This window comes from Desmodus rotundus, chromosome 1 (assembly GCF_022682495.2).
Source record: "Desmodus rotundus isolate HL8 chromosome 1, HLdesRot8A.1, whole genome shotgun sequence".
NCBI classification, from domain to species: Eukaryota; Metazoa; Chordata; class Mammalia; order Chiroptera; family Phyllostomidae; genus Desmodus; species Desmodus rotundus.
The window spans coordinates 168,322,925-168,467,103 of record NC_071387.1 but is presented as its reverse complement, the minus strand read 5'-3'; the positions used below and the strand labels follow the sequence as shown (position 1 = coordinate 168,467,103).

General features: G+C 36.5%; 2 protein-coding genes across 5 annotated transcripts; both read left to right on the top strand.

The window, feature by feature from the left end:
- Window positions 1-6,837: 6,837 nt before the first annotated feature.
- On the top strand, window positions 6,838-7,221 carry LOC112320924 (histone H2B subacrosomal variant-like). Its single transcript, XM_024578374.2, has one exon. The coding sequence runs from the start codon at window positions 6,838-6,840 to the stop codon at window positions 7,219-7,221; it is 384 nt and encodes a 127-aa protein (XP_024434142.1).
- A 42,657-nt stretch (window positions 7,222-49,878) lies between these two features.
- TNPO1 (transportin 1) lies at window positions 49,879-143,344 on the top strand. 4 transcript variants are annotated; one of them, XM_053912769.2, is made up of 25 exons: window positions 49,879-49,972; window positions 88,147-88,260; window positions 91,055-91,130; window positions 95,076-95,225; window positions 98,436-98,542; window positions 100,263-100,396; window positions 104,022-104,103; window positions 107,383-107,505; window positions 109,305-109,423; window positions 115,397-115,457; window positions 115,872-116,040; window positions 119,094-119,246; window positions 119,994-120,219; window positions 121,939-122,110; window positions 123,295-123,381; window positions 124,806-124,913; window positions 125,053-125,211; window positions 125,292-125,379; window positions 127,648-127,746; window positions 127,933-128,028; window positions 130,771-130,846; window positions 131,721-131,820; window positions 134,081-134,155; window positions 135,065-135,207; window positions 137,653-143,344. In XM_053912769.2, the coding sequence occupies exons 2-24, from the start codon at window positions 88,156-88,158 to the stop codon at window positions 135,170-135,172; spliced, it is 2,673 nt and encodes an 890-aa protein (XP_053768744.1). In that variant the 5' UTR covers window positions 49,879-49,972; window positions 88,147-88,155; the 3' UTR covers window positions 135,173-135,207; window positions 137,653-143,344. The 4 variants fall into 4 exon arrangements, with proteins under 4 accessions (XP_053768744.1, XP_053768736.1, XP_024434417.1 ...); XM_053912761.2 differs by having other exon boundaries at window positions 49,879-49,986; XM_024578649.3 differs by lacking the exon at window positions 49,879-49,972 and adding an exon at window positions 52,218-52,356.
- The last annotated feature ends 835 nt before the right edge of the window (window positions 143,345-144,179 follow it).

The window sequence follows — 144,179 nt, the reverse complement described above, 5'->3', positions numbered from 1 at the left end:
AAAAGATCGGAGAGAGACTCTACTGTATCAGAGGCTGGTCCTAGAATAAAACTCAGCAACAAGAGCGCTGGAAACTGGCCTTGGCGTCTTCCGTCACCAAGCTGCTGAAAGATTTGTATTCCTTTATTGGACCCTGAAGAGACATTGGATTAAGTATTTGGATATTATTCAATTTAAAAACACTGGGTTATTTTCTTCTTTGAGCATAACCAAGGTGAGAGTTTATTATATCACTTAGAATGGGAACAATTTTATGTACTGAAAGATACTTGGAAGCTCCTGGTTCCTAGTTTAGCTGTTTTGCAATGAACATAATTTTCAGATTATGCTTATCAGCCTCTAGTTTTCTGATGTTTAAGATATTTGTTTTTCTGGCTTCTTTACATGTAGAACAGCTTAAAATGATGTCACAGAACAATTGAAGAAAAGATGTGGTTTGAAAAAGATGTGGATTCTCTAAGTATAGGCTCCCTTCCTTAAGTCCCTTTTCCTCTGTTTAGGTTCGATCATCCTTTCCCTTTAGGTAGAGGTGTAATTTTTTTTCCTTCACTGATCTGTCTAGAATATAAAGCTATATAATGGCTGTCAAAATTTTCTCCCTTATTGCGGAAAGAAATGATTCCTCCTTTATATATACCTCAGCCTTAGGGATTCTACTGAATATAAGGTGAGAAAAGCAACTTCCTAGGGGTGCGTAAAATCAGATTTTTCACCCTAAATTCTCAAATCACATCTTCTCCATTGCTCCAACTATTTTGGTTAATAAATTTTCCTTTTTTATTTTTTTCCTTGATGATCTAAGCCATCAGGCTTCGGCCAGAGCCCTGGAAATAGAGTGAGAAGATCTGGTTTCAAATCTTGTTTCTTCCACCTATTTATTGGCAGCGGCCAAATGTATAGCTGTGAGGCAGGAAGTACTACTGGTCCTACCTACTTCCTTGAACACTTGTGAAGATGAAACGAGATGCAGTAGTCGGACACATGCAGGCAGCATGGAGAGAGCCATGCACGTAAGGGATCACGAGAGAAGCAGGATGTCTGAGAGTAAGGGGCATGGAGCCTACAGCCAGATGATTGGGTTTGAGTCCCAGCTCTGCTAACCAATCAGCCATGTGATCTGAGGCAAGTTATGTAACTGCTCTCACTTATGCAAAGAAGATGCTGATAATGGTAGTGCCTGTATCCAAGGGTTTCTATGAGAACTAACCAAGTTAATGCCTTGGCAGTACTTGGAACAGTGCCTAGACACACGCTCAGTGCTCCTTGAAGGTAGCATTATAGTAGAGCCTTCCTTCTCCTTCGGCATGAGTAGTAAATTGATCACCAAACAGTACCCATTTTTTTCAAAGATGATTTCTTCTTCCTTTTCCCACCACCCCCCAGTTCAGACCTCTATTGTTGCAATATTGGGCCACTGAGAAATGAGTGACATTGCTACCTTCTCTGATCTTGTTTCTTCTACTCCCTCCAAATTTGGTACCTGGCACCAAGTTAGTTTTCTCGAAGCATCCCTTTGAGCCATTCAGTTACATATTTCAAATTCTCGGTGACTCTCAAATACTTACAGAATAATTGTAACACCTTAGACCAGAAATTTTCAACCTTTTTCATCTTATGGCACACATAAACTAATTACTAAAATCTGCAGCACACCAAAAAAATATTATATTTTTTGCCGATCGGACAAAAAATAGGTATAATTTTGATTCCTTCACATTGATGGCTATTATTGTGTTGGCTGTTGTCATTGTTTTCCATTTGACAGTCTAAGGGAAAAGAGGTCAGTGCCTCTGACTAAATAGTCAGGTATTACAGGTTTCAAAAATTCTTACAGCACATTGGTTGAAAATTGCTACAGCATTTTATAAACTAAACCCACTATACTTTTCTGTCTCTCAGACATAAGCCCTCTACCCTAGCAAAATGGTATTTGCTCCTTCTAGAATATAGCTTCTGATTTCATGCCTCTGTGCTTGTTACTCATTCCTGTCCTCCTGCTTGGAGCATCCTCTCTTCTTGGACAACTAATGAGAGGCAGTGTGCCTAGTGGTTAAGAGCTTGAGCTTGAATGTCCAGCAGGCCTCCATTTATCTCCTGGCTCCACAGCTTCCCAACCAGGTGACCTTGGGCAACTTCTATTCTATGTGCTTAGTAAGAGCACTCTTACTGTCATTAGAGGAAAATCCATTTTATAATAATAATCTATTATAAAACACTTTTCTGTTCATTAATGCTTTACTATAATATGTCAACCAGAACTCAAAACAAAATTAACAATTTTCTTCTCTTTCTTGTCCCAATACATTTTCTCTTTTCTGCTGAAGAGCATCAGACTCATCAGAAACTTCATCAGGAATTGACAACCTTCTACTTTCTTTCAAGGCTAATCCTTTATTATGTTCTTACTCTGCACAAAGCTAATCTAATTACTTTCTTCGGTCTCTGATGACAATGGCCCAGTTTTCAGATTAACCAACGCAAGACACAGGAGACTAGGCTATGGGAGGGAGAGGCCCCTGCACTGGTGAGGTTAGGACTCTCAGCCTCAGGAACCAGCAAAAGGAAGTAGAATAATATCAAAAAGAAATGACTTAGGCCATAGAATTGTCAACTAACCAGGAAATTGTTTGCTTGTTTGTCTGTTTGTTTTACTCCCCCACAAATGTGGAAATATTATAAGACAAGTAAGACTCCACAGTAAAGGGATCTCAGCGTGGCTCCACCCTCCTTCACTGCCCCTTCTCAGTTCTCCCAGCTCTGCTCTTTGCTAAGCACTGAAAGAACTTTCTGGCAAATTTAGTCACAATTTAAATGCACAGAAACATACTCTGGTTTCTCTTCAGATCATATGAATCTTTCACCTTTTAAATGCACAGAAACAAAGTCTGCATCTCTTTTTGTATCTGTACATAAAAGATGTATCTTTACATCAAAGTCTGCATCTCTTTATGTATCTGTACCTGAAGTCCCATGACCAGAGGACATGGTCACCCTCAGCAGCCACTTTTCCCATCATCCATCTTCTCATCTGCTCACCTCTTATTATGCTGCCCTTCTCCTTGTCTAACTCTTCTTACTTCTCCCCTCTCTTTTAACTCTTTCCCTTACAACTCCCATTCCAGTGTGCGTGTTTTCTCCACACGGAGTTTACAAAAAGCCCCCCAATACCTTCAAAGATTTTGCTCTCCCTAAGCTCAACCAGTGACTCTCAACACTGGCTGCACAATTAAAAGAACTTAAAAGAAAAAGTAAAGCCCTAGCCTCACCCCTGTAGAACCTGATTCAATTAGTCAATTAGCCTTTGCGTGGTTGGCTTGTTTGTTTATTCTAATCTCCTTAGGTGACTTCATTGTGGGTCCAAGTTTGAGAACCACCGCCTTAACTGAAACCTGGATTCTCCCCTGGCAAACACTCTTCCTTTGTCTCTTTCTAGAGACCCCAGTCTCCCACACATGAAAACTACCAGACAAGAAAAGGCAGTTAAGCTCAAGCTCTTCCAGACCAAGATCTTCCATTCTTATGCAAAAATGGAAGCCCTTTATTGACATACCCACCTCTCCTCTACCCCCAGCACCACCCTTATCTGCCTAAATAACTTCTATGTCCATCAAGATTCAACTAAAACCTCACTTCCTCCATAAAAATCTAAGACAACTCTCCATGTTTACAAAAAAAAAAAAGTAAGCAAATCATAAGAAAGTTAGCCCCTATATAGAAAGTATTTTTAAAATATACTTCTGGTCGTCTACTAAGGATAGCATTATTCACCTTCAACTTCTACTCCATTGGTGACCCAGATCTTCCCCGACAACCTCATTCTGTTCACAGTGGCTGTGGTGAGCAGAGTAATGCCCCAAAGTGTTCATATCCGAAACCCCCATACCTGTGAATATGTTACCTTACCTTGCAAAATGGAATTTGCAGTTGTGATTAAGAATCTTGAGATGTGGAGGTGATCCTGGATTGTCCAGATGGACTCAATGTAATCACAGGGGTCCTTAGAAGTGAGAGAGGCAGGCCCGAGACTTGGCATCAGAGTGATACAGCATGAGAAAGACTTGACCACCCATCACTGGAGATGGAGGAAAAACCAAGGAATACAGGCAGTCCCTAGAAGCTGGAAAAGGCAAGATTCTCCCCCAGAGCCTCCAGAAGGAACAGAGCTCTGCTAACACCTTGGATTTAACCCAGTGAGACCCATTCAGACTTAGAAGAACACCAGAATTGTAAGATAATAAATTTGTGTTGTTTTAAACTACTAAATTTGTGGTGATTTCTTACAGCAGCAATAGGAAACTAATACAATGGCTGTGAAAATGTTCCCAGAGTACACACACATCTGTGGGTACATGTTTTCAGCTTTGAGTTAATGTCACCTCTGCTACAATTGTTGTAGAATAATCACTGAGACATTTGATGATGACCTTGAGTCATAACAAGACCATCAATCATAAAGGAAAGAATAGGCAGTTGTAACCCTAGTACTGTGCATACTCAGTTATGAAAGATGTAGAACCCATGCCCCAAACAGACATAGTGTGATCAAGCACAGCACAAAAGCCTGAATAATGCATGGTTTTTAACTTTGGACTCCAGCTACACTTGAACAGCTTGGAGGACCTGGACTTATGGTCCACTCACCCTCACTCCTTTCACTCTCTGTGTCTCCTGCTAAAGGACACCAGACTTAATTCTAAGGCTATGACCTTGAGGGTGAGGGCAGAGGAAAAGGCAAGAGAGGATAGGGGCTTCACAGAGTCTATTCTCAGGATAGGAGAGATGCAAAATAATTAGATTTGCTGCATACTCAGGCCGCTAATCTAACAGGCGTGTCCTAAAGATCACTATGCTTAGAGGTGTCTGCCGTTTGTCCCAGACTGTCTGGAGGAGGAGAAAGGGAGAAGGAAAAGAAAACCCAGCATATCAGTGGTGAACTCATACATATTTTAGAATAACTTATTAAATTTTAAAAGGAAATTCAGGTTAACTCTAAAGTAGCCAGAAATTTTACAGAATCTGTATTCTTCATTTTCTGAACTTGCTGATTAATCAGTATTTTAGCATACAGCTCATCATTTTGGCTCTAAAGCATTTTTTTTAAACTACTGCAAAATATTTCACCCTTCCTTCTTCCCTAACACAAAACTGACTGAGTCATGGGGGCCAGAAAGGTGGGTATCAAAATGTCTGCTTTATTACTGCACACTGTTTGGAGAATGGCCCTTATGTACGGAGCAACAACAGGCTGCCTAATGCAGCAACTCTGTATTAAGCAGAAAGACCTACTCACTTCCCATCAGCTAGCAAAAGTGATCCAGCCCCAGAAGCAGAGCTGCCCACAGTCAGATCTCAATGAGAGTCCACAGGGGCTGAGAAAGGCATTCCTGTCGTCTCCCCACCTTGCCTGTCCCAGGGAGGACTGTTCCCACAGGGAGTGAGGGGGAAAGACCCAAGAATCTAGCCCTTAGTAAAAGTTCTTCAACATGGAGTAGGGAATGAACATTCTCCATCTGATAGCCTCTTCTAAATGATAGCAAATAAAGCTATGCTATTATTATACCAAGTGATTATATCTAGAGAAATCTGAAAGCTAAACTAGCGAGAGCTAACCGAAGATCCATTACTTCAAAGCACAGGTGGAAGCAGTAGCCTTCACCTCAGGGTGAGGGCGCACAGTCTGGGATGTGTTACTAGCAGTAAGTGCGGCCATTCACAATTGATACCCACTGCCTTTGGAAATTAGGGCTCGTTCAAAGTTTTCCATATAACAACTCTATTCTTACCACCTTATATCACATTTACCCTCTGCAGGGTAAGACAAAGCAGAGCAACTACACACAGGATTTGAGACATTTCCCATTACCTTATCTGTGCAGCTACTTTTAGTGAGGGACCTTTTCTGGTAGCATTAATAGTTGTGGCAATGTGAATTATTGAAATGCTCATGAGTTGTTAATTTTTATAGTTGCTTTTATTATTTCTTTTTTATCTTATTCAGGGATAAGTTTGATTAAGAAGGCAGAGGGGTTTTTTTTCCAAGCATGAATATCTCAACATGACACGTGAGCAAGAATGACTGTGCACACACTTTTAGGTAATCATGACGGAAGACCTAGAGTGTCAAGTAAAAACCAGAACATGTAAGAAAATGTGTGAGTTTTTAATGATATTAATATCATTATTAAAAAATTAGTAAACACAGTCCACACTCTATCATAATTTAAATAATAAAATAGGAGAGTTTTTGTTGCATTCTGCAGTTGTATACAGTTGTTCCTAAAGAGTTGGAGTCCAGGAAAAATTTAGAATTCATTTTTAAAGTAACAGTCACAATTTTAAAAAGCAGTTTAGCTATACATATTTATTTTATTATAGGCTTTATTTAATATTTCATTTGCTTATAAAATGAATTTATGAATACTTTTATAAATAGAGATTCCCTCAGGCAGATGGCACTTTTTCCTTTATTTTCTTACCACCAGTCTCCCAGTTTGATGAGGTTTTTTCAATTCTGAAAATATTGTATATATTATGCTTGCAAATTGCTAAGAAATAAAATAGGAAACATGAGTACTTTTTTCTACCCTGAAGTCAATCTCAATTCTTCTGCAACACACATTTCCTTGGGAAAGCTTTAGGTGGGCCAGGAACAAGATTTTTCCATTAACAACAAATCAGTGCCATTGCTAGGTGATTGTGACATAGGACCAGTAACCCCCAATCAGAGAGAAGCTCCAGAAGTCTGATTGTGACACTCCAGCATAAATATGAGAGCTCCCCCAGCTCACAGACCCTTCTCCTCTCCACTCGTAACTGTTAAGGAGAACAACATCTACAATGGCCAAGTCCAACACCAAAAAGAATAAGTGCTCCAGAAGACATCAAAAACCAAGCTCCAGAAAGAGATCACAGTCCTGCACCGACTTTAGCCGAAATTATTCACTCTACATCCGCAGGGTCCTAAAAGAAGTGGATCCCCAGAAGACTATATCATCTCACACCGTGGACATCATGAACACCATGATCAACAACATTTTTGAACGCATTTCTACGCAAGCCTACAATCTGATGTGTTTCAGAAATCGCTGCACCCTCACCCATGAAGATATCCAGAAGGCAATGTATATGCTGTTTCCTGGAAAACGATCTAAGTACGCGGTGACTTTCGGAAGTGAAGCTGTCCAAAGATATGTCCACTCCAAAAACAACGTACCACGTTAATTAAATCTTGGGGAAAGTAAATCAAACTTACTACCCAAAAGATCGCTTCATTATTGAATTCATCTCATCTTTTTTATAGCATAGCCGTTGTTCCTGGCATTTTCCCTGTTTCTCCTATCTCTAGAGAAGAATTACTCTCTTGGTATTTTACCTTTTAACAATTTGACTATTTTAGGTTTTCCTGACACCGGTTCCCATCCAGAACTGTTGTTTTTCCTGTGAATGTGTAGATCTTGTTATGTAAATTCAATGCTCGTTGTATTGTTAACATGTATTGTTAAGGAATTGTTAACCATGTACAGGAGGACTTAGTCCAACTACTTTGACCCCCCAAGTCAAACTGACTTTGAATTTATGAAGATAAATGTTTTAATTAGAAGTATACCAGGGCTGATAAATTTTCAACAAAAAAGTATTTTCTTGAGCAAACTACATTCAACTAAATATAGTTCCTTAATGATGTCTCTATAGAGCACATTAACTATTTCCTTTTTTTAAAATTTTCTGAATTTCAACAAGCTCAGTTCACATCCATGTGAATTTTACCTCACATTTCCATTTACCTTTACATTTAGATTTGGTTCCCTAGGATTATTTGTTCTACATTTACAACCTAAGAACACCCAGGAACCTAACACTCAATTTCTAAACTTTCATAACTTCACACATGCACCTGGAGATGTTTTCCAATCCCATCCCCCTGTCCACTATCCTAAGTGTTCTTTCCCATTCCTTTGCTTTTCTTTGTATTTTTGCTACCTATGTGTATGTCTCTATATAATAGGTTTAATTTTGCTTATTTTGTAACATCGAAGCTGTACTACATATGTTGTTCTGTGTTTGTCTTTTAATCAACATTGTTTCTAAGATTTATACCTGTTGATACATATAGCTCTAGTTCATTCTTTTCACTCCAATGTTACATACTATTTTATAACATGAACGTACCACCGTTTATTTGTCCATCCTCTGTTGATGGAGGTTTGGATTGTTTTTCAATTTTTTTTGGAAAACATGAGCTGTAACAAGAGCTAAGTTTTATATAGCATTTGCTATGTGCCCAGCATTTTATGTAAATTAATTTCTTTACTCCCTATAAGAACTTTATGAGGTAAATGGGGCACAGAGAACTAAGTAACCTGTTTGAGGTCATACACCTGGGTAAGCAGCAGAGCCAGAATCTGAGTAGATTAACACAGTCCACTTGGACACATGCTACATGCTGTGAATATTCTTATACATATATCTTCTGGTACAAATGTACAAGAATTTCTCTAGGTGAAATAGCTAATGATAGGATTGCTGGATCATTGATACGCCCATATTCAACTTTACTAGATGCTACCAGACTATATTCCAAAGTGTTTGTACCAATTTATTTTTGTAGTAGATGAGCAATTTAGATTCTTCTGTAAGAAACACATCACTTAAGTTTCCTCAGAAAAAGGGTGTTTCTTGTATATGTATACTGGGATTAGATCTGAGACTATTCTAGGTGTCTCTCACTTAGGACCAACTCTCTATTTTCCTTAGGGTTGCTCACTTTTAAACCCTTCCTTCTCAGAGTTCCAGGAAATACATATAGACCTGACAAATAGACATATTGGATTCCACTTACATGAAGTAGCACAATTTTACCACAATAAAACATGTTTTAAAAAGTTTTTAGGTGGGTAGTTCTATACGCATGCATTTATATAATCAGACTTGAAACCATCCTATTTGAATTAGGCCCAGGCAGAGGCTGCTGGCCACCCTCAAGATTCGCTGACCATGATCAGACACCCACATCTGCCATTCTGCAGTGGGTTGGCATCAGTGGGCCTCAAAGGCCTACCGGGGATCAGCAAATTAGAACCCTTGGGCCAAACCTAGAATCAGCCCTTTTATGTACAGCCCCACAAGCTAAGAAGTTTTTTTGTTTTACAATTTTATGGGGATATTTTAAAAGAAAATTAAAAACAAAAGAATGTTCAACAAGCCTAATGTCCAAATCCTAAAACGTTTACTATCTGGCTCTTTACAGAAAAGTTTCCAAACTCCACTCCACATGATGCTGCTGCTTTCTTAGGGACTGAGATATAGCAGGTTTGCTAAGGCTTTGCTTGAGACATCCATATCTGGATTAAAAGTTCACAGATATAAAAAGTTTATAGTTGGCTTTTCAGATCGTTGGAGTAAGGACTTGAGTAGCATGTACAAATGGTACTCAACAATTGGGGTAATGGACTAACCATTCACAAAAAGGTTTTATTATAAATTGAGGTATTAAAGTTGGTTGAAGAACAACTCTATAGGGTTCTTCATATGTTATTCTCTTTATTTTTGTGTACATTTTGAAATATTTTTACAGAATTTCAAAATCAGATCAAGATTCTTGGAGAACTCTGGAACTGGATTCAAGCCTGATTATATAAATGCATTTTGTAAAAATACCCATATTTAAAAAAATTTAGCTGTTTTTTAGTGTGATAAAATACATATAACATAAAGCTTACCATTTCAACCCTTCTGAGTACACAGGTCAGTCACATCAAGTGCATTTGCATTGTTATGCCACCTTCACCACCACCCATCCTATGGCTTTTCCATGTTGCCAAACTAAAACTCTGCAAACAATAACGACAATTTCTCCTCCCTCTGTAACCCTTGGCAATCACCATTCTGCTTCCTGTCTCCATGAATTTGGCTACTTGAGGTACTTCACGTAAGTGGAATCCAACAGTATTTGTCGTTTTGTGACTGGCTTATATCACTTAGCATAATGTCTTCAAGATTCATCTATGTTATAACACATATCAGAATGTCCTTTCTTTATAAAGCTGAATGATATGCCACTGTATGTGATATCACATTTTGTCAATCCATTAATCTGTTGCTGAATGGAGAAACTTGGGTCACTTGGGTCACTTCCACCTTTTGGCTATTGAAAATAATGCCACTATGAACATGGGTGTACAAATATCTTTTTGTTTCTCTTCAATTCTTCTAGGTATACCCAGAGATGGAATTTCTAGATCATATGGTAATTCTATTTTTAATTTTGGGTAGGACTGCCACCCTGTTTCCCACACTGGCTGTTCTATTGTACATTCACACCAGCAATAAACAAGGGTCCCAGTTTCTCCACATCCTCACCAACCCTTGTTATTTTCTGGATGTATAGAATGTATATAGATGTAGCCATCCTAATGTGTGTGAAGGGGGTTAAATTTGCATTTCCCTAATGATTAGTGATGCTGAGCATCTTTTCATGTGTTTATTGACCATTCGTATATTTCCTTAAGAGAAATGTCTATTCAGGTCCATCTTTTGTCCATTTTTTAATTGGTTTGTTTGCTTTTTTATTGTTGAGTTCTATGAGTTCTTTATATATTCTGAATGTTAATCCCTTCTCATATATATGATTTGCAAATATTTTCTCCCATTCCATAGAATCTTTACCCAGTTGATAGAGTCCTTTGATACTCAAAAGTTATTAATTTTCATGAAGTCCAATTGGTCTATTTTTTAAATTTTGTTGTCTGTGCCTTTGGTGTCATATGTGACTTTATATTGTTCCTTTATTAAAAAGTTATATGCAATAACATTAATAATATTTTAAAACTCTAGAGTCAATTAATAAAGTCAACATAGCATCTAAAAATAGTCTCACACTATGTAAAACATTAAGAGAGTCAAAATTATATCAATGCATACTTTCAACATCAATAGGACCATTTTACTAATTATTTTTTCAGTCTTGGCCCCTAATAACCTGTGACAGTTAAATGACAGTAAGACAAAAAGTAGCATACATTGGTAGTAGTCCTCTAATATGTATTTACCATTTCTTCAGAAATAGGACCCCCAATTTTTAGCTGAACTCACAGTCACCCAAGGCAAAGGTTACATTTCAATCCTCCTGTAATTAAGTGTGCCCATGTCACCAAGTTCTGACAAATACAAAGGTACATGTAACTTCTGGAAAGGTCCTTAAATATCAACAGAGTGCTCTTTTCCCTTTTCTTCTTTCCTGCTGGTTGGAATGAAGATGTAAAGGTTGGAGCTGAAGCAGCCATCTTAAGCTAGGGATTGAAACCTGTATATAAAGGATGGTAGAACAGAAAAATAAAAGAGTTTTTGGCTTCTGATGACTGCCTATGTTTGCATGAGAGAGAAATAAATGTCTAATTTGTCTAACTTGTCTAAATGTCTAACTTGTTTAAGTCAGTTATTGTTATTTTGGGTTTCTATCATTCACAGTCAAAACTAATTCTAATATAGACATCTAAAAGATTACTGATTTCTAAAAATGCGGTTAGTCTGAAAATGATTGTATGTTTATTAAATAAAAACATATTAATCTAGAAATGGAGGTTGAAAAATGTCTGTGTATTTACCAGATGTTGCTATAAAATGAAATCTCATGCCATTTAGCAATCCTTTCTCAGACGGCAAGAGCTTGCCTGTTATTAGTCTATTGGACACTTGATGTGATTTTGAAACATTACTTAAAATACAAAAATAAGTGAGAGATTCAAAGAAGATAGACAAGAAAATTTCCAACTGAGTCAAAAACATGACCAATACGTGGACTCTGTGGTAATTTGAAGCTAGAGATGTAGTGTCATGAAAGACGTCTCACACCAACAAGAAATAATAGTGCAGATTTTGTAGCACAACTCACCCAAACAATACAATTCTAGCAAACGTAGACCCTTCTCTGAGTTTAGAAACTTTATTTTGAAAAAGAATCATGTGATCTCACTCAAATATATGCTGTCACTTATTATAAATGTTTAAAGATATGTGCACTGCTAGCTTGTACTTGTATGAACTAAATGTTCCAGAAAGTACTGGGGGATAGGAAAGTACCTTTAAGTATAGTACCTTACATATGGTACTTAGGGTTGATTTATGCATTCACAGAAATGCCTGCCTTGAGATGGATGCTGAGAAAACAAAGACAAGGTCCATCCCTCTCAAAGCTTAGAATCTTATGGAATAAAAACTGAAAATAAAATGAATTATTGGGAATAGCTGACATACATTGAGTCTAGGATCTAAGATAGGCATTATTCTAAGTACTCCGTATATGTCATCTCAATATAAAGCCCATGACAACCACATGAAAGATCATTATCATTTCATAGTCAGAAAAAAAAATCTAAGAACCTTGCTAGAGGTCACAGAGCTCATAATAAAAGAAATGCAACTAACCCTACAAATACCCTCTGCCTCCAGAGCCTGTAACTTAAAGATCAATGAGTGCTGCGTCTCCTACAGAGAAAGAAATGTAGACAGTGCCATGGAACATGGAAGGGACATCTAACCCAGAAGGGAGAGGTGGCTTACAGGAGATGATTCCTCACCCATGTCTTGAAGGAAATGCACATTAGTTAGAAGAAATAATATTTGCAAAATGATAGGACATTAAACAGTATACATTTAAGATAATTCCAAGCTGAATGGCTGCCAATAAGTATAAGAGGGGTATGGTGGAAATGAGTTCAGAGAGGTAGGCAAAAATATGTGGGCCAATTTATAACTTGAATTTGGTCCCAGTACCTATAGGAAGATCCATGGAGGGACTTAGAGCAGGAGAAAGATGTAATTTCATTTGTATTTATAAAGATTACTCCAGCAGCAGAAATGAGGAAGATAAAACAAGGAGACCCCAGCTTACATATTATTGAAGTGATCCAGAAAAGACTTGCTGAGAGCCTGAACCAAGTCATTCAGAGTGGAAATGAGGAGGTAGAGATAGATGTGAAAGATACTTAGCAGACAGAATCACCAGGAGACACGTGCAATGTGTACCGAACCAGAGAAACAGCCGACTAGGAATTCCCAGCTTTGGCCCAGGAGGCGTCATGGATAGAGGCAAGACATGAGGCTCAGTCTATTTACCACTTCCATATAAAATATCTAGACATGTAAGACACTGCTGTAAATGGTGCCAAAGGTGAGTACCAAAGTGCACAAGAGTGCTCACAGTGCGAGGATCTGGCGACAGTCAAACCCCCGGGGGGCGGGGGCAGAAGATTAGCACTTATTTAAAGCTTAAGTAAAGCAAGACAACTTGATTTTTTAAATACTTGTGACTGGTTTTTATCACAAACTTGTGCTATGTCACACATCATGTACTGGCAGATTTCTGGTTGTTTTTGGAAGACATACAGCAGTGTGGAAGAAACCAACATCCTATGTATCCTGTGTAAATATATGGGGAGAAAGCGGCAGCCTTTAAATAGGATAAGTCAAGATGGAAGGTTAGTCAGTTACATTCAAAATGAAGAGAATCCTGAAACATAAAAACTGCTATTTGTCTGTGTGTGTTGTTCGTAGACAGTTGCTCAGAGGACAGTTTTCTTTCTTTTTTTTTTTTTTTTTGTGATAGCCAACCCCCCCCCCCAAAAAAACAAAAACAAACCAACCCACCTGTTTTCATGAAAGATCAAAATGGTCTGGGCAGGTCTATGCAGCTTCAGAGCCCTGGCAATAAAATGGGACATAAAAATAGTTTGAGAAAAGACTGGTTTCCCCACTCTACACTGGGACCAGAATCCCAAAGTGGAGCTGCAAATAAGGACCCCACAAAGCTGGCGGGGAAGAGGGAGAACAAAGCAGTGCCCTGTGATGACTGTTCCCAATAAGCTGGTTCATGGGCACATGTGAAGCCAGACCCCCTTGGGAGAATCACAGAAACTTCTGTGGGATCTTTGCCAGAAAAGTGAGTTATGGAACCTTAGAGTTACTAAGGTTTTACCCTACCTTCCTAAGTCCTTTCAATGGGCATCTCATTTTTTGGTCCTCACTTCCTACTGTGGTTTCTCCAGAGGAGTCACTTGACATCAAATTAGTCTCTGCACAGTTGCGTGCTGGTGCCCAATCAGGTTAGCCATTTACAGTATTATTAAACTATCCCTTACCTTTTTGCATTTGCATTACTCCACATTTAAAAGGCTTTCAAGAAAAGAAAAAATCCTAGTTGCAAGGAAGGCTAAGACATTTAGCTGGGCATATTGTCCCCATATAAATGCAGAGTTATATTACTGAGGAGGAGAGAGAAAAGATATTGAGATATGCAACTAGCATACTCTACCAAAAATGGTTGAAGAATAAATAATAATAATAATAATTAATAATAATAATAATAATAATTCTTTCAATCTACCTAACTCCCCAAAGACATCTATGCAAGGATTTTCTGGTGCCACAAATAAATTGTTCCCACAGTACACTATTCTATTTACAAAATTTTTATGTGAAATAAATGTAGATACTTTTGTGGCAAGAATAATGGGAATAGGTTGACTGTGAAGCCAAAAATGGGAAAACCTGCATTTTGTATTGGTACACTAAAATCACAATATTCCTCTAATCTAGCAGTTGGCTTTTGTCCTCAAGCTGTGGTGTCTGGAAGAATATGATAAGAAACTCTTTTACATTAAATGTCAGCTATACTCTCACATTGTTATATTGAAGATTGCTTAAATTGAACTTGTAGCAAAGCAGCCCTCTTTTCTGCTTAACTATATTCATTTTCCAAGCAAACATCTCTCACATTTCAAGGAAAAGCTGTCAAAAATAATATTTAAGTCCGACATATTCAAAATACCGCATAGAAACTAAATGCTCATCCTTCTAAAATTGTACAGAAATATGCAATTTAAGTAAAGGAATTTGAAAAAATTAAGGTATATGATGCATTCCTATGCAAAGACAACTGTCACTTTTAATGTATTTTTATTTCCAATAATGATAATAATAGCTAACATTTAGTAGGTGATTATTATGTACCAAGAGCGGAGCTGACCACGTTATTTTATTCATTCATAAACTCTAAGAACTTCAGTGTGTTTTCTTAAATTTTTGCTCCTTAGTCTCTGTCATTCATTCATCCTTTCCATAAACATTTGCTGAACATTTATCATGTACCCAGCACTATACTAAAAGATAGGGATACAGAGATTTTTTTTAAAAACCCACAACATTGTATCTTAAAGAAACTAACAATTTTTCAAAAGTGAACAAATGGAGAAATGAAATGAGTACATTCTAATTCCTGTGTACATGGGTTCTGAGACAGACCACGGGAGTTCAGATCGGAACTCTGCAAATGCCTAGCTGTGGGACTTGAGGCAAATCATGTAACGTTTCCAAGTCTCAGTCTCCTTGTCTGAAAAAAAGGGATACAAACATACTAGACAAGATAAAGCCTTGTAAAGCACCTAACTCACTGTCTGTCACAATGTAAATGCTCAGTAAATATTAATATTTATTCATGGAAGTACTAGCACCCAGGGTGCTGACACGACACTAAGGAAGACCCTGAATCCATGTACCAGGCGGAGAGGGGCTTTAAGAAGACACCTGAATTGTGTGTTGAAGGCTCTAAAACTCAGATTTCTCCTACATTCTCCAGATTTTATGGTCAACCTTCTCTTTCATGCTCAAATAACCCTGACCCACATCCTGTAAAAGCAGAAAATCTTGTCTTTCATTGGGTTACCCCTCAGAGAGAGCAGTAAAACCCTGAGGAATGATGACATGTTGCACAGATCCTCAGGCTCCCCCAGCCAGATGCTCTCACAGGATTGTTGCTCTACTTTGCGCACAGCGTATCTGCTCACACCTAACCAGTTGTCCCATGCTGTTTCTCTTTTCCCTGTTTCACATGAAAAATGGGAGTGAGACCACTCACATTGACCACTGAGACCACCTGAGTAGGATTCCCAACTATGTCATTTTGTAATTATTTGCTTCAGCCCTTGGATGATGCATGTTGGCCAATAGATGACATTTTTAGTTCCAGGACAACCATGCCCTTCCTTTATCTCTACCCCAGGCTCTGAAGTCGCACTGTGCCTTGTGGTCAAGCCCATCTGAGATAGGGCAGAATAGGACTTTGCCTCACCATGAAGGTCACATAAGTGTTTTCCATGAATGAAAAGAAGCTACCTGCTGCAAATACCTAAAAGTGTCACAATTTGTCAAGACATGACTGGAGAGTCACATATTAAGATCAGAAGTTTAAGAAGAGGAAGGTATGAGAAACTTGTTACCCCTACTAGCACTTTGATCTTTAGCCAAAGATCAAAGCTTTAGCTTCACTTTGCCTCACTTTCCTCCTCTGTAAAAAGGGAGCAGGGATACCCATGTCACTAGATTTTTAGAAGAATTAGTTGAGATAATGTCAAATCAGAAACAGAACCTGCTATAGAGTAGACACAACAAATGCCATATATCTTCAATTCTAAAATCACAAAGAAACAAGACAAAGAAATATGGCCCAAATGAAAGAACAGATCAAAACTTCAGAAAAAGAACTAAGCAATGAGGAGATAGCTAACCAATCAGATGCAGAGTTCAAAACACTGGTAATCGGGATGCTCACAGAAATGACTGAGTACAGACACAAAATAAAGGAAGGAGTGAAAGCTATACAAAGTGAAATAAAGAAAAATATTCAGGGAACCAACAGGGAAGGGAAGGAAACTGGGACTCAAATCAATGATTTTAAACAGAAGGAAGAAATAAACATTCAACCAGAACAGAATGAGGAAACAAGAATTCAAAAAAATGAGGAAAGGCTTAGGAACCTCTGGAAAAACTTTAAATGTTCCAACATCCAAATCATAGGGATGCCAGAAGGAGAAGAGGAAGAGCAAGAAATGGAAAACTTATTTGAAAAAATAATGAAGGAGAACTTCCCCAATTTGGTGAAGGAAATAGACTTGCAGGAAGTCCAGGAAGCTCAGAGAGTCCCAAAGAAGTTGAACCCATGGAAGAATACATCAAGACACGTCACAATTACATTACCCAAGATTAAAGATAAGGAGAGAATCTTAAAAGCAGCAAGAGAAAAGGAGTTACCTACAAAGTAGTTCCCATAAGACTATCAGATTTCTCAAAAAGAAACCTTATGGGCAAGAAGGGGAAGGGTCAAGTCAAGGAACATGTATAAAAGACCCATGGACAAAGACAGCTTGGGGAAAGATTGAATGTGGCAGGTGGGGGTGGGTAGGGCAGGGGAGAGTAATAGTGGGGAAATGGGGACAACTGTAATTGAGCAACAATAAAAAAATTTTTAAAGTAACTTTACAGGCAGGAAGGGGCTGGAAAGAAATATTTGGAGTCATGAAAAGCAAAGACCTACATCCAAGATTACTCTATCCAGCAAAGCTATCATTTAGAATGGAAGGGCAGATAAAGTGCTTCCCAGATAAGGTCAAGTTAGAAGAGTTCATCACCAAGCTTTTATTACACAAAATGTTAAAGAGCCTTTTCTAAGAAAAAGAAGATCAAAAACTAGGAAGACTAAAATTACAACAAACTCACAACTATCAACAACCGAGCCTAAAAAACAAAAACACACTAAGCAAACAACTAGAACAGGAACAGAATCACAGGAGTGGAGATCACCTGGAGGGTTATCAGCAGGGAGGAGGCAGGGGGAGAATGGGGGAATGGTACAGAGAATAAGAAGCACAAATGGTAGGTACAAAATAGGCAGGGGGAGGTTAAGAATAGTATAGGAAATGGAGAAGCCAAAGAACTTATATGTATGACCCATGGACATGAACTAAGGAGTGAGGGAATGCTGGAGGGAGGAGGTGCAGGGTGGAGAGGGATAAAGGGGATAAAATGGGACAACTGTAATAGCATAATCAATAAAATGTACTTAAAAGGAAATGTATTTTGTAAAGCTACAGCTTCCATATATACTGGTTCCACTAATAGATCTGGGCAAAGTAAGTTGAAAACCTTCTGGAAAGGATTCACCATTTTAAACATCATTAAGAACATTCATGACTCATGGCAAAACATCAAAATATCATAAGTAACAGGAATTTGAAAGAAGTTGATTGCAACCCTTATGGTTGACTTTGAGGGGTTCAAGACTTCAGTGGAGGTAGTAACTGTAGATATGGTGGAAATAGCAAGAGAACTAAAATTAAAAGTGGAACCTGAAGATATGACCAAATTGCTGCAATCTCATGCTAAAATTTTAATGAATGAGGAGTTTCTTCTATGGATGAGGCAGGAAAGTGGTCTTTTGAGATGAAATTCACTCCCGGTAAAGGTACATGAAGATCGTTGAAATGACAGTAAAGAGCTTATAATACTACGTAAACTTAGTTGATGGAGCAGTGTCAGGGTTTGAGAGGACTGACTCCAATTTTGAAAGTTCTTCAGTGGGTAAAGCATTGCATGCCACAGAGAGACCGTTCATGAAAGGAAGAGTCAACCCGCATGGCAAACTTCAGTTTTAAGAAATTCCCACAACCTCCTCAACCTTCAGCAACCATCGCCCCGATCAGTCGGCTGCTATCCGTGTTGAGGCAAGATCCTTCACCACCAAAAAGCTTTCAACTTGCTGAAGGCTCAGATGATGGTTAGCATTTTTAAGCAAAAAGTACTTTTTAATGAAGGTATGTATATTGTTTTTAAGGCATAATGTTATTGCACACTTAATAGACTCCAGTAGAGTGTAAGCATAACTTTTATATGCACCGGGAAACCAAAAGTTTTGAGTGACTCTGTGGTGACATTCACTTGATTGTGGTGGTCTGGCAGCAAAGCCACGATATCTCCAAGGTATGCCTGTATCTTAAATATATTAGTTGCATTATTTTAATTGAAATATGTTGCATTGAAATGTACTTAAGTATAAGTGCTTTTCACCAAATACAATAGACCTTTGTCAATATTGTCACTATATGAATAACATGAGAACCCAAGTAATCACAACCAAATATGTATCTTGACTAAGAAATTGGATCATGCCATCTTGGTTGGGCATTGTCCCACAAAGTGAAAGGTTGCTGGTTCAATTTTCAGTCGGTCCACGTGCCTGTGTTGCGGTCTCATTTTCTCATCAGGGCGCAAGCAAGAGGCAACCAATCGATGTTTGTGTCCAGATGGAAATACCCAAGACCACCTATGAAGCAGCCACATTCCAAATAATCAAATATAAATCTCTCAAGCCCCTATATGTAAATACCAGGTTACAGAAATATAAGGAAGAGCAGAAGGTGCTAAACAATACCTTAGGAAGGCAAGGAGCAAATTCCATGCCATGGATAATTCTACAGGACAGAAGGGGAGGTGGTGCAATTATGTATTAAAAGAACTAGAGTCATACCAATAGCAGTGTATAGACCTTGTCTGGATAGTGATTCAAACAAACTAAAAAAAAAAAATTGAGATAGAGAAATTTAAATAACTATTTTATAATGTTAAGAAATATTATTAAATTTTTAGATATCTAATCTTTTAAAGATACATATTGAAATATTTGTAGATAAAATATGATGTCTGGGGTCTGTGTCAGAATAATCTAGGAATGAAGAAAGTGGGTAGAGGTGCAGATGAAACTCAGTCATAAAATCACCGAAACTGGGTGATGGGCACATAAAGACGGGTTCATTATACTATTTGCTCTACTTTTGTATGTGTTTGAAATTTTCCATAACGAGAAGTTTTTCTTTTAATGCCCTATTGTAAAAACTACTACAAAATACTTCACACCTAAGGAGAACGCATCCTGTAGAATCTTCAAGAAGTAGTAGAGATGGCATACGTGCATATAAGTCAACCCTCATTTCTTCAAGGTAGTTAGATATTTCAAGATAAAGGTCATCATAGCCTAGAGGCAGTACACATTTAGGTCAACACAAATTAATTCATCTCTACTTTTTATCTAAAAATGCACCTTTGAATAGATTTGGCTCCAGATAGACCAATCTCCTTGCTTCATCACTTTTGGGAGATTCTCAGTCACCTATAATACTAATTATATCATTGGAACATCTTCAAAACAAGTGTGCTTATTCCTGTGGGTCCCCAGACTCTGCTAAGACTTTTCATGGCAACAGCAGCCCTGTGTCTGGGCCCCTTGATTTTAGACCCACCGGTGTAAACATGTCTCAACTACCAAGGCCCCTCACATTTGAGGTTGCAAAGATTTCTTACATAATTTTTATAAGGAAGCTATCAAAGCTCCTTATAAAAGGAGCTCCTCTTCTCCAGTATTTTCTTATCTTTTTAGGGCCTTACAAGTACAAAATTATTATATTTACCTGACCGAGGCTGCTGGGCAGGGACCTAGGCCCACATTGGCAGCAGGGACGGCAACAGCCGTGCAAAAGCAGCAGCCACAACCATGGCAGAAAGGAGGGGTTCTGTGAGCTGGCACCACTGGAGCCCATGGTAGGAGGCTGGCTTGCCCATCAGTCCCTGGAGCTTGACTGTGGCATCTGTACGAATATTAACGCTTGCTGGCTGGCACAGAAACTGCCGGAACACAGAGTGTAAACATTGTCAGTGAGTTATTACAAAATAAAAGTGTACACACGGACACTGCGAGAAAGTGTGTCAGGGAATCACCATAACCCCTTCAAAAGTTTAGAATCCCAGCTTTTGAAAACTGCTTCAGCATTGCAAAGCACATACCCACAGACTTAGATATAGAAAATAAATCTAAATATCGTGGCATTTGACAGAAAATTATACCACTTTCATATGAAGCTTCAGATGAACCAATTATTAATGAGGAAAATAATTTTAAAATTATTATCTTTCCTTGTAGTTGAAGATGCACTGATAGAATGCATAAATTAGTGTTTTGAATTTTATACAAAGCATGAAGGCATATTTGATTTCTTGTACAACTTCCATATGTTACAGGAAATGTCAGAGAAAGCATTAAAAGGCCATTGTATAAATTTACATTTAAAATTAAATTTTAACTTACACAAAACTGATTAATATAAAGAGTGAAATATTTTTAGAAAAATTGTTCCATGAGAATCATCAGCTTTACATGTACTAAAATTTTTATTTCAGAATAACTTCTCAGAAATTTATCCCAAATGTTATCACAGCCTATGAAATGCTCTTAAATGCTTCAATAACAATTGCATCAGCAAAAAAATTCCAGTTAAATTTTAAAATTATAAAAAATTATACAATCTTTCATTTTTCAAGAGCAACCAATGTCTCTTTCAATTGTTTCAATTGAGAATAAAATTGCTCAAAGTATATGTTTATTTTAATGACCTATTAAATAAATTTTCAGGAAAGGATGCCACAAAATTATGATGAATCAATATATCACATTAATAATACTGTATTATATAAAATGATAACGCCAACATATTTTTTGTACTTTGCAAATTATATTGTTACTCACATCACTATTACCTCTATTGTATTTTATAAGTAACAAAATATTTTTAAAGGAAAAGCTTTATTTGCAATATTTTTAATGGCACTTTTTTCCTGCCTTTTCAACAAGGGCCCTGCATTTTCATTTTGCACTGGGCCCCTCAAATTATGTAGTTTGCCCTCTTCATAGAAAAGTACGTTTTCATGTTTCATCTAGTTTGGAGAATGGCTCTATTCAAGGCCTTTATATAAGGTAATCAAAGCCTTTAAAGCCGTTTCTAAACACTGTTACATGGGAGAAGGGAAAAGTTATACCTCTTATAAATGTTCAACCAATTCTTGCAAGCCCAGTATTACAGAAGGTTCTAGTTGGGGAGACAGGGAAAAACCTTAAAGATCAACAATTCTGTTACATAGATAGCAAAATGGAGGCACCAAACTGTGATTGTCTCCAGTTCACAAGTGATTTAGAGGCAGCCTTGGCACAAAATCCTCTCCCAAGTCTGCCTGGTAAAATTCCTACCGCCAGTTCTTTATCATTGTATCAACAAGGGTCCAGGAAATCGAAAGCACTCCTGGTATTTCAAACAGAATGTTTAAGTGATGACTACCAAGAAGAAAGGTGTGTTTAAAGGCATTGGAGCAATGGAAGAAAACATAACTATGGCCAGAACCACCATCCTCTGAAACAAAAAGGGGAAAGACACCTTGCCTTCCCCCTCCCTCCTTGCATTTCATCTTTCACTACAGATTCCCATTATCAGAACTGAGCTGGAAGCCAGCTGACAGAAGAGTTTAGAAAACTCAGTCTGTAGGAGTCAGCCCTTTGTGGTGTTGAGTAGAGCAGAGAAAGGGTGAGGAGTGGATTTGAAAGCAAACAAGCAAAGGATTGGCGCTCTGAATAGGCCCAGGCTAGTAACTTCTTCAGGTCCAAGTGCTACCTGAAAACCCAAAAAGCCCTGGTAGCCAGATGTTACTGGCAGTCCTCAATAACTGAGATAGTGCATTTAAAGCTCTTAGCACAGTGCTGGTGTAGTAAGCATAGATTAAAATCATCATTATCATAATTACCTTCACTATTAGCACTATTAAATGGGAAGAGGTTAAAAAAATAATAAAAGATTCAGCAGAGTTTGCCAAAGGATAATGAGACCACTACTCGATATGCACAATAAAAAGACATAGCTGAATGTATTGCTTACTAAAGTGGGGGCTTGGGGGAGGGGTGTGGGGAGACTATGCTGGTCAGGCACAGTCTCTCCAAGCAGAGCAAACTGTTGGCCTAACATAGGGTCTTTATTTGGGGGAAGCATGGAGTGCTAGGAGTTGACAAATTTTCCGGGTTTAAGTAGGTTGACATCATCCTTAGTCCACAGTTACTCAGGTAAAATTGTGGATTCGCTGCTACTCAGAGGTGTATATGATTGGAGTGAGACTGCCCCCATTAGCCAACTTTCATAGGAGGCTTAGTGAGGCGAATTATTCTTTATCGATTAAATGGGTTTAAAACTGATTCTTGTGGCTACCTGTTAACTTAGCTGCAGCAAAAATCAGTCTTTTCCTAAGTTTATGGTTACTTCTTTATTTTCAGTTGTTCCTTTTGCTCCTCAGGCCATCAAAGCTGCAGGAGAGACCTTCAGAGATCATACAGATCTTTAGCACTGTTGTTGGTTTTCCTTGAAGGTGAGGTTTCAATGGCGGAGATTTTATTTTCAGTCTGCATGTTACCAGCATGACTTTATTCTGTTGTTTTTTGTTTGTTTGCCTTTGAATCATTTGTTGAATCATCTGTCAGGATAGTGGCTGCACAAAAGCATGTAAGACTCTGGAAAATACACATTTAACAACAGTGAGACAGTGAGTATAACTGGAAGGGACTGAAAGACAATTCAGAACCATGGCCCCAGATGTCCCAGACCTGATCGTGAAAACACGTCTCAAAGATTCTCCGCGTCTATTTTAGATAACGAGGTTGCCTTTTCTTCTAGCTTAGATATAGATGATCCCAGTTCTTTTCACTGAGAGATGATTCCAATTCACTTGCAGAGTTCAGACATAATGTATAGTTTTAGTAATGTTTCAGAATCTTCCCTGGTTGACCAAAAGAAAAACTTAGGGCCATTCTATTATCTACAACTACTTGGCTTAAGAAATTTAAACTGTTTGGGTGGTATTATTTACTATGTCAGTCAAAGTAATACAAGTTTTTGACAAATGCCTCTAGCAGTTTAACTTCTACAGATAGGATCATTATTCTCAGGATTCTCTCCCCATAAAAAGTTTTATACTTTTGTACTCTTTGAAAGGAGATCTAGTGCATTTAGGATGTAGGGGAATTATATTAGTTATCTATTATTCTATAACAAATTATCTCAAACTTGGCAGCTTGAAAACAAGAATATTTAGCATCTCACATTTTTCCCGGGGTCAGAAGTCTAGGAGCAACTTCTTCAGCTCATTCTGGTTCAGTATTTCTCCTGAGGTTGCAGTCAAGATGTCAGCCAAGGCTGCACTTCTCTGAAGGCTTGAATGGGTGTGTAACATCTGCTTCCAAGAAGGCTCACTCCCATGGCTGTTGAGTGGAGGCCTCAGTTTCTTACTGGCTATTGGCAGGATGTCTCAACTCCTTGCTGCATGGATCTCTTCATAGGACTGCCTCACAGCATGGCAGCCAACTTCCCCTAGAGTGAATGAATGATACGAGAGACAGCAAGGCGGAAATCACAATGTCTTTTATAACCTAACCTTGAAAGTGACCTATCCTCACTATTGACGTGTTCTATTTGTCACATAGACCAACCCTGATACAATAGGGAGGGTCACGATGTACAAAGTCATGAGTACCAAGAGGTGAGAATCATTGGGGTCTACCTTGGAGACTGACTACCACAGGAATCATACTCTTGGCCTAACTAATAATTCAACAAAATAATTAATCCTTGGTCCTGGATGGGCATTGAAGAGCCATTTATTGAAAAAGAAAAAAGAGCAAAGAAAGCTGCACATAATTTGACTCTGGTGGAGCTGCAAATATACTGTCTCTGAGAATTGTGTGACCAACAGTTATTGTTTACATTTTGCAATTTCCCTGATGCAAAGGCATTTTCCTTCATTAATGTATTGTATTCAAGAGCATTGTTACCAGTAAAGTTAGAGCAACATACCCTTCCATCATATATTAAAATGACTGACCTAAAATTAGATTGGAAGAGCCAAATTATAGAGTTATAGTGATAATTGTCTAGACCAAGGATCAGCAAATTTTCTCTGTAAAAAGCTAGATATTAAATATTTTTGGTTTTATGAGCCATCCATTCTTTGTCACAATTAATTTGCTGTTGTAGAACTAAGGCTCAGACAATATGTTTTAAAATGTATGTCTGTTTTCCAATAACACTGTATTTACAAAAATAGGTGGCAGGCCATATTTGGTCTACAAGCAATATTTCACCAACCTGGGCTATAGAGACTTTGGTGAATATTACTAGTAAGGGAAATAAGATAGGTTAAGTCAGAAGCACAATGCCGGAACTAGTAAAGGAGAAAAGTATTATAATATGGCAAATTTATCCCTGCTGTGATGCATTGTTTCATGAAGAATTTTGGCAAATGTCAATCTACGATTTCCTCTAGTGTTATAAGATCTGTTTTTGCCAGACCTTATCCTCATGTTATTCATAACAGATCATACCCAGTGTTTGTTTTAAGAATATGGAGGGGTGGAGGGCAGATTTTGTGTATCTGTTATGGAATTTGTGAACTTCCTCATGGATTTATTATTATTTTATTGTTCTTTTTATATGAACTTTAATTCAAATTTCTGGTCTAGAAATTTTATAATATAATCATTCTTTTCCTGCAAAACCCAGAAAAAAGAATAGCTCATTTAGAAGGTCAGATAAAGCTGGAGTAGAAAAGAAAGGAGAAATGCAAGCTGAATAGGTTTCAAAAGGTTACAAAGTCTTTGAGAGAGACTATCTTGAGTTAGAATTTTTTGAGGCCTTAGCATATTAATTACATTAGCTCTCTAACAGCTGACATATCAATTAAAGAAACTGACTATCTATTATTTGGTATTTTGTCTCCTAGTATTTTTACAATTTCTCTAATGACAGTATTAATTTAAAGATTTGGACATGTCAAACATGACATTATTATTTTAAGTCAAAAAATTATTTTGCCATTTACCAAGAAAAGTGCAAAATTTAGAATTACAGAGCTTCTGAAGGAAATAGAAGTTCTTCTAGGAGGAAGACAAACCCATAAAACGGGTAAAAAAGAATGAGAGGCCACTACAGTCAGTCTATATATGGGCTTGGAAAGCTACCTGTGTTCCCCTACCCAGTAGAAACTAGGAAGGGGCCATACAGTCAACAACCTGATAGTCCTTGACTCTTTAGTTGGACAGAAGACAAAGTGAGCTCCTTTCACAAGTTAAGGAGAAAGTAGGTACCCTCAAGAAGGTTTTATAGGTGACCCTATAAAAGATAAAGTTTGACAAACCCTATTTTCATTAATTGATTGTTGGTCTAACTGACCTCCAAACATTGGTCCTCAAGGCTGGCTTGCATTGAGTTGAAATCTTATCAGGCTTATGCTTTCATTTGTTCCCTATGAAACACTCCTTTATACATTCAAAAGAAATGAAACAACCCAGGACAAAAGAAAAACTCATGAAACAGGCTTTCAGCATATAGACAAACAGCAGCAAAAGCAAGGGAAGCAGCAGGAGAATAAATAGGTTAATGGCAATAACCTTCCTAAATGGCATACCTCCAAAACAAAACATCTAATGATCTTACACAAAGACCTCGATCTAATTATTTACCAAATGGTGTACCTCTAAACCAAAAGAAAATGAGTGCCCCATACAAAGATCTAGACCTAAACACAGTCCGATTGGTTACAAATTCTAGCATAACAAAACAAATTGAGCAATATGAATTCAATGAAACTAACCAGAGATCAGATTATTGTTGCAGTCAACTCACTCAATGACATATCTAAACAGTAAATAGAATTTTGGTATAGGGTGCTCAGTGAGTGTGCCTGTTAGCCTGAGGGTCCCCTGGAATGCTGCCAAATGAAGGTCTTTAAAACAGTTTTGGTGGAATGTTCAAAACTGTTCAATGAGACCATCACTCAACATCTGAAATAAAAACACAAAGCTAACTCATGGTAAGAGATGCTGGTCAGACACAATCTTTTCAAGCATAACAAATTGCAGATCTTATATAAGGTTTTGAGGAAACATGAAGTTCAGGAGCTGGTGGACTCTCAGAGGCATAAGTAGGTTGACATCATCTATAGAAGTATGGTTATTCAGATGAGACTGTTGTTGGTTGGGTGTCACTCATAGGCATGCAGATGGAGCACATCTGTCACTGACTGCTGACTTTTCAGAAGGGAGAGAGGGAAAGAGTGTTTGGCTTGTAAAAGTGTTTAACAAGGCAAGTTACTGCTTGACAGAGAGTTTTAAAACCAGTTATGGAGGCTACTTGTTCTAAGGCTTCAGAATAATCAGTCTTTTCCTACATTTGTAAGAACATTTTTTATTCTCAAGTTCAAAATAATGATAAGGAGGGACAAAAAGTAAGAGAAATATTGGAAGCTATTCATGGTATCAAAAATGTTAGAATTGACCATTCTGGAACAGGTGCCAGCCTTTGAGTTAGTTGAGTTATGCAAAGACAAATTCTTTGGCATAAGTGAGATTTCTGTGTGTGGTTGTACTTCACATGTTGAGCAATAGAAGAAGGGAAGAGATGCTTCTGGAGGAAGAGTTGCAGTTGAAATCAGTACATATTTAGATAATTTCAAAATTTCATTCTCTACTGGCATTCATACTTATTGTACACAACATTCCTTTTTAGGAAATATATTTATAAAACATACATGTAAATTTGTTGAGAGGGTTTTCCATATTTCAGTTTTCCATTCCCCTGCTTGGGTTTTCTCCCTTATTTCCGCAGTATGAGATTTTTCAAAGGACTCCATAACTTCACCTTTTGTCATACCCAGTATTGTAAGCCCCTTCCAGTTTTAAGATACCATCTTCATTTCCAAGCCAACTGATTATAGTGTTATTTGTAACCACAAAGTTAGAACTTCATCATACAAGTAAACATTAGAGAAAGTAACTCATTTATTTTTGGAAAAGATGGTATCACTATGGTTAGTAGCTGGATCTCTGGATTCAGACAGATCTGGGTTTAAGTCCTGACTCCTCCATTTGTGAATTATGGGACCTGGGGCAATTTACTCAACTTCTCCCCACTTCTGTATTCTCATCTGTGAAATGGTGAAAATAAATGATACCTAATTTTCATGGCTATTGAGAGGATTAAGAGCAATAAATTACATACAGAGTTTAGCATACTTCCTGGCAGATAGTAGACATCTAGTAGATTGGGATATATTATTGTTGTAATTAATAAAAGAAAATATGAAGAGACATACTAAAATACATAATTTATGTTTTTCTCATTGCAATTTGTCTATGCATAAATATTGTTTTTAAAATTTCAAAATTCTTTTCCTGACACAACACAAAACTCTACCTAGATCTTCACAACTATTAAGGTAAGAAATATGTTGATGACTTTGTTAACATATTTATGGTAAGAAGCAGCTTTACTCAGGTATAGTAACAAGGGTGAGAATATGAGGTCAAAGAAATGTATGAATTCATTAAATGTGACTAAAGTATCCAGGGAAGGTGGTAATTTATACTTCTAAAGAAGAGTCACTCCAGCTATACACAGTCCACTTAATAACATAATGTACGGATCCACAGGCTGCTACAGTAGAAAACAATGGCTTGCCCAATTGGGACAGGATATCTTGACCCTTACAAATGATATATAGACATAGAGAAGGCTTGCAAAAGGACAAGTAGTACTTTTGGGAATTTTGTGCCCTATACCACTTCACCCTGGGAAAACAAAAGTTCTGAACAGCTCTGGTTGAATAATTATTTATTAAATGAACATACTCTATTTAAACATTCCCCTTGCAGAACATGTAGTTTCCACCCAACTTTTTAAAATGTTATAAATGGTGGTACTACACGCATCTTCGTATAAGAACTTTTTTCTTCCATTGAAACAGAATGATACAGTGATTATGAATCCAGACCCAGGAGCTTCAATCTCAGTTCTGCCAGGGGCCAACTATGTGATCTTAAGCCATTTATTTAACTTTGGTGTCCCTCTGTTTCCTCCTCTGTAAATTGAGGATAATAAAAGTGCCTACTTCATATGGTTGCTATGAAGATTAAATGAGTTGATGTATGTAAAACACTTAGAAAAGTGCCTTGTATGAAGTACTCATTCTAGGCGGTAATTACTGCTAATAGTGAAATCTTGTCTTAGGATGAATCTTCAATTGTAAAGGACATTTATATTTTTATGGTTTCGATATTTAATGCTAAGTCACTTTTTTAAAGAATTATTCTATTCCATCAATTCATACCAACAAGAGTAATGCCTAGATGCTTATATTGCCCCAACCTCATTCATAGTTTTATAACTTTTCTTATAGTTTTAAATTTATTAAGTGTGATATATTTACTTTATTGTTGTTTTTAATGCAAATTAACTTGCTGTTGAAAGTATATTTTTGTTTCCTTTTATTTGAATGCTGTTAGTGTCCTTTAGAGGTTTGGTGTTAGGCTTAAGCTTTGACTAAAGATTGATGTTTTTATAATTTCAGTAGCTCATCTGTATATATAGTACAGTTAATTCCCTCAGTCTGTATTCTTTTTTAGCTTCCTTTATTGATTTTCATTTTATACAAATCTAAAATTTTATACATTTTTATATATCCATCTTCTTTTTTTTTCACTTCTCTGTTTCCTATTTTTCTTATTTTCTTACAATTTGATTTGTTAATATTTAACTTCCAGGAGTTTTTTCCTAAAAGATGACTCTGTTAGTCATCACTGTATCTACATGCCTAGTCCAATCCCAGCACCTAGTGGGCAACCAATAAATAGTTGTGGAATGGGTAAGTGAAGAAATAAGTGAATTGGCCTCAGAGTCCACAAACCACACAAACCTAGAATTACATAATAAGGTCCCATTTCCCTTAACAGCCAAATTAAGAAAACTATGAACCTGCATTCCACAGAAACCTATTCTTCCTCGGGGTTTCCCTCCCATAGATCTATTCCACATTCCCCTCAATCATTCCTGATTATTATATATCACCACCATTAAGAGTCCAGCTGGTCATTCCCACTATCTGATAAAGACCTTCTCCAGAATACCACTCTGCCCAACCAGTTTCTCTCTCAGCATAGACATTGATTTCTCCCTTAATTCTCCAAGGCACAGAGATGCAAAGAATAAAAAGAGTAAACAAAAATGTACTGCAGTTTGGGGGATGAAATAGCAATGCAGTGTAGGATACAACTACTGCTAGAAGGAGCAACTTTTTAAAATATATTTTATTGATTATACTATTACAGTTGTCCCATTTCTCCTCTTTATTCTCCTCCGCCCTGCACACCCCCTCCCACCCGCACCACTCCCACCCCCACAGTTATGTCCATAGGTTGTACATATAAGTTCTTTAGCTTCCACATTTCCTATACTATTCTTGACCCCCCCTATTTTGTACCTACTATTTATGCTTATTATTCCCTGTACCTTTTCCCCCATTCTCCTCCCTCTCCCCCTCAATAACCCTCCGTGTGATCTCCATTTCTCTGGTTCTGTTCCTGTTCTAGTTATTTGCTTAGTCTGTTTTTGTTTTTCTAGGTTTGGTTGTTGATAGCTGTGAGTTCGTTGTCATTTTATTGTTCATATTTTTTAATCTTATTCTTTTTCTTAGATAAATCCCTTTAACATCTCATATAATAAGGGCTTGGTGATGATGAACTCCTTTAACTTGACCTTATCTGGGAGGCACTTTATCTGCCTTTCCATTCTAAATGATAGCTTTGCTGGAATGAGTAATCTTGGATGTAGGTCCTTGCTTCTCATGACTTCAAATACTTCTTTCCAGCCCTTTCTTGCCTGCAAGGTTTCTTGTGAGAAATCAGCTGATAGTCTTATGGGAACTCCTTTGTAGGTAACTCTCTCCTTTCCTCTTGTTGCTTTTAAGGTTCTCTCATCTTTAATCTTGGGTAATGTAATTATGATGTGCCTTGGTGTGTTCCTCCTTGGGTCCAACTTCTTTGGGACTCTGAGCTTCCTGGACTTCCTGGAAGACTATTTCCTTTGCCAGATTGGGGACGTTCTCCTGCATCATTTTTTCAAATAAATTTTTCATTTCTTGCTCTTCCTCTTCTCCTTCTGACACCCCTATGATTTGGATGTTGGAACATTTAAAGTTGTCCCAGAGGTTCTTAAGCCTCTCTTCATTTTTTTGAATTTGTTTCTTCGTTCTGTTCTGGTTGAATATTTCTTTCTTCCTTCTGCTCCAAACCATTGATTTGAGTCCCAGTTTCCTTCCCGTCACTGTTGGTTCCCTGTACATTTTTCTTTATTTCACTTTGGATAGCCTTCACTTTTTCCTCATTCTGCAACCATTCAACCATTTCTGTGAGCATCCTGATTACCAGTGTTTTGAACTGTGCATCTGATAGGTAGGCTATTTCTTCATCGCTTAGTTGTATGTTTTGTGGAACTTTGATTTGTTCTTTCATTTGGGCCTTTTTTTTTTTTTTGGTCTCCACACACCTGTTACATAGTAAGGGGGCGGGGCAACCCACATCACTGCGTTGTGGTGCTGCATGTGGAGGAGGGGTTGGAGAGGGAACAATGCCATTTGCTCAGCTCTCCACCAGTTTTCAGTCACTTCCTCCATTACCCAGAAGCAAATTGGGCCTTTTGGTGCCAGGTGGGTGGGTTTGTGTATGTTCTAGGACCCTGTGGGTCTCTCCAACAAAAATTCTCCTGTGAGGCTGGGAGTTTCTCCTGCTTCCGCCACAACCCCCACAGGTATTTTCAGTCAGAGGTTTTGAGGCTTTATTTACCCGCACTGGAACCCTGGGTTGTATGGTTTGTCTCACTCCCCAGTTTTTCCTCCTGGTTTATCCTCATGCAAATGTGGGATCACCCAGTCCACCAGCTGACACCTTGCCACACATCCTCTCTGCCCATCTGATTGTCTCCACCCCTCCTACCAGTCTGAATGAATGTTTCTTTAACTCCTTGGTTGTCAGACTCCATACAGTTCAATTTTCTGGCAGTTCTGGTTGTTTTTTGTTTTTAAAGTTGTTGTTGTTCTTCTTTTGGTTGTGTGAAGAGGCACAGTGCATTTTACCTACATCTCCATCTTGGCTGGAAGTCCTGAAAGGTCACAGGTTTGATTCCCAGTCAGGGCACATGCCTGGGTTGTGGGCTGGGTTCCCAGTTGGAGGCGTGAGAGAGGCAACCGATCGATGTTTCTCTTGCACATCAATGTTTCTCTCCCTCTTTTCCTCCCTCCCTTCCCCTCTCTCTAAAGATAAATAAATAAAATCTAAAAAAATTTTTAAGCCTTTCATTAAAGTTTCTTATAGTTTACTTTGTGTGCCTTGAACATTCCAAATTTCTATAATTTTATAATTTACTGACATTGTGAGTAAGACCTCTTTTTAGTTATCTTTTCTAGTTGGCTCTTACTGATATTTAAGGAAGATATGTGTGTTCACAGATTTATCTTCTATTTGCTCATTTCACTGAATGCTTTTAATATCTCAGATAGTTTTGTTGAGAGTATAAAGGGCTTAATTTGCATCTTCTATCCCTTCAAATAACATTTTTGTCCCACACCCAATATTTAGTTCTCTTTTTGGGGGATATCCTACTTAGATAAAAATAATTTTCAGCATTATCTTGGAAAATAATGGTGACAAAGAGCACCTTTGCTTTCTTCATTTTTAAAAGAGAATGTTGTTAGATTTGCTCTACCACTTATGAAATCAACTTTCAATTTTAAGTCATTAGTTTTTCCTCTTTTATTGAATTCATTCGGGTGCCATTGGTTCATAAAACCATACAGGTTTCAAGTGCACAACTCAACAAAACATCATCTGTACACTACACGGAGCAGACTGACAGCTGTCAGGGGTAGGGCGATGGGGAGCTGGATGAAAGCAGGTGAAGGGATTAAGCAATATATATAATATAAATATGGATATTTACATATGATATATAAGTATATTTATATATACATATATGTGTCATATATATATATATAAACACATAGACACAGATGACAGTGTGGTGAGAGCCAGAGGGAAGGGGGGTGAGTAGGTAGAGGTGGGCAAATAGGCAACAAATCAGGATGGAAAGACTTTCCTTTGGGCAATGGGCAAACAATGCAGTGTGCACATATTTTGTTGAGTTATACACTTGAAACCTATATGGTTTCGTGACCAATGGAACCCCAATAAATTCAGTTTTAAATTCTTAGTTTTTCCTTTTTAATGTTAAAAGAAAGCAACCCTATATCTCACTTTTAAGATGCTATGATTAGATGTTGAATTTTTATCAAATATCACTTGAGGCTTTTATTGATATGACTTTTTGGTTTTATTATTGAAGTTATTGAAATGTGGTTTTATTTTTATAGTTTTCCTTTTATTGAATCATTCATTAATTTGGAGAGAATCTCCCTGATTTCCAGTCTTTCAGAGCCTACCATCACTCTTGATCACATCCCCTATTTTATACTGATCATGGCAGTTATCACTATCTGACATCTCGTGTATGTTTACACGTTTAGTGTCTGTCCCCTATACATGGGGCCCCTACTTGCTGCTTTGAAATCCTAACTGGTTGGATCATTATTGTAATATTAAACTGTGATATACGCTGATCTAGAGTGACAGTACTATCTTGGAGCTGATGGAATCAGAAGCTGTTTCCTAAATCCTGGCTTTTCATGCAGATCTATTTGCAAGTCATTTCTGTGCAAGAAGCAGCCTTCCACTAGGGAGAGTGCACTGTGTGGAATTAGCATTTCTCAACTTCTGAGCTGAAGTTCTGGCCTGCTGTTAAGTCTGCCACTGCATACAGTGAGATCAGGGATTCATATCCAGAGATTATACAAATAAAAACCTGTCATCCTTAAATTGTTTTAGCAAAATATAAACTATTTATAAAAATAATAAAATCAAGACATCAGCACTAGATAGAAGTAACATTTGGCTTCCAGCCCAGATGTTTTCACTTATTTACCATGTGACCTTTAAGTTATTTACCCTCTTAGGTTCCTCACCTGTAAAATGAGGAAACTGCATTAAGTGTATCAATGTCTTCTAGCTACAACTCAAAAAAATTTATTAGAAAAAATTATAAAATTTATATTAATATAGGACTCTTTTTTATATATAAGTAGTTAAAATAAGCTTTGGTAAACCTTCAGGTATGGCTATCATACCAGAATATGAGGGCAGCTTAGTGGGACTGCGCACCTGAATATCAAATCAATCTCTTGCAATTAAACTCCATGAATCAAATGATTTGGAGCTGTACTTCTACAGTGGAAACCCTGAGGTAGTCATTCTAGCTTTCTGTTTATTCTAGAAATTGCTCCTCCCTCTCTCTTTCCCTGTCCCAATACAATGCAGCCACAGCAGGGCAGTCCCATTGCACTGTGATCCTTCCTTCCTGCCACAATTAATCACCTGTGTTACAAGTTGGGCACCTCATTCGGTCAGGGCCAGTAAGTTTCATTCTCCAGAATTTGGGTCTTAGATAGAAAGGAAGATAGGGAGTTGGTTCACAATGCTTGAAGCCATAAAATATAAACCTTGGTATCCCAGACAGCCATATTTTCTATGGGAAAGATGGTCTATAGATACAAGAGACAAGCAGAGAATCTGACATTGCTGGTCCATAGATGAGCTGAATTTTCTTATCCCTAGAGTAGGTCACTTGATAACTCTTTGAGAAATATAGAAATATACCAGTCTACATTCGATAAGTTCTTTTTTTTGCCTTAGCTGGTCAGGATCTGGTATTATTGCCTTATACCCCCCACGCCTCACCCAAATTTAAAGTAACACAACTTTTATCCAAATAAATTAAAATCTCTCATCTTCAGATAAGCTCCCTGCCAGGGATGATTACTTCTCTCTAGCCCTGTCCATATCTATGATTTCTATAATACTGCCTTGAGTTATCTGCTCACATTACTCCTTTCTTTTACATTGAAATTTTCCATTATTAACTAGTAACAGATGTATTTTCTTTAGCTAAAACTGACCTGTATGACTTAGAGATAGTTTCACCTTGTTTCTTCACCCATGAGCCCTTCTATTTTAGATTTTGTCGCACAGACTATTACAGTTTCCTGTAAAAGAAAATTCCATGGACACATGCAAATCACGCACACACATGTATGTGCACGTGCACACATGCGCAGGCATACACGTGTGTGCATATACACATGTGTGCGCACATGTGTGTGCAGATGTGCGTGTGTGCATATGTGGGTGTATACATATAAGCAAATGTGCATATATATGGATAGTGAAACATATATTATATTATAAATATATATACTATAAAATATATTTTATATGTTATATTATATATATACATATTTGTTGCACCTGTAATATGGGCCTTAATTTCACCTACTCAGATCTTGAAGTGAGAGAGAAAAAAAAGATGTGTGGCACTTTATTAAAAATAATTTTTTCAACCAAAATAACTTAAGATATACTATAATCATCAATACAGTAACATGATGGCATCCTGCCTCCTCAGCAATCCAAATTCCAGTTTTGTATCCATATGAAACAATGTAACTGTGCACTCCATATACTGGACATACTTGTGAAGAAGGAAACAAATTATTTGAGCAAAAATATTACTAACCAGCATAGAAAAAAAGTTAATGAGGAAATGGTAAAGGTGTTAAGGGATATAAATTAATAGTTTATCCACAACTATTACTGAAATTTTCTTTTGTTTTCATGTTTTGGCTGTCTCATCAGCTTCTGTGTTCTTAATAAAATTCCCAAATGTTTTTTTCTAGTTTATGTGGATATGTACCCCTCAGAAAAATCTGATTCCAAGATTAGAAAGCTTTCCTTCTGTTTAGTCCTTAGAGACCATGAGATGTTTTGCCCCATGGGCAACACAAGTCCTGTGAAATGGAAGCAGAGCTTTCATGCCTTAAAATTCATTTCTCTGACTGTACAATCATTACCAGTACAGGCAAAGCAAATCCAAATTACCACTTCCATTTCAGGCCAACTAGAGAAGAGACAGCCCTCATTTTAGAATTCTTTAAATCTTCCCTGACAGGAGTGCTAGGAAAAGCATAACATACAGATCACAAATTGGTCTTTTGACAAACTGCCAACCTAGTGGCTCTTAAAGAAAGAACAATGAACACTAAGGACAAAATAAAGTAATAGCTCAGAAATGCAGTTGAAAATTAAACTAAAAATGCAGAGGAAGGGAAGGGAAAAAGGACCTAGTCCAGCACACATGTAACTTCAGAGGCCCATGGGAAAACTCCATAAGGAAATCTTTTATTGCTTTAAAATTCATGAATAAATATCTTTATAGCAGAAAGCCCTGTTGATTTGATGGAATGCTTTGGACCTTAGATATTATAATTCTAAAATTTCTGGTGCAGAAATTAAAAGTTAGAAAAAGCTTTACTTTCTGTCTCCAGGGATGATATATTTTAAGAGATAGACATATACACTTAATCTGTATGATTTACCATTACATACTGTATTTAAAAACATAAATCTTTCTGGACACAATGTCTTTGTTCTATGAAAGCTGCTGATTTATCTGTAAGTTAATTTTGTGAAGAATTTTCACAGCATATAAAACATGAAAAATTATATGACAGTTTACTTGGACAAATTGCATGTAATTCCCCATGGGTTATAATAAAATCAGAACACTGATGCCTAATACATCAGTAGAATTAAATCTAAATTTAATTTTTTATTGAATTTATTGGGATGACATTGGTTAATAAAATTATATAGGTTTCAGGTGTGCAATTTTTAATACTTCATCTGTATATTGTATTATGTGTTCACCACCCCAACTCAAGTCTCCTTCCATCACCATTTATCCCCCATTTACCCTCTTCTACCTCCCCCACCCCCTTTCCCTCTGACAATCACCATACTGTTGTCTGTGTCTATGAGGTTGTGTTTTTTTTCTGCTTAATCCATTCACATTTTTCACCCAGCCCTGTAACCATCCTCCCCTCTGACAGCTGTCCTTCTCTATGAGTCTGTTTCTATTTTGTTAGTTTATTTAGTTAATTAGATTTGACATGAATTAAATCATATGGTACTCGTCTTTCTTTGACTGGCTTATTTCGCATAGCATAATGCTTGCCAGGTCCATCCATGCTGTCACAAAGGGTAAGATTTCCTTCTTTTTTATAGCTGAGTAGTATTTTATTGTATAAATGTATCACAGCTTTTTTTATCCACTCATCTTGAGCTGATGGACTCTTAAGCTGGTTCCAAATCTTGGCAATTGTAAATAATGCTTCAATGAACATAGTGGTACATATATCTTTTTGAATTAGTGTTTCAGGTTTCTTTGAATATATTTCCAGAAGTAGAATCACTGGGTCATAAGGCAATTCCATTTTAAATTTTTTTAGGTAACTCCGTACTGCTTTCCAGAGTGGCCGCACCAATCAGCATTCCCACTAGCATTGCACAAGGGGTCCCTCTTCTGCACAACCTTGCCAACACTTGTTCGTTGATTTATTGATGATGCCATTCTGATAAGTGTGAAGTGACATCTCATTGTGATTTTAATTTGCATTTCTCTGATGATTAGTGATGTTGAGCATATTTTCATATGTCTATTGGCCATCTGTACGTCCTCTTTGGAGAAGTGTCTATTCAGGTCATTTGGCCATTTGATGTCTGATTGTGGTGGCTATGACTTCCAATACTATGTTGAATAAGAATGGTGAAAGCAGACATCCCTGTCTTGTTCCCAATCTTTAAAAAATGCTTGTAGTTTTGCCCATTGAGTATGATGTCGGTTATGAGTTTATCAGATATGGCCTTTATTACACTGAGGTATATTCCCTCTATTCCTAAATTGCTGAGAGTTTTTATCATAAATTGGTGCTGGATTTTATCAAATGCTTTTTCTGCATCTATTGATATGCTCATGTGGTTTTTGTCCTTCATTTTGTGGTATATCATACTTATTGATTTGCAGATATTTTACCAACCTTGCATCTCTGGAATAAATCCCACTTGATCATAGTATGTGGTCTTTTTATTGTATTGTTATATCAAGTGTGGCTAATATTTTGTAGAGGATTTTAGCATCTATGTTCATCAGGGATATTGGCCTGGAATTTTCTCTTTTTCGGAGTGTCTTTATCTGGTGTCGGAATTAGGATAATGCTGGCTTCATAAAATGAGCTTGGGAACCTTCCCTCCTTTTCAGATTTTTTTTGGAATAGTTTGAGAAAAATAGATGTTAGTTCTTCTTTGAATGTTTGGTATAATTCACCTGTGAAGCCATCCAATTCAAGGCTTTTGCTTGTTGGGAGTTTTTTGATTACTGCTTCAATTTAACAAGTTGTAATCTGTACAAATTCTCTGATTCTTCCTGATTAAATTTTGGAAGATTGTATGTTTCTAGGAATTTATCTATTTCATCCAGATGGCCCAATTTGTTGGCAGATAGTTGTTCATATTTTCTTACAATCTTCTGTATTTCTTTGGTGTCCGTTGTTACTTCTCCTTTCTCATTTCTGATTTAATTTATTTCAACCTCTCTTTTTTTCTTGATTTGTCTAGTTAACGGTTTGTCAATCTTGGTTATCTTTTCCAAGAACCAGCTCTTGGTTTTATTAACCTTTCATGGTTTTTACACTCTATTACATTTATTTCTGCTCTGATCATTATTACTTCCTTTCTTGTACTCATTTTGAGCTTTGTTGTTCCTTTTTTAGTTCCTTTAACTATGTTCCTCTGTTTTTTCTCCTCCTCTTTCCTCTTCCTCTCCCCCTTCCCCTTCTTCTCCTTCTTTAAGAAGGCCCTTTGCCCTGTCTGAGTGGTTCAGTTGTTTGCATCATAGTCCCATGCACCAAAAAGTTTTCAGGTTCAATCCCCTGTCTGGGCACGTGTGAGAGACAACCGATAGATGCTTCTCTCTTTCTCTCTCACTTTCCCTTCCTCTCTCTCTAAAATCAATGAACATATCCTTGAGTGAGGATTAAAAAAAAAAACTTTACAAAAGGGGGACCCTGTAACATTTCTTGTAATGCTGGTTTGGTGACAACAAACTCATTTAGCTTTTTCTTGTCTGGGAAGCTCTTTATTTCTCCTTTACTGGTAATTTGAAATGATAGCCTTGCTGGGGAAAGTAGTCTTGGTTGTTAAGTCCTGGCTTTTCATCATTTTGAATATTTCATGCCAATCCATTCTGGCCTGAAATGTTTCTGTTGAGAAATCAGCTGACAGACTTATGGGAGCTACCTTGTAGGTAACTAACAGTCTTTCTCTTGCTGCTTTTAAGATTCTCTCTTTGTCTTTAACTTTGTTATTTTAATTTTGATGTGTTTTAATATTGGCCTCTTTGGGTTTATCTTTCTGGGAAATCTCTGCACTTCCTGGACTTGTGTGTCTTTTTCCTTCACCAGGTTAGGAAACTTTTCAGGCATTATGTCTTCAAATGGGTTCTCAATCCCTTGTTCTCTCTCTTCTTCTCTGTTACCCCTATGATGTGGATGTTGTTATGCTTCATGTTGCCCCAAATGTCCCTTAAACTTTCCTCATTTAAATTTTTTTTTTACTTTTTGCTGTTCTGATTGGGTGTTCTTTTTTAAAAAAATATATATTTTATTGATTATGCTATTACAATTGTCCCATTTTTTTCTCCCTTTTGGTCCCCTCTGCCCTGCACCGCCCACCCCACCCCCTCCACCAGCATTCCCCACCTTAGTTCACATCCATGGGTCATACATATAAGTTCTTTGACTTCTCCATTTCCTATACTATTCTTAACCTCCCCCTGTCTATTTTGTACCTACCATTTACGCTTCTTATTCCCTGTGCCTTTTCCCCCATTCTCCCTCCTCTACCTCCCCACTAATAACCCTCCATCTGATCTCCATGTCTCTGGTTCTGTTCCTGTTCTAGTTGTTTGCTCAGTTTTAGTTTTAGTTTTTTAGGTTCAGTTGTTGCTAGTTACGAGTTTGTCGTCATTTTGTTGTTCATAGTTTCTATCTTCTTCTGTTTCTTAGATAAATCCCTTTCACATTTCATATAATAAGGGCTTGGCGATGATGAATTCCTTTAACTTGATCTTATCTGGGAGGCACTTTATCTGCCCTTCCATTCTAAGTGATAGCTTTGCTGGATAGAGTAATTGTGGATGTACGTCCTTGCCTTTCATAACTTCAAATACTTATTTCCAGACTCTTCCTGCCTGTAAGGTTTCTTTTGAGAAATCAGCTGATAGTCTTATGGGAACTCCTTTGTAGGTAACTCTCTCCTTTCCTCTTGCTGCTTTTAAGATTCTCTTCGTATCTTTAATCTTGGGTAGTGTAATTATGATGTGTCTGGGTGTGTTCCTCCTTGGGTCCAATTTCTTTAGGACTCTCTGGGCTTCCTGGACTTCCTAGAAGTCTATTTCCTTTGTCATATTGGGAAGTTTTCCTTCATTGTTTTTGCAAATAAGTTTTCCATTTCTTGCTCTTCCTTTCCTCCTTCTGGCACCCTATGATTCAGATATTGGAGCACTTTAGTCGTCCCAGAGGTTCTTAAGCCTCTCCTCATTTTTTTGAATTCTTGTTTCTTCATTCTGTTCCAGTTGGATGTTTATTTCTTTCTTTTATTCCAAATCATTGATTTGAGTCCCGGTATCCTTCCCTTCACTGTTGGTTCCCTGTACGTTTTCTTTATTTTATTTTGTTAGCCTTCATTTCTTCCTTCATTTTGCAACTGAGCTCAATGAAATCTGTGAGCATCCTGATTACCAGTGTTTTGAATTCTGCATCAGATAAGTTGTCTATCTCCTCATCACTTAGCTCTTTCTCTGGAGTTTTGATCTGTTCTTTCATTTGCGCCATATTTCTTTGTCTTGGTGCACCTACTATGTTGTAAGGGGTGGAGCCTTAGGTATTTGCCAGGGTAGGGCAACCCTCTTTGCTGCATTATGGCACTGTCTGTGGGGGAAAGGTCAGAGAGGTAACAATGCTACGCCGCTCTAGCCCCACTTTCCAAAGAATTCTCCTGTGAGACAGGGAGTTTCTCCTGCCTTTGCAACCCCCACAGTATTTTACAGTTAGAAGTTCTGAGTCTTTAGTTTCCCAGTCAGCCAGTCACTCCTCACCTGCATGGTCCACTGCCTTGCCATGGATCCTCTCCACCCTACTGACTGCCTATCTCTGGCCCTCCTACCAGTCTGGGTGAATGTTTCTTTAATTCCTTGGTTGTCAGAGTTCCATACAGTTTGATGTTCTGGCAGTTCTGGTTGTTAATTGTTTTTTAAATTGGTTGCTATCCTTCTTTGGTTGTGCGAGGAAGCGAAGCGTTTCTATCTGCACCTTCATCTTGTCCAGAACTCTGATCTGTTGATTTGGGACGTATTTCTTTGTCTTGGTGTGCCTGTTACATTATATGGGTGGAGCCTTAGGTGTTCACCAGGGCGGGGCAAGCCATGTTGCTGCATTTGTGGCACTGTATGTAGGGGAGGGGTCTGAGAGAAAACAATGCCACTTGCTCAGCTCTCGGCCAGCTTGTAGTTGCTGTCCCCACTACCCACAAACAAATTGAGCCCTTCTGGTGCTGATTCCCAGGTGGGTGAGTTTGTGTAAGTTCTAGAATCTGTGGGTCTCTCCAGTGAACTCTCCTGTGAGGCTGGGAGTTTCTCCCACCACCACAACCCCTACAGGTTTTTACAGACAGGTTTTGAGGCCTCATTTCCCTGCACTGGAACCCTGGGTTGCATGGTCTGTCCTCCTCCCCAGTTGTTCCTTCTGGTTTATTGCACACAAATGTGGGACCACCTGGTCCACCAGCCACTACCCTGCCTGCCCCGTCCTCCAGCCACCACCTTGCTATATGTCCTCTCCACCCCAGCTGCCCATCCCCACCCCTCCTACTGGTCTGGATGAATGTTTCCTCTTTAACTCCTTGGTTGTCGGACTTCCATACAGTTTGATTTTCTGGCAGTTCTGGTTATTTTTTGTTTTTAAATTTGTTGTTGCCCTTCTTTTGGTTGTGAAAGTAGGCAAAGTGTATCTACCTATGCTCCATGTTGGCTGAAAGTCTGTTTTTTTCTACCTTGTTTTCTATATCACTGATTGAATCCTCTGCTTTATCCAATCTACTGTTTATTCCTTTCAGTGTATTCTACATTTCAGAATTGTATTCTTTATTTCTGACTGGTCCCTTTTTATGGTCTGTATGTCTTTTTTCATGCTGTTGAGAACCCTTATTACCATTGCTTTTAACTCTATATCTAATAAACTGCTTGCCTCCATTTACTTAGCTCTTTTTCTGGAGATTTCTCCTGTTCTTTCATTTGGGCCCTGTTTCTTTGTATCCCCATTTTGGCCGCCTCTTTGTGTTTGTTTCTATGTATTAGATAGATCTGCTATGACTCCCAGTCTTCGTGGGGTGGCCTTATGCAGTAGGTGTCCTTTGAGCCAGGTGCAGTGGTGCCATCTCCTTGATTACCTGAGCTGAGTGCTTCAGTAATGTCCCTTGTATGGGTACTCTGGGCCCTTCTGTTGTAACTTGGACTTGATTGCTATTGGCCTGTTCATGCATAGGATTGACCCTCAGGCTGGTTGACTGTGAGGCTCAACCCAGTCCATGACATGCAAGCTGCTGTGCAAGTGCTGGCCACGTGAAGTGGAACCTAGTGACTGCCAATATCTCCCCTTTTATATGCCGCTTGTGAAGCTTATTGGATCCTGCTTTTTATGATGTCTGAAGCTGTCCTCTCAGTGTGTCGGTTCTGGGCCTCTTGTGAGAAACTCTAGTGTTGGTCAATGTCAGACGCTACTTATGACTGGTGCACGGCAATCTGCTGGGAGCCACAAGTAATCCACAGTTTGTGGCTGCCTCTGCTGGGCCTGTGTATGCACAGCAAGGACCAAACTGCTCACCAAGGCTGGCTTTTACCAGCATTGGGCCTGTGGGCAGGTTAGCAAAAGTCCCAAAGCACCTCAGGATCTGCCTCCACCTGCCCGTACCTGCCAGCTGCCTGTTAGGCTCAGTCACTGAAAGAGTCTTCAGCAGTACTTGAGTTGCATGAGGTTGATTCAGTGAGGCACCAAGAATGGGTGAGTGCTGTTCACTAGATTGATACAGGGTCAAACTCAGTGCCAGTGCTGGGTCTGAGGCCACTCAGCAAATGTTCCCGGGTTTACCAAGTCCAGCTACCACCCACTGGGTGCTCACACACTTTTGTGTTGGGAATGGGTCTCAGGGAGTCATCAGGGGGAGGCCATCAAAGTTTATCATGTCCAAACATACCGTGATTTGGTCATGTGAAGGGAAGGCTCTGCTCTGGTTGGATATGTGTGAGGGAAAATGGCCCCTGTCCTAGAGCCACGCAACTCAGTCTGTTCCAGATTCTGCCAGGAGCCTGATATCAGCAGAATGGGGCCTCTGGGAGTCAGGATGATGAGCTAATAGAGCTCCTGTGAGGGGGAGGTGCTGTTCAGACTTTGGCGAAGAGGGGGTGCGGCCCCCACCCCAGAGCCAAACAACTCAGTCTGTCCCAGATTTTGCCCAACCTGGGCAGGGCAGAGCCACTAGGAGTCAGGTGGGTGTAGCCACCTGAGCTGAGAGGGTGGGTCTACTAGAAGCCTGAAGGTGTTTCTAGTGGATCTCCCTTGAGGGAGCAGTGCCAGTCAGGCTCACAGGAAAGTAAGGGAAATAGTCACCACCCAAAGCCACATAACTCTTGTCACTGATACCTCCTGAGTCTGCCCAGACCTCTACACCCTGGGCAAGGCAGCTAACTCAGCAGGGTGTAAGCTCTGCAGGCTGGGGTGAGAGGGAGTCCAGATGGTAGGGCTATTGCTTTCCCCCAGGCTGATGCCACATGGAAGGAAGTGTTTCACCCAAGAAGGACAGTATCTGCAGTATGGGAGACTGACTCTGCACAGGGATCCTGGTTGTCGTCCCTTCAGTTCTCTTCCCAAAGCCATAAACCCCAGACTCTCCCCATGTGACTCTCATCCACTCCATTCTCCCTCCACTGGAGCTCAAGGTGAGTGGCTGCAAGTGAAATTTTGTGTGATGGCCCCTTAAGAGGACATCTGTGTCTCTGGTGGACTACCATCTCTTCTTGGTGGATAGAAACATGCCGCTTTTCACAGACAGATGTTATGTGGGCCCTTTTTCCTAGCTCAGGTGCTCTGGGCTGGGGACCCTGGCTTGGGGTTAAGACCCCATGGTTCTCAGCTGAGATATCCCTCTGGAACCTCAGCCACCACCCATGGGTGCAGGGCGAGCCCTTTTTGTGTTTCTGCCCTTCTTACCAGTCTCAGAGTGGCTTCTTCTATAAATCCTTGGCTATATGATTTCTCTTCAGCTGGTCTTCAACTGGTTAGTCAGGATGATTGACCTATAATTTAATTATAATTCCAGTTTGGTCCTGGAAGAATATGAGTGTAGTTTCTACCTACTCTGCTGCCATCTTGGATTCTTCCTAAATTTAATTTTTAAATATTTAATTCCCAGTTGCTAACCTACTGGCTCAAAAGTACATACATTGATGGCACTGGCCTACTAACTGAAAGGTCACTGGTTTGATTCCCAGTCAGGGCACATGCCTGGGTTGTTGGCCAAATCCCTAGTTGGGGACTTGGGAGAGCCAAGTGATTGATGTTTCTCTAACTGAACCAGGGAGGCCCAGACTTGAAGACTCCAGGCACAGCAGAAGGCATGAATAAAGCACCAAAATGAAAATAAAGGACTACTCAGAGTTAGCTATAATGAACAATGAGACCTCCCACCTCCATCCTTATAACCCTTTCCAGGTTCCAAAACACCAAGAACCATTCCTGTTCCTCCCAATCAAGACATCAGAAAAGGTATCAACACAAAAGCTGTCTCAGTGCCCTACCACATTATGAAGATGCCCATCTGTACACAAATTCCTCCATCATGACAGAGCTTCCAGTCTGCTATTCATTCCCTTACTCTTAAATATGTTTGAATGGAGAACCAAGTCTCACCAGACATTAAGGAAAACTCCAAAATGAAAGGCAGAGAGACAAAAACAAACAACTTGGACGGTGGATAGAGGGAGGCTATAGGCAGGCAATAAAAAATAACTTCGTTTTGCCCTGGCTGATGTGGCTCAGTGGACTGAGTGCCAGCCTGTGAACTGAAAGGTAGCCAGTTGGATTCCCAGTCGGGGCACATGCCTCGGTTGTGGGCCAGGTCCCCTGTAGGGGTCGTGTGAGAGGCAACAGATCAATGTATCTCTCACACATTGATGTTTCTCTCCCACTCTTTCTCCCTCCCTTCCCCTCTTTCTAAAAACACGTAAATAAAATCTTTAAAATGTTTTAAGAGGAAACTCAGTCATTTCCTCTCATGGCCTACATAAAAGAGCTGAACTGAGATCCTTTTATGTACCATGCTCACTAAGTTTTGCCACTATTTCTGCTTTGTTGAAATTAGGCAATTTGCCCAACATATCTTTATGTTTGGTAGAGTATAACACAAACACTGAAAACATTTGTCAAAGCAGCAAGTCTAGAGACCTAAGGTGGAGGTGAGCTCAATCCGTCTGAGGGACAGTGTGGCTGGGGCCCAGTCAGCAGGTTGTGGACAGACAGGAGACGAGGTCAGAAAGTAGGCAAGGGCTAGATCGTGTAGGCTTTCACAGCTAGGATACTGCATTTATTCTAGGAGTTAATTGGAAGCTTTTGAGGAGGTTTGGCGAAGAATGACAATCCAATTTCTGAAAGAGAAGCCTTGGACTGGAGTGACAGGAAACTCGTACTACTTTGCTTTGGGAGTGCAGTTAGGCTGAGATACTAAGCTGGGTATATGACACGTGACAAGTGACAATGTTGTAGCTAATGACAAATGAAAGGAGTATGTACAACTTTCTTAAGGGGTGGGGGGAGTCATGTACCTCTCCTTATCTTTTCTCCTTCCCAATGACTGCGATTTGACTGTAAATGGCTAAACTGAAACCTGGGAATTCGTTCTTTGCACCATGAGAAAAAAGCTCCATATTAAGGAAAGAGCATACATCTCTAATAATTATGAATCTTCCAGACCAGCTGTGAACTGCCTATATTTGAGAGAAAAATATGAGAGAGAAATATGAGAGAGAAACTACTATCTTGTTAAGAGTTTTCTGTCATTTGCAGCTGAATCTAATCCTGACTAACACATTTCATTCTCAGCTTGCTTGAGACTGCATATGACTAGAAATTTGGGGGCAGGACATTGGAGTTTTCCCAGCAACAATGATGAAACATACTGGGCGCCATTCACTCCTTATAAGAGGGACTTCATAACATGGCAGATTGCTCCTGTGCTACACCAACTCCACTTAGTAAGCAGCCCTGGTCTATTCACTGAAGTCTGCATCTTTTATTCTGGTGGATCATTTAATCAGACGTTGTATGTCTTTCGCTTGTAAGACATGCAGATGCATTCTCCCTCCAACCCTAAAAAAAATTCTGAAACTTGATGGAACCTTGCATTCCTTCTTAACTTAGGACCTCAAAACTCTTACAAATATTTAAATCATATCTAATTCTAGAAAAGTTTTGGATCCAGTGGGGAGAAAGAGGTTGAAGATATAGCAGAGAAAAGGCTGGGGGGAGATCGAGCAGAGGGAATGACTTTTGCTAGAAGAAACCATGGGTTGGCTTATCACTCATCATTCTTGGTAGTTTGTGCATTAACAGTTTGTTTCCTTTTATTGCTGAGGAGTATTTCATGGTAAGTATGTATCACAGTTTCTTTAACCATTCATCCGTTGAAGAACATCTGGGTTGTTTCTAATTTGGGACTATTGTGAAACAGAAGTGCTATAAAGATTCATGTACAGGTTTTGTGTGAAAATAAATTTCCATTTCTCTAGGTTAAACACTCAAGAGTGCAATTGCTAGGTCACATGGTAATTGCATGTTTAGTTTTTGAAGAAAGTGCCAAATTGTTTTCCAGAGTGGCCATACCATTTATATTCCCAACGACAATGCATGAGTGATTCTGTTTCTTTGGTTCCTTGACAAATTTTGGTGTTATTATTTTTTTATTTCAGCCATTCAAACAGGTGTGTACTGATATCTCTTATGGTTTAATTTGCATTTCACTGATGGCTAATGATGTTGCCTGGTTTTTGAATATTAAATCAACCTTGTATCCCTGGAATAAATCCCACTTGATCATGGTATATAATTATTTTTATATATTGCTATTTTACTTGCTAATACTTTGTTAAGAATTTTTGAGTCTATGCTAAGTCTATATTTGAGTCTATGAGAGATAATGATTTGCAGTTTACTCTTTTATGCTACCTTTGTCTGGTTTTGGTATCAAGGTAAAAGCAGCTAAATAAAATTAATTGGGAAGTGTTCCCCCCTTTTCTATTTTTCTAGAAGACGTTGTGTATAATTGGTATTAATTCTTTAAAAGTTTGGTAGAATGCTCCAGTGAAACAACCTGGGCCTGCAGATATATTGGGGGGATTTTTTAAAACTATGGATTAATTTCCTTAATAGTTACAGGGCTATTCATATTATCTATTTCATGTTGAGTAAGTTACAGTAACTTACCTGCTCCATGTGTCCCACCCCCCAGCTCAGACTTGTTGGGGTGAGGACATCCTATATATATATATTTTTCTAATATTTCCTAGGAACCCTGAGTTCTGGGCCCCATTACAAATCCCTATTTGGGGGCCCCTTGGCTGCACCCTGTTACATTGCCACTTGTTCTTATCTGTCCTTATTATAGCTATCCTAGTAGGTGTGAAGTGGTATCTCACTGTATTGATTTGCATTCCCCCAATAGCTAATGATGTTGAGCATTTTTTCATTTGCTTATTGGCCATTTGTACATATTCTTTAAAGTAATGTCTATACTGATTCTTTGCCCATTTTTAATTAGGTTGTTTATGTTTTTATTATTGAGAGATGAGTTCTTTATTCTAGAATCAAGTCTCTTATCAAATATGTGATTTGCAAGTATTTTCTCCCACTCTGTGGGTAGTCTTTGAACTTTCTTTCTTGATGGTTTCTTTAAATCACAAACATTTTCAATTTTTATGAAATCCAACTTATCTAGTTTTTCTTTTGCTGCTTGTGCTTTTGATGTCATATCTAAGAAGTCTTTTCCTAACTCGAGGTCACAAAGATTTACTTTCATATTTTCTTCTAAGAATTGTATAACTTTAGATCTTACATTTAGTTCTATGATACTTTTTGAGTTAATTTTTTTATATATGATATGAAGTAGGGGTCCAACTTAATTCTTTTGCATGTGGATACTCAGTTGTCCTAGCACTATATGTTGAAAAACTCTTTCCCCCATTGAATTGTTTTGGCACCTTTGCTGAGAATTTGCTCAACTTCTTAAATATGTAGGTTTACATCTTTTATCAAATTTCAGAAGTTTTCAGCCATTATTTCCTTGAGTACTTTTTTGGTCCCTCCCTCTTTCTCCTTCTAGGATTCTGGTGACACAAATGTTAGATCTTTTGTCACTCAACTAACTCCAAGAGACTGTTTTCCAATCTATTTTCTCTCTATTGTTAGGTTGGGTAATTTCTATTGTTCTCTCTACAAGTTTACTGATTCTTTCCTCTATTGTATTGTTGAACCTATCCACTGAGGTTTTTTTGTTTTTTTGATTACTGTATTTTTTAGTTCTAAATTTTCCACTCGGTTCTTTGTATCTTCTATTTCTTTGCTGAGACTTTCTATTTTTTCCTTTGTTTCCAGTGTTTTTGTAATTGCTTATTGAAGCATTTTTATGTCTGCTTTAAAATCTTTGTCCAATAACTCTTATATCTCTATCATCTTGCTTTTGTCATCTATTAATTAACTTTTTTATACAGTTTGAGATCTTCCTGGTTTTAGATATAAGGAGCAATTTCTAATTGAAATCTAAACATTTGGAGTAGCATGCTAGGAGACTTTAGATCTTATTTAAAACTTCCGTTTTAGCTGGCTTTTCTGACCCAGCACCAGAGGGGAAAGTGATAGCAGAGAACAGGAATCGCCTCATTGTTGTCAGTTGGGGGAGAAGTCTAAGTTCTCTACTTGGCCTCCACTGATACCCAAGATGGGAGGCTCTTCTTACTGGGCAGTGGAGATGAAAGTGTTGGCTCCCTACTTAACCTTGTCTGACGGGAGAGGAGGGGAGGAAGGGTTGGGGAACTATGTAACAGCCTTATTACAGTTACAAGTCTAGGCTCTCCACTGGGCCCATGCAAATATTTTCTCCCACTCTGTAAGGATATCACAATTTTTCTCTGTAGTTTATGGCTGGAGGAGAACAGTTATTGTCTAAACGTTCTGTCTGCTCTCCTGCTCCTTTCCTGGTCCATCAGCTAGAGAGAGGAATGTTGGGGGGGGGGGGGTGTTGTTGTTCTGTCTGCACCACTGGCATTTCCAGGTTGCCAGCTTCTTCAGTTTCAGTCTGGGGTGTGTGAGGCAAAAAGAAAACCCAGGGAATTAACCATCATGCTGTTCCTTGGGTCTCAAGGGCCCTAGCCGGTCTGCCTTCTTTTCACCTTTCAGAGTTTCCTTATATTTGTTTTATATGTAATGTTCAGGAGGTTTTGTTGTACTTAGGGGGAAGAATAGGGAAAAGTAGGTCTATTCCTTCTTCCCAGAAGGAGAAGTCTAAGTAGACCCTTTTATAAACAGAATTATGTTTTAATCACTAGATATATTAATTGTTAAAGGAATTATGAAGTTAACTCTTTCCTGTTTAATAACAACACAAGTTATCTTTTTTGTACATTCAAACTGTATATTGGGTTTGCTTTAAATTAGAAATGCCTGTAGATTATTTCCCCATTTCTGAATATTGACAATAACTATCCTCTTTCAAAATTTGAATTAAAGTCTTCTAAGTAATTACTTTTTTAAATGATTTTTCCTTAATGCCAATCTGAAGATGTTTTGATGAAAGGCAATTCCTTAAACTGTCAAGTGCTAAAGAATATAATGAAAATTCCCACATCTTTCCATACATATAAGATGAGAGACAACATTTCTCTGAATATTCATTTTAGAAGTTTCCTGTATCTAAAAGGTTATTTCACTTCTTACTGAGTTTCTATATACTTATCAACAATTGCCTATTAAAGATATTTATTTAACAAGTTTTGGATTTCCAGGCTTATTATTTGTAATAACCATTCCTCCTCAAACATCTGTTCTTTTATATGTACTAATATCTAATAATACTTTCATTGCCCTCTAACTATCTGCCAGGTGCTCTGCTAATGAGCTTGTAATATTCTTTATCTTATTTAATCCCTTTTAAGACAAGGAAAGTGAAGCTCGGAAGGACTGAACTGAAGGTGTTCAGAAGTGGTACTAGCATCTGCATATAGGTCCTCTGCCCCCCAACTCCATGCTTCTTTTGACGATGCTGCAACTGACAGAGTAAGCATCTTTTCCTCCCAAGGTAAAAGCTTATAGGTATGTTTTCTCCCTTATGTTATTTTATAACTTCTACCACTCTTTAATTTGTATCTCAATTTTTTCACCTGAGAAAAAATTTTAATGCAGAAACTCAAAATATGAGATATCTGTAATAGATTTTGAGATTAAAATCAAAGTTTATTTACTATTTTTAATTTCAGTATATGTTATTTTAAAATACCAGCAATTCTTCAAAGCTTTACCATATGAACATTGCTGTACTGTGTTTGGGTATAAAGAGAAAACATTCCCAGGTGGCTGCTATTTTAGGTGCAAACTGTGTGAAGAGAAAACAAATAAGAGGAAAAGTAAAATGAAATAAGCGGCTGTGTTAATAAATCCTTGTCAATGCTAAGATTTACTGTTTAAAATATGTACTTTTAATTTAACTGAGAGGATGGAGACAAAGGCTACATGTCTAAGGACCTCTTTATTTAATGCAGAACTATTTTATACTAAAATTTCAATTCACTTTCATTTAAGTTTTATAAAAGAATGGATATTTGATTTGACTAATCTCAATTTCACGGCATCTGATAATCAACATTCTTTTCTTTAAAAAGCTTTGGCCAAGAAATCCTGTTGCATACACTAAATAATACTTATTTTCAATTCACTTCAATTATTTCAAACTATTGATCAGGTGAATTCCTTATTAATTTGCTTAGTCAGTAGTTCCTTACATTTGCAAAGTATTCCTATTACTTTTCGTTAGCAAAGTAGAATGTAGATATCATGCATCCCTTGATTTATACAGATCATGGGCTCCTTATTCCAAGATGGAACTTTTCAAACGCAGAAATGAGTCCAGTTTGTTATGTGGATATAAACTTCCTGCAGCTACACTAACCTACAATTTAGGAAGGTTTACATTGTTTTGTTTTTTTTTCTTAGTAATCTATTCCCATTGGTGGCAGGGTGGGGGGCTCTTTTTGCCATACACTACTGTATCCACTTGCTATCAAATTAACATTACAAAATATTGAAATCATAAGTATTTTAGTTATTTGAAATATTTTTCTTGCTATGTTCAATTTCCTGATGATAAAATATATCCTTTTATACTTAAAATTTACATTAAATAAATTAGTTGGTATTACGAATAACTGTTTTTGCAAGTGAAATTTATTAACAACTTTATTAACAATTAAGCTATCCCAGTATACATTTTAAAAACACTTTTTCTAGTGTTGGTACTATAATTTCACCTAGAATATTCCTGGAAGGCAACAATTGCTACACATTTTCATAACATAATATATACATCACAAGTGGGATACTCGAAATTGCTGGCACTTTTACACACTGATTATATAAGGAAATATATGCCTTATATAAGGAAAAATATAATCATAGGCATCATCATCTTAGGAAATAATTATTTATGCAATTTTTAAATATTCATATATAGTAAATTTATATATGAGTAATGTGGGGGAAGGAAACGGATATTTATTCATTACCATCATTATGATTGAGTATAAACAGTCTACCTCTCCCGTTTTGAATTATTTTTTTGTTCGGAAAATAGAAGATATTTTAATTTCTCATGGTGGCTGGTTACGGAGAAGAGGGTTTGTTATTTCTAGTAGCGAGAAACTACAGTTTTGTATTAATACACACCTGAAGACATGAAACTTAATTTTATAAATCATTTAATGTCACCTACATAGCCGTTTATATGCTAGCTACAGCGTACACTCAAAAGCCGATCATGCAATATTAGCAGGCAGCTGTCCGCCCCTATCTACTGAAGCCATTTCTGCTTTTTACTAGCAATGATGGAACTGTACTTTCGCGGGATATGGGCATTCGCTGGTTCTGTGTGAGACAGGCTCCGCGGGCAGGACTGTCACATAGGAGGTTATCCTGGGGTATAGAATTTAGGAACGGCTTAGGGTCCCACGCCAGGAGGGCCCCGGGCAGCCCCTCATCAATCACACTTAAGGGCCATTTTGGTCGAGGCCTCCCGGTGCAGTGCAGCGTTGGTGGAAGCTACTCCAGCGAGCTAGAGGCTCCGGCCAGCGCCGGCCGCAGGGGGCGCGAGCGAGTGAGCCCTGCAGCGGGCAGAGACCGGAGACCGGAGGTGGGACGCTGCAGCGCGGGTTTAGAAACCACTGCCGCGCGCCTCCGGCGCACATCCGTGGGCCCGTCGCCCCGGCAGAGGTTTTCCCAGTCCCCCGCCGTTGCCAAGGCGACCGCCGCGGAACGTTCCCGCGGTGGGCTCCGCCCCCCGGCCAATCGGACCAGCTCTCGCTTGAGCCCCGATTCTCTTTGTTCCGCAGCCATTTCAGGCCCGAGGCAGGAGGCGTCGCCGCTTCGGCAGAGGGCCCAAGGCCGGAGGCCTCTGGGATGGTGTGGGACCGGGTAGGTGACGCGAGGGTGTGGCTGGAGGGCGGGAGCGGAGACTATCTGTTCTGAAGCTAGCTGACGGGCGCTTGACTCGCTGCCCTCCGGGTCCCCGCCCGACCGTTTGGAGCCAGGCTGCGGCGGCTGCGCGGTTCGAAGCCCAACAGCTGCCACCCCGCGCATCTTGCGGAACCAAGGCCGGGAGCGGGCGGTGGCTCTTCGGGTGTCCAAAGTCATGGCCTGGGGCCCTTTAGGGCGGCGGGAAGGAGAGGGTCAGCTCCAGGGAATTTTTGCCTTTGCCCATTAAAAGGCAGTGTTTGAGGACCCTGGGTGCCATAGTTGCTTCCGCTGGCCCGCTGGTTCTGGGCACTGTCCAGCGCCGCCCCTATGGCCGTGCTTTGTCCCCGCCCTGCCCCTCCTGCCTGAGAGTCCCGGGTCCGCACCGACCATCGCCTCCACACTCAGCTAGCTGATCGCTTTCTCCAGGCTGTTCTTTCCCCTTGGGGCCTCCTGGTGCAGATTTTCTTTTTTACCCACATGTTTACATAGTTTTAATGTTTATAACTATGGGTTTTGCGTGGGTTTGTTTTTTGCCCTTCTGCCCTTTTGTACTTCTCCCACGCGAACACGCAACAGGGGACAGCTGCTGAGGAGCAGACCGGCTACCACAACCAACCTGTTTTGGGAATGGCTTTCTTCTTTTAAAAATGATCGCCTGTTATTTGTTTACAGATTTTAAAAATCAACTGGATTTTGCAAGGATTGCTTACAGTTTGTCCGTTCTAGTAGTCACTAATCACTTTGGTCCATCAGCAGATACAAATGTAGAAATTTAAAGTTGGAGGCTGTCCACAAATCGATTTTGACAGTTATATTAAGAAGCTTAATACCAATCCTGCTTTGAAACAGTGATGACTTCAATGATGAATGCATAAATAGTACTTATTTTTTTAATACCCTAAAGAAAAAAATGTTAAGATCCAAGTTGTATCGTGCAATAGACATTCCAAAATGTAAAGCTGTAAAATGGCTGGCCCGATGTGCTCATTTTAAAGGATAAGTTCCTTTTGGATTTTACGTTTCCCTATTTTGGGTTTTAAGTTTCCCTATTTTTTATACCAAAGCTTTCATGTTGGAATGATAAATAAGTTATCTGAGTGAAGCAGGGCAAGATTCAGTTTTCCACTTTTACCCTGCCCTGCATCCCGTTCTTCCTCAAGAATGGCTCCGCCAAGATGAAAACTTGCAACTGCGAAGGGAAATAGAGTTTGAAGGTGCAGATTTTCTTTTTACTCCCTGGCATATGTAATGCGTAAGTGCATGACATTTGGCAGTGTGGTTTTTACCCCCGGTTTTTTAATACTTTATAATAATTTTGTAAACCAAGGATTTTGAACATTAAAACAGTTCATTTAATGTGAGCCTAATGAACTATTAGTGCTCCATTTTCTTTTTTCTAAAAGAGGCCTCCCACCGGTATCAGGCTTGATGTGGTTACATCTTCGTCCTAGGTATTCTGGGAATTACTAAATTCTGCCCACTGATATTTCAGTCTATACAAATATTTTAAAGTAATCTAGCTTAATACCAATCTAGTTTGTAATGTAGCTTATTACCATTATATATTGTGAGCAGGATAAGGTTTTGGTAAAAAATGTATAATATTCTGATTGTAAATATTTTCATTGTTAACACTTGTTACTGTATTTGTTGTTTTTATGACTAGTTTTTCTTTATATAATGTCAAAGCTGTCACATAATTAGTAATGTAGTAATTTAGTAATTTTTCTAAATACTGTAAATGAACTGCATTGAAATGTAAATGTACTATATGTAGAATTGCTTGCATTTAACCATGTTGGATTTTGCAAATACTGTTTTTAAGAAAAGAAATTTAGTTATAAAGGAACCTGAACCAAGTGACATATGTAAAGAAAAAATTATCAAATGTAAACTGCAGGGGAGCACAGCAGTAAGTAGAAGTTATTTTTATTGTCCAAGATATAAATTATGAATATTTCTTCCTGGGATTATTTGAATATATATTGTTGCCAAAAAAGATCTGAGCCCACCCCCCCAGCACTAAAAAAGAAAATTTGGTTTACTAGCAAAAGAGTAAGAAAGGAGAATCAAAGTGATTGATTAACTGATGACACTTTCAAAAACAGTTGAGAACAATGCCGCCTTCAAAAAGGAAGGATCAGCCCTTGCTGGTGTGGCTCAGTGGATTGACTGCCAGCCTGCAAACCAATGGGTCACCAGTTCGATTCCCAGTCTAGGGCACACGCCTGGAGTTGCGGGCCAGGTCCCCAGTGGGGGGCACCTGAGGGACAACCACACAGTGACATTTTCTCCCTCTCTTTCTCTCTCCCTTCCCCTCTCTAAAAATAAATAAAATCTTAACAAAAAAAAGGATCAGAAACAGCAAAATTCTGCAGATGTTGGGGGTCTTTCTCAGTTGGTCCCATTCAGGCAGTGCCATGGTAGATATATGGTGAGTGTTGGCAGGTGAGAGTGGTCTCCTGGATTGCAGAGGGGCAAATTTTACAATGGAACATCTTTGCAAGTGTGGTAAATTTAGATTTGTAGTTATGTGGATGGTTATTAGTGTAGGAGAGCTTCTAGAAGCTAGTTTGGTTGCTCCAAGACCTCCTTACTAGATAGAGTTCTTTGAAGTACTGTCAGTAGGAATAATAACTAAGAATGTTAGAGTTCCAGAATCTCAACAACTGAGCCATGGAACAGGAAATAGGGATGCAGATTTGTCTTAGAGTTTTCTGGAGTTGATAGAACCCAAACAAAAATGGCGGCATATTATTTCAAAATAGCATCCAATGGCAGAGCAAATATTTGAAATCAAAACAATTAGAACAGGAGCTTTAGAGCTGGACTTGGCTCCTTCCGTACTTAATTATGTTTGTGACCATGAGTAAGCTACTTTATCTCACTGTGCCTCAATTTTCTCATCTCATAATGTTATGAGGATTGAATTAGTTGATACAATAAGCTCTTAGAATTGAGCCTGGCATGTAGTAAACACTCCATAAATAGTAATTGCTATTATCATCATCATTGTCACAATCATTGGTATTTTAGAAAACAGCCAGAAAAATAATAATCACTAATATTGGGACTATGAGATAACTTCTATAAACTCTTTGGGGCATTTCATTCCCATATTTTTTCTTAGCTTATTTGATTTTTATACAGCAGAGACATTGCTATATAAATAATTTTGCATTTTGCTTTTTTCACCGAGCACAATAAGCATGTTCTCATGCTATTGAAATATTTTGTCAGCATCTTTTTAAATAACCACATAATATCTGTGTGATTTCTCATAATTATAAACATTTTCCTGTTGGACAGTTAGCAAGTTTCTAAGTTTTTTTGCAGCTGTAAGAAACATTTCAATAACATCCCTCCCTATATTGTACAAAAACACAATGTTTTAGATTATTTCATTAAGATAGATTCCCCAAAGTGAAAATATTGAGTCAGAGTATGTGACCTTCAAAGCTCGTAATCTATAATGCCAAATTTCTTTTACTTACGGGAATTTAACAATGGATTAAAATAATTTGAGGAGAACAGCATTTATCACTCTTATTGTTTGAGATGGGAGGGAAGGGGGAGTAAATTAACATGTTTTTCATGTAGTATCCTGGGCCGTATTTGTAGGCATTTAGCATACTTTTACATATAGTATGCCATTATCATAGCCCTGTGTCACACTATGGGAGTTACTTCCATTTTATTGATGATGGGAAAACTGAAGTATAGGTAGGTAAGTACTTTGCCCAAGGTCTCAGAGTGTTCAAGGCTGAATCTGAATCTACATCTGCCTTATTGTAAAGATCATGTTCTTTCATTAATAAAGTTTTATATAATATACATGTTCATATCCTTATAATGAATATATACATATTGAATAAATATGGACTCATAATGAACTTAACTGTAGATCATAGACCACATTGTGAAACTGAAAATGGTGAAACTGAGCTATAAGTAATAAATGGATAAATTAGTTAACCCAGACAGAGCTTAACTATCCATTTACATTTTAGAAAAGGAAAAAAAAATCCTTACCTAGATGAGATATAATTGGTAACAAATATATAAAACTGGTTTCTAGAATGCCTGCAGCAAGCACCCGTGGGCGGAACACTCTTGGCAATGACCTCAACACAAATAGGGGAGAAAAAAGAAACTCATCAAATTTAGGGGGTAGGAGAAATGCCAAAGGCCGATTAAATAACTAAACTGAAAAATATACATAGTAAGACCCTGACAAGGTAAACTAAAATCCTTATAATAGAGATATAAACAAACAAAGATGTTCCAGATAAGGAAAATCAGGTTTACTCACAAAGTAAGTAAGTAAGTGGAAGATTAAGTTTATACTGAAAACTAAAGCAAAAAACATTTGAGTTGCATTTTTATAATTGACTTTGAAGTACCCTGAAGCCATAGTAAAGTAATTATCAGTGGACCCTTTGACCCTCAGGAGCTGCCATAGATGAAAAGGTTGATCCCAGAAGAGCCAGGATCCCATGGTTTTAATCTTTACTGAAGAAGGAATTGGGGAGAGAAATATTTCAGCAAATCATGAATGTACTAAATAGGTGTATATAAATTATTAGCAATAGATGGTTTCTACTGAAATTGTAAAGAAAATATAAGACATGGATCATTATAAAGCTATTAGTAATGTTTTTAAAAATACTTAATGAAGTAATAATATAGTTTATTTTGGTTAGGTAATAGGAAAACACTGTGAAAGATGACAAATTATGAAGGACTCTGTGTACCATGTGTTCATTCACTAAATATTTATTAGTGCTGGGGTTGTGCCTTGTCCTCAAGAGATTTAAATACTAGTGGAGAGAAAAATTGTAAACAACAAAGCATAGTTACAACTTTTATGATATAAATCTGTGGCACCCAGAAAGGCTAGTAATAGATGTCATACAGAGAGGGAAAAATGGGGCGGACACTTCAGGGGACTAGGGGCAGCACTTGAGAGTATGTCAGTAAAGGTAAGGACCTGTTGTGTTCTTGAAACTTGAAGCAGTTAAGAGGCCCTAACAGGTGTAGAGAAGGAGTCCACAAACTTTCTGTAAAGGACCAAACAGTGAGTATTTTCTGCTTTGTGGGCCCTGCCAGCTCAGCCATTTTAGTGCAAAAGCAGCCATAGACCTTATTGAAACTGATGGAATAACTGGATTTGAGGAAGAAATAACCAACTGAACCTGTGTTGCCCTAGTAAGAGCCCTTGAAAGATTTGAAAGGAATTTACAACATTGATTTGTGTGAATCATTAAGAGCACAATAAAAGTAGAAAATAGATTATTTTTAAGCATCATGAAGCAATAAAAGACAACTCAATTTTTTAAAAGGGCAAATTCACAGAAGAAAATATACAGCTAGCCAATAAACATAAAATATTATTCTACCACATTATAGGGAATTACAAGGTTGTAGGAAAACTCATACATTGAATAAATCAGTGCAGCCATTTTAATTTTAAAGTAAAAACATTTTGACCCAGCAATTTCCATTTCTTAGAAAAACATATGGATGTATCAGGAGTCAGTGTGTTCAGTAAGTTGTCAGGAGCAACAGAACCTCCAGACATCCAGGTCACCCTTCATCTCCCACATTCCAGTTCTAAAGTAGGTCTGTATTTGTCTTTTTTTTTTTTAATCCCTTCCCTACTCTTCATGTTCTTGTACTGTGCCTGCCGGGATTTACAGTCCATCATCTGCAAATCCAGTCTCAGCTTATGCCTAAACATTCCCTTCACTTTGCTGATCTTACAGAAACCTGACTCTGCACTGTGCAGTTTGGCTCTTTGATTTTTTCCATAGGTCTTTTTATCACTGTTCTTACAGGTGGGAACAGTGTCTGCCATGCATCTCTGCTGCTTTCAGACTGTTTTCCCTCCCTTCTCCCTAAAAATCCTCAAGTTACGTCAGCAGACTATGTAATCCACTACCCCACGCAATTACTATCAACTACTAACCTTGTCTCTCAATATTTTTAGCTCTCAGCTCATTGCCTCTATCCTCAATACCACCTCAATCTTTGTTAAAATTAAGAAGAGTATACGTAACTGATATTTCCAATACCCTGGCCTCATTTCCTATACCTCTTTTCCAGTGTTCTTCCCATCTACCCTATCGTTTCCCATCACTCCCATAGTGATACCTTCTTGCATTGTCAATAACTGCAGTGCCTCCATAGTTACCATTTCCTGTATTCTACTATTTGACCCCACTTCCTATTTTTGTGGTTCTCTCCTTCTAGTTAGTATCTCAGCCCCAACCATTTTTTGACCCTGATGGAATCTCCAAACCATTCATCCTACTTTCTTGCCACTCACCTCTTAATGTTTTCACTCCTTTTCTTATTCCACTTAAATTCCATGGTTAAATCATTTTAATCTCTTCTTTGGATCCACTCCCTTGCTCTTTGCTTCTTTGGTGAAATCCACAGCCTTAGTTAAACCAATGCTTTCTTTGCACCTGCTCCTATGTATCTTAATGTGGCTGCAAGCAAGCACACAACCACACATGACCACATACCTCAAGTGGGTCCTTAATGCTGCTGTTTTTTTTTTAATTATATGCTGTTGATTATGCTATTACAGTTCTTCTGATTTTCCCCCTTTGTCCCCCCCACCCAGCACCCCCCCCATTCCCTCACCAATATCTTGCTCTTTCTTCCTTCTGGCACCCCTATGATGTGAATGTTGAACCTCTTGAAGTTGTCCCAGAGGCTGCTTATACTATCCACATTTTCTAGGATTCGTTTTTCGTCTTGTTTTGATTGGTTGTTTTTGCTTCCTTATGTTCCAAATCATTGATTTGTTCTCAGCTTCATCCACTCTACTGTTGTTTCCCTGTAAATTGTTCTTTATTTCAATTAGTGTATTAGTGATGTGGCACGAGCTTGCCAGCTCAGTAGCTCTGTGGAGTGAGGGCTCAGAAAAGGGATAATGGCCTCTACTCACCGTGATGCCAGACACCCCAGTTTCTCCCAGTAGTCCACTGGTGCCTTTCAAGCTGCCACCCCAGTGCTGGAGCTCAGGGCAGTGAGTCTGGGTAGGTGAGTCTGTGTGTGGGTTCTTTAAGAGGAACTGCTTGGGGTTCCAGCAATTTCTTCCACCAACTCAATCCCTGCTGCTTTTTGCAGACAGAAGTTGTGGGGACTTATCTTCCTATCACTGGAGTCCTGGGCTGGGAGGCCTGGTGTGGAGCTGGGACTCCTCGCTCCTGAGACATCCTTCCCAAATTTTTATCCATCCTGTATGGGGGTGACAAGCCTATTCCATGTCTGCATCCCTCCCACCAGTCTGCATAGATGTGGTTTCTTCCATAGTTGTCAGACTTCCTTTCAGCTCAATTTCTGACAGTTCTGAGTGATGAATGTTCTATATTTCAGTTGTAATTTTGATGTGGTTGTGTGAAGAGGTGAGCCATGTCTGCCTACACCACCATCTTGACCAGAAGTTCTAATGCTGCTATTCATTGTACTTTATTTTCCTAGTCCACTCTCCTAAATGACTATTTCATATCTTATTTTCTTCAAATAACCAGTATCTCTTTTCCCATCCTCACTTTCAGCTCATGACATTCGTTCCTACTTTGCTAAGAAAACTGAAGCAAAAAGAAAATTTCCGCAGATTCCCACCACCCTGTGTACCTGCCAGCATCTAGTCAGTGCATCCTTACCTTAGATGAACTGTTCCCGTCCCTGAGTCTGCTTTCGTACCAGATCCCATCCTCCCTCATCTGTTCAAGGACATCGCTTCAGCTTCTCTCCTTCCTCCTCAGTTATTTTTCTTTATTGGATTTCTGTCAGCAACAGATATGATAGTATTTCTCCTATCTTTTAAAAATGCAAGAACAAAAAAATTGATTCACTTTTTACCACCTGTTCTGTCCGCCTTATTTTGGTTTTATTTGTTTTTGGTTTTTTATTCCTCGAGAGTGTTGTCTATACTTCTTATTACCAAGTTTTCTCCTGTGCTCTATTAAACCCACTTCCAGTCAGGCCTTTGTCTGTTCCATTCCCACTGAAACAGCTCCTCAGATTCTCCGCAACTTCCATGATGCCACGTACCGCATCACCCACTGATTCTGTCCATCGCGACCTGTCCACAATATTTGACACAGCTGTTTGCTCCCGTATCTTCGAGACACTTTCTTTTTCATTTTCCAGGTGGACAAATATCCCCAGTTATCTACTACCTCAGTGCTGGCTCCTTATGATTCTCCTTTGTCTGTCTTCTCACAGGCCTCTTAATGTTGGAGAGCCCTGCGGTCAGTCCTTGTTTTTGTTTGTTTGTTTGTGTGTTTTTTAAATTTTCCTGACTATACTTATTCCATTGGTAATCTCATTCAGCTTTATGGCTTTAAATATCATTTAAATGCCAGCACTGCTGAAATTTAGGTAGCTTCTCTTCCTAACTTCAATCTCATATGTTAAACTAACTGCCTGTTTAACATCTCTACCTAAATGTCTAATAATACAACACATTAAACCCCTCATGTCCCAAACTAAACTCCTCAATTGCCTGCCCTTAGCTATCCCCATTCCTGCACATCAGTGGCAACTCCCATCTTCCCAGTAGCTCAGGCTAAAAATTAGAGTTATTCTTGACTTTACTTTTTCTTTGACTCTTCAAAAACATTCTCTCAGGACATCCTGTTTTTTTTCCTTTAAAAAAAAATCATAGTACATCCACATCTTACTATGTCTCACTGTCTCCTCAACTGCCACCATGGTTCAAACCACTACTGTCAGATCTCCTTGGATTACTTAAGTAGGTTACTACTGGGTCTCCCCATTCTACCCTAGCCCATCCCACAGTCTCTTCTCAATATAGTAGCCAGAGCAAGCCCTTTTCGAGTTAAGACAGTTCTTGTCACTGCTCTGTTCAAAGCCCTGCAATGACTCCCACTTTCACTCAGAGAAAATCTGGTTCTTAGAATGGCTTACAAGGCTCTCCATAATCTGCCCAACAGCTTCCCCTTCACCTGACCTTATTTCTCGTTGCCACTTTACCTCCTTGCTCACTGGCCTCTTGTTAACATCATAAACACACCAGTCATGTTCCTACTTTAGGGCCTTTGGTTTAGCTAATTCAGGTGTCTAGATTGTACTTCTTCCAAATATCTACTAGGCTCACTGGCCTTACCTTCATGTCTTTGCTCAGATTTCACCTTCTTTAAGTACCCTATTTAATACTGCATCCTCCCCTCTCCCATCCTCTTTATCCTGGATTCTCTATTGTTTTGCATAGCACATACTTCTTTCTAACATACTTATATTGGGGGTCATCAATTTGGAGCTCCATTGCCCTATGGCCAATTTTTATGCAGCCTGTGAGCTAAGAATGGTTTTTGCATTTTTAAAGGTTATAAAACAAGGGATATATGCCACATCTGCAAAGCCTAGAATATTTACTGTGTGGCACTTTACAGAAAAAGTTTGCTCTATATATTCTGTTTATTGCCTTTCCCCTGCAAGAATGTAAGCTCCCAAGAGGGCAAAGATCTTTGTTTTATTTATTGCAGCAAACTAGAACAGTGTCTAGAACAGGGGTGTCCAACCTTTTGGTGTCTCTGGGGCACACTGGAAGATGAAAAATGTTCTTGGGCCACACATTAAATACACTGTGACATAATCACACACAAAAAAATTCATGTTTTAAGTAAGTTTACGATTTGGGGTTGGGCCCTATTCATAGCCATCCTGAGCTGCATGCAGCCTGTGGGCCACAGGTTGGACACCCCTGGCCTAGAATATAGTAGGCACTCCGTAATTATGTGTTAAATGAGTGAATTGCTTACAGTGGTGCAAAATTCTAAAGAGGTTGGGCGTTCATCAATGATCTGTATTGCAGTTAGTAATGTAATACAGCTATATGAGGGGAAACCAAAAAAAAAAACCTGGAATTACCTTCTGGAGGGCTGGCCCTTTGTAATACAGGCTTCCCCTAGTAGGTGAGTGTTCTAGGAACCTATCTACATCAGTATACCAGCTGGCCTTGTTGTGAGAGGCTGGGTTCAGCTTCAGTGAATTTTTTTGAAAACTCTTTCAAAATGTTTGCCCATGTCATGATGGGTGATTTACAAGTGCACCTACCCACACATGCTGAGTGTTCAGCAGTGTTTGACCAAAACACAACATGATCCCAATGCTCCACCCTTGCTATTCACCCAATCTCACTCCGTGTGACTTTTTTGCTCCCCTGATGAAAGTAGTCCTCAAAGGGAACTGTTTTGCCGATGTGGAAGAGGTGTAAAACAAAAAGGCAAAAGCACTAAAAGGCATCAAAATTGACGAGTTCAAAAACTGTTTTGAGCAGTGGAAAAAACATCTTGATAGGCATATTGCATCAAATGGAGAGTACTTTGAAGGTGACTGAAGTTTAAACATGTAAGAAGAATATACAATTTTTAATAAATTCCAGTTTGGGGGATTTTCCCCTTGTATATAATGAGTAGGAAAGCTGAGGCATATTTTGAATGAGTTTTATAGGACAAATAAAACTCTTTATTTTTCCAGAAACATACGTATTTAAATGCACAAAAAAACAGCTCTATGTGGTTATGAATCAAATGGATATTAGAGTACCTTCAGGGAGGTGACTCGGATTAGGAGAGGTACTTGAAGGGAACTTGAATTTCGTCTGTATTGTTTACTTTTTTATATACAGTGAGAAACAGTCATATAATAATTTTCCTGTAAAGATGTTTTTTTATGAAGAGAAAGAAGAAAGAAAAGAAATAGGTTCTGACTAAAGCAACGAGAGGAAATAGAGAATAATGGGGTAGAGCAAGAGGGAAGAGAACACTGCCTGTATTGAATTTGGCCAGCAATCTGAATGAGAAGGAGTGAACTATATGAATATTTGAAGAAAGAGTATGCGAAAGTAAAGGGTCTTAGGTAGGAACAAGCATAACATCAGAGAACTACAAAAAAAAAAAAAACAGAATGGAACATAGTGAAAGGGGGGCAGAGACTGCTAGGGATTAGTTCAGGGAGATAGGCAGAAGCCCAGATTATGTGCCGTTTTGTAGGCTGGCATAAAGATATGAGGTTATACTTTAAATGTGATGAGAAACCATTGGAAGGTTTTCACAGAGAAGACATGATTCAATTGAAGCTTTAACAGCATCATTTTTGCTACTTCATCTCAGAAATTGAACTATAGGGAAACAAAAGAGGATGCAGGGAAGCCTAATGTAGTAGACCGTACTCTTGTAGAACGTGGTATCTGGACTAGGGTAGAGAGTGGAGGGAGAGAGGAGTGGTCAGAGGGTATATTTTGACACAACTGGCTGATGGTTTGGATGTGGAATATGGGAGAAATTAAGGGTGACCCATTGGTATTTGGCTTGAACAACTGAATATTAGGCATTTAGTGATATTAGGCAACCAGAGGAGAAACAGATTTGAATGGGGTGGGGAAGAGAATCAAGGGTTCTGTCTTAGCCAGCAACAATTGAGATGCCCATTTAACAGACAAGTGGATATATATGTCTTACAAGACGTTGGGCACTTGAGTCTGGAATTCAGACTGCTATTTAATGGCACAGACTTGACGACATTATGTAGATACGGAAAAGAAAGGGGCCTAGGGTATACAGAGGTGGAGGAGCCAGCAAAGGAGACTGAAAAAGAGCAGCCAGTGATTAGAGGTAATGACAGTCAAAAACCAGTTTTAAATGTCTATCTAGATCTGGATTAGAACTCTTTGTAATGATGGATCAGGGCTTAATGTGTCTCCTGATGGGCTTCAGGACAGAAGGAAGAGCAAAAAAATGAAGATGTTTAAACTTTATATGTAAAATTTACTAGACTTTGGTATAAATGATATGTTTTCAGAGTTATTGGTGTTGATTGTTTAGAAAGGTAAAATACCTGGATTAATTGTTTTGTGGCAGAATTTAGTTGGCAATTTGTGGACAAGGTCTAAGGATCTTAATCTGTTTCAAAAAGAGTTTGCTTCATAAAATGCTGCTTGTCAAACCTTTATGAGAAAATATTTTGAAATATTAAAATAAACTTAATTCAGGAAAAGAGCATTAAACAGCGAATCATTGAAGCCACAAGTGCTCTAGAGCAGGAATTAGGATTTTTAGTTCCATAATGTTTTATACGGTTTTTTGTTAAACACAGTTTTTAGGGGGATAATGGGTAGAGAATTCTATCGGATAACGAGACCCAAGTTATGATGAAAAATTTTCTAACGTTTTCAATTAAAGATTGTTCTTAATACTGAATGTGACTTCTGTAAGAAGTGACCTAAGCCTGGTTCAGTACTGTGCCCTTTAACTGGAGCGCAAGTATTTTTTGAAAGAATCAAGTGACATGTAGTCCTCACTTAGGTAACTTAGTAGTCCCGGAACTATACCTGAACAATGGAATTGAATACAAGTTTCCCTGAAGACTTGGAGAATTTCAGTAGCAAGTAAGGAAAAAAAAAAGTAAGACTAGCTTTTATATGTGGAATATGACCAGATAAATGATTTACGGTCAACTAAATGTTTTACTTCTAGAAGCTGAATGGACCATAGATAGTTTAGTTGCTTTATAGGTGAGGAAATGAACCGAATGAGTGTAAGTGATTTGTACAGGGTTGCCCAGCTAGCTATTCTTCATGCAGAGAAGAACTGAGACAAGAGCCCCAGATTTCCGACTCTCCTTTTTTACTGATGTTATTTTGGCTCTTCATGGCGCAGAAGACTTTAAGACCTGTGGTCAGAGGCCTTTTGTCCTAAAGCCCTATGAAGTTACACTGTGCTTGTTAGCTTCAGAAAGACTAGTGGAGACCTGAAGAGTCTGTGTTGCTTCCCCAAATAACATCCTTTCCTTGGTGTGATACTCCCCCGACCCCCGCCCCCACCAGTTAGTCAAGAATGAAACAGTGGAGCTATAAAGGTAGAAGGTTTTTTCAGAGTCTTGTAAGCTCAGAACTGAGAGAGTGGTATAGTTGTTTAAGATTTAATGTACGAATTTGAAGGGGAACCTTAAATAAACAGTTGAGGCATAGAAAGGAAAAGCCTCCCATAAAAACCCTAGCTTTATTTTAACCTTACATCTTAGAGGGTTAAAGGCTCTGTTTTGATGTTGGTACTTGCTGATCAGGTGCACAACAGGCAATTTTTATTTATAAAACACGATCTACCCATTCACACTCCAGTCAGATTCTAGTAGAGCTTAAAAATTGCTCAGCAGCCAGGACAAAATTGTGATTTCAGGTAAGATGATCATTTTCTGATTCTGGGAATTATAAGCACCTATGCATCTCGAATGCTTTGGAGTTAAGTTTATCAAATGCCCAGCGACATATTTAATTAGCAACAAAGAGATCTTAGGAATTTCCTTGTTCATCCCTCTCATTCCAGACTTTTATTATAGTTGTGGTTTTCCAGCTATAAAATTCTGCATATTCAAGTGCCTAATAAATGTCCGCTTATTGATTTAATTTCTAGAGTTTCTTCCTTCTAGAATATGCATGCTACTCTTATAAGAATTATAATGACAAGTTGACTGGAGAATGTATTTTACTAACTATTTATAACAGTGATTAGATACTGTATGAAATTTCATGTGACTGTAGAGAAAAGTTAGTTTTTTGTGTCTCTAACCTTACTCCAGGAAAATGATTAGAAAAATTTATTTAATAATAAATTAATTTATTTTGGTTCCTAAGCATCAGTTCAGTGTCATGGAAACAGTGTGTGCTTTTGAGGCAGGTCGTTAGACCCCTGTGTGCACCAATTTTAAGTGTACAGTCATAGATGGCGTCTACCTCGTAGACACAATAGGCACACAAACTATACCATTTGTTTCAAGATAGTATGTAAGCGTATATTTTCTTTCCAGCTCTTCTTCGTTATTGTACTAGCTTCCTTAGTCAGAAAAATATATTTAGAAGAATCTATTGACAATTGTAACAATTTTTTTGAATAGCTTTTATTTACTATTTTATAAACCTTAATTTTAAATCACTTAAATGATTTATGAGTTATTTTCTTAAAAAGTAAAATAGCATATTATACAAATGATTGATTCACAAAATGAAAAGTACTAGAACTCTAACCTTTTCAGTTCAGGAGTATTAAGTGACAAATTTAAGTTATTTGTAGTATGCTCATTTATTTTTGCAGTTGGACTTTCCTTATACATTAGTAATTTTTGCTTAAAATATGTAGTTATGATTATTGAGAAACTCTATAGAACGTCTTCAAAAGTCTTAAGAATCATTGTAGATGAATTATAGAACCTCTTTTCTAAGCTAAAATTCATTTTAATTTGCTGTTGGCTTTTTTACATTTTTGTGGGATTTTTTTTCTAGTTCCACATATAATTTAACAGAGCTATTTAATTGTTTTTTTCTTAAATGATACTTCTATAATTATGCATCAGTGTTTTGAAAAATTAGTTAAGAGATGCTTGGAAAAAATTCTTAAGTTATATATTTAGTTATAAATAGATTATTTCAAAATATTTTTCAAAACAGTTGTACTAATTTAGAAGTTTTTTATATTAAAGTAAATTGTGATATTCTTGTTTTAAATTTTGTAGTGGTCTTAATGCGTTTGTATATCTTAATATTTTGTTTAAACATTTAAATGTTTTAACGTTAACTTGTTATTATAGCATTATTAAAAATTATTTCCAGCTTGTCTGTCTGTCTCTCTCTCTCTCTTATTTTAGGACAGCCTTTCTCTGATGCTAGGTCTCTGGGATTATAAAATAACTTTTCTGGTATAATTCTGCTTTGAGTCAGTTTTTTTTTATTACTATTAAAATTTTTCTTTATTTTCAAAATTATCTTTATATCATTGTGTCATTTATATTCATTTTAATGGTATAATCTGGGCAAAAATTGCCAGAATTATATCAGTTTAGTTCTGTAACTAAAACTTAACCTTTGAAGTACCATAACCTGTAAGGATTTTACAAAAAAAACTTTATATTTCAAACCTTCTTGCCATCTTAAAAAGAAAAGTAAAAGGTGTAATTTAAGCTTTTGATGGTTCTGTCATTATTATGAGTAGCAAGCATTATAACATAATATATTAAATTCTCTGGGGTCTTTTTCTCTGCCCTATTTATGACTTCAAACAATTATACTGTTGGAGAGGTTCATTATTTTTCTTATAAGGGTAATGTATTTACAATACTGAAAAACATTTTAAGAGAAAATAAAAAAGGACTCATAATCCTAACACCCCTAATACACTGGTAGCTTTTCATTATTTCATTCCAGTCTTTTTCATTTAATAATTTTGCCTTTATCTTATATATGTATTTTTTTCCTTCTTTGTAGTTGTTCTCTATCCACAACATTTTAAATCATTTTTAACTTTTTATTAATAAACATTTTTCATGTCATTATAGAAATTACTTAATGATTTATCAATTATTTTCTTAGTAGCCCAGCAGTTGAATGTTGTATTATTTACCCATATGTTTATTGTTTTATTAGAAATAATCTTGGGATAAAAATCTTTGAGATAACACTTTTTTTTCCGTATTTAGGATTCTTAAGATACAGTCTCAGAAATGTAATCATGAGGACCAACGAATAGAAAGGCATATGGCTCTCAATATAGATTGCTGAGTTGATTTCCAATAGGTTGCATTAGTTTATATTATTATCAATAATTTGTTAAAAGTCGATTCATCATATCTTTAGTAGTGCAGTATATTATTGTATAAAATTATCTTTGCTAATTAGTCTGACAACATTACTTCATTGTTACATTTATTACTAGCAAGGTTCAGCATTTTTTTTGTTGTATTTCCTCTTGTGAATTTTTTTCATGTGTTATCTCTTGGTTCTCAATTAGTTTTCCAGATAAGTAAAGTTATTAATGTATCATATCTTGTTGTATTGTCTGACTCTATTGTCATAACATGCTAGGAGCTCCCTTTTATATTTGTTCAAATAAAGAATATGTTTGTCCACCGTGTATGTAAATAGTGGTGCCTCCTGGAAATGCGTGATAAGGACGTTGTAGGTCCTGTGAGATGTGGACTGAGTCTCGGGAAACAAGTACTGCCCGAAAGCTGTCATTGTATTGAGGGTGAATTGCCACTGTGCCTACATCTCCCACTGGCATAAAATGCTAATAAAATAAATATCATGAGCTATTCTTTCCCTTGATGGCAGCAGGGGCAGTGGTTGCAATTGTTCAGAACCAAAACAGGATAATTTGGAAAGGGGAAGGGAGAGGGGTGGTAGAAATATAATAGATGAGTAAGGGATTGTGTTGTCTATAAAGAGAGCGCACACCTGACCTGGCAGCTGGCTCTATTCTTGGTTTTCTCTATTCTTCGTAGTCAGTTTATTCTCCATCATCTGAGTATATTCATTAAACTCAATGCCTCTCAGAGACTTGCATGTCAGCTCTCATATTTATTCTGCTGTTCATTTTAAGGAAGTTGATTTCCATGATAATCATCAGCCTTCATTGTACCAACCTCACGCAGTTCCTAGAGAACTTCCTAAAATGTTCAGTTCCTTTCACTTAAAGCAAATACATTCTGGGAATAGTTTGTTATAATATACATAATCACATGATTACATATTTAAATAGTTATTTAATATTTCTATTCTGATGTAGCTTTTTTGGTACCAAGGAAGAGCAACTCATTCAGATTGGCTTAAGAGAAAGAGGTAGGTTTATTTTAAGTCGTTTGTGGAAATGGCTATTAGGAAACAAGGCAGCACCCAAGAGCAGTTACTCTCATTTTGCTGGACCCTGCAGTCTTTCTCAGAGCTTCCTTGATTGTCTCTGTGCTGATGAATTCTCTTCTCTGTTTGCGTAGAGTTTCTGCCCCTTTATACTTTTGTTTTGCACATGGAATCTAATGAGGGCCATATGTCTACCACATCGTGACCTTTTAGATTCTGCTTTGAGGTGCATGATAAATGATCCTAGTATGTCCTGTTCATATTTCCTAGAAAGGAAATCCAATTGATTTAGCTAACCTTTTTTGCCAGGATTAATCACGTGGAGGGTCAAGTGCCCAATCCTGGTTTAATCAGTTGTGTTGAGGATACGTGGTCCTGAAGCACCGACCTTGCCTTTAGCCCCGTCACTTAGACGTGGGCTGTAGGCTACCCAGTTCCCTTTAGAAAAGGCCTGAGGGTTTATTGCTAGAGACCTGTAAGGAAATCAGTGCACTGTACCCCCCCCCCAAAAAAAAAAGTAGGAGGAAAGAACCTCATAAAGTAGAACTGGATGTTCTAACTATGTTTTTAAAAATAGAAACCAATTTTTCCTCTTAATTAATTTGTAAAGTTGATTTTTAAGTCTTGATTTCTGCATTTATTTTAAATAAAAGGATTAGATTAATGTCTAATTGTATTTTTATTCTGAAGATGAGATGTTTATTTCTAATTATAGTTAGTTTAAATTGACAGTTCTAATTGTGTGGGATGAGAGGGATAGATAGTGATAAGGACATGATCTTCAATTAACTGATTAGCTGGTATCTATTTGCATCTCTATTTGTAATAGGACAATAAGCCAAGGTTCGATTTTAAGGGCATATTCTTATAAACCGAATGCTTTCTTAGTGTGCAGTAGATTAGTGTTATCCTTCATGTGCAGAATAATTTCAGATTTCTTTACCATCTCTCGTTCTAGGTTTTCATTAATTTTTTTATGTCTTGACCTTGGTTGAGTCTCATTGTTTTTTTGTTATACTAATAGAAAAACAGACTTGAACACTTAACAGAATATATGCTATTATTGTTTTTGTATTAAACTGTTAGTTGTATAGTACCATCCTTCGAAGAACATTATTTCCTCCTTTTTTTTCCATTTGTGGACTATATAGAATTTACCTTGTGGTATTCTTCCCTTATCTTTTTTGCACACTATGAGGACTACCTCAATCAACTACTGAGTTTTCACACTTGGAAGATTATTATAGATTGTTATATTCATATCTGATTTAATATTTACACTTGATTTCTCATTCTTTTCTTTGTTCCTCCTATTTCTCCAATATTTCTTTTGATTGTTCTATTCCTTTAGAATATTATCTCATTTAAATGACAGATCAAACAGCCTATTTTGTTGCATATTCTTTGATCATACAAAAATAATTTATTTTTCATCTTAACTCTATCTGAGAATAGAAACTGCCATCAGTAAATCTGGGCTTTAATGATAATTTCAGTGACGGGTAGTGAAGTGTGAAGGGAATGAACATTAAGGATCTACTATTGCAGCACTTTACATTCTGATTTAATCTTTTCATCAACCCCATCGCACAGATGACTAAACTGGCACAGGACTTTAATCCACTTTCCTAAAAATAAATTTAGAGAATTGGAATTTGAACCCATGTATCTATAACATTTGGAAACCTTGCTTCCTCTGCTGTGTCTTCCTGCTTACCAGGAATAAACAGTCTAGAACAATATTTAGCCCAGGATCTAAAACTGTAAAACTTGATTTTCTTTTATGTTTTTCCTACTGTCTGTCTTTCCACTACTGAAATCTGAGTATGTACCCATTACGTATGAGTGAGATTTCAATGCACAAAGGGAAGATTACATAAACGCTAGTGATAATTAGCTTACTGACCATTTAACCATTTATCCCCTTTCTATTTCACTGTCTAAACTGCTCTGACACTTTTCCAATTCAGCCCTTGCCAGTGAACATAGCACTATATTTCTTCTCTTTTTACACTTGAAAATGTGGAATATTGAATCAAATTAACAATCAAGAATAGTTTGGGACATGAATTAGAAATTCCTAGGGCCCTCACAGTTCAGAACTTGAAGAGCAATCTAACAGCAATGAAACAGTATACTAGTTACTTACCAAACTATCTGTAATGGCTGTTCCCATGTGTTATCTGATTTTCAAAAAATTATCAGCCCCCTGTCAAGTTTACAGGCATGTCTCACTTTATAAATATGTAGATTCTAAGATATTGAATCATAGCCTGTCTTTTAATTGTTCTGTGAATTAAAGAAGCAGTTTGGAGTAGAAGAAACATTCCACCAGAAATAGGAAGACATACATTGTTGCAACTCAATGTTTCTTTGAGAAGTAATAGCAAAACTTTCTTCTTTCTTTATTTTAAAAATGTTTTTCATATTTGACATATAAGTGACATGTATAAGTTTAAAATGTATAATATAATCATTTTATTTTTTAATTTAATTTATTTATTTTTAGAGAGAGGGGGAAGGGAGGGAGAAAGAGAAGGAGGGAAACATCAATGTGTGGTTGCCTCTCACGCACCCACTACTGGGGAACAGGCCTGCAACCCAGGCATGTGCCCTGACTGGGAATCGAACCAGCAACCCTTTGGTTCACAGGCTGGCACTCAATCCACTGAGCCACACCAGCCAGGGCCATAATGATTTTATATATATGTATTGTGAAATGATTACCATACAAGGTTAGTTAATACATCTGTCACTTTACAAAGTTACAATTTTTTTTTTAAAGAATGAGGGGTATGTATGAGAACTTTTACTCTCTCAGCAGCTTTAAAATATGTGATACAGTGTTATTGTAATTACATGTTGTAGTTATATCCCTAGAACTTACTCATAACTGGGAGTTTGTACCCTCTGACCACCTTCACCTTTTGTCCCCCTTCCTTCTGCCCTTGGCAAATGTCAATCTGCTCTCTGTTTCTGTGAGTTTGGGGTTGTATTCTGTGCTTTTTGGGGGGGATCACAAAAAAGTGAGATCACACAGTATTAGTCTTTCTCTGCCTGAATTATTTCAGTTAGCACAATGTCTCAAGGTTCATCCGTGTTGTCACAAAGGGCAGGGTTTCCTTCTGTTTATGACCAAATAATATTCCATTGTATACGCATATGTACATACCACATTTTCTTTATTCATTCTTCAGTGGACATGTGCATTGTTTCCATGGCTTGGCTCTAGTAAATAATATTGCAGTGAACATCAGGGCGCAGATATCTCTTGGACATAGTGATTTTATTTCCTTATAATATATATCCAGAGTGGAATTGCTAGATCATGTAGTATTCTATTTTAGTTTTTTGAGGAACCTCCATCCTCTTTTCCTTGGTGACTGCACCAATTTATATTTCCACCAACAATGCACAAGGGTTCCCTTTCTCGTCATCCTCACCAGCACTTGTTATCTCTGTTCTTTTTGATATTAGCCATTCTAACAGGTTTGAGGTGTTACTTCATTGTGGTTTTGATTTGCATTTCCTTGATGATTAGTCATGTCAGCACCTTTTCATATACCGGTTGGCCATTTGAATATCCTCTTTGGGAAAGTATGTATTCCAGTCTTTTGCCTATATTTTAATTAAATTACTTGCTTATTTGGTCTTTTTGTTGTTGTTGTTAGTGAGTTGTACAGATTCTTCATATATTTAGATATTAACTCCTTACCAGTGGCTTGCAAAATTTTCTCCTATTCCGTAGGTTGCCTTTTCATTGTGTTTCTTTGGCTATGCAGAAGACTTTTAGTTGATATAATTCCACTTGTTTATTTTTGCATTTACTGCTTGTGCTTTGGTGTCACATTTATGAAGTCATTGCCAAGACCAATGACAAGGAACTTTTCCCCTATCCTTTCTTCTAGGAATATTTTGGTTTCAGGTCTTACATTCAACTCTTTAATCCACTTTGAGCTCATTTTTGAGCAGCGTAGGATAGGGGTCCAGTTTCATTCTTTTGCACATGACTATCCAGTTTTCCCAGCACCGTTTATTGAAGAGACTATATTTTCCCCATTGAGTATTATTGGCTCCTTTGTAAAATATTAGTAGATTGTATATGTACATGGGTTTATTTCTGGGTTCTCAATTGTATTCCATTGTCTTTGTGTCTTTTTTTTTTATGCCAGTACATTGTTTTTATTATTATAGCTTTGTAATATAGTTTGAAATCACGAAGCATGGTGCCTCTGCCTTGTTCTTCTTTCTTAGGATTGCTTTGGCTATTCAGGGTCTTTTGTGGTTCCTTGTTAATTTTAGGATTGTTTTTTTCTATTTCTGTAAAAAAAAAAGCCCATTGGAATCTTAATAGAGATTGCATTATCACTGGATGGCTTTGGGTAGTATGGACATTTTAATAATATTAATTTTTCCAATATATGGAATATCTGTCCATTTGTTTGTGTTATCTTCAATTTATTTCATCAGTGTCTTATAGTTTGCAGTGTACTGATCTTTCATCTTCATGGTTAAATTTATTGCTAAGTATTGTATTCTTTTTGATGTTATTGTAAATGTGATTGTGTTACTTTTTTTTTTTTCAGGTAATTTGTTGTTAGTACACAGAGACACAACTAGTTTTTGTATGTTGTTTTTGTATCCTGCAACTATACTGAATTCATTTATTAGTGTCTTCAAAGAGTCTTTAGGATTTTCTCTGTATGAGATCATGTCATCTGCCAATAGAGATAATTTTACTTCTTAATTTCTGAGTTGGACATATTTTATTTCTTTTTTTCTTGCCTTACTGCTTTGATTAGGAGTTCCAGTGTTTGAATAGGAATGGTGAGAACAGGCACCTTATCTTGTTCCTGATCTTAAAGGAAAAGGTTTCAACCTTTCACTCTTGAGTATGATACTACCTATGACTTTGTCATCTGTGGCCTTTATTGTGTTGAGGTGTGTTCTTTCTATACCATTGGTTGAGAGAGTTTAACATGAATGGATATTGAGTTTTGTCAAATGCTTTTTCTGCATCTATTGAGATGACCATATGATTTTACCTTTCATTCTATTAATGTGATATATCACATTGATTTATATATGTTCAATCATTCTTGCATCCCAGGGATTAATCCTACTTGAACATGGTGTATGATCCTTATAATGTGCTTCCGAGTTTGGTTTTCTAGTAATTTGTTCAGAATTTTTGCATCTGTATCAGGGATATTGTTCTGTGGTTTTCTTCAAGTATCCTTATCTGACTTTGCTATCAGGGAAATGCTGGCCTCATAAATGAATTTGGAATTGTTCCCTTTTCTTCAATTTTTAGTTAAGAATTTGAAAAAAGAATTGATGTTAATTCTTCATTATGTGTTTGGTAGAATTCAACATCTGTTCCTGAGCTTTCCTTTGTTGGGATACAATCTGATTGAATTTCCTTACTCATTATTGGTCTTTTCAGGTTTTCTGTTTCTTTATGATTCAGTTTTGGTCAGTTGTGTGTTTCTAGGAACTTACCCATTTCTGATAGGGTGTCCAGTTTGTTGGTGCATGATTGTTCCCAGTAGTCTCTTATAAATCTTTGTATTTCTGTGTTATCAGTTGTAATGTCTCCCTTTCATTTATAATTTTATTTGGGTCCTCTCTCTCTCTTCTGTTTTTTTTTATCTTTTCACAGAATCAACACTTAGTGTTGTTGATCTTTCCTATTGTTTTTTATTCCCTATTTCATTTATTTCTGTTCTGATCTTTATTATGTCCTTTTGCTAACCCTAGACTTAATTGTTCTTTTTCCAGTTCCTTGAGTTGTAAAATTAGGTTGTATATTTGATATCTTTCTTTCTCTTGATGTCTGTGCTTATGGCTATAAACTTTCATATTAGAACTGCTTTTGCTGTATTTTATACGTTTGGGTACATTGTATATTGTTTCCATTTTCATTACTCTTAAGATATTTTTTAAATTTTTCTTTTGATTTCTTCTTTGTTCCTTCAGTTGTTAAAGATTATGTTGTTAATTTCCATTTATTTGTAATTTTTCTAGCTTTTCTCCTGTTACTGATTTATAGTTTCATACCATTGAGATCAGAAAGATAATATAATGCTATCTTGAATAATGCTATTCTTGAGAATTATTTTGTTACCTAAGAGATGATCTGCTCTTGAAAATGTTCTGTGTGTACCTGAGATGGATATGTAATCTGCTGCTGTTGGCTGGATGGACTGTTCTCTGTATGGTAGGTCCATTTGCTGTGTAGTGTTGTGTGCCAGTCTGTTTGCTTATTGCCTCTCTGCCCCGATGATCTCTCCAGTGTCGCGAGTGGGATATTAACGTCCCAAACAATTATTGTTTCACTGTTTATGTCTCCTTTTAGTTCTGTTAATATTTGCTTTGTGTATTTAGGTGCTTCAATGTTGGGTGCATAAATATTTACAACTATTAAGTCTTTTTGATAGGTTGATTCCCTTTTTAAGATTTTATTTCTTTCTAGAGAGAGGGAAGTGAGGGTAAAAGAAAGGGTGAGAAATATCAATGTGAGAGAGAAACATTGATCCATTGCCTCTTGTACACACCCTGACTGGGACCAAACCTGCAACCCAGGCGTGTGCTCTGACCAGGAATTGAACTGGTAACCTTTCACTTTGTGGGCTGACACCCAGACAACGGAGCCACAATGGCCAGACTAGGTTGACTCCTTTATCATCATAAAATGAGGTTTTTGTCTCTTTAGACCATTTTTAGTTTAAAGTCTGTTTTGTCTGATACAAGTATAGCTACCCTCTGCTTTCTTTTGGTTACCATTTGCTTGAAATATCTTTATCCATCTTTTCACACTCAGTCTGTGCATGTCTTTAAAGCTAAAATGAGTCTCTTGCAGGCAGCATACCATTGGATTTTTATTTTAGTTCATTTATTCTGCCATTCTTTGTGTTTGGTTGGAGAATTTATCCATTTACATTTAAAGTAACTATTGATAAGTAAAGATTTACTATTGTCATTTTGATCATTGTTTTCTGACTGTTTTGTAGATCCTCTGTTCCTTCCTGTCTTGCTGTCGTCCTTTGTGATTTGATGGCTTTTTATGATGATGTGCTCTGACTCTTTTATCATAATCTTTTGTGTATTCACTACAGATTTCTCCCTTGTGGTTACCCTGAGGCTTACATAAAATATATTTCTATCATCCAGTTTTAAGCTGATAAGAACTTCAATAATATAAAGAAACTTTATACTTTTATTTCTCCCACCATCACATCTTAGGTTATTGATATCACAATTTCATCTTTTTTTATATACTTTTTATCTAATAACAAAGTATTGTGGCTATGGTTGTTTTTAGTATGTTTATTGTTTTAACTTTTAAACTAGAGTTGCCAGTGAATTACATATCACCATTACAATGTTGTAGAATCTGTTTTGCTATGTATTTACCATCACCAGTGATTTCTACAAACTTATATGTCTTTACAATATTAATTAGCATTCTTTTAAGTCAGATTGAAAAATGCCCTTATCATTTCTTATAAGGCAGGTCAAGTAGTGATGAAATCACTCACCTTTTATTTGTTCAAAAATGTCTTTTTGTCTCCTTCATTTCTGAAGGACAGCTTTGCTGGGTATAATATTTTTTCTTTCAATATTTTGAATATATCATCCCACTCTCTCCTGGCCTGCAAAATTTCTATTGAGAAATATCGTGATAGTCTTACAGGGGCCCCTTGTATGTTACAAGTTGGTTTTCTCTTGCCGCTTTCAAAATTCTCTCTGTCTTTGACTTTTGACCATTTAATTATAGTATCTTGGTGTAGCCCTTTTAGGGTTTAACATATTTGGGATCTTTTGGACTTCATGAATCTGAATGTTCATCTCTCCCCTCAAGTTTGGGAAGTTATCAGCCACCTAACCCAACTCTTAACATTTACTAACCCAGTGACTTTTAGGAAGTTAACACCACTGAAACTTGCCTCAACTCACAGTGTGGTTTTGAGTATTAATTGAGACAAAATAGGAAAGTACTTTGAAAATTATTAAGCACTATATATTTACCTGAAGCCACTTGGCAATGATCAGTCAACATTCTGACTGATTATGAAGTCTATAATCATGAAATTTATAATCGTTATGATACTTAAGAAGACTTCTAAAAGAGTATTTTCTTTTTCTTAAATTGATATCACTGAAATGAAAACTGCTGGAATAAGATTAACATATTCAATTACAATAGTCAATTAAATGTAACAATAGGAAGATCTAATAATTAGTCTCTAATAAGGCTAATTATGAGTCTACAATGCTAAAAGAATCAGGGGCCTCATTACTTATTTTGTATATTTGTATTTTAAGGTGTGAGCTTATTATTTAGAAAGGTGTACTTTCAGTTTTATGAATGATTTAATATTGCCATTTGAAGAAAGATGTGGTTATCACTTGCAATATAAGTTGATTTGGAATATGAATTTAAATCATATATGGCCAATCAAGGACCATACTTATCTAGTAAGTTTTACTTTTAATTTACTTAACATATTTAATAACAACAACTTATGTTATTTCCCTCCCATGTTTTGACTTTTCCCAAATTTCCTTTTCTAAGAACTTAAGTGAAACTCCTTACCTAGCCTCTGTAAATTACAAAGTAAATGAACATTGCATTAATAAATTGCAACACATGTGGTATTTACTAATGTATTACAAATTATGGTGTGACTTTAAATAGCATGTTCTAATGTTTTGGTTTTCATTAAAGATATTTTTCTAGTTATTAGTAATGTTTTCATATTAGTCAACACAGTCTGCATCATATTCCTCTTTCTCCTATTTTCTGTCATTTCTAGTGTAACTAGAACACTGCTGCTCATTAGAATAAGAAACTAGTGAAAATTTCCAGGAGCAAATTTATTAAGTTAACATAATGATCCTCAACTGGCTTTTTATTAGAACTACCTGGGAGTTGTTTAATGCTACCAACGTCCGGGTGTCTGGGCCCCACCCCTGCATTGAATCAATTGGGAGACATATTGAATGGGCATTATTTTTTTCTCTCCAATGAGTATAATGTGCAGTCAGGGTTGAGAACCACTGGTTTAAATAGCTTGACATGGAGAGTGAGATCAATTCTGATAGTTAAATCTGTTGTAGAAATCAGCAAAGAATTGGTGTTTTGATGATGCAAATTATGTGATCAGAAATATATGGGAAGTATTACTCCTATTAGTCTTGTACTTCAGTTAAAAATAAAAAGCTTAAACTCTGAAAGGCAAAGTGCAGTTTTCACACATGAACTGAAGAAAACACACACTAATCAAGAGAGCTGTTGAATTCTTGGTGATGCATAGAATAGAAAGGGAAAGAAAAGTATACCTAAGAAGTGTACCCGAGAGTTCTGTTAAAGGTCAGTCAACATGTTAATAGAAATAGCAGAATAAGAATTATGTCAACACAGGTATCCTGAGTCAGGTGCATCATGGTTTGAGTCCTGCCTTTGCTCATTACCATCTCTGTGACTTTGGACATATTACTTAACTTTTACTAAGCCTGTTTCTTTCTGTAAAATGAAGATAATAATAGTCTCTACTCATGGAATTAAAAGAGATCGTGCTCGTAAAGCACTTAGTATAATTACACACATAGGAGCACTGCATAAATGATAACAGGACTGCAGTGACTACGAGGCACAGTCCAGACTTGGAGCCACACAGATTTGATTTGGAATGCCCAATCTGCCGTATACTGGCTCGGCAAGCTCCTTCACCTCTCTGAACCTCAGCTGATATGAAATAGAGTTGATCTCTACCTCATAGTAGTGTTGTGAATATTAAATGAGCTGAAGTGTTTAGGAAGTAACCTGGTTTTAGATTGGGTTGACTTTTGAGATCAAGTTTTCCTTCTTATCACCTGCTGACTTTGTTGCTAGATTTTTTTTTAATGTTTGTTTATAAATTTTAGCATTTGAGTCACATGTCTAGTCATCTTCACAGGTCGTCCTGAAAGACAGCTTTAAAAATACATTTGTTTACATTTTCCTTAGTACCTATATTTCTTTTTTTTTCCTATTAATCTCTCAGCTTTTAAATGACAATAAGTTTTAATGCCAGAGGATTATAATTTTTCCCTCATAGCATAATTCTTCCAAGTGGTGAACAAGATCATTTGCCCTAATAAATCAATCAAGGACAATTAAAAAATTTCTTTGTGCCTAGCATCATATAGCATCAGAGGGTCTGTATACTGGGGACCCCGCCCTTTAATCTAGTAGAGATCATTTACTCAAGTAGCTTGGGCTCAACAGTTGGTTTTGCTCTTTTTCATTTTTCCTTTTGATCCTTTACCTCTGATTACTTTATAGAATCGCTTAAAGGACTTTCTTGTTCCACTGATAGCTACAATTTAACAAGCCTGTTGACATTTTGATTCTTTGATATTAAAAAACCTCATATTTTAAAAGTAGGTAATCAGCTGCCTTTAGACTTTTCCTCCTTTCCCTTCATTCCTGAACTTTGGTTAAAATTCTCATAAAACTTTTACTAAATAACTTTTTTGAAAAAAACCATGCTCTTTTTAGTCCTTTGAATATCTCTGATTTTCTTAAAATTTCTTTTATTGACTCCAGAGAGAGGCGAAGGGAGTGAGAAAGAGAGAGAAAGAAACATCGATCAGTTGCCTCATGCATATACCCCAACTGGAGACTCAAGTGCTCTGCCTGGAAATTGAACTTGTGACCTTTTCGTTTGCAGGACAATGCCCAACTAACTAAGCCACACTGCCCAGGGCTGGGTTTTTTTCTTCTTGTTTATCATAGCATCTTTTTGTGAAAAACCAGCATACGAGACATTGGAAGTCTACAGATCTGATTCATAGTCAGCAAATGATTCAGCAAATTACTTAAGCCATATTTTGATTTTGTCTGCTTGTCAAAAGAAGATAATACTTGCCCCTACTTACAACAAAGGGATATTGTGAAGCTTAGATTTAGAGTACTTGAACTCATTTACCCAGTGCTCTTGAAATATCTCAAATTAATATATTTTCACATACATACTGCTTTTACAATCTATTATAATTTTTACAACAGTAAAATACAATTTTTACTTTTTACCTCACTACAAAGGTGCCAAATACATGTTATTTCTTTAGTATACAAGTGGTTTTACTTATTAGTTTCAGTTTACAGAAATTGAAAGGCAGTATATAAAAAACTTAGAGACTGGACTCTGGAGCCAGATTAGTTGGATTTTTGAATAATGGCTCTGTCACTTACGATCTGCCTAATGCAGAGCAATTGACTTCACTGTGCCCCACTTTACTTAATCTGTAAAATATAGCTATTATTAATATATAGTGTTCTGAGGAATAAATTAGTTAACATATGTAAGTACTTAGGAGGACACTGCCTGGTACTCAAAAAATATTAGCTATCACTATTATTGATGAAATAATAGATGTGTTTAAATACCTAATATTTAAATATCAAAATTTTTGGTAGTATTTTGGCTAAGAAACATGACAGCCTTTTCCCTAACAAACTAAAACTTTATTTTAAATGCGTGTTGGGCTATTAGATCTTCCTATGGCTCCTCCTGTCTCTCCAGTGATTTCCCGCATTGCAGCCTGATGGCTTTAGGTGTTTTTCTTTAAGATTTTATTTATTTACTTATTTTTAAAGAGAGAGGAAGGGAAGAGGAAAGAGAAGGAGAAAACATCTGTGAGAGAAACATTCTGTCATTCTCTATTCCTCTCTCTCTAAAAATAAATAAGTAAAATCTTTGAAGAAAAAGAAAATTAACACAATACTGAACATGATGAGTAGATGAACCTCTTCTTGCCATATCTACTTCCTAGGAGGAATACTCTTCCTCATTTTTATTCAGTCATAGATTTTACCAGTTTATAACCCCCTTCACAAGTTTTCTGTTAGCCTTGGGATAGAGTCCAAACATCCTAACATGGCCTATGAGGTCTTCCTGGCCCTTGCCTTCCTCTCACTTTCACTTTTTGGTAATTCCTGCTAGATGCCAGATAAAAAGTCACTTTCTCAAGGAAGTCCCTCCCTGATCTCCTACCTGTTAGCTTAATGTCCCCACAGCCTCTCGTGCTTTCCCTTCCTAGTCCTTCTGCACTGAGGCAGTGTTCCTGTGTGGGCAGCGGCCTACTAGTTGGGCGGTGCTATTGTCATGCACAGTGTAGGGTTGGAGGGTGCTGGATGTTTACCAGTAAGGATTGTCTTAAGCACTGCATGACTTTTGAATGTCCCACTAGACAGTCACATGGGCAACCAAAAGACCCCTGTTTTTAACTATAGACAGAACCTAGAATCTAACACAATTTTACATATGCACATGGAATTTTTTTAGTATTTTTAATTAAATGCTGAGTCTTCCAAGAACAAAACTACTGTATTATTGAGGGAAGATTGTACCTTGGTTTTTTTTTGGAACTCTACCAAGAGTTGTTCATCATTATTGGAAATCACGTCACTGATGGCAACGTTTATCACATTCATAGTGATTCACCATGTAGGTGAAAACATCTGACTTCTCAGTAAATATTTGTTTGAATTTAATTGAAATTAAAAAAAAAAAAAAACAACTCTGAACCAGATGGGGGAAAAGCACTTCTCTCTTTCCTGACAGAATATACTTGCTTTTCTCCCTCTTCCCATTGCACTTCATTCACACACTTCATAGAGCATCTATCTGTCTCACTAAATGAGGACTTAGTGAGGGCAAGAATGATTTTTTTATGGACCTTTGAATCTTTAACACTCACTGAGTATATGGTAGTTGTTCAACTTAATATTTACTCAGTTGAATTCATGGCAGCAACAATAGTATTTATTCAACAACTATTTATTAAGTCAAATTCTGGTAGGCAATGAAGGCAAAAGGACACTGTCCCTGCTTTCAAAGAACATAAGAACTAATACTAAAAACAGACCTGGAAATAATTATAATACAAATCACTTTCTAAGGTGGAAAAAACTATAAACTACAGATACGTAATGAAAAAAAATACACTTTAGTCTTGTGGGGAGGTCCTGAAATAATATCACAGAAGTGAAATAGTATCTAGTATCAGTTATAGTGCCAAGGAAGACTCGTAGTAAGTATTTGGACATTGAATAGGTCAGCATAACTCTGAAGAATAAGAGGAGTTTGCCAAATGCTGCATTTAATGAGGGCATTCCAGATCAGCCATCCCTATTCAAATGCTCAGAGGAATAAAAGGTGCGGTTGATATTGCTACTGGAGCATGAAGTTGGAGGTTGAATGGTAAGATATTAAAGCCGTATGTGGAGGTGATGTACTAGATCATGAAGAGCCTCTTCCATGAATAGAAGTTAGATTTTTATTTTGCAGGTGGTAGAAACCATTGATGTAACGACTAAAACTCTTTATTTTAAATCATACTGTATGCCAAGCAGGTGCCTATAATCCTGTTACAGAGTTGGTATGTTCTCATTTTACAAAATTCTCATTTTATAGGGAACAGCTCAGAGATGAACTGTTTAGGTTTTCACAGCTACTAAGTGGAAGAACTAGGGTTTAAACTTAGGTGGGTTGGATCCAGACCTCCTGCCTGCTTTTTAAACTATATTTCACAGCCCCTTCAGTAAGGAAGAAAGTAGATTATTTTTACATTTATCAACCAGTCTGGAGTCTTTACTTCACATCATTCTCAACTCAAGTAAGTCGGTTTTTTATGTAAATTTAAATTCTTAACAGTGTGGACCTTAAATTTTAGTCTTCTGATGGCCCAAAATGATATCTTACAGTAATTTACCTCTTGCAGGACATTTTTTATTCTGGTGCCATCTTCTATCTTGATAGTTCAAATAACTCTTGACTTACTGAAATACTTTTTGGGGTGGGGGAGTGTCACCCTTGAATGTTATAGACCAATCAGCATGACTTAAGTACTCTAAAAGAGAAATATTTGAAATGCTACTGCTCCCCCCTTTTGAAACATTTAGATCTGTCTTCAACATGCAGAAAGAATGTTTTAAGAAAATCCAATATTAATCTTGATATTCTGTTTAATTAATATAGATACAGTTTACTATTTAAATTATTTCTGCCTCATAGGTCTGGTGTGTCTAGTTAGCTTGAAGTACTTCAGACATTCTTTGAATAAATGTGTGGTCGTTCAGCTACCCGAAAATAAGATTCTTCCTAATTTTAAAGATTATTAAAATGTAAATTCTAGAGATAGAGGTGATGGTGGTTGCACAACAAGAATGTACTGAATGCCACTGAACTGTACAATTAAAAAAGGTTAAAATGCCAAGTTTTATCATTCTAAGAATATTTTACCACAGTTTTACAAAACGTGGTATAGAAGTGCAGAGTGGCCTGACATCTCTTGTCAAGACATTACCAACCAGATATTTTTGAGAGCCTTTTGTTCCAGATAATTTGAGTAAAATGTGAGGGAACAGTTTACCTCAATTTTCCTTATCCCATCACCATAGGCTGATCGAATTAAATATTCTTAATACTAAGCTGTTTAGAAAGAAAACAGAATTCAGTCTGAGTGCAGGGATAAAGAAGGAAGTATGGTAATGACGTTATGCGACAGTCATCAAGAGGATGGATATGGTAAAGATGCCTTTGATTGCTACCGATCCCTCGCTTTAGTTTCTTGTTCAGAAGGGAAACTAAGTAGTTAAATAAGCTATCCAGTGTCACCTCCACAGGTATGACATGCACGTAGCAACTCCAACTCTTCACTAAGGCTCAGACTTTTAGGTTCCCCACCCTTCTCTATCCCAGTATCAGGGGAAATTAAATTTTTACCCATTAGATTCACCAAAAAATAAAATAAAATAATTAATGCGCTGGTGGAGATGTGGGGAACATATTATTGGTGAGTGTGAATTGCATGACTTTTTGGAAAGTAATCTGGTAATAACTTCAAAATTTTTTAGTACACATACTTTTGGCCTAATAATTCCACTGTGTTGCCTCTACTGTGTAGGGATATTAATTAGTACAAGAATGTTTTTGCTGTGTTGTTAGTTGTGGAAAAAAAAAAAAAGTAAAAGCAACCTGGAAGGCAATCAGAAAATGGTTGAATAAATTATGTTTTATCAATTCTAAAGACCAATGTAATCTGTTAAAATGTGAGTTAAATCTGTATGCATTGGAGAGAGAACCAAGATGGTGGCATAGGTAGACACACTGCGCCTCCTCGCACAACCAGAACTGACAGAAAATCCAACGGCCAGGAAGTCCGACACCAAGGAAATAAAAAGTAAACATTCATCCAGACCTGTAGGAGGGGTGGAGACGGGCAGCGGGGGCGGAGAGGACTCCTGTGGCCGTGGCGGACCGAGACTGGCAGAGTGTGGGACAAATGGGGCAGGCAGTCTGACCACTAGCAGACCCTCCGGCTCCACATTCGCACAGATAAACCGAGAGGGCCGGACTCAGAGTGGCGGAGACCGGGGAAGGCACAGCGGTGGGTAGCACCCGGCGACCCCACATTTGCCCACAGTTAAACTGGATAAGCTGCGGGGATCGAAGCAGACTGCGCAACCCAGGGCTCCAGCGCGGGGAAATAAAGCCTCAAACCTCTGATTAAAAACACCCGTGGGGGTTGGGGCGGCAGCGGGAAAGACTCCCAGCCTCACAGGAGAGCTCGTTGGAGAGACCCACAGGGGCCTGGGGCGTGCACAAGCCCACCCACTGGGGAACCAGCACCAGAGGGGCCCAATTTGAATGTGGGTAGTGGAATGAAATATTGAAATCCGGTGGAGAGTGGAGCAGGCGCCATTGCTCCCTCTCAGCCCCTCCCCCACGTACAGCATCACAGCGCAGCAACCAGCATTACCCCGCCCCGGTGAACACCTAAGGCTCCACCCCTTAAAGTAACAGACTCGCCAAGACCAAAAAAAAAATGGCCCAAATGACAGAACACTTCAAAGCTCCAGAAAAAATACAACTAAGCGAGAAAGAGAGAGCCAGCCTATCAGATGCACAGTTCAAAACACTGGTTATCAAGACGCTCACAGAATTGGTTGAATCTGTTCAAAAACTAGATGAAAAAATGAAGCCTATGCTAAGAGAAACAAAGGAAAATGTACAGGGAACCAATAGTGATGCGAAGGAAACTGGGACTCAAATCAATGGTGTGGACCAGAAGGAAGAAAGAAACATCCAACCAGAAAAGAATGAAGAAACAAGAATTCAGAAAAATGAGGAGAGGCTTAGGAACCTCCAGGACATCTCGAAACGTTCCAACATCCGAATTATAGGGGTGCCAGAAGGAGAAGAGGAAGAACAAAAAATTGAAAACTTATTTGAACAAATAATGAAGGAGAACTTGCCCAGTCTGGCAAAGGAAATAGACTTCCAGGAAGTCCAGGAAGCTGGACCCAAGGAGGAACACACCAAGGCACATCATAATTACATTCCCCCGATTAAGCAGAAGGAGAGAATCTTAGAAGCAGCAAGAGAAAAGGAGACAGTTACTTACAAAGGTCTTCCCATAAGACTGTCAGCTGATTTCTCCAAAGAGACCGTACAGGCAAGAAGGGGCTGGCAAGAAGTATTCAAAGTCTTGAAAGGCAAGGACCTACATCCAGGATTACTGTATCCAGCAAAGCTATCATTTAGAATGGAAGGACAGATAAAGTGCTTCTCAGATAAGGTCAAGTTAAAGAAGTTCATCATCACCAAGCCCTTATTATATGAAATGTTAAAGGGAGTTACCTAAGAAAAAGAAGATCAAAAATAGGAACAGTAAAAATGACAGCAAACTCACATTTATTAATGACCACACCCAAAACAAAAACAAGAGCAAACTAGGCAAACAACTAGAACAGGAACAGAACCATAGAGATGGAGATCACATGGAGGGTTGTCAATAGGGGAGTGGGAGGGGGAGGGGGGAAAGGTACAGGGAATAAGTAGCATAGATGATGGGGGGGGGAAATAGACAGGGGGAGGGTAAGAATAGTGTAGGAAATGTAGAAGCCAAAGAACTTATAAGTATGACCCATGGACATGAAATATAGGGGGGGAATGTGGGAGGAAGGGGAAATCGGAACACTGTAATAGCATAATCAATAAATATATTTTAAAAATCTGTATGCATTGGCTTGGAATGATGGTTTTGCTATATTATATGTTAAATAATTACACAGTTAATAATGTAGTATGATCTTTAAAAAACTACAACTATGTGTGTGTTTGAAAAATAGAGAAAGGTGTGAAAGGATTTTAAAGCTTTCTAAAGTTAAAAAGGAGAAAAGAGAGAGGGGAGAGCTCTATAATGATAGAAATTATAGAGATTACTTTGGGGTGGGTTGATGACAGAATGGGTACAAGAAAACCCTTGGTACAGGTAATCTATCTTGATGGGCGCATTGGTTACACAGATGTGTTCACTTTATAAAAATCCATCTAGTTGTAAGCTTATGATACAGGTTTGTGTATATACTATGCCAAATAAAATTTATCAAAGGTATGTCACAGTAATATAATGGGATACTATTATGTTTTTTAAATACTTTAAATAAATATGTACTATAAAAAGTTGGGCAAGAAACAGGACAATCCTGTTATTATAAAATATAATGTATATGTAAACACACAAAATGAAGACTGGATAGAAACACTACAGTTATTAATAAATATTATGTCCAGGTGATCTTTTTTTTTTAAGGGCAGTTTTAAATAAGGACAGTTTGCGGGGGGGTGTCAGTTATTTAGGAAGGTTGTAGAAGGTGGTAAGCAAAGCTGGATTACAGAGTCTTAAGCAGAAAATAAGAGTGAGGAAGGAGAGAGGGAAATGTTAAAAGAAAGAAAAAAAATGCTAATAACAAAGATGTAGTAAAGTCAGGTAATTTTTTTTTAACCCCTACCAAGAAGGTACTTCTAACTAGGGACTAAATTCAGCTGTCAAACCATCTGGCTGTAGTAGGGCCACATGAAAAATCCTCTCCTTCAGCAGACTCAATTTGGTTTTTACAAATAATAAATGCTTTATACTTAAGTTTTGTGTTTGTTTAAGCATTTATTTTTCATGAAACTGTCATTGATATAATAGTATCAATTGATGATGCAACTTGTAGTAGCTTAAAAAACCTATATTCTCCTCTTAATCTTTACTGTACTTACGATAACTGGCTGAGATCTTATTGTCCCATAGTTGCACATGGGTCAAATAGTACCTTTCCAGTGAGAGAATCAAATAAAAAAAAATATGAAAACACGTTAATAAAATTAAACACTATCAGTTGTACATTTCAGTATTTTTCTGGTTTTTCCTTCAGCCCTAAACCCTTGGGTGTGAAAAGTGGTTTTTTCAGGTGGAATTTATTTCACTTAATGAGTTCAAAAGTTGAAGTTTGGGAAAGAATGCATTTTTTAAAATCAAGTTCTGCAAGTGTAAATGCAACATTTAGTGTTAAATGTGGGTTGTAATTGTAATGCATTTTTTATATTTTAGACCAAATATTAGTATTTAGTGATTTTATATCAAATTGAAATGTAAACGTTTTTATTTCTTCTAAGTACTGTTGAGCTATCAGGGGAATTATCAGAGTGTTTTTTTTTTTTTAATCATCCAGTTTTCATCATATAGGCTTTTTTTTTCCTGTTTGAATCATCCTTCATTTTTCACCATGTTAACTTAAAATAGCTAATAACCAATACTAGATCTTTTCAGGTGTTTCGCGGGGAGTGATAAGGATTTGACTTTTAATTAAGCCTTTAAATCAGTAATAATCTTGAAGGAACTCGAGTTGTATTGGGTTGGAGAAAACTGCGTGGCATTAGGACCCAGGGGGCTCCCGTGAGCGGATCTAGGGGCCAGATTGCAAATTCGCGGTGACTCAGTCTGGTCGGCTCCTTGCGCTCGTCGGCCGCGGCGGCAGGAGCAGCAGACATTGGCGGCTGAGCCGCAAGGATCAGTTCCACGGGTTTCGTGGTCCGAGACTTCTTTCAGGGCGTCCAGAAAGGTCCGAGGCGTTTGGGGAGCGCAGGGGCCCTTCGGGCGGGGAGAAAGGTGTTGCTTGGCGTGGGGAGCCCTCGGGCCTGTGCGTGGGGAGTAACATTTGCTCCGTCTCTTCCTGTGTCTGGCTTTATTTGCAGCAAACCAAAATGGAGTATGAGTGGAAACCTGACGAGCAAGGGCTTCAGCAAATCCTGCAGCTGCTGAAGGAGTCCCAGTCTCCTGATACCACCATCCAGAGAACCGTGCAACAAGTATCCTTTCGGAGGCCTCGCCGCCCGCGCAGCTCGCCCCGCGCGGGCCCGCTCCTCCGGCGGGGTGGCTCCCCGCCGCCCCTCCCCCTCCTCTGCTCCCCGGATCCCTCCGCCCGCCGTCCTCCTGCGGGGAGAGGCGCGCCCGCCGCTGCTTCTGCCCTTACCCTCGCGCACGCGGTCCGGACGCCGCGGCCGCCGGCTTCCGGCCCGCGCGAGGCAGGGGCTCCGGGCCGACGCCCGTGATCGCTACTTGTGCAGCCTTCGGGTGGCCACGTCCCTGCCCGCCCACTGCTGACCTGCCAAGGAGGTGGGGAGGGGTGGGGAGTGGCGCGGGCGGCATGGCCGGGGTTCAGACCCCCGGCGCCCCGGCCCACACAATGCGCTCGGCGCGGTGGGGCCTGCGGGCTGAACGAGAGGCCAGGTGGAGGGCGCTGTGTGAGCGGCCGGGGCTCGCCCACGCTGCGTGCGGCCAGAAATGAGGTGGAGCTGGCGCGGGGTTTGAACTGCCGTCGTGTTGGGCCTGGGGTTACTTCCAGGCGCTTGCTTTAAAAGGGTTGGAGACCTAGAATTGGGGAGTTTCAGGCCTCACCCCTGGACTGTTCGTGCTGACACCTGTTGCAGGCTCCCTGGCTCCCAAATTAGATTTTCTTTTTAAATCTTTGGGCTCAAGGCTGTCTGTTCAATTATACAAGCTTTCACGGAGTTTGCTCGTATAGCGGTCCTATTGCTACGGTTTTGCACACAGAAAAAGTGAAGAGCAGCAAAACCTATAGGCACTTTCTTTCGTGCCCTAAACTGTGGACATGGGGTGAATTCTTGGAGACAGTAAAGGAAACAAATTTATTTACCTGACGTAAATAATTTTTTTATCCCTGTTATTTAAGACCAAAGAAGTTAATTCTCAAAAAAAAAAAAAAACCTAAAACCCTTAAGGCTGTTTTTGTTTTGTTTTTTCAGAAAAAGCCTCTTGATTTAGTAGGAATTTGGTAAGTCAGCTCTTTTAGTGTAATTTGGGCATATATACGTTTAAACACTGTAAAGGGAAACACTATACTTACACACCTAGATAAGTGTGTGTGTGTGTGTGTGTGTGTGTGTATGTATATATATGTATATATATATCAATTAAATGAAAAGAAAGCACCGGTAAATTTCTAAGTAGTACTGCACTGCTGTAACTTAAAATGTTCAGTAGATAAGTAAGTACTTAGCTTCTTGGTTAATATAGTGCTCATTTAAAAATGGAGATCTGCTGGAAATTTTTATAAAGCCATTTCTTTTGAATACTGTTAATACCAAGGGAAGAATAGTTTTGGGGTGTATTGGAACTTGTATCTAATCCTATTATGGCTCAGTCTTAATCTGTGTTATAGCTCTGAGAATGATAGAAGTTGAAACTTAATGACAATCATATGACAATTATTAGGCAAGCCCAAAACCATATGTAATTCCTAATACAGCACTGAATATCAAAATTTCTTGTTTTAGTATGTATTTATTGAATACTTTTTATGTGCCTGTGCTTGGGCTGACAATAAAATTTAATGTTTATTCTGCGTGCCTGGAGCATTGTATGCCCTCTACCTATGGGACAATTTAAATTTCAGTAAGTAGAGGCGATCAGTTTTTAAAATCTGCACTACTTTGTATTTTTTTTTAAATTTTTATTGTTATTCAATTACAGTTGTATGCCTTTTCTCCCCATCCCTCCACCCCACCCCAGTACTTTGTATTTTTAAAGTACCTAATGATGGCCTTGTTTTTTTGTGTCTCTTTTTAAAAGAATGTATTAGTGTTTTTATGCAGGCTTGGGCACTTTTTGAAAGATCATTATCATAATAGTATGGATAGATAGTGCCAGTTGTGAGAAAGTAAACCTTAGCAGGTATTTATGAAAAATTTATTAGCCTATCAGCATGCTGTTAGTCTTTGCCACTCTCTAAAAAAAGAAATCACTGGGTTTTTCTTGGTCAAAGAAAGTAATTAATGCCTTGGAATTTTTCTAGATAGTGATTTTGGTAGTTAATTCACATTCTGACCACTAAACATTGAGTATATTCTAGTATGTAATAAATAGATAATACAGTGTACCTTGTGTTTATATCATGGATTTAATTTGAAAAAGCTCCCTTGAGTAAAAACATTTGAATATTTCTGTCCATTAAAACACAATTAGGGATACTGTTAAAAAGTATATTAGAGGTTAAGAGAGCATAAAGAAAGATAAGACAGTATTATATCACTGTTGTGTGCCAACAGAATAAAATCCCTGCAAATTTATGTCACTGGAAGTGTTAGATCTTGGTAAACAATTGTAAGATTATTGCAGTGTAGTAATTTCATAACACTAACTTTATTTTATGTAATAAAATTGGATATGTAGGCTTGTGTATAAATGACATTTTATCTTAATGTTTGAATTCTAAACAAATGAGTAATAAAAGCACTTTTTAAGTTAAAATCTTTCTGGTTAGGATTTTGAAAGTTCAAAGAAATTCTATTTTGAAAAATATTTTTGCAATTATGAGCATGCTGAAAGTGGAATTTGGCTTATGTTGTAATGGGTATAATTGATACAAAATATTAAGTTTCATAATTCAGCCAAAAAAGCACCTAAGAGGTTTAACACAACTACTAGTGTATTCTTGGAATAGTATATCGATGATTTTAATGAGATGCCGAAAAAAGCAAGACTAAAAATACCACCAAAAGAAATTCTTGATTTTACGTTAAAAACGCTAAATTTTTTCCAAAGATTACACTGAGAAGTTTCCTTAACTACTGTTTGTTCTAGAAACTGGAACAACTCAATCAATATCCAGATTTTAACAACTACCTAATTTTTGTTCTGACAAAATTAAAATCTGAAGGTAAGTGGGGTCTGTGTTAATAACTACTAAAAGTGTTTTAAGGTCAGTTAAAATATACTGGGAATTATTGATTTCAAAGATTTCATTTTGTAGTAGCCACCTGCTTTACAGATGTGGAATGAACAGAGACTTGTGTTACTGCCATTCTAAGCATTTAGATGCTTATTAACAAGCATTCAGTTGTTAATTGAGTGTTTTTATAATAAATTTCCTGATTCTTGCAAATGAAAAGAGTGTTGCAAAGTCTGCTTTGGGGTTTAGCTTCAATCCTTGTATAAGAATATCATAGAGATTTATTCCTTTTAACGTACAGAATGTATGCAGGATTTGCTAATTGACTGAATGTATGTGTGATCAAAGAGAAGAATTGAAAGTTCATATAACCAAGATGAAAAAATGAAAAATCACTTACAATCCTATCACTCAGAGACAGTAATTGTTAATCTCATATTCTACCCTTTCTACCCTGTTTTATATGGCTGTACACTTTTAAAATTTAACAATGAAATGGGAACGTTTTATTCATAGACAGTGATAACTTTTTAAAAACTTAAAACATTATACATTAAACTTTTTCATTATTGTACAAGTTTTAAACTTAAATTACTTCTATGACAGTTTAAGGCCTGAAAACTTGCATGATTTTTAAATGACAGTCATTTGATTTTTTTTTTTTTTTTTTTTTCTAATACACCTCTTTGGCAGGCAGTATGTAGGCTCGGGCAGTGAGCAAGGATCTCTGCCCTCATGGAGCTTACATTGTAGTGAGAGGTGCTCATAGAGTTCTTTTGAGTTTTGAGTATTTCTTTTTTGGAACATTGTCAGATATAGAAGGCGCTCAAATATTTATTGAGCAACTGACTGGCCTATAAATAAGTATTATAATATCCTATTCCGTGATGACCGTTTCAGAAGCCATAGTGTGGTTAGTAAAAACACTGCACTTGGAGGTGAGAAGTAAGTCTCAGACTCAGACAGTCACTTCACCTCTCTTGCTTCAACTCTGAAATGCCTGTGTTAGACTACGGGACCATTTGTAAGGTTTGAGCTCCAAACTCTAGTTGATTAATGGCCTAAATGTGTAGTAAAATCTCACTAATATGGTATTCAGATTTTGATAGCCCATGCACAGCAGAGTGACTTATTTTGAATTGTTTTCACATAATTTTTTAGTTAATTGTAGGGGTTTTAATTGCTGCGAAGGGATGTAATAGAAACTTTAAAACTTTCTAAATCTGCATTTTAAGAAATTAGAAATCCCATCAGCATATCTTTAAGTTCAGCAATTACTATTTCTGGCTTAAGCATACTTATGATACATTGCTTCTTAATACAGAAAGTTTATTTTCCCTACATACTAGAGTAGTTTGCAATTAAATCAGGGCTATTTGGATTTAAAATAACTTACTTAGTAAATTTTTCTAAACTGTAATTGTTGTACTTGAAAATTTTAAGCTTATTTCACCATGTACTCTGATGTCCTCATCCTAAATTCCAAATACTAAGATCGTTAAGATATTATACTCTTTCTTAAAGCTTTCTTGGGGTATAAAGGTACATCAGAAGTATTTGAAAAAGCAGACAAACTTACTCAAATAGCAAGAGAAGTTGGTGTAACTGCCTTCAAAAAGGCAGTTACCTCTTAACTATAAAACCACAAAATTTTGGAAAGGATTTTATTCAGATTTTCCTGACACTGACTAAAATGTATTTCCTCTGTTCATTAGTCACTTTCTCAAAGGACATAGTAGGAGCTTTATGTTTGTATAATTAATTGATGTTTCTTCTTTGTTTACTCACTTACTTCGGACAAGTTAATTATATCTAGTTTTCTACTTAAAAAGTTGTGACCATCATATTAGAGAAGAAACATAAGTAACATCTTAAAATGGAAATACTTACTTAGTAATCTTTACCATTCCTCATGTGTATTTGTTTACACTGAATCATGTAGTAAAATTTTAAACCTGGAGGAGACCTCAGAAATAAGCTCATCTAATTCCCTCACTTTACAGATGAGCAAATTAAGGCCCAGTGAAGTCAAATCTTACTTTTTTTACAAAAAGGAAGTGGTGCCCTGGCTGGTGTGGGTTGGTTGGTTGGAGTATCATCCCAACACCAAAAGGTTGCGGGTTTGATTCCTGGTCCTGGCACATACCCAGGTTGCAAATTTGATCCCTGGTTGGAGTGTGTGTAGGGGAGGCAGCCAGTTGATGTTTCTGTCTCACATCAATGCTTCTCTCTCTCATCGTTGGGTGAGGATTTAAAAAAAAAAAGGTACGGGGGAGTGATTACTTCATGGCTCCTTTACATAGATTTTAGAGAGGGTATTTTTAATTTTAATTAAAATGAATATGTTAATTAAAATATTTTAAGATAATTTTACTTTGTGTCATTGAAACTCCTTGTAACTTTCATTGTGAAAATAATAGTGTATTTCTTGTAAACAAATGTACAGGCCATTTAAAATAAAAATTACGTGACTGAATTAATGGGCTTAACTTAAGGCAAAAAAAAGTTTACTGCTTGAGGAAGTTAAATTTTTGGCTATTAACTTTATTTTATGGCAGTTTTAAACTGAAGAGAAGTTAGAAGTGTTTTTGTTTCATTTTAATCTACTCATTGGAATGGGTTGTAATTGAAACTGGGAAGAAGTTTTTAAACGGTGACAAAACCTCTTTGGCTATTCTTCTGTGATGTCCCGAATGGGGTTTATATGCAAAGAAACTATACGATCTTTTTGCCTCTCCATGTGTCTCACCATTGAAGATTTCGGTGCCAGTCAGACTTTAGGAGCATACTACTAATTAGAACAAGCTTGGGGTATTTTACTTTTTAATAAGGTATGTGAAATAGTAGTGCTGTAATAGCATATTCTGTTTAACGCACCAGCTCTTCGTGTCTTCTAGGCTTTTGAGGAGCGTGAAACTATACAGTGCTTCGAACGTAGTCCCTGGAGCCAGACTCCTGAGGTTGATATTTTGGCTTCCCCTCTCAGTAGCCTTGTGGGACTTCAGCAAAGGCCTCAGTTTCTTTATTTGTGCAATGGGAATAATTTTTGTCTCATGAGGTTGTGAGGATTAAATACAAACTACTTGGAAAGCACTTAGCAGTGTTTCGTACCTGATAAACATTCAGAAGATGTTCGCTATTGTTTGTATTCCTGATCGGGATGCCAGTTGGCAATGTATCAGTTATATTCTACATGTATCGAATTGCTTCTTGAGAATTTGTTCATACCATCTATGGATTAAATTTTTCTGAAGTAAATACTGTTTTTAAACTTGGGAAATTAAACTTGTTTTACCCTTTTTAAAAAATTTTTTTTAGCTCAGAGGCAAGTGAAAAACATATAAATGAACAGCAATTATTTGTATTTGAAGGTGATCCCATATATTCTTTGTTCACTTAATTTTTTAATGGGATATTATTAGTGACTAATACTTTCAGGTCCTTAATTTGATGTTTATATCAGGTTTCAATAAAGTTTGAGTACAGTAGCCATATATAAACTAAATTAACTCTTGAACTGAATCAGTGGTTCTCAACCCAGTGCAATTAATTCCTCTCCCTTACCCCTCCTCCATTTCCCCCAGAATTTGACATTACATGGAAACGTTTTGGGTTGTCACGTATTGGAGAGATGATGCTGGCATCAATGGCCAGTGATACTGCTAACCACCTCACAGTGCACAGGACAGCACCTCCACCACAAAGAATTATCTGGCGCAAAATGTCCATAGTGCCAAGATTAAGAAACCCTGAACTATAAATCATGGGCCTAATCTTTTGAAATCATTTGTGATACTTTTTTCCTGGTTATAGCAAAATTACTGGAATGTTAGAATCAATTTTTGAATATAAGTATTGTTAAAGTTACTGTTCATGGTACATTTTAAAATGAAAACTACTTTAAAACTCACTACTATTGTTATTTTTCTACAGATGAACCCACAAGGTCATTGAGTGGCCTCATTTTGAAGAATAATGTTAAAGCACATTTTCAGAACTTCCCAAATGGTGTAACAGACTTCATTAAAAGTGAATGTTTAAACAATATTGGTGACTCCTCTCCTTTGATTAGAGCCACTGTAGGTAAGTTGTAGTTTTATAATTTTATTTCTCTCATTTGTTACTGGGTTGATTTTTGATACGGATTTTTCTCATCCATTTCAAGTTGAATTGTGATGGGGTGACTTTTTTTATTGCTGCTCTTAAATGCTTTTGATACAATGTTTATAATTACAATAAAAGCTCTCACTGGATAAGACAAGGATCTCACTGGATAAGAGACCCTGGTAGTTGCTTAGTCAAAGTTGGTTAAAATGGGGCATTACGAAATGATATTAATTGAGGACCACTCCCTTTTCTTTGAGTTCCTTATTACCACCTGTCTTCCTGTGTAATACATGGGGTGTAACTTTCAGTTTCGCTTTCTTTTACATGGAAAGAAAAATTTCTTGGTAAAACAACTGGAATACAGGACCTTAGATTTTGACTATTTTTCCCTTATTAACATTTGACTTGTCTACATCTAATTATAGCAGATCCTCAATAATGTTTCATTCACTGTTGTTTTGTTATAACATTGATGAGATGCCATAGGAGCCCACTTGTTTATGTAATTAGCCTGGGGTAAAATTGGTTTTGTTACATTATTTCACTTAAAATCACATAACCTGTCAATGACATTAAGGAGTTAATACACAGCAGTTTTGAACCTTCAGAATGTTCAACTTGTTTCAGGGAAAGAATGATTTTAATGATAATAACTGGTATGAATAGGTTTGGAAGCAAACACAGCTAACTCGGTAAGCACAGACATCCCCTGGTGGAAGTAGAAGTAGGCAGGTGTGCTGTAGCATGGCCTACTAATGGGCAGCATTCAGTATGCCATGGGGCTTAAGCAGTTAATTTTACAAGGATCTCGAATTTCTGTTAGTCTGGCAGGTTGGCTAAATGAAATTCAGTTAACTTTCAAAAGGAGTCAATCATTTTCATTAAAAGTTCTGTACCTTTTTATATTTTGTCTTGTGGTGGGTTTGAAAAGTACCCACTTAATCTCTTAAAAAGCAGAGGTTCTGTGACTCCCCTCTGAATATTTGTGTATTAAATACTGCCATAATAAACACTGCTTTTAAATGGGATGGGTAGAGGGTATTTGTAATTTTAGAAAAGGGGCTCCATAAGTTTTAGACCTATCACGCACCCTCCTAATGCTCTGCCAACTCTTGACACTGGTAAAAAGTAATTGTATGCTAGTCTTTTTTTAAATGTTTTAATCTTAACAGTACATTTAGAGAATTTTGCCAAGAAAGGACTGTGTAGTAATTTATCAGATGAATGTAAAATTGTTTCTCCTGTTAAAGAATATATGGTTGGTTTGTAATTTTATTATTTCAGTGAACAACATCCTTTTATGTGTTATTACACTTGTGGAAAATTTTCTGTAGAATTCATAGAAGTGGCATTACTGGGTCGAAGTGTGTTGTTTAAACATTTAAAATTTTAATGGGTATTGTCAAGTACACCAGTCTTCAATCCCATCTTTTTTGTACACAGAAAATCACAATTGTTTACTTTTTGCAACTGTTAGGCATTAGAGGACTTTTCAGGAGTGGATGAGATTATATGGAGCCAGATGAATTTGAATTAGTCTGTTAACATTCTTTAATGCTCTCCCAGCAGAAGTAATGGATGTCAGCGGTCTATTAGTACCAGGGTGTTATTATGTTTATTTCTTTTTATCATTGCTCCTATTAAGACAGAGGTCCCCAACCTTTTTGGCACCACCGACTGGTTTTGTGGAAGAGAGTGAGGAGCAGGGTGGGGGCAGCCAGGAGGCGGATCTCAAGCAAGCTTTGCATCTTGGCCCATTCCTAACAGGCCGCAGACCACTGGACCGCTGTTGGTTCACAGCCCATGGGTTGGGGACCCCTGTTTTAAATCATGCTTGGTTTCCTTTAGGCAGATTCAGAGCTTTCTCTTTCCCTTAATTCTTTTATATTTTAACTTTGAGAAAGAATAATTAGCCAGAGGAACAGATCTATTATTAGTCTTGTTGCTTTTTTATCTTACTAAAAGTCTATTTTATTGTAAGAGTGCTATCTTAAAAATGCTAGCCATACTATAACCTTAACCATATAATTTATTTTTTTTAGCAAAGAGTAAATATTGGCCAACAACTTGACATTTTTTAACTCTACCGTTGGGAACAACCTTCTCAAGATTAGCAGTGGAAAATTCAAAGAGAATTTATACTCACAAACAGTAGAATTTGCTATTTAATAATAATCATTAAGAATTTACTATATACCAAGCATTTTGTGTGCATATCTCACTAAATTCTCAAAATAACGAAGAAAGCACTTTTTAAAAATTTTACAGATTAATATTTCTCAGCTTTGAGTACATATAATATGCCTAATCAGATTGTATACTCGTAATGATACTAAAAGATCTGTGATTGCCAAGTATCTTACTTTATGTTACTAATACTAAATACTAAGGCAGAGAAAAAAATTAACACAAAGTTTTTGTGTTATTACTCCATTTGTGTTAACACAAATTTTGTTTTACATATTTCTATAACTATTACAAGTAAGCTGCACTACACAGTTGAAATAATCCAGAGTGGCATAGTAATCAGTCAGCATGTGCCACTCTGTTCTCCAAGATCACCTTGCCAGTGATTCGTCCTTGATCCAGTAAGTGGGACACTTTGTAGGAGTGTGTCCACACTAGAGGGATCGTTGCAAACAGAGTATATAGGATTGTTCTCCATTAATGGTTTATCTACTTTCCATCCCCATGCTTAGGTGCTCCCGTGGCTGTGATCCTAGGTTAAGTCAGGGAGCTGTTCTTAGCTTCTTGATGTATTTTTATTTGAACCTGACAGATTCGTGCTCATCACTCAACGATAAATGATACTAATATTTTCATGTATTTTCTAATATTTTGTATATAATTTCTACAAAATAGTGATTTTAATTAGAATTGTGCTTGGTATATTCTTGAAAAAGGGCAAGGTGTAGTCTTCTGTACAGATGATTGTTAAAAATAAAAAAAGGTGATGAAGTATTAAAAAATGATTAAATACAGACACGATTTATGCCGTGGTTTTTCCACTAACGTGCTGGGTCGACATGGGGGTCCTTGATGAATGTTAATGGTTTGGAAGTCTTAGGCTGATTTGGGACATTTAGGTAAGTGTGTATGGTTTTGCACATGTTTGTGTGCACTTGCTCACATGGCAGTATCTAACATAATGCATTCAGATCTCCTAAAGGTGTGTTTTCTTTCCAGGCATTTTGATTACAACCATAGCCTCCAAAGGAGAATTGCAGAATTGGCCTGACCTCCTACCAAAACTCTGTAGCTTATTGGATTCTGAAGATTACAACACTTGTGAGGTAAACATACTTGCTGTGTTATATAATTTTTCTTGCCATATTGTGTATTAATAATCTTTGAAAGTTTTTCTTTGACAATAATTCAAAACTTGAAAGCCTAAAGTTACCTTTTTGTTTTAAATTAGTGATGATTTGCCTTGCAGTTTTCAGAAGACTTAAGGTTTAAAACCTCTCTACTATATTTTCTATAAGGAAATATCCTCTGTTTTTGTATTTGAACACTTTCCTTGGCTGTGGTATATATGTAATAAACAGTTGTCAAGCTTGGTTGATACGCTGATTTTTGAAGATAGACTTAAAATTTACCAAATTCCCAGACCATGAGTATTTGTTCAGCTTCTCTAAATTGTTTTTGTGCCTCTAACTGTATGACATGTCTAGTTTAGTATTAATCCTGCCTTAATTGTAATCTCTTATTGTTTGCCAGTGATCAAATCAGTAGCAATCTTTCTGTTTGGGGAAGTGAAGGAATCTGTATTTCTTCCACAATTTCTCACTGTTGATGAATACTTTTAAGAATCTCATTCATTATCTGGGCTTCCAGTTTGGGTAGAAATCTGTTTTAAATTGAAACCCTTTTAGGTATTTTGCATAAAGCAGTGACCCCACTTCCTCTCAAAAAAGAGAGAGGCTTGGCAGCAGGGTGGGCACAGGAGTAACCTAACATTAAGAAATCGGTGGTCTTCTGATACAGCAGTTTATTGCTCAGCCCTGACTTAGGGAAGGGGAGACTAGGGAGAAGGACAGCAGAGGAATGTTTAGAAAAGACTAAGAGAAAAAAAACAAACTTGCATTCTTATATATATATGTGTGTGTGTGTTTTCCTGTAATGCCATAGAAATACACTCATAAGATTACAAAAAAACTAAAATAATATTTAGCCGTCAGGCAACAGTTGATTAAAATTTAAATAGTGCTTTGGTTAATGGTAATAACATATAAAAGGGTATCAAAATTTTAAGCAAGCACTTTCCAAAAAAAAAAAATTTAAACTGCTATAGTCATGAAATTGTGGAGGAACTACAATGTAAGTTATTTAAAGAGACAGTATTTGTAAATTAACTGTACTATGGAGACTAAGTTCCAAGCTGCTGCTCGTGGAATTAAAAGCAGTAAAATATGTAAGTGGATGAGGTAACTAATAGGTTATATATAGTGTACAAGAGCTCTAAACTAGCCCATTGGTGTAAAAATGGCTATAGAGAAATGGTGGCCAATTTGAATGGCCTGCCATGTTAACAGACTTTTGTCACCATTACCCAATGAATAGTTTACATACAAATAATATTTTAACAAGATTAAGACCTGTTTATCTGCTTCAAAAAGTGAAGTGGTACAGTGGTTAAATTTATATGTAAGTATAGAGTTTTACAAACTGATACTATTTAAAAGAGAAAAATTAATGTTGACTTAAATATGGCAAGAATATTTCAGGAGGAGTTAGGTTTTTGAATTAGATATTACAGTCCCTGCCAACCAGAATATCTTCTCACTCTAAGTTATTTAATGCTAAAAATAAAATGTATCACTATTTTAAACTGAGATTTTAGATAACCAGTGGCATAATAATTTGTCTTATAATTGATTAAATTTATAGATTTCATGAGGAAGCATTTTATGTGGGCTGAGAACATTAATTCATACATATTAGTCAGTGTTCTTCAGTCTGCTTTTAAAATGGCTTTATTTTTAATTCTAATAATTTAAATGTCGTTTGCAGGGAGCGTTTGGTGCCCTTCAGAAGATATGTGAAGATTCTGCTGAGATTCTAGATAGTGATGTTTTAGATCGCCCTCTCAACATCATGATTCCAAAATTTTTACAGTTCTTCAAGCACAGTAGTCCGAAAATAAGGTATCTGTATAACCAGTGTTAAATTAATTTATAATCTGATGTAAACCTGACCACTTTCTTGTTTTTCGTAATATTTTTGTGACTAGCAAAATACATTAGATATTCCACAAAGGTGAATTTTGATCATTGAGATGGTCCTTTGAAAACAAAGCCCATGAAAGGTCGACCTTTTCTGATGAAATTGTCATTTAGTATGATCTTTACCTTCTGCATGTTTAAGTACATTTGTAATGGTTGACAGTCATGCTTTTAAGGTCCTTTATAAAAGGCTAAAACTCACTGGGGTTTTGGGAGGTTTTTTTGTTTGTTTTGTGTTGTTTTAATTCATGAATCTTGCCAGGTACATGTGCCTTCATTTGCACCTAAAAGTTCCTCCAGTATGACATCTAAATTATTAAGTAATTTTAGGTTAAGGAGCTTACATCTACTTACAAAAAAAACATTTTAATCCCGAAGGAAGAATTTTTGAGTACACTCTGAAATCACATAGTAGGCCTGGTTGGCTAGTCCTGAAGTTAAACTGGTCTATTTGGTTTTTTTTTTTTTCCCTCTAAATCCCTAGTTCCTTGAACACTGCCTAGCATGTAGTTTTTGAAATATCATTAAATTAGCCTTTGATTATTTTGTTATCATGAGTTGTATCTTACTGTAATTATCATGATGCCTCTTATATTGTTGAAGTGTTTGAGGCTTTGTAACTTCACCAACAGTTTTCCAGCCTGCTATACTTTTTCCCCCTCCAGTTATGTGTATTTTTTTAACTTAAACCTTGCTTATTATATCTCTGGAAAAGTCTTATTCTTTCTTCTAATGGTTCTTTCTTCTAATTGTCATTTGATTTTTGTTTTTTTATAGTTGTCAGTGTTTCATGCTTTTATGTAAAATAATTAAATATATTACTATGTAAAGTAGAAATTACGTAGTTTCTACAGGCTTAAGGGATATCCAGCTGAATGAATGTTAGTGTATAGGCTATACCTGTTAAGTTTAGATGCCTATTGGGGTTGACCTCAAGGTTCCACACTGTATTCCAGAGGATTATGGTTTCAACAGAGTGACCAGAGGGTAAATCGGGAATCTCTTTCTTGCTTAAATTCTCTATTTAGTTCTTCTTACTCTTGCACCTTGATTTAATTTTACTTTTCCTCTTAAGCAGTACTTAATCCAGTATTAAACTCACAATGGAAACTTAAGAGATGCTTATTTGTGGTAGTGTTATGCAAATAAACATTTTCAAAATAAAGTTTTTCTCTTCTGGCATAAGTAACTAGATAGAAGTTTTCATGTTCCCTACGTAGTCTTCCCTCTTTTAACATTTCACCTAAGGTGTGAAAGAAAGTGATGATTCGCATATTTCTAAGAAACTTACTTTTCGTGAGCAATTCTCAGCAATTAAAAGAAAAATTCTAGGTAATTGGATCACCATTACTGGATATAAAAATTTCTTTTGTAATTCTAATACATATGTTTAAAACTTAACAGGGTAGAATTCAGCAATACAGAAATGTTTCTATTCGGTGAATGTTCATTTTTGGCCACTTGAGATTCTGTTGAACATACTGTTAAAGTATTTTAATGTATATTTGTGTAAATGACTGTATCTATTAGGTATTTTAACTTTGCACTAAACGTATCTTCCATCTTTTTGTAGTTTTATTCTATATTTCTTTTTAACACCTTATTAGCGCAGTTTAACTAGCATTTACTATGAGTGGTTTTCCCTCTGGCAATAACTGTTGAACTTTGAGAAGGTTAGAACGAGGCAAACACAGTTTTATTCATCACATGACTAAGCAATTTAAAAATCAGAGCCACTTTATTTTTTTAATCATACTAGAGGTACACAAATTGGGTTTTATTTCTTAGCTTATGACATATTCTTATCATTTCCCACTTCCATTCAGTCTTTAGTTATTTATTAGTTATTTTTAATAATCACTTAAATCCACCACCCATAATAAAAACAAAAACCTTGAAAACTACCTAATCCCAACTTTATCCTTTTCTTGGAATTTTTAAAAAATTTATAGATCTTTGTTTTTAACTTTATAAAAAGTTCTGTACTGAATTTAAGTTTTGACTTCTTAAATTCATTATGTTGCTAAGATTCATCCATATTGTGTCACTCTAGGTCATTTGTTTTGGACATATATTATTCCTTTGCATGACAATTACACAATTTATTCATATATCTCTCCCGCCACCGCCACCCCCCACCAGTGGCCTTTAGGTGGCTTCCAGGTTTTTGTTGTTGTGGGTAGTACTCCTGAAAACATTTTATGCTTGTCTCCTTTTGTCTGTTTGCAAGATTTTCTCTTAAGACAAAATCTTGAAAAGGAATTTCTAAGATAACGAGGCATGTCAGTGAATAACTCAAAGAAATAACACCAAACTTTTTAAAAATGATTGCATCTATTATACTCTTTATTAATAAAACAAGAGATTTCCTGGGTACACATATTCAACATTTAGTACTGTCACACATTTTAATTTTTGCCAATAAAATAGATAAGTGTTATTTCATTATGGTCTTGATGGTTTACTGCTGTCATTAATCACATCGAACATCTTGTCATGTTGGTTAGGTGTACATGGTCACTTTCTCTTCTGTTTTTCATCTTTTTTTCTATTGGGTTACTAGAAGAAGCTCGCAGGATAGATAATTTTTTTTTAAGATTTTATTTATTTATTTTTAGAGAAGGGAGGGAGAAAGAGGGAGAGAATCATCGACATGTGGTTGCTGGTTGCCTCTGGTGTGCCCCATACTGAGGACCTGGCCTGCATCCCAGGCATGTGCCCTGACTGGGAATCGAACCGGCGACCCTTTGATTCGCAGGCCGGTACTCAATCCACTGAGCCACACCGGCCAGAACAGGATAGATAATTGATAAATGATATAATTTCATGATAAATACTGTGGAAAATAAGAATAAGGGGTTAGAGATTCAGAAGTATTTTGTATAGAAGGTTTTCTGTAAAGGTAGCATTCATGCATACCCTGAACAAAGCAAAGTAGTGTTTACAAAATCAAGGTGAAGATCAGGGAACAGCAAGGAGAAAGGCACTGGAGTTAGAAGCAGGCCATTTAGAATGACAGAAGAAAAAAATTTTGTAGCATAGTAGGAAATGAAGTTAGGGAGTAGCCATGTCACAGAGTGATGTCTAGGCCAGTAGTCAGCAAATTGACCCATGCGGCCAAATGCAGCCATGGCTGGGACCTGTGAGCTAAGAATGATTTTTAGTGCCATTAAGTAGTGCCAGGAAGAATTGCTGTGGAATTGAATGGGGTATGTGAGAACACAGACTGTAGACTACTCCCTGTTTTTAGCTTCAAAAGGAATGCATACTCTTCTAAGTCTGTAAGTAAATAAGTTCCCATTATGCCCCATCCAACCTCCATTCTACTATTAAAAATGTGCACGTGTCCTTTCAGACACCTTTCACTTTCATAGAAGCAATAATAGATTGCTCTGCAACCTGCGCTTTTCACTTAATGTATTACTCATATCCTTTCTGTGTTATTACATAGAGAAATCTGACTCGTTCTTTGGGGGGAGAGGGGGCGCGTATGACTGTACGTAGGCCATGATATTTTTATGGAGGAATGTCTAAATTTTGCTTCCAGATCCCATGCTGTTGCATGTGTCAATCAGTTTATCATCAGTAGGACTCAAGCTCTGATGATGCACATTGACTCGTTTATTGAGGTAAGATTTGTCACCCTTCCCCTTTGTTTTTGAGAGGGTTAGAAAATGTCCATTGCATGTAGGTTTAGAACTACTTATTTTTCCACTTGTATCATGATAATAAACATTGATCGTGGTGTGTAATATCTTCAGTATAAAAATTTCTTCCTCAATATACTGTTCAAATGCATGTGGAAGGGAAATCTCCCATTATTTACAATATTTGAAACATTGTTGAGGTTGAATAAACTAGATAAAGAATCTGAAGGCAGAGACTAAAAGGAATACAGTGAGTCTTCATTTTACGTTATCAATATGTTCTGTGACTTTAAATAAAACAAAATATAATGAAACCAGTTTCACCATAGCCTAATTGATACACACAAGAGTCAAATTCCTACCACATCTAATCGATGTGATAATGACATGACGTTATTTGAGGATCACCTGTACTTCTGGTTTTCTTTTGGTTTCCATTTATGAAATTAAAAGTGTCGGGAAAAAATTGGCTCTTAAATTTTAAGCAAGCATTTCTAACAACACTTAACTTTTTGATAAAAGCAGAAAGATAAGAGCATAATTTTTTGGTTGTGAACCCTAAGCAATAGAACTCCTTTTCAGAACTTTCTCTACTTGATAACAACAATTATGAAAGAATTAAGTTCCTTAACCATTCAATTTGTATTTTCATCCAGTAAAATTAATGAAATAGTCTATTTCTTTTCAGCTGTTCTTATATATTTTTGTTTTATTTTATTTTGGAGAGACAGGAAGGGAGGGAGAAAAAGGGAGAGACATTCACCAGTTGCTTCTCACACACCCCCAACCCGAGACTTGGCCCACATCCTAGGCTTGTGCCCCAAGTGGGAATCAACAACCCACAATCCCTTGGTTTCCAGGCCAATGCCCAACCAACTGAGCCATGCCGGCCAGGGCTCAGTTCTTTAAAAAAAATCCTTCAGAGGCCATATTTCTGTTGAAAAATTATAAGAGGAGGTGGAAATCATGTATTTTGGGGTTTTCTTCCTCATTTGCTGAGTACCTAACTATAAATCAGGCACTGTGCTTGGTGCTAGGGGTATATAAATAAATTTTATGCCTCAAGGTGTTTTCACTGTAGTTTGATATAGAGGGTAGTGGGAAATATTAGATGTCCAGAGTAAGACGCCTGGGTTCAAATCTCAGCTCCACAGCTTAGTAGCTGTTAACCTTGGGCACATTAATGAATCGATGTTTTCTGTTTCATCCTCTGTAAAATGAGGCTAATCATAGACATACCTTGTTGGATCATTATACATTTGCTATAAATAAATTGGAGCAGTGCCTGCCACAGAGTAAGCACTCTACATGTTAACTATTGTTACAACTGCTTTTAGAAGTTGTAATTAAAATAGTATTTCCTCTTTTTATTCAGCACCTTAAGGGAACTATGATGGACATACCAGCATCTAATACAGAAATGTAATATAAAATAAAAGAAACTAAATTCTCTGTAAAAATGAAAATTATCTAAGACCATACTCCACAAGTAGAGCAAGAACATGTCCCAGCATTTTAAAATATTTTCTATTAGTGTTATATGCCATGCTAACATTTCTCTGCCACTTGCTAGCTGTATAAGCGTTTTCTATCCTATAAAGAACAGTAACCTCCAGAGGAGATGCCTGACACATAGTAGGCCCTCAATAACTATTTGCTGCATGAATAAATAAACAAATTGTTTTCTTCAGTTATCAGTGTTTTCATCAGGAGCTGATGTGTGCTAAGTTTGACATTATTGGTGAAAGTGTATTAGTTTCTGTTATACAACTATAACCTACCTTGGCAAAGCTGGGTATTCCTATTAAAAGACAACATCAAATTTAATAAAATAAGTGTATCATAAAGCAGCACCTGATGGGTAAATAGTATTCTTCTCTGACCTTGTAAAATATGTCTGATTAAAAAAGGAACTACAGAGTTTTGAAAGCATTCGGGTCTTGGGGAAATCAAATATTTTTAAATGCTAGAAACAGAGCCCTGGCCAGGTAGCTGATTCGGTTTGCAGGACCTGTTAGGAACTGGGCTGCACAGCAGGAGGTGGGCTTGAATGCAATTCACTTAAATCATCCCAAATCCATCCCTCCCACCCCTCCCTGGTCCGTGGGAAAATTGTCTTCCACAAAACCGGTCCCTGGTGCCAAAATGGTTGGTGGCCACTGGGTTAGAGCATCGTCCAATATGCCCAAGTTGTGGGTTTGATCCCCAGTCAGGGCACGTGTGAGAATCAACCAGTGAATGCGTACATAAGTGGAACAACAAAAATCAGTGTTTCTCTCTAAAATCAATAAAATGCTAGAAACAGTAGTTCACGTACTGTCATATTTGATATTTGAACTTCTCCATTTTCTTACCACTTTCTTGTAATAAGATTTTAGGTTCATCTATTTGGAGGTGTTTTTGTGATTTCCAGGGAAAAGACAGTGAGAGGCACATTGGATTTTTTTTTTTTTTCATGTTTTTACTGCTTTTAATGTACGTGTGTTTTCGTACTTAAAGTAGAATTTCCGGAGTGAGATGGGGAGGTTTATTCTTCCTTCTCACATCCCCACTTGCAACCTGTATAGGAGACAACTTGTTCTGCTAGTGGAGGCTTGTTAAAATGAATGTGGATTTACTCATGATTCCATGAAAATCAAATTCACATTCTCCCCACTGCCTAGCCAGTTACTTCAGACAGTATTTTTTAACCTTGTAGAGAAACTTGTTAAGAACGGTATGAGATTGATTGCTTTTATTTTTTCAGGAGTTGACCTGGTGAACAGTGGCAGTTTAGGGTTAATTTTTAAAAACTTAGTATATATAATTACCCAATTATTGATGCTTTGATAGAACTTGCACCTGTTACCTCCTTAAGAATCCGAGTTGGTAGGACTAATCTCTTGATAGACAGTAATTTTGAAGGGTAAATCAGATTTTATTTTAATGATTACCTCTATTTCTAGATCAGCTGGATGAGTGCCCCTATGTCCTAATGACATGGTTTTATTCTCATAAAAATTACCTCAGAACACAACCAGTCATACTCCATCAGAAAGAATGGTTTTTAGATCATTTACCAAAATCATAATTTGTGGCAATTATCATTCTATGTTTGTCTTATTTTATAACCTAATATTGTAGGGCAATTAATTTAGTCTCTATTTGTACTTCATCTTAGCATTTTTAAATGTTAGCAACTTGTAGATTACTGATCCTTACTTACAAACTTTTCTAATATATTAGATATTTAATTAGGAAAAAATGTTTCTTGTGCAATAGAATCTCTTTGCGTTGGCTGGGGATGAAGAACCAGAGGTACGGAAAAATGTGTGCCGGGCACTTGTGATGTTGCTTGAAGTTCGAATGGATCGCCTGCTTCCTCACATGCATAATATAGTTGAGGTAATTTAAAGGCTCACTCATCATCTTTCCCTCAAGAAAAATCTTAGGTACACAATGTGTAATGTGAGACCACTGTTTTCTAGTGTTGTTTAACTCATCTGTGGGGACTACAAAAGTAGTTATGATTGTCTTAAAAGGATGAATTCTCTTTACAGTTACTTTTCTGTCATGAGATTGAAGATATTTTAAGATGGATTGCTTTTACTAAGATGTTTTAAAGAGAAAAAATTATTTAAAGTACCGTATTTTCGAACTGTAAGATGCACCCCCCAATTTGGGAGGAAAGGGGGTGTGTCTTATAGTCCAAATGTAGCTTACCTGGCTGGGGGTGGCAAGTGGCAGAACAGGTTTTTGTTTTGTTTTGGGTTTTTTGGTGGGTTTTTTGTTTTGTTTTGGGGTTGTGTTTGTTTTTTTGTTTTTTTGGGGTTTTTTTTTACCTATTTTCCTCCTCTAAAACCTCGGTACATCTTATGGTCCAGTGCCTCTTATAGTTGGAAAAATACGGTAGTAGATAGCTATTAACCACGATAACTAAGAAATATTTAGATTATTTGTGTTTACTGGTATGAGTTAGGATAAATGATCAATAAACTGGTAGAATAACAAGATGTAACTATTACTAAACAAAATAATTTGCAAGTGGATTAAGTAGTGTGTATCTAGTTCCTTCCTTTCACTTCCAGAGGTCCATTTGGTATGGAGAGGGAATAACTCCTTTTCTAAAACATTAGAAAAAATCTTTGTAAAGATAAGGATATGTAGCAGTATAATATGGAGATAAATGACAGTTTCTCTAAGGAGCCTATTCTCTCCATGAAGTGTTTAGAAGAACCAAGTGGAATTGGTTGAAAGTTTAACTATAGAGTTTGTAGTTACCCGGACAGTTAACGACATTTTATCATTTGCTAAAGCCGTGTCACAGCTGGGGAGCCTAATTTATGATGCTACAGTTCTTTCTTCAGCAGTATTCAGCGCAGGTGTAGGATATGGTGTGGAATGTAATAGGGGTTGGCGTGCCACACTTGTGTTGCCACATTTTGCCGTGTGAGGTGTTTCAGTGGAGGTATATGAAAAATTTATCACTTAACTCCAACTCAAAGTCCCAGCTACTCTGGGAAATCATTTGCGACTTTAGGTTTATTTTGTTTTTGCACATAAGGGTTTTTTAAAGCGGGTTAGACAGTGTGCCCTTGGATAGATGTAGGGTCAGATGCCTCTTCCAACTAAGTGAATTTGGCTTACTATGTTCAGAGAAAATGATAAACCTATTTTGTTGAAAACTGCAAATTATAATTGCACTGAGAAATGTCACTACTTTCCAAATTAAAAAAAAAATAACTTGTAATTGTATTATATGTATACATCCTTAAATATGTGAAGTATGTACTTGCAAGAGACAGCTTGAGTACTTATGTTATAAAAAGATTTCATTTTAAGAACAGTTTAGTGAAGTTTTTTGATTTTGCTGATTTTACAAAGACTTAAAGTTTGATTATTAATACTCACCTTTTTAAAAATCTCAGTAGTTTCATAGAACAAAATACATCCACACAGAAGCACCTAAACTATACACGCATTGCACACTTTATTAGGCAATATTCTAAAGCCTCCATTCTTAAATTTGGCTGCATTTTAGAATTAACTGGGAAGCTTTTGTTGTTGTTAATTTAAACCCTAGGTTGAAAATTAATACAAAGTGCAAGGCCATAACAAAGGACTATTAACCTGCTGAAATAGTATGAGGTTTATTTTAATTGTATGATTTTAACTGACTAACATTAAGACTCCTTTGTCTACAGTACATGCTGCAGAGGACCCAAGATCAAGATGAAAACGTTGCTCTAGAAGCCTGTGAATTTTGGCTCACTTTGGCAGAGCAACCAATATGCAAAGATGTGCTTGTAAGGCACCTTCCTAAGTAAGTGTTGCTTCTTATGAATGCTTCCTTGTTCTTCAATTTAACAGATTCCTCATTTTTATATTTTTAGGTTGCTTTCTTCTACCATCAGGGAGTTAAGTTCTAAAGAAGTCCAACTTAATTTTATTGTTGGTATAAGTAAAGAGGTTTCCAAGAAGCAACTACATTTTCTTAAGTTACATGAGCATGGTTTATTCTAAATCATGCTTGCTTTGGATAACTTCTGGCACCGTTATCTTTTTTTATAATCCTTGTAATTTGATCACGGACTCTGGTGTGGTTTTTTCCCCACAAAGAAGATGATTTCTCACTGGCTGTGATGCTGTAGAATTGGTTAACCTATTAAGGCTATTCAACCCAGTGAATGCTGTTTAATTATTTAAAAATATTTTTTCAGTTTTAGCGATAAAATTGACATAAATATTGTTAGTTTTCAATTTACAATGTAATGATTTAACATACATTAAGATCAGTTACTTGAAAGTAATGCTTGTTAACTTTTGAAAAGTGATACAGGCTCATGGAAGCAAATTAAAATGCAAAAAAGTTAAAATCGCTCAGAATTTCACCACAACAGTGATTACGGTTAATATTTTTGGTGTGTTGTTAACCATATACTAAATACTATATGTCCAGTGTTTCAGGAAGAATTAAATTTGATCGTATGTACAACACTCAATGTAGCATCTAGCTATAGTTAGTGCTTAAAATTCTGATTTACTGTTTTGTGGTTTGCTCTTTTCAGTTACTTGAATGTTGTGTACTTTCCTCTTTAAACTTTTGAGTGCTATTGCATCGTAGGGTGCATACCATGTGTATGTGATTGGCTGTTCTTCTGTTGTTGAATATTTAAGTTGTTTGCCCCTTTTTTGAAATCGAATAATCCTGGAGTAAACATCTTTCTTTGCCACCACAAGTGGTTGTTTCTTTCAGGTAGAGTTCCTAGAAATGATTTTTACCAAAGTGAAAGGGCTGAGCATTTCAGGATTCTTCATAACTGTCCCCGTTTGTTCCCTAGTGAAGTTACGCAGTTTTCCACCTTGCCAGCAGTGTTCCATCCGGTCGCAACTTCTACCAGCCGTTGGTTATAGCTTCCCTAATCTTAGCCATCTAAATGAACATAACCACTTATTTTAATACGTTGTAGTATTATCGGAGTTTGGGGGTTTTTTAGGTGTGTACAGTACTTGGTTGTTCTTATTTTCATATAGTTAGTTAACTTCTTTTTCTTTTCCAATAAATTCTTTCCCAACCAAGAAAGCAGCAATTCCGCCTGTTTTATTCTAGTTTGTCTGTAATTTATTTGGAAGTAAAGTATATCATGTACCAAGTAGATTTTGTTTTCTTTAGAAAATCCATATATTACTGTCCCTTTTTCCCCTAACTTATACCACTTTTACAGTATGCTTTTTCTTAACATAGCATTATCTGTTAAGAGTTATATAAACCAGTATTACTTTTTATAAAAACTGAAGCTATTAATATAACATTGGGAGATAATCATAATATACAGTACAGTTACACCTAGGTGCTCTGTCATTATACTAATAAAACCTAAAGATTTTTAAAGCAAACAGGGCTCTAAAAAATCAGCACTTCAAACATTAAACAACTCAGCCAATCATAACTGGGTTTGACTTACAAGGCTGCTTTCATTTTTAATTGAAATTATGCATTGTGAGGGTGGAGAACATATATGTCAATCTGATGCTAAGATTAAGAACGTGATAAAAGAATTTGTGTTCCCTCTCTCTGTTAACCAGACTCTCCTTCTTAAGTATGAGCAAAAAATTTTTGGTTTGGAATCAAAATCATATATGTAATGATACATTTTGTATTGATATGAACTCACATAGAAAGCACTAATCTAACAAGGGATGGATGACATAAAATTCTTTTATTTGTTTCTGGACTATGTAGTCTGTTCTGTTTCCTTTTCACCTGTACTGTGTTCTCGATTATTGAACATTTAATAATATATTTTGTTCTCTGGTAAAGCAGATCTTCATTTCTTTTTTGACTTTTCCCACATTTGTTCTTGTACATTAATATCTCTTGAGGCTAAAACATTTAACTCAATGCCCAACACATATTTAAGTAAACATTCATTGCTGGTATTAACATAATTGCTTTTCTGTGATATTGTATTAAAAAATATTTTTTTGTTTTCAAGGGCTACTTGAAGCCTCAGGAGAAAGCATCTTAACAATAGACCTGTTCAAAAATCATGGACTGCCTTGCATGATTAGTCGTCAGACACGTCATATTTCACATGGTCACATTGAACTCCTGTGCCTCACTCTCCAACCTCATTTTTTTTTACTTGCTCAGCTTTAACAGTCCCTTATTTTCTGCACATCTTTTTATGTATCTAGCACAAAGATCATGATCTACAAATTAATTGTACTGACCGAAAACCCCACCTACCCTGAATCTCCCCTGCTCTGAATTAATTAACCTTTTGTTAAATACTGCTGGAAAAATTACTCTGCCGGGAAGATTGGTGTCTATAGAAATCCATGATCTTCAGACCATTCACACTATCTGCCAATTTTTCTTACTCTAGGTCAACTTTTATTTTCCATTCACCAAAGCAACTACTTTCAAACCTGTGTCACTGTAGTTCTCGTCATTCATTTTGAGCATTCTGCTTTATCGGGAAAATAGATGACCCTTCATCTTGCCCCAAAACTTAGATATATTTTAATGAGTTGTCCTCTTCCTAACCAGTCCTTTTATTTTTGGTCTTGGGTAGCTTTTTTTTTAATCCTCCAAGACCTCATTTCATCAGATAGATACAGTCTCTCTATTAACTTTGTTTTCTCTGTTGTCCTGTTGCCTCTTTCTCAGTAACTTTTTAACTTGCTGACGTTCCTCTTCCATCTTAAAAAGATTCAAAGAATAGATGGAGCTCACTGTCTTTACTTCTTTACCTTACCTCATGTTATGTTAACTCTTCAGTATTTTTACAGTCTGCCATCTGTCCTCCCCATTTTTCTGAATTGTTGACAGAGATCATAAATGATTTAACTATTGGTGATCCAAATGAACCCAGCTCTGCGAAATGTCTGTGGCTTACAAAATATGGTTGTGTGTTATAAATCCTATCTCGGTATGTTGTACATTTATAATGTTAAGTTACTCTTAATCTTTCTATTTTAAATTTAGAAGGACTTTGAACATACATGAAAGTTTGGCTAGTGCACATTTTATAGCTATCCAGGAAATTTTAAATCCCACTGCTTCCATCTTCCTATTAGTATTCCTTTAGTTAATAAGGACTTATAACATTATCTCATTGGTGGTAGAGTTTTACTCAAAATTGTTTTCATACATATTTGAAGTAAGGCTTCAACAAAAACCAAAGACATTATAGAATGAGAGTTGCTTACATGTGGTATAGGGAGAGGAAATTGTAGTCAGACCAAACTGATTTTGAATTCCCACTCTTTTGTTTACTTAAAACTCAGGACCTTGTGGAAATAATGTAACCCTGAGCCTTGGTTTACTTGTAGGTAAAACAGAGATTGTAATACTTTACTCAGTAGTTATAAGGAGGGGTGCTTACTGTTAAGCCCACAGCAGGCACTCATGAGTATGAGGTTCTTTGCCTATTCATACTTTTCCCAAGCCACCCAGAACAGTTAAGGTAGAAATTGGATGCAGAGGACTGTGGACATTGTTAAATAGTTGCAAAGTGTTCTCATTCCTTTTATCCTCAGTGGGCTGTTTTAGGTGTATGTAATGGGTCAATGAGAAAACAGATCATCGAAGCTTAAGAAAACCTGTGAAAGCTTAAAACTGGCATAGCTACAAGAGGAACTGATGTTACTGTTTTGACCTTCACTTACGTGTTTTGATTTTTTTTTTAATTAGACATCATAAATATTCCAGTGTACCTGGAATTCCATGTTTATAGACATCGTGGTTCTGTTTCAGTGACTACCTAATACTTAAGATTGGATATGATACCCTGATTAACTATTTTCTTAGTGAGAATTTAAATTTCCTGACTTCTTATCAAAGGCTATAATAACTTTGTCCATAGAACTTTTCCTTTTTGCACTATTTCTTTTGGCTAAATTCCTTTAGACTTAGTTTTTTCTTTTTTAAACACTCTCATCTCTTCAATTAAAAGGAATACAGATATAAATGAATTTTCTCGATTGAAAATGGCCCTTTGGCTGCCATTAAATAAATTTTCTCAACCTAAGTGAAAAAGGGTTGGTAGTTGTTGTCATAAGCAAACATACAAAGTAGTATACATACAAAGCGTCATCTACATCGCTCCTTACAACACAGACTTTCAAAGAACCAGAGATAGACGCTTTATAGAAGTTCAGTAGTTTTTGAAGAGGTACATGGGTGTGGGTTTGTGGTTTGTGTTTTTTATTTTATATTCTAGAAAGTTTGCCACCACCACTCTGTTTCTGTTGAGGAAATGACATCTGTGACTGTCAGAGTGAGCTAAAATTTAACTGTACAGTAACAATGCACATTTCTTCATGCAGTCTTGTGTTTCCTATACAGGGTGGGGCAAAAGTAGGGTTACAGTTGGGAGTATGTGAAACAGATTTATATTCTTTTGTTACTATTTATTAATTATTTTCCATATGAAAAACTGTAACCCTACTTATGCCCCACCCAGTATATTCAGTTTTCTAACATGCATTAGAATACATAATGCTTGTATTCTAGTGATCTCATATTTGATTTTACAATATGAAAAAAAAAATTGAGGGGAGGACAAGACCTGCGACAGAGAAGGGAGAACCCTTGCAATGAAAATAGATGCATTCTTGCCCAACTTTATAAAAATATGACCCATTTAAGTTTCCAGATATAGACTTCTCAACCCTTCCCATTCACTTTTGGGAAACATCCCTCCTCTGTGGCATTGAGAGGGGAAATCAGTTTGTTTCAGTAGAAACAATTCAGCACAACAGGAAAGTTTAACTTCGGTCCATTTGTTGTTAGCTCAAGGACAGTCTCATTGCAACCCAATACTTAAATTTAAAACTATATTTATTATATTATTCTAAAACTGGCATAGATGTTCTGTTCTCATTTCCTGACTTTCAACTTGAGAATCCACTGTTGGTTTGGTCTCTAAACCCTCAGCATCTCTGCGATTTTCCCTGGCAGTCTCAGCAGTAGCATCTTGGCTAGGCTCCATCTCCTGGGTCATAATGGCAGCGGTCACTTGATCTGAATCTGCTTCTAGAAGCTCAGTTTGTACTTCCATTGGCATAGTATTTTTATCATTATTACTTGGAAAACAAAATATAATAACCTCCCCCCCCCCAAAAAAAAGGAATACAAATACTAAATGCAGGCTTATTGTAACAATGTGATGCCATTTAGAAATAAAAGAAAAGATGAGTTTTGTCCCCTTTTCACCTACTCACTTTCCTCTCCAAAGATACCAGTTTCTTCTATATCCTGCCTAGAGAGTCTATAAGTCTATGGTATAAATAATTACATGGGAAATCTCACCGTTTTAACGTAAATGCAAATGTGCTGTGTGTGCTTTACACCTGGGTTTCTTTGTTGTTAACTTTACTATGATTTAGTTTAACCAAGCCTCCAATGGTGAACATTCGATTTTTCTTTTAATGTTTTTGTTACTGTATCGAGGAACATTGGTCTTTAAAAAGTGGGAATGATTGTTGGTGTATTGGGGATAAATTCTTAGGGAAGAAGTTGCTATATTTTTATTATCTTTATTTCCAAGCACTATTATTATCTCCACTAAGAGCCTATCTGGTGGCTCTCGTGCATGAATTGTGAAAAGACTACAGTATGTGTCAGGAACGCTCGTCGTTTGAGAAGGGCATACAGCACAGGTGTGCTCTGAGACAATATTAGTGGTGGTTGTCATGTTGGTGTTCTGGTATATAAAAGTTTGTTAAGGCTTCTTAATTTTATTGGTCTTTAAATCTTTGTTTCATGAATTTTTTTTGTTTGAAATAGGTTGATTCCTGTGTTAGTGAATGGTATGAAGTACTCAGATATAGATATTATCCTACTTAAGGTAAGAAAACTATTTTCTGGTGAACAGGGAATATTATTTTTATTGACTTAGTAAATTTTTGAATTCAACCAATAGAATATTTATTTAGAAGGGACCCTATATAAATGGGCTCCTGTTTTATTTATATATACATGCTACACAGTTCAAAGATAGAAGCATTAAAATAACTTAAATAGGATCTGAATGGGATTCAGCTACTCCAGGTTGTACTAGCCTGATGGAAGGCAATATAATATGTTTTAAAGTACCTGATAGTTAACAAGGCTTACGTAGTAGTCTATTTTGTCCTTCACAAAGAAAAAGTATACTTCAGAATCCTGTGCATGGCCCCACATGGGTATTCTGATTCTTTTACTCGTGTACACTTAGCCTGTCATGAGTATCATCAAAATTTTCCCTTTTAAAAAAATACAGGGTGATGTTGAAGAAGATGAAACGATTCCTGACAGTGAACAGGATATAAGGCCACGTTTTCATCGGTCAAGGACAGTGGCTCAGCAGCATGATGAAGATGGCATTGAAGAAGAAGATGACGACGACGATGAAATTGATGATGATGATACAATTTCTGACTGGAATCTAAGTAAGTCAGAGAGGGAAAAGACAGTTGCCTGCTTTGATAACCACTTACTGGGAAATAATTTATACCATACAATTCACCCATTAAACAGTACAATTCAGTGGCTTTTAATGTATTCACAGATGTGTAACAATTTCCACAGTAAATTCTGGAACGTTTTCATCACCCCAGAAAAGAAGCCCATTCTCATTATCAGTCATCCCCATCTTCTCCCAGTCCCCCAGCCCTAAGCAACTGCTAGTCTATGTTCTGTATGTTGATTTTGCGTCTTCTGGACATTCCCGATAAATGGAATCATACAGTATAAGGTCCTTTGGGGCTGGCTTCTTTCACTTAGCCTGTTTCAAGATACATCCATGTTGTGGCATGTATCAATACTTTATTCCTTTTTATTGTAGAAAAATAATCCATTGTATGGATTTACCACATCCTATTTATTCATTTATCAACAGTTTGTTGTTATTTTGTTGTTGCCCAGTTTTGGCTATTGTGAGTAATGATGCTGCGAATGTTTCTGTAAAATGTATGTGTGGACGTATGTTTTCAGTCTCTTAGGTATATGCATGCCCAGGAGTGTGATTACTGGGTCATGCTAACTCTCTGATTAACCTTTTGAGAAGCTACCAGGCTGTTTTCCAAAGTGGCTGCACCACTTACTTTCCCACCAGCAGTGTCTTAGATTGCAGGTTCTGCTTGCCAGCGGTTGTTAACCTTTTTTATTATAGCCATATCTAGTATATCTGAAGTACATACGGTTTTGGTTTGCATTTTTCTGATGCACCTCTTTTTATACTTACTATTCATTGTATTTTTTAAAGACAGCTCAGGCTGTCATTTCTCAAAAGCTATATATTTTTTGTTTGATACTATAAAATAGGCACATTGGCCATAAACTTTGTTTTCCTTACGTAAACTTGTTTTGCAATAATTTGTATGTGAATTGACTGATTATCATGGATAATCCTAAAGTAATTTAAATTGCTTTGTCATATTCAGTCTTACAAAATACTTTTTTTTAATCTCTATTAGTTTTCAATCTTAGCCGCAAGTCCACATCATCTGCTGAGCTGGAATTTTGGGCCACACTGTAATTAAATAACTCTGGGGAGGAACCTAGACACCTGTGTTTTGCTTGCTTGCCGACTGTTCTTTAAAGCTCCATTGCTCTAGTTCAGGATTACTCAGCCTCAGCAGTAATGACATTTTAGGCCACATGATTTTTTTGTTGTGGGGGCTATCCTGCACATGATAGGATGTGGAGCAGCTTTGCCTCTGCCCAGTAGATGCCAGCAGCACCACACACACACACACAATTGTAATAACCAAAAGTCTCTGGACAGTACAGATGTCCCCTGGGAAACAAAACCACCCTCAGGCGAGAGCCACTGTGGTAATTCAGAGTGTCAAGATTTCTAGTTACTATGAAGTGGTTAAGGACGTGAATCATCAGCCCGTACTGTGTAATTCATTTGGTTAAATGATGCTAATTCCTCTGCTACCCATTTAGTTCCCTACAACTACCAGTTACTTAGCATTCCTAATGTGCCCAGCCCTAGGCCAAGGACTTGGCATGCATATCACATTTAATCTTTCCAGCAGCTTTACATAGGTAAGGAAACTGCAGAAAGAGCAACTTGCCCAGGGTCCACATAGCTAGGAGGGCACATCTGTCATTGGAACCCAAATCTCACTACTATCACAACTTACTTCCCACTGTATCCCTACTTTGAGGTTGAGGGCAGGGTGGATTAACATTACAGTATAATGTAGATAACTCTTCAGAAGTAATAATGTACATTGGTTGCATTATTGGCGGGGGAGCACTTCCTCTTCACGTTTATCACCCATCTTTATATCCTTCCAGAAGTTTTTCTGTGTACATACAGAAAAACATATGTATATCTTTTTTGTTTTTATTCTCACCTGAGAAAATACTGGGTCCAGCACAAGTAATGCCCCTTTTTTATTACAAAATCATCAGCATGTAATTCTGTAACGCAACAATATCACACTCAAGCACACCGTGATATGACATTTTAGGTGAAATGTTCAAATTAAAACTATAAATTATTACACCCATATAATTACCCTGCCACCACACTCAAGGAAGCCTTAGTTCTTCTGGACCTTGTATTTACTGATTTTTTTTTTCCATAAATTACTTTATTGTTCAATTACAGTTGTCTGCATTTTCTCCCCACCACTGCCCCCCCACCCCAGCCAAACCCACCTCCCTCCTTTGCTTATGTATTTATTGATTTTAGAGAGAGAGAAACATCAGTTGGTTGCCTCCTGTACATGCCCCAACCAGGGATCGAGCCCACAACCTTTTTGGTGTATGGGACGACACTCCAACCAACTGAGAGCCACCCAGCTAAAGCTATATCTTTCTTTTTGGAGAGGAGGCTGACTTTACAAAAGTGAAATCAGATTATATGTACTCTGGTGATTCTTTTCTCTATATAATATGACTCACTCTGTGTGAGTACATAGAGATTTCATTCTGTTTTATGGCAGTATAATGTTCATTTCTATGAATCTACCATACAGTATAACTTAAGAGCCTTATTGATAAGTGTTACTTGTGGCCAATATAACAGTGTTTTTAAGAAAAGGATTTTACTATTGTCTGATAGTGTGTGATTAACCGTTTATTGTGCCTAGTTTACATTGGGGAAAATTTGGATGCTTAAAGATATTATTGTTCTTTTTAAATCTTTTGTTCTTTTCTAAATTATGTTAAGTGAAATTTGAATTGATATATATAGTCTGATACTTAATGGTGCCTCACTCTGTAAAGAAAGTTTTTGAGGATATTTTACATGTTGTGTACTTGGTGACTTTCGATTCCAGTTTATAATTAGTTTGCTAATTTTTGGTCATAAAAAAGTACTTTTGTGAACAGAATTTTTTCATGTGACAAGACTGCTTATTTAATTGGATTCTTTGAGACTGTAGAAGTATGAATAAAGTGTTGTACATACAACAAATACTCATTTTACATAACTAAAAGATAATAGAGGTTAATCTAATATTTTTGATAAATATATTTTTAGGAAAATGTTCTGCTGCTGCCCTAGATGTTCTTGCAAATGTGTATCGTGATGAGCTTTTGCCACATATTTTGCCCCTTTTGAAAGAATTACTTTTTCATCATGAATGGGTTGTTAAAGAATCAGGCATCTTGGTTTTAGGAGCAATTGCTGAAGGTAAGTCTAAGTCACATTTGAACTGTAAAGCCCTTAATAATTAGCACTAATGTGGCTAGGCTACTTTAATGAATTGTTACTCTCGGAGGAAAGAGTATTCACTCTTAAATTTACACACTTTGCTCTTGCGTTGCTGCTGTGAGTTTCAGAAGACTGTGTGATCTACGTTAACCTTGAAAAGGATGTTTGAATCCAAAAGCCATCTTAGAATAAATGTTTACTTTGAACTGGTTAACAATTATTAACTAAACAGCCATAAGCCTACTTCTAACCACAGCCAGATATTTTGCAAATGTTTCTGTTATGATAAAGGGACCAGAATGAGAGAACAAGGGCTTGGATGTCAGAAGCATTCCCATTGCTAGAAAAATAACTGTTCTCTACGTAAGTGTAAGAAATGTGATGTCAAGAGTGTCGTCATTCTCTATAAGTTATTATTCTTTACTAACTGTAAACATCTATCTAGGAGAAAGGAAGCATGTTAAAGACATCTCTAAAAGTCATAATTTGTGTAGCAGAAGTAAAGGGAACTTTCCTAACCCTGCTGGAAGATGCTTAGGGGCAGTTAGGTCTTGTTTCAGTTTTTTGATATTTTAGATCAGATTATGTTTTACAGCATATTTAATACAATGAAGATGATCTGAATATTTTTCATGGATGCATGTGTTGGTTTAATATTCAACTGAAATGGTTTTGTTTTAACCATATGTTAGCAGTTTCTGAAAGATTTCTTTTTTTTTTCCCTAGGTTGCATGCAAGGCATGATTCCATACTTGCCTGAGCTCATCCCTCACCTTATTCAGTGCCTCTCTGATAAAAAGGCTCTTGTGCGTTCCATAACATGCTGGACTCTGAGCCGTTATGCACATTGGGTAGTCAGCCAGCCCCCAGACACGTACCTGAAGCCATTAATGACGGAATTGCTAAAGCGTATCCTGGATAGCAACAAGAGAGTACAAGAAGCTGCCTGCAGGTGGGACAGATTCATAACAAAATTTCATTGTGCAGGAAAGGAGTGGGTATTTCAATGATAAACTAATTTTCAACCTTGTGATGGAATATTGGTATTAAACCATTAATGGGCTTTTTATTATCTGTAGGTTTCACCCTATGATTTTGTGAATCCAAATGTGACTAATAGACATCAGCCTTTGCTGTTTGTTAAATGGTTTGTTTTCTAGTGGCCATGATAACAGTAGAGTTATCTTTTACACTAATTCCCACAGGCATCTGGAGAAGTGAGGACAAAGGTCCTACTCTTGAACCAATAGCGAAGTTGGAGCAGATTCCCACTAGCCTACAGGTCCACTACGATAACTCCACAGAAAGCCCCACAACAACCTGTTGTCTGTCATTGAGTTGTCTGTATCTGTGTCCCTTTGGGGCTGTTTTGTTTTTATATCAGACCAGCAGTTGCAGTTAAATAACATTCCAGTGTGGGGAACAAGAGGAAAAGTAGAGTTGGACTTTTCCAGATTTGAAGCAAAATTATCTGAAGGAGTTTTTAATTCTTAATAACATGAAAGTCAAACAAGGGGGCTTTGATGATTAATAGCACTAAAGTTTTTTTTTCAATGGAGGCAGGGTACAGATCATGTTTGGTTTCCTGTAGTTCATTTATTTGGCACTTTTTTAGCTCTCTACTAATTGTTGGGCATATTCTAAATGCTGGGCTTACATTCTTGCCATCTTTAAACTTACAGTTTAACAGGAAGTACTAAACAACTGTAGAATTTATGGCAAGTGCTGTGAACAAAATAACCGATGCATACTGCTAATGAACAGGATTTTCATTAACAAGTGGCTTAAGCCGGTTACCTTTAGGAAATTCCTGACTTGGTAGAACAAAAAATAATACAAACGTTAATTTTAGAAACAAAGAGCCAGGACAAATTTAGGTCTAAATTGAAGTCATTACATTGAGACTCGAGATTTTTTTTTTCCTTTCTTGCACATTTGTTCTAACAGAGTATAGCCATACATAAGGCAAATTAGTAATAAGTATTTTGCACTCTTAACGTAGTGTGGGGCTGAAACACTTTTTAACCTTATTGAGGAACAATTGACAAACACTGCATATATTTAAAGTGTACAATATGATTTGATGTGCATATACATTGTAGAATGATTACCAAAGTCAGGATAACACATTCCTCGCCTCATACAGGTAGCTTTCTCATGGTGACAGGGCTCAGGATCTCGCGGTAGCTTTCAAGTATGCAATACATACTGTTTGTCTGTATTGTGTAAGAGAAAGTTTATTCAGAGAGTTAGAATGGTCTTAAGTGTTAAATATGTCATTTTGTGACCCTTGGTGTGCATTTGAAGGAAAAAGTATAAATGAGAGTTTATTTTTCTGAGAATGCAACATTATTTTGTTCATTGCTATGTCCTAGCGCTGTGACTGAATAGTAAACACCAAGTAAATTTGTTGAATGAATAAATATAAGAACCAGCACATTTTAGTTTTAAATTTTAGCATTGTAGTTAAATAGACGCCCATAGGTGATGGTCTCTTTGAAAGAGGTAATAAGGAATGGAAAGAAATAATAAAAATGCGCATCTGTTGTGATGCAGTAGGAGATAGGCATGTGAAGTGGAAATAGATACTCTTTAAAGACTTAGTTTTCTATCTCTATTACAACTATTCCTTTTCTACAACACTGTTCTCTCTCTCTCTTTTTAATTACAGTGCCTTTGCTACCCTAGAAGAAGAGGCTTGTACAGAACTTGTTCCTTACCTTGCTTATATACTTGATACTTTGGTCTTCGCGTTTAGCAAATACCAACATAAGAACTTGCTCATTCTTTATGATGCCATAGGAACGTTAGCAGATTCAGTAGGACATCATTTAAACAAACCAGTAAGTATTATTATGGAAAAAAATATGTAGCATGGTTATAATCAATAGGCTAACATGTATTTGGAAATTAAAATGTTTTGGGAAATAATCAACACAGTGTTTACTACTTTAAGAAGGCAGCAAAGTGTATTAACTTCCTAAACAGTATTTTAAAAAGTAAATATGTACTTGGTGTGGTAATTTTATAGCACTTTGTAAAGTAACTAAAGGAAAGAGGAGTGGAGGTTATATAATCTGTAAAGTTTTTATAACTTTTACTTAATTTCAAGGTTTTTTTTTTTTTATCTACCACTTTATACACACTGTAGCTTTGGAGTGCCACACCTAGACATCTTTGTTTTCTCACTGGAACTTACAGCTGTGGGGAATGCACTAGGTAAAACTATCAGGAATTGGGGTGATAGCTTACCAATGTAAATAATGGCACAGCAGAAGTATGACTAGGGAGCCAAACTCTGTCTCTGGTAGTGTTCAGAGTAGAAGAGGATAGGATTGCATTTGTAGTAGTAGAATTTTAATATGGTTCAAAATTCCCTGCTGAAGAATACATTTTGTTTATAAATGCTATATGGAAAGTCCTAAGAAATTGTCTGTTCATTAGTTATACTTAAAACTTGATGCAATGGGTTTGCTTTGTGATGTTAGTTGGTTTGGTTTGGGGGTGTTTTTCTGAATGTCTTAGATTAGACCTTTTACCATCGGTGCCCCTTACTCACATTATTACATTTATTTACTTGATTTTATGGGTTATTTAGTTTAAATAAGGACACTTAAGTGATTATGAATCTTTTTCCACAAATGCCTCTGTAAGGTAAACCTGTTATTTATGACATACTGTACAAGTAGAACCATATTACGTGTTACAGGTCCCAGGACTGAAAAATTCAGACACTAGAGGGTAAAATTATATAAATCATCCCGATTGTAATCAAGTAATTTTTATATATTTGTATGAATTGTATTTCAAAAAGGATATAAGATGACTTAAAAATAGAACGAAATTATATAAGTTAAAAAGATAGGCAAAATAAATAGAAATTTTAAATGTGCAAAGAGAGTCTCAGAATACATTCTGTAATGATTTTACACAATTACTCTAAATGGATTTTAATTTTCATAGACTCAAAGTGAACTTGTTTACATGTAATAGTGGAGCTTTTTGTGTTTTTCATCATTGTAAATAGGAATATATTCAGATGCTAATGCCTCCACTGATCCAGAAATGGAACATGTTAAAGGATGAAGATAAAGACCTCTTCCCCTTACTTGAGGTATGCTATATATGTTTTCCAGCCTGCTCTTCTTAACGGATAATAAATCATGGAGGTCTTTTTACATCATGTACCTCTGTCTCTACTTAACTGTATTTCTTGATATAAATATATAGCTAAACTATGGCTAAACCTTGAATAACATGGGTTTGAACCTTGAGGGTCCACTTACATGCAGATTTTTTCACATAAATGCCTGTACTGTTTCTAATTGACATTTGGAAGTCTGGATGTGGAGGGGTGACTAGGTACATTGATCTGCCCCGTTTTATATAGGGAACTGAGCATCCTGGGATTTTGATACTCTATGGTGTGACCTGGAACCAATCTTCCGCAGACCAAGAGACACCTTAAATTTGGGGGGAGTCAAAGTTATATGCAGATATTTAATTGTGCCAGGGGGTTGGTGGCCCGAACCCCCACATAGTTCAAAGCTCAACTATAGTTTAATATTCTAATATATATTTATATAATATTACATTAGATACATATACTCACACATAGGTGAATCAGTATTGGGACTCCATGTTAATAAGGAGAGACTTCACTTTATACCCTTTATGTCTAGTTTGAAATCTTAGTCTATGTGTACTAAGTAGTTTTTTAACCAAAAAGAAATTTTATGTGATATTTCAATAACTGAATACACTACCAGATGTGGGAACGTAAACCTAAATGACTTTGTATTGGTAGAGCCAGTTCAGTCATTGTCCTTCTTGTTTACCCTGTCATTTCAGGGGTCACCACCTCTGCCGTGGATTGTCCCTAGCCAGAGAAGTAAAAACTTCTGTGACCAAGAACATGACTAATTCTGGGCCTAACAACATAAGAAGAGTTATTATGGCTAAATATATGTTTTTTCAGGCAGGGGCTCAGAATATGCCCAGTAAAGTTCACTTACATCACAGGTGGCAAACACAAGGCCTGCGGGCTGAATCCGGCCCTCCACCTTGTTTCTACCCAGAGGCAGCAGGGAGCTCCTTGCCCCTAGTTAAGGAGCAGTTACATTTATACAGTCCTAAAATTACACTTGGCCCTTTGAAGGCAATTGCGAGGCTGATGTGGTCCCCGGTGAAAATGAGTTTGACACCCCTGACCTACGTCATTGACCAGGATGGGAGGATAAATAAATAATACCTCTTATATTTGGGGGTGGGGGGGTGCATACACTTAATCTGTTCTTGAAAGATAACATTCATTATAGAAACATGTTTACTTTTTTTCTGAGGAAACGTCCCCTGACCAGCCAGCAATCTTAACAGCAATAGGTGGCACCCAGAGGAGAGATTTGAAAAGAAACTGCTGCTGTAGCCCTAGTAGAGCAAGCTCAGAAATAACCAGGGTCTTATTAGTACACATAGAAGCATTTCTTACAATGTTAACTATATCCAGAAATTTCACACATGCACTTTATTTTTTTCCAGTGCCTGTCTTCAGTTGCCACAGCCCTGCAGTCTGGCTTCCTTCCATACTGTGAACCTGTATATCAGCGATGTGTAAACCTAGTACAGAAGACTCTTGCACAAGCCATGGTATTTAAAAATTTTTATATTAAAAAATCTCTCCCTTTTCGCCATCATAAACGTCTTTCTAAGGACAGGCATAATGTATACAAACTGTATCAATAAACGATTTAAAGGAAGTTTCAAAAAAAAATGTGTCTCATTTCAGCTGAATAATGCTCAACCAGAACAATATGAGGCTCCAGATAAAGATTTTATGATAGTGGCTCTTGATTTACTCAGTGGCCTGGCTGAAGGACTTGGAGGCAACATCGAACAGCTCGTGGCCCGAAGTAACATTCTAACACTAATGTATCAGTGCATGCAGGTGAGACTGGTTCAATTACAACAAATTGAAACCTGGTTCTCTGGGTCACGTTGGGGTTAATTTCTTCTTATTTCTTGTAGGATAAAATGCCAGAAGTTCGACAGAGTTCCTTTGCCCTGTTAGGTGATCTGACAAAAGCTTGCTTTCAGCACGTTAAGCCTTGTATAGGTATGAATATTTTCTATTGCTATGATAGATTTTTAACATCAGCTATATTTTTTATTATTAAAATATGATTTCATGGAATCCCAGCATTTATAAATGTTCATTTGACTGTTAAAGATGCTCTGATTGAAGCAGGCAGGATGGGAACTCCTTTTCTTTGTTCTCTTGAACTCACTCTTTAGATAGCAGCTTGTTAGGCCATCATGTGACTGGCAAAGAGTTGGAAAGGCATTAATTTAGAGTAAAGGACATGCCTGCCTTTGAAGCCCCAGTGTACTGTATGTGTAGTTCATGGATACTTTTTGAATAGTTTCTTTTTTTTTTTTAGGGGCGGTACCCAGAAATAAGTTTTCTCATGATAAAGCAACATATGTTTTCAGATATCATAGGAAACTTTTCAGTTTACCTAAAAAGTAAATGATTTATTTCTCTTTTAATAGCATAGCATTTGTCTTAGCCTTCTGTGAAGATAACAAGGGATTCCTTGAATAATGTAACCTTAATTGCATCAAAACCCGTGAATTAAGTGGGACTTTGGAGTTTTTTCCCCATCTCTGTATCCCATCATTTTGGGTGATAGTTGAAGATTTTATTTATTCATTGTTGGGGGCAGGGAGGAAAAGAAACATTGATCGGTTTGCAAGATGATGCTCAAGCCACTGAGCCACACCAGGCAGTGCTAAAGTTTTTTCATTTGATACAGTTGCTTTGGGGTTTTTCTTGACCAGTTTTATTGAAATATAAATGACACAACTTCTGTAAGTTTAAGGTACACAACATAATGATTTGCTGTGTTTTACACCTTATTGTATGTATTGCAAAATGATTCCTACATGTTTAGTTACCATCCCCTCACATAGTTACAAAGATTTTCTTTATGATAAGAACTTTTAAGATCTGCTCTCAGCAACTTTAAAACATACCATACAGAATTAACTATAGTCATAATGTCATACATTACACCCCCAAACTTATTCCTCACCCAATTCCCAGTTGTACTTTTGCATAACTAACTGCATTTCTGAACTTAGAGTAATAACATTAATTATGATGTATTAAAATAAATTATCAAGTTCAAGCCTGACTACTGTAAGTGAAAGTGTGATGAATTCTTGTTTTACAAGATTTGATCAGTCATATGTCCCCTCTTTAGAGGGTACACAGTGTCTCGTTTTCTCTTTTTTTATGTTATCAACCATGATGATTATTTTCTAGATTATCGATTCTCAACCAGGGCCATTTTTCATTCAGCCCCCTCCCATAGAACATTTGGCATTTTAACACTGGGGGTGTGTTACTGCTTGGTAGTTAGTGCATAGAGGCAAAGGATATTGCTCAACGTCCTACAATGCGTGCAACAGCCCCCCCGCCACACACACACACACAACAGAATGAGGTGGCCCAAATTATCAGTATTGCTAAAATTGAGAAACCCAGGTTTTAGATCCACTAATTAATTAAGGGTTTTTTTAAATGCTATTCTGATTCTTCATTTAATAGTGAAAATACATATATAGAGACATTTTCCATATCAAATTATTTTCCATCATATAGGAGAGGCAGGATAAATTGCTTGATTTTTTTTTCTTTATTTACCAGTTTTCAAAATAATGAATTCATTCCCATCATCCTCCAAGGTATCTATTTGAGGTTTCAGAGTTTATTTTTTGTGTTTGTTTTTTGAGTGTCAATATGAACTCAGTGATACTCAAATTGTCCTATCCGTAGGCATTAGGAGCTGAAGTTGGCTCCTGAGTTTTCTCTGGTGTGATGAACTAGCCCAGGTTTGTTTGGTACATTTCCTGCCCTTCACCTACAATGAAACATTTCTCTGAGAGCCCTCATTCCTACTAAGTGGAAAATGATATTTAGAGACCACAATCTGAGCACTGGGGTAAAAGTTATTTTAAAACCCAAAATTACTGATTTTTAAAAAATTGTACATGTGAAAAACTAGGTTTGAAGAAAGTTCTAATGTATCATGCTTTCCTTACTTTTGAATTTTCTCAGTCTGATGACAAGAGAGAGTACTCTGACCAACTCTTTTTAATGGTATCTGAAATATTCCAAAACTTAATGTTTCCTGGTCTACTTCATATGAAAGTTCCGATATTGCCTCTTTTAGTTTCTTAAGATAAATATTTACCAACACCTTTACAATACTGCTATTTCTTGCCTACATTTCAGTTTCCACCTAGTAGATTTTCTTGAAAGTACAATACACTGCTGTTGATAAGTTTACTACATAGTTTTTAAAACATTTTTTTCTAGCTGATTTCATGCCAATATTGGGAACCAACCTAAACCCGGAGTTCATTTCAGTCTGCAATAATGCCACTTGGGCAATTGGAGAAATCTCTATTCAAATGGGTAAGATTTTTTTTTTTTTTCTTATTTAAAAGTGTAAATTTTAGATACTTTAGTTTTTTGTTTTGTTTTTAAATTTAAATGAGTTATATATATTTATAAATAGCTTATGTTACAGTTAATAAAAGCAAAATTGCTATTTTAACACTGAAATTTTTCTTTTGTTTTTCTCTTTTGGGGATGATCTAGGTATAGAGATGCAGCCTTATATTCCTATGGTGTTGCACCAGCTTGTAGAAATCATTAACAGACCCAACACACCAAAGACGTTGTTAGAGAATACAGGTACCATATGACTGAACTGTTTTGGTGAAGAGAAAATTAGTTGCCTTTTAATCTTAAATTGAGATGCGTAGAGAAACCAAAGCTAGCTGTAGAAACCTAGTTTATTATTAACAGCTATTTTGGATCCTCATTAATGAAATGTACTGTTTTAGTTGCATTCCATAACACTTTCTCCCCTATTCTTGTGTTTTAATACGTCTTCTAATGGACCCCAGCTAACATAACTTTGGAACAATATAAATTTTACTTTCACGTTAATTCTGAGAGTAACTGGGAGCTGGGAAGTGATGATTTTTTTTTTTTTTTTTTAATCTGGCCAACAGTAGATTGCAGTGTAGCAACTAATGGGTTTACAATGGCACATATACATACGTGTTTTCTATTTTGTTGTATACTTTCCTTCAAATTGGGAACTTAAGCAGTACCTTGTGGGATTTTTATTCAGGAGGCTTGTTTCTCTTTTGCATTTATTGAGAGCATGTTTATATTAAAGAGTACCTTCCATACTATAGAACACATTTTGGGGTGATTGCTTTCCACCTTCTTCGATTTTTGCTAATAATGATAAAAGAGGTAAATTTTTTCTATCAGACACATCTCTTTCTTTATGCACTAAGATAATTCCAATAAAATATTCATAGTCTTTGAAGGTCTTACTGGACGAAGATTTTAAAAAAAGGTTTTCTAAATAAGAAAATTTGTTTTCAAGGGCATTTTCATTTATATTTTTTAGTTATGGGAAGTTTATTGTATCCTAATATGATTAAAATTGATATGTTTATTGGTATGGAAGGAAATCTTTTAATTATGAAACAGTTATATGGCTGTTTGGCTGTATGGGTACTGTTTATATCATAAGTGAATTAGATTTTCTTGCTGAAAAGTGCAAAAATCTATGTGTAGGATGGTTGTGGAATCTTGTTAGGTTTTTATCTCTTTAGAATGCAGTACCTATACATGACATTCAGATTTGGAACCCTTGCCGTTATAAAATTACTGTTGAACCTAAAGAAACTTCCTATTTATTTTTAAATGTGAATGCATAACTGCAAATAAATGTTGAGTGTAATGTATATTAAAGTTTCTTGTGGGATATCAGCTGGTAAATTTGTTATAGTTCCTTTAACAAATTGGCTTTATCTATAAGACTATATTCTAACTATGATTCTAACCTAAATAAATCGAAAGGTAGTTGATAATACCCTTCCAGTTGATTAATTGAATTGATAGATTAAGAAACACATTTGGCATTCACTGAATTACTCAATACAAGTGGCTGCAGATAATGTTTTCTTTATTCCTTAACCCAAAGAGGAGGAGGTAATTATTAAGTAAAATCATTGTCAATGGCTAATATCCATAGATTTTAGCAACTTTTAATTACCATTGTCTTGACATTTCATAAAGCCAATTCCTCCTTAGTGTATGCAGTTACTTGCTTTTTTCCTAATTGGTATATCCTACACTGAACTTTTTCAATGGACCATCATCTGCTTTATTGCATGTGTCATTGGATTGTTCATACTTGCCTGTTTAATGAGAATGTTGCGTAGTTTGTGTCTTTTGAACATAGGTTTTCTTTCTCTTGCTTCATATGAATCTGCTGGATTTTAGTATTATCTGTGTAGTTTGCTTCAAGTAATCCTTAAACATTTTTCTTTACCCCCCACCCTTTTTTTATGAAAGGTTAACCTGTAAGTTTTTGAGAGAACACCATTAAAGCACTTCATGGTTTGTTTTCTGTTTGTATTTTTTTTCCTGTTGTGTATAAATGTATTTATATGTATGTACCTTTGAATTGCAGAATGCAGTTCTGAGTTGCACTTTAGCCCTTTTAAAGTTTAAGGACTTCCTGAATTTTGATGGTGAATATATGTTTGATTAATTCCCATTTTACATAAAATATTAGCATGTAATTAGTACACTGTTTATTTTGTGCTATGTCTTTTATAGCAAGGACATAATATTTGTTTCTTTGGTCCCGTATCATATGTCATTACAGTGGACTGTCTGAATTTCCTTTATGTCAAATATGGTATGAAATTAGCAATTTTTGAATCCATTCAGTGTGTGCCATAACACCTAAAATTTGACAGTTGATTTTGATAACAGGCAACAAATAGTCCACTGGTTTTTTTGGAAATGTTAACAAACAAAAAGACTTCACCAAAATTTGGGTTAAATTTCTAGATAATTTTCAAAGAATAGAAATTATAAAAACAGATGTGGAGAAGTGAGAAAGAAATTTTAACTGTTTTAACTGAAAATTGTGTTTGAATAGACAATTCAGAAATGTAGTCATTCACATTTACTAGTATTTCTTGGGGGGGAAACATAGATTTCATTATTAAATTCTGAAATTTGAACTATCTTTGAAGAACGTCTAAATCATCCATTTAATCGCTCATCTTTTTGTTACTAGAAAGTATGCTATATTGACACTTCATTGAGCGAGAAAAGCAATTCATCATGGTTTTTGGTGTTCTCTCAATCTTTAAAGTTTTTTTAATTCCTTTTGTTTTTCCTTTTTCAAGAGTATGCCATATATGTTGCTACCCCTTATTTTAGGGGGTGGTAATAAACAGCACTGGTGAAATCTTATGTTTATTATCATACACAAATTCTGTTGGTTTCTGTTTCTGAGTTATTTGTTGTTTTTTCTTTATTTTTTCTCCTTCCCCCTCATTTGCTCATGTCTTGGTTGGCGTTTGGTGGTGTATAACCGTGATTGCGTTACCTTAGCAATAACAATTGGTCGTCTTGGTTACGTTTGTCCTCAAGAGGTGGCCCCCATGCTACAGCAGTTTATAAGACCCTGGTGTGTATTATTCAATCTTTTTTTTTAATTCATTTTTCTTCACTCTTTCTTTCTCTATCTCACTTTTAGATATATTTTCAGTTGGTTACAAAAATCACAATCCTTAATCATTGCCAACCATGTGACTAATCTTGTCCTATCAGGTTTGTGAGGTTTTCAGTAGCATCGTCATGTATATTTATTTTATGTTGTGGCTAACGACTAATTGATGCATGGGATAAGATTGTCACATGCTTGCTGTGTTACAAAGCTTGATTTTATATATATATATATAAAGCATTTAAATATCCACCAATAAAATAAAAATGCATGCAAATTCTATAAATTTAGGTTTTTGCATTGTTTCTTTCTTAGAATTAATTTGAAAATTTGGATTGCATTAAGAAATACATGTTTAAATTTGTAATGTGTAAAAATCTTATTTGATAATATAAAAGTTAAACATCTACACCATAAGTTCTGAAATAATAGTTCATATTATGGCAGTATATCCTATATTCTGCTGCTTTCAGTTGACAATCTTTCAATTCAAGTCATTTTTAGTAGTGTTTAATGGAATACAAGTCATAATGCAGTTTTTTTAATTGGTAATTTACTCTTGGCTAAAGCTCATTAATTGTTTAAGTGGGAGATTAAAATCAGATGTCCATTTCATAGATGCAATCTATTAATAAGAAAATGTGAATATCAAGGCTTTCACTATTTGGGATTAGATGGGCCCACATATAGGAAGTGTGAGAAACTTAAGCTTTATGAAAATTCTTTGAATATAAACATTACACTATGGTGCTTATTCCATTAAATACTGTCCATTAGTATTGTAATTGAACCTGCTTCTTACTTAAATGCTAAGCTGCACTCTATAATTTAATAGGTGCACCTCTCTGAGAAACATAAGGGACAATGAGGAAAAGGACTCGGCATTCCGTGGCATTTGTACCATGATCAGTGTGAATCCCAGTGGAGTAATCCAAGTAAGACCTTAACCAGATCCATTCTTAATTTGTAATATTCTGAATAATGAAACTTTGAAGGGAAGGAATGTTTTAATACTTCTATTATTAAAATATTGCATATAACACGTGTTTTTCAAAGATACTAAAACAAATTATATATTTAAAATGTTGTGTATTTCCTAATATCTTGAAATGACAATGCCTGTTTTTTTATCTCCTAAATCTTTTTTTGTCATGAAACATAAAAGTAGCATATTGGGAGATAAAGATGCATTCTTGTATTGAATTAAGCCAAAGGTTCTTTCATTCACATTTAGACCTCATTTATTTACTTTGCATACATTTCCCATCCCTGAATATCAATTTGTTTTGTTTGAGGATATCTACACTTTAGAGAGTGAGCAAATAGTAGGATACTCTTTCTGTTACTTGGAATCAAACTTAAGAAATCATTTAGTAGTGAATAAAATAGAATACTGAATTAATCATTGAAACTGCCTTTTTTTTGAGAGCTTGTAATTTATCCTTATTTTGTTTTGTTTCCTGTCTTAGCTCTATTATATTTAGACAATTTTGGCATTTAAGAAATATTTGGCAATAGTGTCAAGCATGAGTCTCATCAGACCCCTGTATTCAACTGCCAATTTGCCACACACAAAGTAGGACCGTGTTGACTGATGCCATGTGTGTGATCCACAAAATACTACCCCAGCTAACAGCCTCAGGCTCCTCAACAGTTCTTTGTAAAGGGAAAGTGTAAGCAGGGTTTTCAAGAAAATGACCTTCTACATCAAAGAGATGGGTGCTTTGACCATTTTTTAATTGAGACCTTTTGCTATTTCCTGCCTGGTATTAATTACTGTGTTGTTTAATTCAGATTTAGCATTACCAACTTTTAAATTTTACATTAATGTAGGTGTTAGGCATTGAAAACTTAGAAATTAGAACTGGAAAAATTTTTTTTGACTAATTTGACATTTGTAAAACATTAATAATTTACTATTAAAATAAGCTAATACTATCTTTAGAGATGTTCCCTAACTGCAAAATAACCTCCTGATATTAAGTTTCTTTCTTTATTTTTCCCAGTGTTTAAGAACTTTGTGTCACCTTAAATGTATTTTAGAGGTATCATATCATGTGTGTCATGTTAAAAAGGAGCATTTTCCCACAGGGGTTTTGGTTACTTTATTTTTTTTGAGTTAGTATTTGAAGTAACACGTGTATATGATCATGAGATCACTACCAACTTAAGAATTGGTAGAAATTTCTACCTTTTACATGTGTATTTGGATATGGTTAAAAAAAAACTGTCTAAAGGTTTTTCTGTTTAAGTATTTAATTACAAATTCTAGAAGTGTGTATGTATGTTTAAGTTTTTAACATCATACTTTGCTATTTGGAAGACATAATTTGAATAAACCATGAACTTTAGGTACATGGGATTTTATTTGCTTCAGTAGGTGTTTTATACACATACTTTAGTATTAATAAATTTTGAAATTAATGAGGTTTTCTGAATTTAAAAATAAAATTTAAAGTAGTTGACATGTCAGGACATCAGCCATATCTTGAATTTTTTCAGCATGGTAGTCTATACCTAAAAATACTTCAGTGAAATACTTAAAGCATATACCATTTGTCACCTTGTTCTTAATAGTCAGAATAACCTGGTTATCTTTTAAGTGTTTGGCATTAGGTTTTTTATTCTTTTTGTTTCATTTGGGTTGGGTTGAGTTGGATTAGTTGTTACTTGTAGGTACGTAATTAATTTTTCTGCCTTTGGCCATGTCATTTAAGTTTCTACCTAAAGATGAGTCTAGAAATTTATATCTAGTAATTCCTGTACTTCAAATCAAGCTTCTTTGGTGTATGCTTTTAACTAACTTTAGATTATTTTTAAGCTACTCAGAACTGAGTAGATTATTGGATTTATATAATTCTTTAATCTGATAAATGAAGGTTTTTTAAATTTATGCTCATTTGGTACTTTCAGTACATTGCTGATGTTAAACATTTACTAGACATGTTTTGTTTTATGATATAAAATACAAAAGGGCATTAAGTCTAAACTGACTTAGCAGGGGTTTATTCATGATGAAGCTAATAAAAACAACCATTAAGTAATTGCTTACAACTTTTATGATTGTAGTTGACTTTTTTTTTTTTTAATTTTTAGCTAGGATTCTATCATGATATATATTCTGAAGTTCACATGTTTTTTTCACTTGCTTGACACATAAAAATCAATCTAAAATATATTTATTGCTTGTTACAGGATTTTATATTTTTTTGTGATGCTGTTGCATCATGGATTAACCCAAAAGATGATCTGAGAGACATGTTCTGTAAGGTAACTAAAAAGGCTTTATGATATATATCTTGCGATTGTTACTGTCATATTGGAAAGTTTAAATTATTGTGTATTTCATATGAAACTAGGCTTTTCAAATCAGTGTTGGTGGACTTATAACCTGTAACGTTTGTTCTCAGCAAAAATGTTGGCTTGATCTTTCCTTAAGATACAGTGACTATCAGTAGAGAATACACTTTGAAAATATTTTCCTAAGCAGGCCATTATCCCACCTGTGCAAATTAGCATATGCATTTTCAGAGACGGCTGACTGAGATTTAGAGTATAATATAAACTATTGAACAGAGTAAATCTAAGCGGTCTCCACAGAGATTAAACCTATGTTGTAGTTCTTTATTTTAATAGTGCCCTCCTTTTGATTAATTCTAGCTGGCACTCCACTATAACAACACAAGAAGTAAAATACTGTTACACATTTTAATCACCTAATAATAAAATTGGTGACCTATATTTGCAGCCAGGAAGCCAAAGCTTTGTATATTTCCATCTTGAAAAACTTAGTATGGCACAGAAATTTTATTCTTTGGGTGAATTATATACTTTTTTGTTTGTTTTTCATAAGTATAATTCCAGAGATTGCTTAGTGAATGAACATCTGTTACTAGGACACTGTTTCTAAACTTCTCAAAACAAAGTTTAGCATATTCAGTGAAATATCTTTAGGCAAGACATGGAATGGTGTAGAATCCAAAAAAGTTTGAGAAGTACTATTTTAAAATGGATAAAATTTTATAATAATAAAATCAACAGCGTTTGATTTCCGAAGCTATGAAGATCTGAATTTTTATCCGTTGTTTTTGATAAATTAATCTACAGCCATACCACTGTGAATGCACCTGATCTCATCTGATAAATTAATGATTTTTTTTTTTTTTTAACTCTTTGCAGATCCTTCATGGATTTAAAAATCAAGTTGGGGATGAAAATTGGAGGCGTTTCTCTGACCAGTTTCCGCCTCCCTTAAAAGAGCGTCTTGCAGCTTTTTATGGTGTTTAACCTCATACACTTAAGCTGCAGTCCCATAATTAGGGGTAAGTTGTGAGAAGTTTGGAATTTTTCAGGATAAAGAAAATTAGGACTACAATGTAAAACTACTGAACAGAATAGAGCTATTTGTTTTCTACAGAGGTTGAATAAAACAATCTTATGCTATATTAGACTTTACATTTTAAATTACTTAAGTAGAATTTTTTAGAGAATTATCAAGCAAGATAAAATGCATGGTTCCACTTTGAATCCTCAATAGAAAGAAATCCAAACTGATAGGCTAATTAGATTACTTTACAGTGCTTCAGCTCTTCCTTTTTTGCCCTGTAAGAGATCACTGCAGTAGAAATAGTCTAGTTTTAAAGCATGAATTTAGTCTCATATATCAAGGACCTTCTGTGTAGTAAGCTTTAGGGAAAACCCAAGTAGAATTAGAAATGGGTTTTAGCTCAGTAACTAAGAATGTGTAGTATTCAGTGTTCAACATATATTTTTATTGAGTACCGTGGGCCTAGTGCTGTGTTTTAAAATGGGCAACGGAAATTGTTTTGATCTGGGGTAACAGAGGGGTAAGTCCACTTGGACTCTTGTTCCTTGAGACTTTCTGTACTTGTTAAGTCTAACTAAGCATTCTGGTCTCTTAGCCTCATTACCTTCATTGAGTTCTTTTGAGGATTAAATGCTGTACTATGTGATGCCAAAGTTGGGTATATTGCCTAACACACTAAGTTGGTTCAGTAGATGTTAAGAGCATGGGCCAGTACAGTCAACCAGGGGTTGCACTTCTTTAGGTTTTAGGCATAAACTGAGACATACTTCACTGGAGGGCCAGAGGCTATATTCAATGTATGTCCAGCAACTGTATAGCAAATTGAAATAACCTTTTACGTTGGAGTTTTTGCTTGCTCCTCATCTGCTGTGAGCTAGATTTTAAACCTGGAAAGATTTCAACATCCAAGTTGTCTAATTAACCTAAGAAGACAGTAGAAATAGACTTACAGCCTCTGGAATGTCTCAGACCCTTCAGTGTGGGTTGTCCCACTGTGTTCTTGAGTCCTACTAGCTGTTTTATGGCCTTAGTATTTTGGAAAAGAGCTTGATTCTCTTATGTTAAATCATGAGAATGCAGTAGATGGCATTAGGGGCCGAAAGATTCAACTGTGAGCTAAGTCTTCACTACTTTCAGATTTATTACCTTCTCTGGTCTCTGTCATATCACCAGTCTTGAATTAACTGTGTTCTAAGACAAGGCATACAGTAATTCTCAGTCTTCTAATTAGAGATAAAAGTGGATAGTATCTTTTCCTGCCTTTTTTTCATTCTTACCTTTTTCTAGAGGCAGAGAAAAAGGGTTGTTTGTACTTCTCCATAGATGGGCTAATTGCCCTCTGTGAACTCAAATGAACTTTCATATAAATGTCCAGAGTTTGGCATGAGTGGTTACTACAGTTTCGTTGTGAAAGTTCTGTCAGGTACTAGTTACAGTCTCCTAGTAACCTACCTTTATTTCTTGATGTTCTTTTCATCATTAAAACTGCTACCAACGATCCCTCACCAGGTGGCTTGGTTGGTTGGAAGGACATCCTATACACCAAAACAGTTGTAGGTTTTGACCCCATCTAAAAAAAAAACTAAAGAACATTACGTATTTTTGATTGTCTGATGTTTTTGCTTAGAAGGTACTAAAGGTGTCCACTACATTCAGCAAATTGATATTTCTCTCTCCTTCTCTTAAAATCAATAAACATATCCTTAGGTGAGGGTTTTTTTTAACTGCTACCAATAAAAAGTCCTTATCAGGAAAATCAAGAGTCCTTCAGAGTATAGGAAATGACTGAGTTTAATTGGGTCGGAAGAATTATTAATTAGGAGCATCAAAAAATCAAATGTAAAATTTTACTTTTTGATAATTTGCTGAATGTAGTGGACACCTTTAGTACCTTCTAAGCAAAAACATCAGACAATCAAAAATAAGTAATGTTCTTTAGTTTTTTTTTAGATGGATTGTATTTTTGTTTGCTTTATATTAGGAATACTGGCAAAAAAGGATGAGTTGTAATTCTCACTAAGGAAAGCGATTGCCCTAAAGAACATGCTATTTAACCATGAAGAAAGTAGGCCAACTTATTATGTAAGAAATAACCGGCTCTCATTGTGGCCTGTAATGCAAAAGGAGGCAAAGAATTAAATGGATAGTGTCCTGCAGGGTGCATTTTATCTGTATTTCATCTGTATAAAGTGCTACACATTTCTCTGTGGATGTCCCCAGCTTGGTGTCACTTTTTTGTATCTAATGCAAGTGACAGTTAACAGCAGTAAGAGAAGAAAGCAACGTGGTTATCACGGTCTAGATGATCTTGGGCAGTTTGTCCAGTATCTCATTTTCTTTAGGCAGAGATACAGCATCGTAATTTGACTTGATTTTGTGATCCACTGGCTTTAAAAGAAAAACGATTGTTAAAGTATAAAATTATTTTCTTTTCTTACAGGTCCTTCAGTCTCGGAGACTATGAGGGAGCCTCTGCACCCAGGGAAAATGTTACCCTTTACAGGGGGGAAGGGTAAACCAGTAGGGAATACAGTACAATCCCAACCCTACTGGGAGGGGCGGGAGGGAGGTGTTGCGGTCACTGTATTAAGTCGATGTTGGGAAACGTTTTAACATCTGGAGCCTTTGTGGGTGGAAATCTGTCTTCAATTACAACTCCGCACTGGATGTGAAGAAGCAAAAACTATTCAGTCTACTCACAAAACAGTACTTTCTGGAATATTATGGGGAATTGTACCAAAACAAGAACCATAAAAATGATACATAGAGATTAAAGAGAGAGGAAAATTTCTATAGCGCACAATAAAGGAAACCTAAGAAAGGGGGTTACAAACAGTAAAGAAGCTTTTTTTATTTTTAATTTAAAGTTTTTTTTAATAAATTTTCCCACATGATGGGGACTTGTTTTTGCATGCTGATAAAGAACTACACAAATGAAGCTAATAGAATTAAAATCAGCTTGCCAACCCATAGTAGAAGCAGGTTCTTGGAAGCAATTTAAGGTACCCCCAAAAAGTTGGAAATAAAAAAAAAATCTAATTTAAACAAAGAAATAACCTGTGAAATGCCAAATGAGTCACTCCTTTTACCTTTGTGGGGTGGGCAGGGAGGGAGGAATAACTGGGGTTGGACATATCAAACTAAAGATCGAACTCCTGGTTTTGCATTAAAACATTAATGTAGTGGATATAATTTGATGGTTGTACTTCATTAGATTTAATTTCTAGGCCAAGACGTTATTTTTAAAGTGCAGTTTAAGGTTCAGGCATGCATTCTGGCTCATAGTGATTGAAAGTAAATTAGTGGGAAAGTAAGTAGCATGCTTGCATCACGTAGAGTGAGACTGGTATTCATTTACCTCTGTTGCGCCAGTTTGTGTTGCAGTTTACCAATTCAATATAGCCCTGCATTTAAAATTCCTTTTTAAGATTTGTGGGTTTTATTTTTATTAAGAATATAGATATATAAAGTACTGTAGTTTACAGCTAGGCCTTGAGATATCTTACTAGGATCTGTTAGGAATAAGATTGATATTGTATTGTGTGTAACCTGCACAATGTGGAAAGCTGATATACCTGTGCAAAATCTTTGCCTCTGTGCTGTCAGTGTGATGTGCTTTCTGCATGGTTATATACTACTAGTGATTTTATCAAAACTTCTAAAACCCAAATTACATGGTAAAAGATCTGTAAGAGGCTGCATAAATGTTAGTAGGCACATAAAGAGAATTGTAGAAGTTGAAGACATGATTGCTATATTTCAATGTTTATTCCCACTCAATATATTGCCTTCTAAGCTTTTTTTTTTTTTTTTTTTTTTTTTTGTTCAAAGCATGATCTTAAAGATATGTTTAAGTTAATGGATGTAATGCAGGGTTCCTACACTGTTTTGGCGCATGTTGGTGGCCCTCTGTGCCCTAGATACACGCACACAGGGTGCAAGTAAAAAGCTACAGAGTGAAAGTTGATTTGGATCCTCTTCATTTCATTTGTTGAGCTTTTCTGTTATTTTTCTCTACTTACATGTATTCCTGTGAATAAATCCTTGTTAAGTTAACCCTTTACTTTTCCTTCCATGTGTATTTTCTTATATACTGTGAATGTGAAATCCTAACTGGTACACTTGATCTTGTCTCCATATGAAAGTGCAAGTCTTTATTAATTTGGATTGCCTGAACAGTGTATCCCATGATGATGAAGGAAAATGGAGAGATTTTTCTTTTTAACTCTGCTGGTCAGAGATGAAGCCACACCTTTCCATTTTTCAATGCTGCATATTTAATCTGCAACAAAAATGTTAAGCCATAACAACCTTTTTATATTTTAGTTTGTCACCTTTGCATTGCAGAATAAATACTGAATAACCATTTTTATAAGCAGTTGCTCCTCTTTGCATGGTTCTGTTCTCCTAAAGGTGTTGAATGATACAGCCATTGCACTGAAGTTTGAGCTGTATGTGTGTGAGTTTATAAATACCATTTAAAAAATTTTCAAGTGCATGATAGCATGCAGAAAGGTTTTTGTTGTGTGTGTGTATGTATTTTTTTAACATGTTCTTTCACCTTCTTTCCTATACTTTGGCTTTGCAAATTTCAGTCTGTAGAGCCTGAAATTAAATATTTTCTTAATCCAGTTTTTTTAAAATTACACGTTGGATCCAAAGGGGATGTAGTATTTGTTCTCTTTCTAGCACCATTACTTCACTGGGAGCTGAAAATTTGCTTCCAAGCTAGTTTTTAAGACCTGATTAGGCTCGTTACTTTATCCTTAAATTCTAGTGATATTCTGTAGGGTTTTTTTTTTTAATACTTTTCAGAATTTAATAGGAGAGATATTTTACTATTCTAGAATAGGTAGTAAATATTTTAAATAGAAAGAAATGGCAAAATTCTCTAAACACTTTAAAACAAACACAGAAACAACCTTCAATAAAATTATTTGAACCTGTGATTCTGTATTGACTGAAAAAACAACATTGTCACCTGTTTGATTAAAAATTGGTTTCTAATTAGGCAGTTATGTCACATAAGAATATGCTCATTTGATAGTCACTTGTTTTTAAGTTAAAAGGAAGTTTAATTCAAAAGTAGAAAAATTAGTAAACATTACTGGCAACCTGAGGTCGGGTTGGGTTTCTGTATTCCCTCTCCCCACCCCCTTGAGGTGGTGTGTTCCTAATTTATATTTCGGATACTTAGTATAGCATAGGAATTTGCAGAAGCCATTTAAGTTATCTTTTGGGTAAGCTCTGATTTACCATCATTTATTGTTCTGATAAAACAATACATCATGGGATATATATATATATATATATAAGCAACTTAATTCTTGTGGTGTAGTCTTAATAGTTTTGAATGTTGGCTGAATGTCTATGAAATCGTGAGATTGTCTTTGTTACATTCCAGTGTTTCTGCCTCTTGGCATGCTTGAAGCACGGCTTACTTCATCAGCTCCTTACACACTAAAGTGCTGTTAGTGTGCTCAACTACAGAAATAGCCGCTGCTAAGTGATGTAGATTTTCTACTTGAATATTTTTATGTTGTAGGAACCTCAGGAGGTCAGTGTTTACTGTTTTATATATGCCTTCTTTTTTCCTGTTTGAGCTTCTCTCTTTGAAGGATTCTAACAGAACAAAAGCTGCTGATCAACCTAAGTTGGAAACAGAAAGTGTATTTAATATAATTTAAATGCATGTTTGGCGGTTCCATGTTTTAGTATTAGTAAGTAAACTTAGTGCCACAGATACTCATGTATTCAGGAAAGAATTTTGCTTTTTGTATTGTCTAATCTCTTTAATAACTTCATACTATGTAAAAAAAATCACTTTTTTATATTTTTTGGTTGATTATTTCCCAAATAGTCAACGTGTAAATAATCTTTAAGAGCCAGTTCTGATGCTTTACATTATTGCTACTTGATTTTGTGACGCAAGTTAGATTTCAGACGAATAGATTTTAAAACACTTAACCAAGCCATTACATCTTTAAAAACAAAATAAGTAGCATACATTTTGTAACTAACATATTGGTAAACACTGTGATTTTTTTTGTTAAGACTTTTTCATTGATCTGAATTGCTTAAATTGCATATATTGTAAAATAGTATCAGATGTATATTTTAAAATAATTTCAACTGACTTTCCTCTGTTGAAATGCTTTGTCTACTCAGTTATACAATATTCAGATACAAGTTTTATCTCAGGTGAATATTCTTGTATCCTTTTTGCTTTGGTGACATATGCTTATAAGGGGTCATCATACTTTTATTATTTTTTTTTTTAGTGTATTTCATGAAGAATCTTCCCATTTAGTCTGATTTCAGTCCTTATTCTAGAAGACTAGGGTGGTATAAATCCCTCCTGTCAGGCCTTCTGCATGTATTGTAGGTTCACCTTGAAAGTGAGTTTAAATGAGTCCTTTTCTTCAAACCCTCAAGATAGGGAAGTGGACATTTTTCTGTCCTGTATTAAATTATCCTGCATAACTGAAATGCCAGAATTTAATTGTCTTAAACCCTTTGGTCTAAATTTAACTGAAATACTTTGCCATAAAGAAAAAAGTGTGGGTTTGGTTGTTTTGCTTTGTGGGGGTTTTTTTGCTTTATATGATTAATCTATATTCATATTGAATGTATTAACAGATAACGGTGCAAAATCATTCTTCCCAAGAGAAGAGTGTATCATGCATAACTGCAATTAAAATCTTCCTTTAGTATACCTTAAGATACATACAGCTTTGCTTTTTGAATTATTTCTGCAAATAATACAAGGGGGAAAACACTAACTGTTGATTGTAGTACTGTTCTTGGAAGTGTAGGCATTGAAATCTTTAAGAAAACTGGTCTTCAGATAGTTAAAGGCCCGGGATAATCGAGATGAAAAATCAGATCAATAAAGAACTGTGTGACGATACTATCTAGTAGTAATACCATGCAAGAGCATTGTATACCTACTTAGTACCTTTCATACTGTATTAAATATGGAGATATTCCTAATGCCTCTTAAAAATTAAATTTTACATAAAAAGTTTCACTTGAATGCTCTCCAGGTGACTTGTGACTAATTTTTTCAGTCTTATGTAGATCTTTTCCCCTATTGGTATTATATGTATAGAGTTCTTTATCTTTATGCCTAATTATTATACATATTAATTTTAAGGTATGTGTTTAAATTATAGCAACTGTTTGTTGTGATTTGTATCCCAGAATGTATTGTGTGTTTTTTTTAATGTATGCATGATTTTGAGGGAAGTTAATGGTTTTTTTCTCTTCTACATTAAAACCAAATCAGTTTGCCAAGCATTATATCATTAATTAGGAAAATACTATTTTCCCTTTTATTAGAATTTTTGTTTATTATAGAATTCCTCTTATGCTATATGGCTTGGTATTATGCAGAATTAGCTATTTTGCAAGTCTAATTATCTTCCTAAAAGCCTACTATACTATGGTTAGCCTACAAGGCAATGTTGGTCCCTTCCATCTATAAGCCTCATAAAAGGGTTCTGCTGTACTTTGACCATATTCATTACTGTTTTCCTCTGTGGATATATAACCAAATTAAGGGTGGATTTTTTTATGGAGATAATAATTAGACAATACTGTATAATTTTACTTAATAGATTATCTGTGAGAAGAGATGTTTAAACATGGTTAATGATTTCACTTCATATTATAAAAACAGTTTTACACTTAATATTCATGTTAACATTGGGTGCAATAATTTAGTAGTTTTAGCTTTAGTTATAAATAACTGGATCTTTCTGCTGACAACTTAGGTTGTATGAGTTACGCTTAAAAGCTTTAAATCTGGTGTTTCCTGTACCTGCCACACTATGTTAGAATGTGTCCTTCAAACATATCCTCCTGCAACTTCTCAAACTGTACTAAATTGATATTTCTTGAAGTCTAACTCTGTGCTAACAGATCTTCATTTTAAATAGAATACGGTTTTAATTTTTGATAAGCTGCTGAATTTTAAAGAGAGTTTTTTGGGGCCACCAAATATTTTGGATCATGCAGAGAATATATATTGTACTGTAGTAATTTTGTATTTTACATTTGTATGATGTGACATAATAGATGTGAATGTTAATCACTGCTTGACTATGTTAATAAAGTTGTTTAACTATAGATGTTTCACTCTGATTTTTAACGAAGGAAATGAGCTTTCTCTCCCTCTCCCCATTTTGGATCCAGATAGGGTCTTGTGTTGCTTTTGTTTGTCTTTTGAGGGGTTTTTTTTTCTCTGTTTAGTGCACTCTTGCTTTTTAAATCATTATCTGTGTGATGTAGTTAAAAACTATTTTCCCCACATTTTAACTCCTACTGGTATGTGTTTAGACAGTTGATTCTAGGTTCAGCTTTTGATGGAGGGGCAGGGGGAAGATATTGCTCTGCAAAAAGAATGAAAAGATGAAGTGAATAAAGGGTCGTAAGGATAGATTGCATGAATGTGTATGAATGTGTCCTGTTAAGGCTTGTTTATCCTTCAAAAAATTAAGACAATTTTGGAAATTAATATATATAAAAGCATTTTCCTCTTCAGGCTGCAATCCATTAGTATAGTTGCATGTTACTAATTAAAATTGTTAATACATTTCAGAGGAAATCTGTGCATAATTAGTGTAGTCTGGGTTTTTTGAGATGTACATTTTCCAACAAGGAAAGGGCTCCCTTCGTTGGCTGGATGTGAAAATATTTGAAATAGCTCATTTGTGTTGGAGAGGAGGAGAAAAAACTGAAACTTGGGTGTCGTCTTCTTACATCTTCAAGAAGGAGTTTAAGACTCCAGAATTTAGGACTTAGGTAGTAGGAGAGGATAGTCAAAACCAGCCTATTAATTAGTTATTCAAGATTTCTATTTGCTCCTGTTAATGTTAAAAAAGTTACATTGAAGCTGAAAATCCTTTGCAACTCCTCAACATTTTAGTTAAAGTATACACTTCAAGTTGTTTTTACTTTATATTA

Excerpts from the sequence above, each read along its gene's own strand:
- LOC112320924 (XM_024578374.2), top strand. The coding sequence starts at position 6,838 with ATGGCCAAGTCCAACACCAAAAAGAATAAGTGCTCCAGAAGACATCAA.
- TNPO1 (XM_024578649.3), top strand. Across the intron at positions 120,220-121,938 it reads GTACAAGAAGCTGCCTGCAG|TGCCTTTGCTACCCTAGAAG; the intron begins GTGGGACAGATT and ends TTTTAATTACAG. Across the intron at positions 123,382-124,805 it reads ACCTCTTCCCCTTACTTGAG|TGCCTGTCTTCAGTTGCCAC; the intron begins GTATGCTATATA and ends ATTTTTTTCCAG.